We start from the raw sequence: 116,621 nt of genomic DNA, 5'->3' as shown, positions 1-116,621 counted from the left end.
TCTGCCAGGAAGTTTCATATCAGCGCACACTCCGCTGCAGAGTGAAAATCTCATTCTGGAAACATCGCCCAGGCTGTGGCTAAGCCATGTCTCCGCAGTATCCATTCTTCCAGGAGTGCTAGATCTGAAAGGTCCGCAGAAGAGATTCTGTGAAGTTTGGAAGGTAGGAGACGAGGTACTGACGGTTGGCACTTTTGTTTGCCGACTCCCAACCAAGGCTGCGACAAAACTGTCACTGTGCTGCTAGATTTAGACAGACATGCGCGTACTGGTAACAATACTGTCACTCTCCGTACATTTTCTGCCCCCCCCCGTTTGCTTTTCGACTCCCGACACAGTGACACGCAAGCATTGGAACAACGTCCTCGCATAACATGACTGTGCGGAAGGCAATATCGTTAATGATATTCGTACAGATGAAGTAGAAAAAAGATAACCACTTATCCACAAAAATCTGAAGGATGGGAAGAAATCTGTTGAATAATATTTTCAAGTGCTCGCAACAACTTCTGTAGAGCTGGAACAGGCACTGTCATGATCATATTTTTGTTTGTTAATGCGGGTAAAATTCGAAGAAATTCGTTAAAAATTTCAAAACTCGTTCGAAAATATTGAAAAAAATTTCTTTAGATGTTGTCGAACTGTAAAACTTTCAAGTGACTAATCTTCCGCGCCAAAGTGAGTGTATCCACTGTAGTTTTTTATGATTTTTTCTTTTAAGTTTCACGAGTTTGCAATTAATGAATGACTTTCTCTTCAAAATATGTATCGAAAAATGACACTTGGATATGAAAAAAAGTTTACAAACTTTGATCTACTGTTCGCGCACTCCATTTTGACGAAAACTTTTTTTTGTCACAGTGACAAAAATCACCCGTGCACAGTAGCCCTTACCATTTAACAAGTGACAACTGAAACGACACTAGCACTACAATTCTGAATGTCGGGTGATAGGAGGTCAACTAGCCGCTTTTCCTTAGGCTCTGACTACATTTACAATGAAATTTTGCGCATGCATACCCCAAACACATACATGCCTTCCAGCCTGCCTGACGAAAGACCCTACAGGCTCACTGTCACACAAGCTGTCATGACAAAATAGTTAACACCATTTAGCTACGTTTCTAGAGACATTGAATGTTTGCACATGCATCATCTAACCGTTGCCTTAGGAGATCAGTTAGCATTTCCACATGCACGGGTTGGGGGGGGGGGGGGGTTATGCTGCCCCCAGAGTTGCCACTTGTCCCTATTTTTCCGGGACAGTCCCGATTTTCACGGTTTTGTCCAGCATCCCGACGGCATATCTGTTTCGTCCCGATTTTTAGACTCGGCTAACTTGACATACGAAACTCGCACTTGGTTCAATTTTGCCATCCCGCGCTCGTCACACGCAACTCACTCGTGGCTAGTATCCCACTCACTGTCTCCCCCCCCCCCCCTCCCCCCTGCCCCATCCCCTTAGCCTTCCTGGCATAGGCAGTCGTGGCCAGTTTGGATTAGAGTAGATTAGATTAGATTATATTTACTTTCATTCCAATTGATCCGTAGTGAGGAGGTCCTCCAGGACATGGAACATGTCAGAAAAACAACAATACATGACAAATATTTACAACTAAAACAAATAAGCTAATGAACCATTCCACAGGTCCCAAGTGGAATGATCGTCATTTTTAATGAACACTAAGAGTCATTTTACAAATACTAATGCACTGAATTTAAAATAAAAAAGTTTTTTATTTATTTATAGGGTAATAAACATGTAATACATTTACTAAGAAATTCATCAATGGAGTAGAAGGAGTTGGCCACCAATAAATCCTTTAGGCTTCTCTTAAACTGAATTTCATTGGTTGTTAAGCTTTTTATGGCTGCTGGCAAGTTATTGAAAATGTGTGTTCCTGAATAATGCGCACCTTTTTGTACAAGACTAAGTGACTTTAAATCCTTGTGAAGATTATTCTTATTTCTAGTATTGATTCCATGAATTGAGCTGTTGGTTTGAAAAAGTGATATATTTTTAATGACAAATTTCATTAAGGAATAAATATATTGGGAAGCAGTAGTTAGTATCCCTAGTTCCCTAAACAGGCTTCTGCAGGATGTTCTTGAGTTCACACCACATATAACTCTTACTGCACGTTTTTGTGCCCGGAAAACTTTAGCTTGGCTTGATGAATTACCCCAAAAAATAATCCCATATGACTTTATGGAATGAAAGTAAGCATTGTAGGCCAGCTTTTTCATTTTTATATCCCCTATGTCTGACAAAATTCGCATTGCAAACAGAGATTTGTTAAGACGCTTCAGCAGTTCTGTGGTGTGCTCCTCCCAGTTGAATTTATTATCAAGCTGTAATCTCAAGAATTTAACATGTCCTCTTCTTCTATCTTCTTGTCATCATATGTTAGACATATACTCTTGGGACACCCCTTACAAGTTCTGAACTGCATGTAGTGTGTTTTTTCAAAGCTTAGTGACAAAGAATTGGCCAGGAACCAGTGATTTATGTCCACAAATATTTTATTTGCTGAGAGAACACATAGACATGCATGTGTTTGGAAAATTTACAGGTGTGTTATATTCACATTATATGATTTGATAATTTTTTGGCGCGACTGCTACGGTCGCAGGTTCGAATCCTGCCTCGGACATGGATGTGTGTGATGTCCTTAGGTTAGTTAGGTTTAATTAGTTCTAAGTTCTAGGGGACTGATGACCGCAGATGTTTAGTCCCAAAGTGCTCAGAGCCATTTGAACCATTTTGATAATTTTTTGTGGTGAGTACCGCAAAACTACACGTAATTTATACTTTCATAAATAATAGTAGTCATTTCATAATATTGTGTGTGTGTGTGATCAGTGTTGTCTGACAGCTCGCGTGCTTTCGGAGCTTTTTCAAGCAAATAGGTTAACGCTTTCAAAATGGTTCAAATGGCTCTGAGCACTATGGGACTTAACAGCTATGGTCATCAGTCCCCTAGAACTTAGAACTACTTAAACCTAACTAACCTAAGGACAGCACACAACACCCAGCCATCACGAGGCAGAGAAAATCCCTGACCCCGCCGGGAATCGAACCCGGGAACCCGGACGTGGGAAGCGAGAACGCTACCGCACGACCACGAGATGCGGACAATTAACGCTTTCCACACCCCCGTCGAGTGGGGCTCAACATTGCAAATTTTGTTTTCCGCTCCGATGTCGAGCCTCATTCAACACGATTATTTGTAGCTCTAACATGCTTCATGTCGATTCTGGCTGTACTCGGCATCAATGCAACATAGAGCTGCCATGTATATAAAGATAGGAAAGGAGGTACTTCTTTTTTGGGTAGTTCAGTTCAATGTGTTTAAGAATTATTTCAGTCCTATACAATGTGCTGTACAGAATTGGATGAACCATGCACTAACCTTATGCCACACATACAAACTAATAACTCGAGAATTAAAATAGATATCACTTTAGGGCAAACTCTAAATAGAACTTTGATATGTTAGCTACATTTCAAAGCCAATAATGTGTGATATAACGTAAACCAAAAGGAAACTAGTAGTAACATGAAAATTCCCCATAAGCACATGCAATGGCTTACTTTATTTCAAAGTTGAACCATAAACATAACGAATTACGAAAAGATTGTCAGTCCATTATCAAGCTAACATATTTGACTATGAATGTTTAAAGTTTCAATCTTTTTTTAGTGAATAATTTCCTTAAAATCGGTTGAGAAGTGTTTCTGAGAGGCCATCACTTTTGCGCTAGCGAAGTTCCTATTGTAAAAATATCACACCAAGAAAAGTTTTTACTGTCATGTTTCTGTAAATACATTTGAATGGAAGCGCATTTTTTGTTTTAATATACAGCCAAATTCTTGGTCAATGGCTTCGTTGTTTCCACAAGGAGATCCGCGCAATTCGCTGTGCCGCGCTGCCGCCCATGGAGCGGCTATTTAAATAAGAGCGCGCGATGCCGCCTTGTGCCTGCTTTACAAAGTGCAAAGGATTAATTTCTCAGTTTCATTCTGTATTGCGCACCTTGTATTATAAATAATACTATGTAATTCGCATTTACACGTAGGTAATAAAATAACAAATCTTTCACATCGAACGCAACACTGCAAATTGATGAGTAAATTGATTTAGCTTAGTTTTAATAATTTTGATTAAGTATGGTTTGAAGAAATGGGTTGCCAGGATTTCCGTAAATATTTATGTGCATATTCATTTAATTTTGTAATATTTTTTAATTTTATTCTATGGGTGTCTGGATGACACCACGGTGGCATGACTTGGCACAGAATAGCATGATATTTCTCTCTCTTTTCAGAAAACAGTTTGCCACAATGAGTGATCCTGGAAATGACAATAATTATGGTAACCAAGACGGAGATATCGCAAAAATACCTGGGAGTACTTCCCTTCCAAAACAGGCAAAGCGTTTCTGCAAATTTCGTGATGCATGGTTACAAATTCATGGTTAGTCAAAGGCAGTTCAATTTTTTACGCACGTTGCATAATTTGCGATAAGGATTTTTCCACATCTCACGGCGGATTGAGCGAAGTTAAACGCAAAAGGAAATGAACATTAAAAGGAATAGCTTTCGAGACACACATAGAACTTAATGACAACTTTTTTTCGAAATGTAATTCAGCGGAAACTAATACAATAACCCTGGCTGCATTAACGGGAACGTATCATTATTTAAACATAATATTTGATACTCATCCACAGGCAGTGCCATGAAATTGCCTCCTCGTATATTACCCAGTTCAGCTATTGCAAAATAAAGATAGAAATAAATAAAAAAAAGGTCCTGTGGCAGAACTAAGTCTGAAAGCTTAGTCAAAGATGTACTTGGCCCCAAAGCTGAAGAAATTTCAGTGACAGCTTGTCGTGATGGATATCCTAAAAAATTTACCTCAGTATCACTACAGATACATCTAACAAAGGAAATAGAAAAATGTATCCCATTTGTATTCAGTATTTCTCCCATGAAGATGCATGTCAGGCAAAAGTATTGGTTTTTTTTTAGTGTCCATTTGAAATGGCTGATTCTATAAGCAATACTATTGTAGCCATGCTTTCAAAGTTTGATTTGGATATCGGCATCAAGTGCAGATAATACGACCACCAATTTTGGAAAAAATAGATCTGCATTTACACTGGTGAAGGATAAAAATCCAAATATATTTAAAGCCAGGTGCTTTTGTTTTCCTTCAGTCAATGATCCATAAACATGCCGCCGAGCCTTCGAGCGATTGTCCAGATTTATGTAACCTTAAATATGGCAACTGTGGCTGCCCTGGTTTTGAGAAAGGCGTCCAATAGTCCAATTAAGTAATTCTTCCGACATTATTGCGCTTAAGGGGATTTTAGTTCAAGAGATTACAGAATCATTAACGTTGTCAGTGTCAAGAACACTAGGAGAATAGTTGAAATCAATTTTGAATGAGTAAAACTAATTTAGATATCCTCTATACAAAAGAGAGACACATCTGAGATGGCATTCCACTTCATATTAAGTTATAAGTAAGTCTGAGTAATCTGGCAACTAGAGAATTTCTTATTATTAATAGCAATCAAAAATGCGTGTATTATATAATACAGCTTTACTGAATTTATCTTGTAGTTTTAGGTATTTATATCATAAAATTCTTTAAATACTGCATAAAAATCAGAACTCGGGTTACATTCAAGATCAGTCTGTAACCACAACCAAAATTTTGAGGGGGATGCTATTGCAGTTGAGCCCTTCCAATTAATGGTTTTATTGTTATATTGTCGAAAGGTTGCCAGAACCTATTGATAAGACGACTAACTGCAGATGTCATGCCAAACGTGAACGGAAAGTTTGTGTTGATAAATTAACAGGAACACTTATTAAAGTGGATGAACACGATGGTTTTGTGACTGGTCGCCCAGCCGTAGTTTCGCTTTAATTGACATTACATGGATCATCAACTTCGGCAGTTAATCATTCTGATCGGTGGACGTATTGGGCGCCATCATCGTAAATGAGACTGAGAGTCGCAACTGTAGGCTTAAATGTTATGTGTGGTTCCCCTTCGATCTCCAAAATAAGCATGTGATTCCCTATTGTATTCGTCTTACTAACAGCAACCTTTTCATGAAATTATTGTTCTGGGTCGCTTACATGCAAGCAATTACAAAAAAAATGAGCTTATTCGAATTAAAAAATTTTCACTTACTGCTTACTTTTGTTTCGAACGGTTCTCTTGGATCAGTAGCCAGTATTTCCTTTTTTCTGTGATAAAAGTTAAATCGCGGCCAGTTTTCAGATAACACTTCTCCATGTGTATCAAATCGTTGGTACAGAGGTGAAGGTCGAATTTTGTCTGGCATTTTTTTTCTCTTTTGCTCCCAAGAAGTCTCCTCTAGTTCAGGCCACTTGAAATCATCTCGATATGTTGTTTCGCCTTTCGATGCTGCCTTCATTATAACAATATTATGCTAAGACAGCATCTAACTCTCCTGTCTGAACAAATAATTTGTAGAATTATATTAAAGATCTCTCCAAAGAATGTAGACTTAATTCAACGTCCTTATGAACAGAGTAAGAACTTGGAGTAGAAATATCTCTGGAATGAGTGTAGAGTAGAAATATCTCAAGAATCAGCGTTCAGATACCTTATAGTGTGCTTCCAAATGGTCAGCTGATCTGTTGTTTCCATTTTATGTACTACGTTTCGACGACTGACCCGGTCACTTTCTTCAGGTGTTGCGAGTTGTACTGTTTATGTACTCGCTTGGATTGTAAGTTTTGTGATTAGACTGAACTATGTTACAGTCTAATACGGTACAGTCACAGCGCTCACTGGCGCGAAAGTTGCCGTTTGACAGCTAAAGCGACGCTAGCGCTACAAGCGGCGAGAAAGCAGATAATCACATATGTCATAAGGAGAATGTTGGTTTTTAATTATTTTCTACTTCATTAACGAAATAGTTCTTGTATTTTCACGTTCCATGTGTTTGTAAATTTCCAAGAGACATGAATTATCATGAAACAGATGCAAAAAGATCTAAATCATACTGACTCAACGACAAAAGCTGCATCTTATTCAAGCAGAAATACTTTCGAATGTGTATATATCTGCAGCTTTCTCCAATGAATACAAGAGAATATAAATACTTATTTCAGACCTGAGAAGCAGATATGTCTGTTGTTTCCTGTTGTTATTATCACAGACATTTTCCTGTACACTTAAAATTTTTTTACGAAGTCTAATGATTCGCCCATTCTTACACTTCACTCGACTATATAATACATAAATATTTTTGGAAATATAATTACCTTTGCTTCAAAAGCGAATGTATTCAATATTTTTGCCGTTCATGGATCAGATTTAGTAACAATATTGTGGATTTGTCTTCTTCTGTTTTGAGAAACAGTTTGATTGCTTTTGACGATTTGCTGTCACAGTTATCCCTTAAAATACTGGTGCGGTGACTTACTTGGTACGTTAATTAATGTTTGTATTATATTCCATATAGGTTTCCTAAGCCCCACATTCCCTTGTTTGGCTGCAAGTGTAGCAAACGTATCTCCATTTTGTTCAGTGGATAAATGAGGACAGTCCACAAAACGACAGGTCTTCTGGTGTTTATAGCAATTTTTTGTTATTAAAAGAAAACTACATTATTTACTAATTAACTGTACATTGCAAGAAAATCATAAACTGTTATGTGATGAACCATTCCGTACCCCTCATAGTTCTTATGAAACTAAAAAATGACGAATGTGGTGTTATTTTTTAGTTATTGGCTATTTTTATGGCACCAAATACACTCCCTATTGTAAAAATGTTATTACAAATCGATATAATCCATGGTATTCGCACCCCAAGGATATTGTGTTCAGGAGTGTCCCTTGCAGGCTGTTTGGGGCACTGCCATTGTTGTGGGTAACAAAAACGAGACGAAATATCGCGACTGTTATGTTAGACTGTGCATTTGTTTGTCTCTGTCCAGACGCTTATAACACCTGTGCTCTGCCTTTCGATTCTCTTTTATTTTTCAGATTCTGCGTTTTAGAAGTTATGCCTAGCCCAGAGACTGATACCACAGCAACGCTGGAAAACTTGAACCTATCACGGTAGGCGCCCGTTCTCTGACCTGGGAGGAAAGTGGGAACAGGAGCTTGATTGACACTTGCTTTATCAGTTACGGTCAAGATAGTGATGTGAAAGATGGTCTGTATCAAAGTAATGACGGTACATAGAAAACCTTGACAGAGGGCAAGGTACAAGCTACTCGTAAAGCCAAAATTTTTACCTTGATTTACCCATTGTGCTTGACACAGGTGCTATAACTAATCTGATGTCACAGGGATTCTTTCAAGAACTGAAAAAACATGAACATATACCCACATTGCCAGTGCAAAATTACAAGGTACAAACTGCCACTGATCAAGAATCGAAAGGAGTCAAATATAAGCCTTAATTCCCATCCAATTAGGACACTATTCTGTATGATACAGTTTTTTGATAGTAGAGAAATTAATAGCTGATTGTTTAATTGGTATGGATACATTTAGGACATACCAAGTGCAAATTGATATAGGAAAGGGCCAATGATATTTCACTGCAAATAACCAATTATTTGCAATAGACCAAATCAGGGGAAGTATTGATAGATGTAAAACAGAAGTTATGACTTAGATGTTCAATTGGTAAATCCCATAGTTATATTTGTACACACATACAACAACAAACAATCGGCAGCTGAAGAGGTGAACGTCGACACAATAAACACAAAGGTAAGCGAATCAAAGTGCTTGTCTCAAGGAAAGCAAGCAGAACTTAGGGAACTGATACTTGCTTACATACATGTATTTGAAAAAAAAAAGATCATGTATCACTAAGGATTTTTGTGAACAAAATGTGTGTATATCCTCATGAAACTTTCCCTTCTACTTCGTACACTATCCCTTGGACAAAGAGGGAAATAGTAGAAAAAGAGATTAACAGGAGGCTTGAATGGGGCGTAATACAACCATCATATTCCCCTTACTGAAGTCCTATTTTGGCCGTGAGTTATCTAGATGGCAAGGTGTGCTTGGTCATCCGCGCACTTAGCATTAATAAGATTATTGTACCAGTTCGAACACGTCCAGACAATTTAGAGGAAAAGCTTATGAAATTCCATGATGCTAAATTTCTTACTATAATCTATCTCTCGTCCTCATATTTACAAATACAAAGTCAGAAATATTCCGCCTTCCTATGTGGGGGCAGAAGCTTCGAATTTCAGGGATTACCATTTGTATTGAACGTAAGTGCAAGTGTATTTATCTCAGCTCTGGACAAAGTGCTAGGGCCCTGATTTTTTAATAAGGCAACAGTATACGTGGACGGCTTTTTAGTCTCCTATTACTCAAAGCAAGAGACAATTAAGGGCATGCTTAGGCCTAGTCTCATTTTTCAGGAAATTCATCCCTAACCAACTTATGAACAGTGATACTTTACTCAATCTTCTCCAGGAAAAACAGACTTTCATTATGGGAAAACCAATGTCAAACTGATTTCGAGAATATGAAGCAAGTCTTACTAAATGCTAATATTTTATCTCAACCAGACACGAAGAAGGATTTTTGCTTAAGCACTGACATGTTTTCTCAAGGTCTGGGTGCAGGCCTTTTTCAAATGGTAGAAGAGGAGGGAAAACTCATCTTTAAACTAATTAGTTTCACCAGCCACACCATATTCAGTTATGGAGTGGAGGGTTTTGGGTAATTCGGTCCTTCAAAAAGTTTGAATATTTCCTTTAGGGTAAACACACAAAAGTGTACTGTGACCATTAGGCCCTGTCGTTTTTGTTAACTTGTAAGTTGCTACATCGACAGATCGCCAGATGGTGCATGTGTCTTCAAGAATTCGATTTTGAAATAGTGTACATAAAAGGCAACCAGAGCATAATAACTTATGCTCTTTCTCGATTAGCACAAGGCTTAGATGAATTTGACGATTTTTTACAGCAGGAAGGTGAAATAAGAGCTGTGTTGATGTAAGACAAAACGCTCTGACCATACAAAGGAAGAGTGTTAAAGGAATTTAACAGGTTTCTGAGACCTATATACCACCAAGTGGACTGAATATGTCACCCCTTTCTTACAAGTTCTTAACAACCTTCCCCATACATCAACTGGATTTACACCAAATGGGCTGATGTTCAATTGCAAACAAGTAGACGAGTGGGAGAAACCTTTAACCAAGACAGTGATACCAAAATTATCACTAGAGGATAAAATACGTCAAGCAGTAATCAACCTTGAAACCTGGGCTAAATATAGGGAAGTAACTTATGTCAGAAAGCTGAAACGTACAACATAGTTTTATACAGGAGAAAAGGAGTTACTTAGAACACATCCCAAATGCACAAAAATTGCAAAACTGAACCATAAGTGGCAACTTCTATAAAATTCCCAAATCTCCTCCCCAGGTGCATACAGATTGGTATACATGAACACAGGTAAAGACAAGTGCCTTTACCAACACAAAGACTTGGAAACGTTTATATCTTGAAGAACGGCTGTATACGCTCTCAGATGTATATATGTATAATAATATTAGATTTAGGGTGCTGGAAAGACACATTCCAGAGTTTATGTTGTTAGTTGTTAAGGGAAACTTTTGTTTGTGTTTTTTTCTTATATGTCAAATGTGTAAGCAGTAAGGTAAGTCGTTGTAACAAGGAAGTATTCTACTTTTATCTGCCTATAGACGACGACACTCTAAATCCTATGCTTCGCGTTGTGTGTAGCCCAGTTGTAAACAAATAAATGAACTTGTGAAATACACGGTAGCGTACAATGCAATACACAATTCGCCACGACGCCAGTGGTATCAGAGCGACGCAGCACATGCGCATTGGGGAGCAAGCTATTCAACAAACCGCAAGCGCGTGCACGCCAGACAGGCACAGCTGGAAGTGTTGGAGCGGCCAAAACAAACAAACCTGATGAGCTACAGCCTGCACTAGTATTTGTAAAGCCTATTGAATAATGAATGACACAGAAAATTAAGACAGAGTTTATACTACAACTACGACTGTCTACACAATACACACTCACACAGATAAGCTAAGGGATTATATTCACAGGAAAGGGACGCTATACTACGAGATACTTACTTAAGGTACGCAAGTATATACGTTATATCTATACATGAACAATATTTACAAATTGAAATATTGAAAGTGCACACACTAATTCTTGGTGGAGGAGGAAAATCTTGCTGCAGGTTGAAACGCGTACAGCGATGGCGAGCCATGACAATCTCTGACGAGAGAGTAGTAGCGCATGCGAGATGATTCAGTTGCGAGAGAGCAGTTGCATGTAGGGAGTCGGCAGGTGCAGTTGCGGTCGAGTTGCGAGAGAGTAGTTGTACGTACCGAGTCGCGAGAGCATGTAGTAGCGCGCGAGAGACAGTCGCAGTTGTGTGTGAGGAGTCGGCGGGCGTCGACATGGGGCTCTGGTCAAGATTCAGGACGAGATATATTTTTTAAATAAGGTAATGAAGCAGCATTGCGCTCATCTGATAATGTAATGTATCTTAAGTGTAATTAATTTGTTCAAGAATCGCCCCAATAATAATTTTGTTTTCAAACCAAGCATTTTAACAAAATAAACATTTTATTGAAAGAAAATTTCCCATGAATTTCCTTAAAGAAAAAATTTACTTAAGTTCAAAGAATTTTTGCGATGCATTTCCTCCAAGCTATGGCGAAAAATAAGAGCAGATGCAATTTTACTGAGGTAAGAACAGGGCCTAAGATCGACATTTCGGTCTATTTGCGTTTTCATTGTCACTGAGATTTCATTTTTTTATTGAATTGACTTTCATTTTTGTGGGGAGCTTACACATGGCTCAGATTGCTAGTTCTCATTAATTGTCATTGTCAATAAATTATTTTGTTTTTGTGGGGAGGTTACACTAGGTTCTATTCTCGTTAACATTTAAATATTGTCTTTCAAATTTCTCTGGGGAGGTTACAAGCTAAACAAGCAAGTACAGTATAAGTGGCAAACTGAATAAGTTGTCACACCACGCCTCTAATACAATTTATCTTTTAGGTTTAGAAAGTGAGTAGAAAGGCACACGTCAAGCTTTGTGATGGCAAGACTGCACACTGAAGTGAATGAGTACATGGTTGAATGTATGAAATAGGTATTAGTAGCCATCGAGCCACTATACACTTATCTATGAAGATTTAGTTTCAAATTAGTGTTAAGTTTTTTTCTTCCACGGAACGATGCATCGACACGCCCTAAAGCGAAGAAAGATAAATGCTTGTAAAATGTTTGGTGCCATATAAACTTAAGAAAGGACCGTGCTACAAGAAAATATACACTCCTGGAAATGGAAAAAAGAACACATTGACACCGGTGTGTCAGACCCACCATACTTGCTCCGGACACTGCGAGAGGGCTGTACAAGCAATGATGACACGCACGGCACAGCGGACACACCAGGAACCGCGGTGTTGGCCGTCGAATGGCGCTAGCTGCGCAGCATTTGTGCACCGCCGCCGTCAGTGTCAGCCACTTTGCCGTGGCATACGGAGCTCCATCGCTGTCTTTAACACTGGTAGCATGCCGCGACAGCGTGGACGTGAACCGTATGTGCAGTTGACGGACTTTGAGCGAGGGCGTATAGTGGGCATGCGGGAGGCCGGGTGGACGTACCGCCGAATTGCTCAACACGTGGGGCGTGAGGTCTCCACAGTACATCGATGTTGTCGCCAGTGGTCGGCGGAAGGTGCACGTGCCCGTCGACCTGGGACCAGACCGCAGCGACGCACGGATGCACGCCAAGACCGTAGGATCCTACGCAGTGCCGTAGGGGACCACACCGCCACTTCCCAGCAAATTAGGGACACTGTTGCTCCTGGGGTATCGGCGAGGACCACTCGCAACCGTCTCCATGAAGCTGGGCTACGGTCCCGCACACCGTTAGGGCGTCTTCCGCTCACGCCCCAACATCGTGCAGCCCGCCTCCAGTGGTGTCGCGACAGGCGTGAATGGAGGGACGAATGGAGACGTGTCGTCTTCAGCGATGAGAGTCGCTTCTGCCTTGGTGCCAATGATGGTCGTATGCGTGTTTGGCGCCGTGCAGGTGAGTGCCACAATCAGGACTGCATATGACCGAGGCACACAGGGCCAACACCCGGCATCATGGTGTGGGGAGCGATCTCCTACACTGGCCGTACACCACTGGTGATCGTCGAGGGGACACTGAATAGTGCACGGTACATCCAAACCGTCATCGAACCCATCGTTCTACCATTCCTAGACCGGCAAGGGAACTTGCTGTTCCAACAGGACAATGCACGTCCGCATGTATCCCGTGCCACCCAACGTGCTCTAGAAGGTGTAAGTCAACTACCCTGGCCAGCAAGATCTCCGGATCTGTCCCCTATTGAGCATGTTTGGGACTGGATGAAGCGCCGTCTCACGCGGTCTCCACGTCCAGCACGAACGCTGGTCCAACTGAGGCGCCAGGTGGAAATGGCATGGCAAGCCGTTCCACAGGACTACATCCAGCATCTCTACGATCGTCTCCATGGGAGAATAGCAGCCTGCATTGCTGCGAAAGGTGGATATACACTGTACTAGTGGCGACATTGTGCATGCTCTGTTGCCTGTGTCTATGTGCCTGTGGTTCTGTCAGTGTGATCATGTGATGTATCTGACCCCAGGAATGTGTCAATAAAGTTTCCCCTTCCTGGGACAATGAATTCACGGTGTTCTTATTTCAATTTCCAGGAGTGTAGTTGTAAGTTTAGGATAAGTATGAATGTGATAGTGTGAAACTATGTGAAGAAGAAAACAGTTGCAGTACGTCATAAATCACGATGCTGAACTGAGGCTGAGTACTACTAAATAATCAAGGAGTGGAAACCTAGATACTGTGAGTGTCGACTACCCGTGACAGCACCAGAAACCTTAATTACATTGAAATTTTTATGCATGTTTGTTACTTATGTTAACATCGTTTTACGCTCATTGTACATAACGTATTGATGACACAACTCCGTAAACCTCAGCATATCAAATGGTTATCCTTTATACAATGGACGTAGCAAGTAAATATTGAACTCCACTTTTAAACACTGAATAAGTATTTGCTACAATTGGTATCGTCAGATTTGAGTTGTGTTTACAAACAACAAACTATTTTGTTCTTAGGATCACAGTTAAGTCTATTAAGGAGATGTAACTGAGCACATAAATGCCTTTCGATGGAATTTCGTCAACCATGTAGTGTGTAGACCCTTACTGGAGAATGCCAGAGGGGAAAGGCAATGCGTAATTATCTGAGCAGCACATGGTATCTATTGTAGCTGCTATTGTTTCTTTGATTCTTTTGAATTTCTAAATATGCTCCAACAAAAAGTGGTTGTAAATGAAATGAAATGTATATCAATTTATGCTATAAATGAAAGCTATTGTTATATGAATGTTATATGAAGAATGTATAACCTAACGAGAGTAAAATGTTTACTCAGGGACTTCGGTAATTTTTGCCTCTTAGTGAACTCCCAGGACATCTGTGTCCAATAAAAGTTGTTAATTTGCATCACTGGAGTTTGAGGAATTTCGTTTTCACAATAGTATCCAGCATTTTACTATTGCCTGTTTCAACTGACTTCTAACTCGGAGTTGGAGTATTCCATGCATGTGTTTCAGAACCAAACGAGTCTGAGTCTGCTTTGTACCATGACAATCCATTGTCGAGTTTACTGGCTACATACTGGGTAACATTGGTGAAAAGTTGCAGTATGGCAGAACATTTGTACAGGTGTCAGCTGTGGGGTCTCCTGGCTTTGCTGTAGCCTCAGTCACATGCCACTGCATTTACGTAGACTGCTGCATTTATGTCATGGGTCTGCTGTCTGGGCCTAGTCACTTAGAGGGCAGCAGGGGTGGCTGCTGGGCGTCATGGTGGGCCACAATGGTCGGCAGTTTTTGATGGTGGATATTTGCAGGGAACGGCTGATCTGTCACGCAAGTCAGCTGCACCTGCATCTTGTTGAGACCTCACCACAGTGGCCTTCTAAGCAGCAAGATTGGTGACAACGTTGTTATGGATGAGGTCTCCTACTTGTAGTGGCATACTTCCCCCCATTCCTGCCCCCTCCTCACCATTTGCTCGCCTCCCGTTGCCTGTAGCCTCAGCTTCCAGTTAAATTCGCACCTTTGTCTGCCAATATGGAGTCAATGGATTTTGATCTGCCCTCTTCCTCCTTCATTTCCTCCTCCTCCTCACCAGTGGAGGTGAGCTTGTTTCCACTGCTGCCAGTGGACTCCCATTGCCACAGCCTCTGAGCCCTTCCACCGTTCCGGGGGAGCCTGTGGCACCAGTGTTACCTCCTTCATTGGTAAGTCCATTGCTGGTTTCTCCAGGGGCCTCTCTGGTTCTGCGCCAGTGGTCACAGCCCCAGTATGGTAATTTTCTGATCTATGTGGCCTTTTCAGGGAGGAGGGACTTAGTACCCCTGACAGCACACATCACACTGGAGGCAGATGCAATGGAATGGGTAGTGCAGCGGGATGGTGCAGAAACTTGCCATGGAGGGTGCAAATGACATTTAGTATGGGCTGACCAGTTGGCAGGGGCGTTTATGTGCAGGCAGCAGTGAACCAGGCAAGGCAGTGCTTACCAGGGGTTCAATCACTGCAGACCTCATCTTGTGCTTCAAATTGTGTGTTGTTGCTGAGTGCTTAGCCGTTAGCTGTCTGCACCAGCCATGTGCTGAGCCATTTCCATGGCTGTCTCTATGTGGGCTAGAACTATCTGTTTCCCATAGATTAGCTTGCACAGCTAGTTCCTTTTCCTCATGGGTTTCTGTTTCCCCATGAAGTATCCATGCTCTGTTGTGTAGTGGCATTTTCATGCCTGTGCAGATACTAAACAAGTGATAAATGTTTGTAGCTTAGCCTGGTTATGATGGGTATGTGTCATGCTGTATCACACTTTAGGATTTGGTTGAAGGAGAGTTGGTAGGTAACACCGAAAAAATCATTGATAGTTAGTTTTATGCGAAGACAAGTTCTACATTGTCTGACTAATATGAAGATTGGTGGAATACGTATCCCAATAAGGACTCAGGCTAAGGTTCTAGGCGTGGGAACTGACTCGAGAGTAACCTGGAGACTTCACATAAATCATGATTCTTCTAAGATAGAAAGAAAGATGAATGCACTGAGATGTGCGGTTAGCACATAGTGGGGAGCATACCCAAAATCTTTGCTCAACATATATAGGAGTCTTTTCAGATCAGTCTTGGATTATGAATGCATATTTTATCTTGATGAGGAAAGAAATTCGATATGGAAGCTGGACACACTTCAGTATCACTGTATCCGAATATGCATTGTGTCCATTCTGGCCACACCTAGGAATACTCTCCTTGTTGAGCATCAGAAGGTTGAAACTTGTGAATAAATTCAAATTGAAACAAATCACTAATCAGTGACCTGATGAAATATTGGCCAGATATCGGAAAATGTAACTGTTTCTCTGGAAACAGAAGGAAGCCACTGTTTATGAAATCTCTTGAATGATTCACTTTGTTTGAGAATAGAATAGACAAATATGATATCATACAAGTCTTCTCAGCCACATTTGGCTACCAGTCCTAAGAACAAAATACACTAATCTTTGATGAGATCATACAGTACAAACAGTTTCCAAAGTTGTAGACTGACCCTATTTTGCTCAATACTATTTTCCTCAATACTACGAAAATATGTACAGATGGATCAAAGAGCACTGACAGTGATAAAGTAGGATGCACAACATACAACCCTGTAGAAAATTATGAAGCCCTACATTCTTTACCTTAGATGGCAACATGAAAGGCAACACAGTTATGGAAACAATAAAATACAGCAGATCTTGCACAAAAAGTAGTATGGTGATATGAACCTTACAAAACCAAGCAGCAAAATGTATATCTGCCCTAGGAGATGCTGCAGTCATTTTGAAAGCACTCAAAAGCTGATATTAATTTTGATCAACATATTTATTAATTTTATTACAATTCTCAGAGTCTGTACAAGAGAAATACACAAAAAAGGTATCAGTGAAGAAACATTGGTAGAATTATAACGGAAGAAGCAGACTGTCAGAGAAAAACAAAGATAAAATTACATACGATGCACGTCATAAAAACTGGAGGGAGCTATAACTCAGTAAAATAGGTGTAAAACAAACGCATATAAAACCAACCGGATCTGTCAAACATGGATACAGAGTATCTGGTCTATCTTGCACGATGACATTTCAGTGGAAACTGATTGTTTGCTTCTTTATTTTTGTGGTGTACATAATTTAGGCATTACTAAAAAGTTGTTACAAATGAGCAGACAGGAATAGTAATACCTTTCTTGTGGATTGCAAAGCACAGTAGAATCTTCCATATCAAATAGCAGACAGCTTAGGGAAGTGAGTAATAAATCTAGGCGAAATCCTAAATGCCAGATTTTCTTGTAAAGAAACGCTGAGCTTAATCCAAGAAAAAGCGAGAAACGAATCGCAGACACAATGGGATTCGACAAAGATATCAAAAGGAGTACAACATGGCCAGTTGTTACATAAAGTACTTTACGATTAACGATGGTTATGTATGTACGCTTAAATCATAGACAATTCCCGACCCACCTTTGCTGAATAGGATTAATAGAATCTCTGTTATATGATTTATGCAACAAAGAAGATGATGGGAATCATGTACAATTCTCGTGTACTAGATACAAGACACAACAAAAGTCTTTTATCAGCCCATTGGTTAAAGGCGTATACACAATCGGCCCATGAAGACCAATGAACGACAGCCAACTGCTTCGGTGGCCAAGATTTGCTTAGTGTATAAGGACTGCAAATCGGAGCCAATGAAGTGGTTCACTTTCGTTACGTTTCTGTCTGCTGACGATAAGATCAAAGCATTGGTGGTTGATTGAAATTGGCACCCCTCTTCTGGTAAGGACACAGCATCGAACGTTGGTTCAATAGCGATTTGGTGTGTCTCTAGAACAGGTGTATATTTAAGTTTTTCAGGGCAGCCACAAGTCACACTTAGTATATTTTATTGACTGGCTTTGCTTTTTAACTTAACAAGAGCATCATCAGAACCTCTGGAATTTACAGTTTAAAGTACAGTGATTGGATTAAAGTGCGAAACTAGTCAATAAAATACACTGAGTGCGACTTGTGGACGTACTTCAAAAATTAGTTTCAACAGTCGCTGTTTCCCCTGCAGGCTATGCCTGCTCTCACTATGGGTGTGTATTTATTGTGTTTAAAAATACTGGAGTATACAGTGCAACATGGAGAGTGCATTAAAGCTGGTACAAATTACATCATGAATGGGAATGTTTATCGGGCCCTAAGAACTACGATTATAAAAACTATGTGAAAAGACTGGACACTTTGGGGGAAATATGTCAGTAAGTAGAAAGTGACAAGCAGGATGTGGAGAAGAAAATGGTGTCTTTATTGATATCTTTTCGCCGCGAATGACACAGAGAAACAAACAAAATTGGGAGTGACAATTAACTTTCTTCTGCATGCACAGCTCTTTTAAAAGAGATGTCGCATTTGAAAATTTTAGGACCTACACAACTGAGTAATAATTCGAAATCTGGAGCTTTCTTTGGGAAAGAAGTTACGAAATAGTTCATATTCCATTTCAGCTTTAAGGCAGACATTAATGTTGTCCCATCACACAGCTCCTTACTTTTTAAAAGAGATGTCGTCCACCAGCATTGTTTCTACCTGTAAATGCTACACACGCGACGGCTGCTAAAGCCTCTTCTACCCTTACAATGTCGACCGGTGAAATTGTAATTAAAGCACTAATTTACAAACATAACGAAACAGTAGCAACGTTGGAGAGTTAGCAGAGCCATCTGCGAGTCCACATGGCCGAATTCCTCCCCAAGCCCTTCATTTGGTGTGGATGAGAAGCCGAACACCAACGCATCAGAGACCAACGTTCGGCAGAATCCAGTCTCTGTCGTTCGTTGGCCTTGGTTGGACTCAAGGTTATTTAAAAGGGAGGTTGGGCCCGAAGCTAAATCGGCTGTAATTGGCTGGCGCAGTGACGTCACTGTAGGAGCAAAGCGAGTCAGCGTCTAGCGCGGGTCTGGTGCAGCGTGGGATACAACCCGTCGGCTTTGAACAATGACGTCATTCCTTAGTCATAGATCGTAATGTCTTCACTTCGAGGCATAGATAATAAAGCAGTTCTGTGTTCTAATAAGCACTATCATTAAAATACTTGAATGTTAATCTAAAAGCGATGGCTTGATATTCGGTACATCATTAAACGTGTGATTTAATTAACTTAATTGTTTGTTTTTTATTCGGCCGGTACTTAATAATAACCTGATCCTAAGATACAGATGCTTCAGTAGCTGATAAGTGTTTTTTGGCTTTTTTTTAAAAAAAATCTCATGAGATAGAATAAACTGATCCTACTTTATTAAGCAATCAATAAAAAAACTAAACTAAAACATAACAGTTTATTCTATCTCGTGAGATTTCTTTTTTAAAAAGCCAAAAAACACTTATCAGCTACTGAAGGGAGCTACAACACTAAGAAGAATCGCTTCTCGGCTTTTGACAAGATATTGCTTAATAAAGTAGGATCAGTTTATTATATCTCGTGAGATTTTTTTTTAAGCCAAAAAACACTTATTAGCTACTGATGGGAGCTACAACACTAAGAAGAATCGCTTCTCGGCTTTTGACAAGATCAATGTTTATCTCTCTCGCATTCCTTTGTTTCTCAACATTCTCCTCAGCTCTTTCATCTTTGTAATACATGGTCTCTGGCGACTTGTGACGTCATTGTTCAAAGCCGACGGGTTGTATCCCCTGCTGCACTAGACCCTCTAGCGCAGCAAGCGGCTCTTACTAAGGACAAGCAACTACTTATAACACCAATAAGTTCTCAGGAAATTAAAACAGTTGGTTTACCTGTTTAGATGTTTGCAGTAGAAGAAGAGTCGTGTTCTGACATACAGTTTTATAACGTGTGACGAAAATTCCGGATGTTTAGTTTGGGCAGCAGGGCATATTGTTTTCACTGTATTTTTTTCCTTGGAAATACTATCCAATCCATTAAAAATTAGTTCAAACTGAGACACCTCATATATCCACTCATCTGTTGGAACTGTAAGCCCACCGCGAGATAGAAATTCAATCCAACCATAATTTTCATTTGTTGGAGGACTTAAAATATCAGCAGACGGCGTTCTCAGTGTCTTGTCAAAGTTCTTTGCACGATATGCAATGTAGCCAGCCAGGTAACGGAATCCTTCTGCAGACCAGTCACATCCCTCTTTGACAGCAGATTCTTCTGGTGCAGGTTGAACAGGACAGTTAATATCTCGTAGCTCTTTTTCACCATCTATCATTTGCAGTGCTTCGCTCATGTCAGGCAAAATTCCTGTGAACAGATGTGACGTCAAAAATCCGTCACACTCATCTGCCTCTACTGATGTATCACTTGACAGAGAAATGTAATGAGCATTGTGTCCCAGCAGTAACAGCCGTAATCGATGGACTAATGAGTACCTTAAAGCAAAGATTCCTCTTTTAACATCGATAACAGTGTTGTTGTTAAGGCAAATGAGTGGCCTAGTATTAAAAGTGATGTTTAAACACTTAAATATCTGTGACTTAACTGTAGAGAGACACTATGTACGTACACGGTTTTTGTATGATTTCACGTTTTCTTTTCTTATTATTACGGTACAATCTCTCAATGAGTAGTTTATACTGGTGACGTGTATCAGTCATATATTCGTGCCTCAAGTTTTTTTTATTATTTGTAACTAAGGAAGTGCATAACAGAATAACCATTTAGAAAGATACTTTGTAAATGAGGTAGATGGTGTATGTCCAAATCGCGAAGAAGGAAAGAAAGGTCGATGTAAAGAACTCTGGATTGATGGTCATTCCTATCATTTCAAAATACTTCGCGCTGTTTGCTTCAAAAGGGATGTTAAATTCGACAAACCTTACTGGCACATCTGCGCACTCGGTTGACAAATCCGTGGATAGCAAACGGCGGATTGGAAAAACACAAATTTGATCGCGTGCCGGGTCAAGTAGACAGTAGACCAAATGCCAGACACCATGGAGGTATCCAGACACGCGTGTACAACTAAAGCCCGGTCCACACGCAACGATCTGTCTGCGCAGACATCGGCGCAGCTGTCTGTACATGCAAAAGATCGCTGCAAATGTGGTGTGTTCACACGACACAAACCCCAATCTACTACTCGCCCGCCATCTGTCGGTGTAAAAAAGAAATCAGTAGCAAGCGACTACGCTCCCCGTAAACGTCAAAAATTTAATTCAGTTATTTTGAAATATAGAAATGGAGGAAGTTCTGTTGTGGTCTGTGTTCGCAACTTGTGTTGCAAAAAACATTCAGACCAACCGTAGGAAACAGATAAAGCGGTCAAAATGATGTAGACAGTGGCTGCTAAAGCGGAAGCAGTTTTCTCACGTAAATTTACTGCGAGAGTTGCAGGGCGAACCTAACGACTGGCGAAATTATTTTCGGATGGATGTCGAAACTTATAATTATCTCTTAAAGCTTGTAACCTCTCATATTATGAGAAAAAGTACTTGTATAGAGAAGGGCAATGTCTCCTCATGAACGGCTGGCGGTAACATTAAGATTCCTAGCAACAGGAAGGAGCTACAAGGATTTGGAATTTTCAACTGCAATATCGAAACAAGAGTTGAGTGAAATAATGCCCGCAATTTTTCAATAAGAGCATTGTCTGCTCCTGTCTTTTTGTCTCAGTCACTACATTCTTTACTTTAATCTTCCACAAACATGGGTGGTTTCTATATATTTCAATGAATTCACTTAGAAACTCTCGAGAACACTGACGAGTATCAGCCATTTTAATGCTCTGTGCGCACAAATACAAACACTAGACTGAACAAACAGCTGTTTCGCGCCAGATTTGCGGCGATCTCCTGTCCACACGCTCCAACTTGTCTGCGCAGATGTGGTTTGAACCCACAGATTTGAGAGGTTTCGCTCAAACCTCCAACTCCAACTTTCAGGTTTGCACACACCTTAGATTGGTGCAAATTTTCTGTCCACACGCAACGATCTGTCTGCGCAGATGTGATGTGCGCAGACATTTGCGCAGACAGATCGTTGCGTGTGGACGGGCCTTAAGATCTTTGGATTGTTGACATTAGAGTTGTAGGAGGAGCCAGGAGGTGTGCATATGATAAGTGCCTATTTCAGACATTAGAAATATTTAACAAGGAGATGACGTTTCTGTGAAATTGAGAGCGGACTTGGTTTGTCCTCGCTATTGTACGCGATTTTTTTCTTTGATAGCAGAACAGTAGAAAGTGACTATGGCAGATGACACGGAATTCATGGATGAAGAAACTCTATTAACGAAACACCGAAAGGAGAAGAAGGAACTACAAAGTAATTACTGTATCAAAGAAACATATATTGAATTAAGAAGTTCCACAGACATGAGTTTTTAGTGTAATTTTTTGCATGTCCCTGGAAAGCTCACTCTTGGATAAAATTTGGGATAGATTCTTTAATTAACCAAGGTGCCCGCACATCATATTATCAGATTTTTATTAACTATGAACGAACAGCATATCCATGACTACAAGTTTTAAATTAGGACCTTGTGACTTGGATATGGCACACATTCCAGATCTTTGACATTAGTTGAATCAAACGCATATTGATAGCTAAGGATACTTAGGATAATTTGGTTTGTTTGTTTTATTTTGTGCTGTTGGGCATTTGTCATTGGCATAATATCAGAGCATGTCGTATAAGGTCAAAATGATGTCAACCTGAAGATTGATTTTGTTTATTTTACCTAGGTGTGGTGTTATTGCATTCCTCCAACGTTTGAAGTAACTTTCCAGACAGTTACAGGGGGACTTGCATTTTAACATAGATAGCGAACCACAGTGAGAGCTGGCATTTGGTACTCGACAGATTCAAATGTCATGGGGATACTGTAGGACATTTGACATTGTTGTAACTAGTAACACCTTGTGTGTTCTAACCCTTTGTGTGTGTCACACCATTTGGTACATTCATTCAACAGAAAAACGTCATGTAGTTTTGTTATCTAGGAAAGGAACGGGAATTAGGAGCCCTGTTGTAGGGTACCAATGCAAATTGGGTTGGAAGGAGATAAGTTCACGAGAATGGTAAAATGGAAATGAGCGTTTGGCATCATTGGCCAGGAGGCCCCTTACGGGGCAGATCCAGCCGCCTTGGTGCAGATCTTATTACATTTGACACCACATTGGGCGATCTGCGTACCGCATGGGGATGAAATGATGATGAAGACAACACAACAACCAGTCCCTGAGCGGAGAAAATCCCTGACCCACCTGGAAATCTAACCTGGGCCCGTAGGACGGCCATCCATCACGCTGACCAGTCAGCTATCTGGGCAAACGGCGACACCTAGCATGCCTACAAAGCAGATTGTGTGGTTTAATGTTCTGCCACCCTGGTCAATATTGTGAATGACGTGATCCATAACACAAGCAAATTATTGACTAATGATGTTGTGGCTCCTTTCATTCAGTCTGGTTAGATTAGCGTTTTCTGATACGCTGTCAATCAGTTCATGAATTTCTATTGTAGTGAATGGCCTTTATGGTATATGACACTCAGCATATCACATTATAATGGATCATTGTTCTCTTGTGGACAGTATTCCAGTTTTGAGGTTACAATGCCATTATTTTCTCTCAGTAGGAGCTAGGCAGCATACTTTTAAAGTTTTACAGTATTTTTTTCCCCCCAATTTATACTTTTTACTTTTTTATGTCATTGTTGTACACACATCTTTTTAATATAATTATATAGAAGCAATCACAATTCTGCGTAATATTGACAATGTTTCAGCCTTTTTTTTTTAACTAGATATTTTACTATGTAGGGCTATTGATATACCTTTTCTGCTGGTATAATTACAAAATCTGTTTTCTTTTTTCCAGGTAAAATTCAAGCACTTAAGAAGACAGCAACAAAAGGTGACAAGAAGAAGAAGAAAGAAGTTATGGAGGAAATTGCTGCACTAGAGATGGAGTTAGAGAAAAAACAGAATGAGGAATTGGATAAACTAAAAGGAATTACGGAGGTTAAGAATGTGCTAATGTTCAACTTTTCACTCAACACATGTTCAACTCACGTAACAGTGGCTTATTTATTTTCATAGGTTAATGGGGTGTCAACAGATATGGAAAAGTTGCATTTAGATGAAAAACAACCTGAAGAAAAAGTAATGGAAGAGGAGGAGGAGGAAGAAGAAAATTGTGGTGGACCACATCTACAGAAACGTATAACAAAAGCACAAAAAAGGAGAGAGAAAAAAGCAACAAAAGAGAAGGAAAGAGAGAGATTAATAGCAATACAGGAGACAGAAAATGTACATGGAGCTAGAAACATAGAAATGCAGAAGATAAAACAAATTCTGAAAGAGAAGAAATTGATGTTACATGAAATACCATCTGATGGCAACTGGTAAGTACTACTGTAACGTCTTCATGCAGAATGTTGAAGGCATACCCCTTCTGACATAATTTGATTAACATGGAGAGTGGTGAGACTGCTTTACTGATTATCTATTTGTAACTATCTTTGGAAGCATGGCACGAACACAGGGTACTTCTTTATAATATTTTTGACTGTATGCAAGCCTTTTTTTGGGGGGGGGGGGGGGGGAATCAGAATGCAAACTCCCATCTGACTTTTTTTAAAAAAAAATGGGGCCACTGCCAAGATAATTCCTTTTGAAATACATGGCCAACTTCAGCAACCTTTTTTTTCCCCCTCGCTAGCTATTATAAAAACCTGGTTTTGCTTCAACATTTTCAACTAGTGGTCCTACACCAATGGCTAGTATTGTGATCAATGAGAGTTTCTAAAAAGAGGAGAATTATGGTATAGTATAAAGTTTTTTTATTGTTTATAGTGGTAATGCTGTTTGTAAAAAGGAATTGGAAATTTACAGTTTATGAGGGCTAAGACTGACAGCACTATTAAGTTTCACCTACTTTGCTCTTGTAATTATTAGGAAATGGAGTAGCATTGCTGCAAGAACTGATGGACGTAGCTTCCGTGCACTGCTTAGCAACTCTCTTGAGAACATTCAGTAGTTCCTCAGAAATCAAGACTTCTCCACACAGTGGTGCAGATTTTCTGCTTTATTGTCCATGACAGTATACCTTATAATTATTGGCAGGAAAAATAGTTTTATTATATTACAGTTTTTGCATTTTATGTTTTGCCGTCTTAAGTGTTAATTTTTTGCAAATTTTGGTGTTATTTTTTGACAGCTTATGTTTCAAGTATGTTCTATATTCTTGTCTTATTTTATTATTCTTCAGTGTTATGTTGAAATTTATCAGTTACGTTACATTTATGACATCACAAATCACATTTATTTCCATTTTTGGGAAAAAGAAATGCACATTCAACCTACGAAGTCTAATCAGTGGAACAAATATAACTCCACATCCACTCACTGTTGAAAGCTTTTCAAAACAACGCATTGTTGTAATTTCTAATTCCTCTTTTGAGACCTGATGCTGCTGGTCCATCAACACTTTGCTTCACTGTAGTGTGAAAACAAATCCCTGGAGTCAATATTTTAACATGGAAGATCAACTGCCTTCATTAAGACAGGGGCCATTTGATAATGTGTGTTTTTTCCTGCTAGCATGGAAAGTTGCTTTTCTCAAAATTCTGGAGCGATTTATATCCCTACCCTGCCAGGTATACATAACAGCCTCTTTGTCATGTCAGCAGGATCAGCTGAAAATTGCAATGTGGCATGTTGGCTGTGGCTTGTGATGTAACTGTCTTGTGTTGTGTGATGTCATTGTGGAGTCTTTAAAATGAATTGTCAGCAGAGGGCATGTTAGAATATATGGAGATAGTGTGGGATGTTTGTATTTTTAATATGTGTGTTAGTGTGCCATTGTACTTAATGCTTTGTGTTACTTAGTGTTTTCAGAGTTTGCTTTTTCTGGCGTATCAGTGAATTATGTTAATATCATTAATTGGTTACTGATTTCTTTTCAGTTTTGGGAGTTATTAGTGCATCATTTGAAATTTGTTTATCCATGGTGTGAAATTTAATTGTGTTTGTTGTTTAGCGTTTGATATGGATCTTACGAATAAATTTACTAATCATTATGTGGAAAGTTTTGGAAAAGCAGCCCTCCAATCAGTGAAGAAAAACCCTCATGTTGTGTGATACTTTCATTACACGACCTCATAGGGAAAAAGAACCCTTTGAATTTCTAAATCTCGTAAATAATAATTCTAATATACAGGTCACTATGGAAAAAGAGGAGAGAGGTCAAATTTCATTTTTGGAGTAGAAAACCTAATGAAACTTAAGGACACAAACTATAGGAGGCCCACTCCTGTGGACAGATACCTTCACAGAAATTCCAATCATCATTCCAAGCAGAAAAGAGGAATGATCTAAACATTGATGAACCAGGCTAAAAGATTCTATGACCCACTGTGCTTCGAAGATGAGCTCGATCATTTAAGACTGGCCTTCAGAACAAGTGGCTTCTCTGACAGAGATAAATAGAGCACTACCTCTTAAAAGCTAATTGCTTCTAATATAAAAAGAACCAACTGAACGGAAATTCTCCTTCCGTTTGTGAAAACTGACACAAATCACATCAGGAAACTACTCAGAAAACACAGTATGTCAACAAGAGGTGTGTGTGAATATTTGAATGCTGCAAAGGACCCATGCCTGCCACTTGCCATAGTGATAGTATATAAAATACCTTGCACTTGTGGCCAAATGTACGTAGTAGTAGTAGCAGCAGCAGCAACAGCAGTAGTAGCAGTATGGTATTCTGCCTTATGGCAGGTCTTGTCATGGGTTAAGCCTCATTCACTTTTGTCTGTCCATAGCCAGTCTTTTCATTTCTGAATGCACTATATGGTGCGGAGACCTGGACATTGAGGAAGGAAGATGAAAGAAGATCGGAGGCACTAGAGATGTGGATTGGAGAAGAATGCAAAAAGTGAAATGGGAAAACCGAGTAAGGAATGAAGAAGTATTAAGAAGAGTTGGAGAAGAAAGAAACATGCTGAAAGTCATCAGAAAGAGAAAACGGAACTGGATTGGACATTGTTTGAGGAGGGACTGTTTAGTGAAGGAAGGAATGGTGGAGGGAAAAGGGGAAGAGGAAAAAGAAGATACCAAATGCTGGACAATATCAAAGGAGGCAAATGTACATAGGAACTAAAAATAAAAAAAATATGCATTGCACCCAACTTAACAAACACGAGCAGTTGTCTCCTGGGCAAGACTGATAAATAGCACTAGCAAAGTGCATACTAAGACTGGTATACCATAAATATATTTCTCTGACACTGCTTTTAGCAGGATTTAATAATTACTATGCAAGGATGTGCAGACACCATAAAAATTCAGAAGCACTGAAACGATTTCTACAAAAAAGAAGAGTAATTAAGTTGTGAGCCTTCGTGCTAATAATTGTACTGAATTAATCATCGTCGACCGATCTGTTGTCTGGCTCAAGGTGCTTCGAATTGAATATTCATAGGTTTGAACACTCTGTGCATTATGTTCCTTAAGCACTGGAATTCCTTGCTGGAAACTGTAGTAAATAGCTTAGTGATACACAAAATACTCAAAAGGCAAAACATATCCTTCAGTTAAAAACTATTTAATGCTAGTTTGGAAAAAAATACGCAACAGAACTCCATAAAATCTCAATGATGGCTTGGAGTTAATTTACCGTCAATCTCGGCACCTCAGGCAGCTGGCGCAGGAAGGCGTGTGACAGCTGCATCATAATGGTAATTAACACATACCGCGCGTACACAACACAACTGACACTGCATTGAGAGAAATGTGGTTCATTCACTACATCAGCCCCTAGGGGGAAGCGGAGTACCATCCTAATAGCATTATGGGGAGTGCACTCTCCATCCAGATCTTGGCACGTCAACAGCAGTTCTGCAACAGATGGTGGTGATCTTGGTGCTGGTATAGATGGGTTTGGTCACTGAGCGTGAAGTGGTCACTCATTCTGTGGAACATACACTGTTTTTACTCTCAATCGACCAGTATCTCTTTCGCTGTAACATCTTGTGGAGGCCAGTGTCTTGTGAAGACCTGATTCTGGTTATGTGGAGCATGATGTGAGTGCATGTCTGTAGTGCTTGATGCACGCAGGTGATACGGGTGCCATTCCTCGAGACTTGGTGTGGGCTGAGTCGGGTTACATGTTATCTCAGTTTTAGTATGAAGTTGCTGGTATTGGTACGTAATGATTGTGATGGGCTTGTGCTTCTACAAACTCTCCATGTAGGAGCAAGGCTTTGGCTTAAACTAGTTTTATACCTGAAGTGTCTAAATCGGGTTTATATGTCATTGGAGGCCCAGCAATATTTTTGGTGCTGACATCCAATCTGAACGCCTTGAGTGAACAACGCCAGTGTTCAATCTTACTGTTGCTGACTGAGTAGTAATTGATGGCCTTGTGATGCACTGTAGCTGAGAACATTGTTAGCTGGGAGAACATGTCCAATTCGGATGTGCAAATTGCGTATTTGACATTAGAAAGTTCCCAGCTGGTGAGCGTTTGTGGTGGTTGATCTTACTCCATTGACATTCATCATGGTGTGGGTCCATTTCCAATGTTCTTTTTCTATACTCAGCCACACAAATTGGCGAGAGAGTAGGCAAACTGTTGACCTGGCGTCCGGATGCCTTAAGTTGAGCAGGTTGTCAAAGGTGGGCATGCAAAGCACTACCACCGAGCGAGGTGGCGCAGTGGTTAGACACTGGACTCGCATTCGGGAGGACGACGGTTCAATCCCGCGTCCGGCCATCCTGATTTAGGTTTTCCGTGATTTCCCTAAATCACTCCAGGCAAATGCCGGGATGGTTCCTCTGAAAAGGCACGGCCGACGTCCTTCCCACCCTTCCCTAATCCGATGAGACCGATGACCACGCTGTCTGGTCTCCTTCCCCAAAACAACCAACCAAAGCACTACCAGTAAGAATGACCTTGATTTACCAGTTGAGAAGTCATAGTATATTTTGGTGCCTGTACATTCACTAATTTCAACTTCAACACTGTCGATTAGTCATTGAGACGTGTCAGAGCTCTTGGTCAGATTTCTGTGCCCCAGCTAGCGAGGTGAAATCCATGGTGTTGGAACTGTTTGAAATGCTATAGATGTGAGACAGATGTACACCATGTTGTAAATACCTGATACATGCATAATGTCTGCACTGATTTGTGCTATGTATAAAGAGTTGGAAGTGTTGGCAAGGTCAGCAGTTGTTATTTTGCCAAAATGTGTACATCACTGGCTTGTGGTCAATAAAAATTGTGAACACCGTTGATTCCAGTTGTGGGTGGAAGTATTTTATCATCTGACATATTGTAAGGTAAGCTCTCCAGTTCTGCTGAAATGTTGAGAGTGTATGGGAGTAGAAAGCCAAAGGTTCTGCACTTTGCTGCATCAAAAGCCAAGAATGACATCAATCCAGTGGATTGGTAAAGTCCCATTGATTTGCAGGCTGCCGAGTGCTATGATAGGTTCTTGTAATACTGCTTAGTGTGGCAAATATCGGCAGCAGAAATTTAAAATTCTGAGAAAAAGCCTTAACTCCCAAGCAATAAGTGGGCATGAAATCTACAGAATGGCGTGTACTTTCCCAGGCACAGGAAGTGAGCCTTCAGATGATATTCTGTGTCCTAAAAAGTCAGTTTGTGGCTGTCCAAAAATACACTTGGCTGTTTTTAGCACTATGCTGTATTTATTTAGCAGTTCCAAAACCTGTATCACATATTGCTCATCTTGTTCCATGGTTGACAAGAAGATGGGGTATCGTTTAAATATGAGAAACAGAAGGGTGGTCCTTGCAGTACCGCATCTATAAATTGCTGCCAAGTTTATGTGGCCTTTTGCATCTGGAGCATCATTTACAGACACTCAAACAAACAAAATAGAGTAATGATTGCCGTATTTGGGGAACATCTTCCTCTGCTGTGGGTCTCTGAGTAAGCAACTTAGCACAGTCCAGCACACCAAAAATTGTCAGGCCATGTAATCCAATTGGGGAACATCTTCCTCTGCTGTGGGTCTCTGAGTAAGCAACTTAGCACAGTCCAGCACACCAAAAATTGTCAGGCCATGTAATCCATAGTTGTAGGAACAGAATACTAATTTGAGCATTTAGGGCTTGGCAATCTCCACACTAATGTCTTGCATCATTTTTCTGATGTAAAGGGGAGGACCTCGGACTACCGGGTGGAAGCATAATTCCCTCTCTGCATGACGTCAAATTCTGCTTTGAGAATCGCTAATTGATCTGGAGCCAAATGTCGTGGTTGACAGGACACTGACAGGCCATTTGTGTCTTGATGAGACAAACACTGTCATGACATACCTCTTTTGGTGCTCCTGGAGGTTGTCAAACCTGGGAACTGTTATAGTAGTCACGCATACTCTGCTCTGCAGAGACAGAAGCCAGACATCGCCATGCTGTTTATACCTTCAGCCAATCACACATTTGTCACATCCAGTAGCGAGTGGTAATATGCTGACAGATGAGCATTGATGATGGGCTGAGTGATGTCCACAATCGTGAAATCCCATATGAAAGTATGGTGTAGCTCCTGGTCTAGTTACTTCCATTGGATGCTGCAGGGTGGTATTGAAGTTGTTCATGGCAAACAGGCAGAAGAGTGTTGCTGGCCTACAACAATGTAGCCGTCTCTGAGGAAGGATGCACAAGTTTGATTTGGTATCCAACGAGATATTTGTAGCCTGACTTCTGGTCACTGACACAAAGGCACTGTTAGATACACACAGGACGATGTGCGCTTGTGTGCCTGGTCCCCAAATCTCCTGTACTACCAGCAATCAGTGTGATAATCTTGTCCATATGTCGACAAAGTAGCAGAGGAACGATTTCCAGATCTCCTGCGTACTGGCATCTGTTGATGCTGCTGTCTTGCTGGGATGGTAACTCATTGATCCTCTTTGTAAGGGCCTCAATGTTAGCCACTAGATTGTTGTAATCTGCTCTTGTGATCAGTGTTGACACTAGGCTGTGACACATTGCAATTGATGCACTAGTTGAAGCAGATAATGTTATTGAAGGAACTGGATTACTCTGTGTCGTCAATGTGCTACGTAGTGACCAACGTACTAATCTGGGCATAGCGTCCACAATTCTGTCTGCAACCTGATCCTGAGCCATCTCCGTCTTTGACGCTATTATGGCTTTCAGTGGCGGCAGCAGACAACTATTCCACAACGTGTGCAGCAGGTCGTTTGCCATTGTCACAGAGTCCACCTCAGTATGCAAATGCCATAAAAATTGGAAGGTTTCTGGTCCCCTATATCTTCCTTTGTTAACGCTTTCTAGAGACTTTCCTCCTGTGGTGCAAAAACCTGTCAGATAAAGTCTGCTTTTAGTTTTTCATTATTGTTTTTGAAAAATGTGTTTACAGTGAATAGTGTTGGACGTGTAAGATATCAGCGGAAGGAAACAAGACTAAACACTAAAATGGCTTCACATATTATCATTGTGTGAAACAAAACCAGCAACCAGGATGCAGTAAGACATTTTATTATTGACCGGTTTTGACCAGTATGTCTGGCCTTCCTCAGAATAACAACCTGTGTTAAAATTTGTAGCTGGTAGTCCAAACCTGGGAGCTGCAATTTGCGAACAGCACGTGATGCCTAGTGCTTTATTCATTTGCTTCCAAGGTCTACTAAATGGTGGCACTAGCATGTAGTACCTTCTATTTTAAAATGTTTTGAGATGTAGCAGTGCTTTAACTTTTGTTTTTATTGTTTAAGCCACATCTGCACATGTTGTTTTAGGTTTGTAATAACATTTGTGCAAATTCGTATAAGATATATAATGTAAAATTTCTTAATAATGCCTTATGGGCAAAATGTTCGTAGTGGTACTAAGTGACAAGTTGTATAGCTACTAGTGTTGTAAAGGAATGCATGGTATGTTTCAGATTATACAGGGGAAATTGTCAAGTTTTTTCTGGATGTTCAGCATTTTTATTCTCTCACCCTCCATTTTATTTTTTCATTTTGTTGTGTTAAATATTCTTATTCCCATCTTTAAGCAGCACAAAGTGCGCACTTTGACAAGACATAGCCCTATGCAAATTCGCTTGCACATTGGCGTCTTTCTTTCATTGAAGCCCCTATGCTTCTTTTAGCCTTTTGTCTTTTAATTCAATGAGTGTGATGACACACAAAAAATTAATGACTACAATTTTTACACAGGTTGTTATTCTGAGGAAGGCCAGGCATACTGGTCAAAACCAATCAATCATAAAGTGACATAGTGCATCGTTGCTGGTTTTGTTTTAAATTTACCACACATAATCAAAAGGAAATGTTTGGACAATATGAATAAAGTTTATATGTTGTTCACATTTGGTTGTGTGAGCAAGGTGCCACAGACTTTCCATTCCATGCCAGGTTGGATGAATTTCCATGGTGCAGAGAGCATTGTTGTTGGATTTTATGAGAAAACATTCCACACTAGCAATTCACAAGACCTGATGATGGAGTGAAAGAAAAACAGTGACTTGTATAATTTCCTGGCCACTGAGAATGCATGTTTCCATGTGCGTATAATAACATTTATGAACTCGCTTTCTACTCTAACGTATGCCACTGACTCTTCAGTAAAACTTAATTACTAAAACCAAAACTAAAAATCACTTAATATTTCAAGAATAACAGATCATTTGCGCAATCAAAGCAGACCAAACCAAATGAATGGCCTTACCAACACCTCACCATCTCTCAGTACAATTGATGAGCTATGAGAAATCAGCAGGCAAATGAATCATTAAGGGGCCTCAGTAGCATGCAAAACAGCTACCGAACTGAAAATCATGTCACTGCCTAGGCTAACCTATGGAAGCGAACGGTATAGATGATACAGGATAGGGCTACAGATTTAGTTGAGATCACCATTGTTATCATACTGAGTTAGTCGTCATTGACCAATCTGGCTAGCCTGAGGTGCATGGAAATGAGTATTCATGAGTGTGAACTGTCTTTTCATTACATTCCTTATGGACTGGAATTCTTTGCCAGAGACTATAGTAAATAGTTTGGTGATATGCAATCTATTCAAAAGACAAAACTTGTCCATCTCTAAACTATGTAATGGCAGTTTGGAAAGGAAACACAACGGAACATACATCTCAATATAAAAACTCCATCACAGCTCGGAGCAATTTGTCATTGATTTCAATGCCCGTGGCGGCTGGCGAAGAAAGCCATGTGACAGCTTCATTGTGATGGTAATTAACATGTGCACACACAACACAGCTGACGCTCCTCTATACTGAAAATTCCACAGCATACATCTATGCGACTCTGTGATCTTGGGTAGCAATCTGGTGATGTACTGAACTGACCATTGTGTGGATGCATATAAACAGTTTGGCTTGCTGAGCCCGTTTGAGTCATTAACAACTTACTGATTTGTTAAAGCATTGGAAGACAGTGTGTTAGACAGAGAGCTGTGCCTTGAACCACAGCCTAATGCTCATTACACAAATATCAGTTGATGAAAGTTGCTGCCCTTCTAACCTGGGACGAGTACTTGTGGCAGTGCCATAGTAGCAATATTTGGAGGTCTGTCAGTTTGGATTCCTGGTTCGGGTTAGCCATGTGGGGTATTGTTATGTTAACTTATTTTTGGTGTATTGTTATTTTATTTGGTTTTGTTCCCATGAAACAAGTGTCAGTGATAGATGTTTGTTTGATTGATTTTCTTTTAGTTGTGAGGTGTGTTTGGAGTTCCTATACTGTAGAGTGGACTTTGAGGGGAGTAGGGGTAGAGAATGACGAGTCTGCATTGAGGAAGGCTTAAGTGTGGGAAGGGTGATTGTCCAGTGGGAACATGGGAGTGAGTGGTGGGGGGGAGGTGAGGTGGTGGTTGTTGTTCCCAGAGGTGAGAATTCTCATGTGTTCTTTAGGGTGGTGGGGAGGAGCACAAAACAATTTTTGCTTTAGTTAATTGAAGAGTATATTGTAGAGGGTTTGACTAGTGTTGTAGATTCTTGTTCTTCAAACTGGGAGATAAGACAGGGGATATTGACATTTATAGGTGAACCATAGTGTAGGGTTTTAAGATTATGCAATGATGGCTTGTACCAATACTATAGAGGGTTATTGTGGGGCTGTGAAGTCTGTTGTAGGGTAAGGGAAGTGGTGCCCTTCTGCTCTATAGTATCATATTAATGAGTGTTGTTGGAGGAAGAGTTTGCCAGAAAATTGTCCTTTTCAGTGTCTTTTGAAGCTTGTTGGGAAAATGCACAGGCTGAATGTTGTTGGTTAACTTCATGAGGGAGGGGGATTGTTTGATGTGGTTTAAGGTATTGTGGTAGGGAGAAATTAGATTTGTCTTAGGATGTTCTGTATTTATTTGTTTTAGATTTACAAAGGTATGAATTTGATTTTTATTGTAAGAAATGTAGCAGGTTTGTTGATGTATGTAATTTTGAGATATGGGTAGCTAATGAGAATACTTAGTTCTACTAGTTGTGGTTTGTTGGTATGAGGGCTATCCACAAAGTACATTACGTTTTGGAATTAAAAATAAATAAAGTATTGGAATTTTTTTTTATTATATACAGATGAAAGCCACACTTAAATACTACTTTTCTTCATAGTTGCCATTTAAATTAAGGCACTTATCGTAGCGATGGACGAGCTTGGAAATTCCTTCGTCATAAAATTCCGCCGCCTGCGTCTTCAACCACGTGGTTACCTCATCTTGAAGCTGTGCGTCGTCATCAAAATGCTGCATAGCCAACCACTTCTTCATTGCTGGGAATAAGTGGAAATCGCTCGGTGCCAGGTCGGGACTGTATGGTGGATGAGGAAACAACTCCCACTTAAAAGATTTGAGAACTTCACGAGTGGCATTTGCCATGTGGGCCCGGGCGTTGTCGTGAATCATTAAGATCTTTGAGCCCAACTTTCCCCTGCGCTTGTTTTGTATTGCTTTTCTGAGGTTGTGCAGAGTTTGGCAATACCTTTGAGAGTTTATTGTAGTGCCTCTTTCCAGGAAATCCACAAAAATCACACCTTTTCTGTCCCAAGAGACAGTCCCCATCACCTTCCTTGCTGACATTGTCTGCATGCATTTCTTGGGTTTTGGGGGGGAATTTGTGTGCCCCCACTGCATTGATTGCAATTTTGTCTCGCAGTTCACATGCTTAACCCATGTTTCGTCACCAGTAACGATGCGATCGAGTAATGAGTCGCCATCTTTCTCGTAAGCGTCCAAAAACGTTAACGTTGCAGCCATTCGCTGATTTTTGTGAATCTGTGTCAAGATTTTTGGTATCCATCTTGCACAAAACTTGTGGTAACCAAGCTTTTCGGTAATGATTTCGTGCAACAAACTTCGTGAAATTTGTGGAAAACTCATAGAGAGTTCCGTTATTGTGAAATTACCGTTTTCACGGACCGCGGCATTGACTTTTTCGACAAGTTTGGCAGTCACTATGCTGGGTCTTCCACTTCGCTCTTCGTCGTGAACGTTAGTTCAGCCATTTTTAAATTTTATGACCCATTGACGCACTCCACTTTCAGTGATTATGTTGTCCCCATACACTTCACAAAGCTGCCAATAGATTTCTATCGGTGTACAGTTTTTTGCAGTCAGAAACCTTATTACAGCACGCACTTCACACTTCGCGGCATTCTCAATTAACACTGACATTTCAAACTGTCACAGTAACTCAACGGAGTACAGCACGAGCCTCTCACTAGCACGGCCGGATGCCGACTGAGTGGCTGAATGCCATGACACTAAGATGGCCGCGCTAGCCCCGCCCCTAATGGACACAAACGAAAATGTAATGTACTTTGTGGATAGCCCTCGTATAACTGTTGGATACATCCTTGATTTACCATTAATACTTCTACGTGAGTAGTTCCAAATGCTCCAGGTAACCTCAAAAACACTTCACTTCATGTATCTGAGGAGTGCTTTTGTGCTGTGGATCCATCAATATAAGAGTAATTAGGTTAGTTACAATTTTGCAGGTCTTCTCAGCACTTTACTAAGATGAAATGAAAAGATTCTTCTCTACTCTAAATAAACATTTAAAATATTTGGATATGACTCCTGCCAATAGAAATTCCTTCTAATTTTAGAATAGGATCCTGAAGTAAGAAACGTCCCATCTTCAGCAGCAAGAAAATTATATGTCAGTTTATTACTGCTACAACAGTGAGAAAGCATCATTCTATTTTGCATTCATTATGATCTTAGAATATTTTGTGTGTGCGAGAACCTCTATTAAAAATTGCTTAACCTCAAAATTTGTTGATCGAGTAAAACAGTTGTTGGCAAGCAACTCTGAGGCACTTGTTGCACCTCAGCCATATTAGGCTTGCCCACATACACAGGGCCTGCAAATGTCAAAGGTTATTTCTCTACACCCTCATGAGAATTTCATTGAACTGGCTTGACCAATCCTTTTAAAATATCTGTTGGCTACGGTGGACTTGCAGCAGGTGTTAACATTCAGTTAATAATAGGATACAAAGAGGATAGTCCTCCCAATGAGCTTTCAAATAAAATAGAATTAAATTAAACAAAGAATAACACTTCAGTATGTAGTAGTTGGTTAGTGGGTATTAGGCAAGAATAAGTAACTTTGATAAAGGTTCCCCATTTGTTATGTACAAAATATTTAAAGGAATAATAGGCAAAATAAGGTATGAAAAGGCTATGTAATGTCAAGCTTCTGCTTGAGACTGCTGCTGCTCAATAGGCAAAGAAAAAAAGAAAGAAAAGAAAAAAAATAAGAGGAGAGAAACTGGGTGAAAGGAAACAGCATGACTGTCATATTTTTTACTTTATGAACAACAGCAATAGTAGCTCAGTTTTGATCATCACCATCCACAGAATAATTGTAGAGAGATAGCTGTGAGTGTAGCAATATTATAGTCAACCTCAACATTGTCTGTAGGAAGTCACCTATAAACATGATAAACAGAATAGTATGGCTGTATCTTGCTGTAGCAATATACATAACACTGAGATGGCACCTGCTGCTTGCCATTTATATAACAATCACGCCACCTAATAATATGCGAAAGTGCACCAGTAACGCTAGGAGGAGGCTCCTCTATTAAAATTCAGACACAACAACGGTTCACACAACAGCTGGACTACCTATTAAGCACTTAGAGAAAGGCCCACAGACGCAAGATAATGTGTAGAGGACCCATGGTGGCTGCAAAAAGATTATATTGTGTCTTGGCAAATATGATAACTCCATAACTTTTTATCTAAATATAAGGGACACTCGAATGAAAATGAAAGAGAAGGAAAAAAGTAAGTAAACTGTTTATTATTCTAAAAGTAATCACCATAGGTGTTAATACATGTATCGCACTGTGGAACAAGATGGTCAATGCCTTTGTGGAAGAATGTTTGTGGTTGCCTGCGGAACCATGACTGTTCCGAGGGGGTGCACCTCTTCATCCGAAGCCAATCAGTGGCCACAAATGTGTCTGTCTTCAGGGCTCCAAAAATGTCGAAATCACCTGGGGAATTATCGGTATTGTGTAGAGTATGTTTAAGGGCTGTCTAGTAAAACGTCTGCAGCATAGTCGGACAATTTTGGCAACATTTGGGCTGCCCACATTTTGGCTTTTTTTCCCACAGTGGTATAAATGCATTAAGAGTTATAATGATTACTTTTGAAATAATGAATAGTTTACTTACTTTTTTTCATATCTCTCATTTTCATTTGACTGTTCTATCTTCTGTATACATCATCAGGCCTTAATTTATGACTACACCTAGAGCAAATATGCAACAGTTTATCAGCAGCTAGCCGACCAGAGTGGCCGAGCGGTTCTAGGCACTTCAGTCTGGAACTGCGCAACCGCTACGGTCGCAGGTTCGAATCCTGCCTCGGGCATGGATGTGTGTGATGTCCTTAGGTTAGTTAGGTTAAGAAGTTCTAAGTTCTAGGGGACTGATGACCTCAGATGCTAAGTCCCATAGTGCTAAGAGCCATTTGAACCATTTTTTATCAGCAGCTGCACATGCAATAGCAGAGACAGAATATGACCATACTGTTATTTATGTGGGGTTAAAGGTCATGGAGATACCGCCAAAGTTTCATTAATGGCTGACTGTACAGTGTATATCTCTTCCTAGAAAAATAAAACCTATTGATATTGTCAAAAGTTGAGAAGCAATTTATTCCTTTGTAGACTCTCTGGGTCCTTTACTCAGTATCTTCATCTCTAGGGCACTTCTGGGCACTCAATAGATACACTGCTTTTATGTAAATTGTTGTAACATACTGACCTCGAGTCACTAGAAGTCCGTGAATTCTAATAAGCTGGTGTTACTGTAGGAGGCATGCTGAAAGCACACTCACGTGTTACTAGTTGATCTGAGCTCTATAAATGTGATGTGCAGCAGCCACTAACTTAGTGTTCTGTAAATTGCTACAGCAAGATGCTGCTTTGCTGTTTTGTTCAGTATGTTTATAGATGGTGTTCTCCCATTTAAAAATTACTCTATGATGTTGGTTTAAATTGTTCCATGGTCTCGTAGTTCTGCGCAGTATTAAATTTGTTTTTGGATTGACTAAATTGATGTTCATGCTGGCCAAAATTAGGTTACTTCACAATTTTGTCCACTTTTTAGATGTGGTGTGTTGAGAGATCTTAACTAATGCTGTGCTTCTGGGTGTACAACAGATTTCTTGTTTTGATCATATGCAAATACAATGCATACAGGATGCTTAGCTATTATAGGTATATACAAAAAGGAATAGTAGAGAACAATCCTAATAAACACAGATCCAGAAATCAAAGATATCTCAAATACATTGTACATACAAATACAGTCATGCCAGTGTTATGACATTGATAACATCCAAGGCTATGTTTGCTGCAGAACAATGCAAATGAGGTGTAAATTACAAAATGATAATCTGCCATCATTTGATTTTATCATTATTCTAGATTCCAAAGTACTGCAAAAAGTGTTTCGGTAACAAATGTTGGTTGTGGCTTGCCAGTATCATGGCCTCCCAGGTCCCCTGAATTCAACCCTATTAAAACAGCTGTGGTGTTCTCCAACCAAAATAAATAAACTGATGAAAATGAAAGGTTACTGTTCACCACACAGGGGAGGTATTGCCCTTAGACAATAGCCATGTGCGTGCGTTGAGTAACAACTTTTTTTGATCAAAAGCTAAAAGTTTAGTAGTCTTTTCTTTGTATATGTCTGCAACTCAACACCTTCTCTGTGGTGACAGTCTATCCTTTTCAGAGTATTTTTGTTCCATCCTTGTCTGTTCACTTGTTGTAATGTGTTTGTCCTCAAGTGCACAGCCTCAGGTTTGCTCCTTCAGGACTCTGTTGTAAGGTGTTCATGTACTCATTTATAATATTTCATCTCTGGGGGAAATGTTGGTTCCTGTACCTATATTTATGAGGATCATTTGCTTGTTTCTTTGCCCTCTACACACTCATTTCATTTGTATATATAATAGTTGAACACCCTGTGTAATGCTATCAATATGGAAGGGTGTTTGGTTACATTTAATTATCCAGATTTCAAGATTTAACACTAGATAAAACTATCTGTAGAGCTGCTAAAGCAACTTGTTTGTGCACTCTAGGAAACATGACACACCCAGGGTTTCAAACAGGGTGGTTTTTATTACTAGGTACCAGGTCACTCAGGAAAGGGGAACAGAATCTGAAGATGTCCTGGAGAACCCTCTATTTTCTGTCCTTGCGTCATTTTTTGTATTGTTTCCCTAACTCGGTGGTCAGCTATTGAAATGAAATTGACTCAGTATTTCTCCCAGTGCCACTTCCTAAGATTTATATTTTCTTTTTCTCAATTCCTCTTAAGTGGGAAATGCTTTCCTAAGGCTAGCTTTATTTCTTATCTCCCTGGTGGTCCTGGGGTACTCTTTTCCTTCTATATAGTGCTCGTTTTACTCCGCATACTTCTTCATCCAATAAAATTATTCTGATTTCTTTTCTGCTGTCATCTTAGGTACAGTTAAGTTTTCTGTATATTGTAAAATGTCTATCAGTATTTGCACTATTTCATTATAGTGCTGCCTCCACAATGAAATTGGCTCTATCATTCTAGCTAGTAGATAATTGTGAGCATTTTTCACATCAAAAGCATCTGTTGTTGATGTTTGTGTATTCCTGTCAATATGGTGATTCCACAAATCAAACGCTATTTCATTATGATCACTTATGGGAATCCTCAGCTTTCAGTCGACCACGCAGTCTCCACATAGTTGTTGTGTGTTGGTAATAGTAACTGCTTTATCCTGAGATGTGGATGGTTGACTGCCCTTTGCCACAAGGTGTTTAGTCTTACCACCATAAATTGGGGTAGAAGACCACATCTTGTCACATAACAATGCCTTAAAATGTAATTTGCATTAGCCTCTTTGACTATTGCGTTATGAGAACCTATTTCCCAAGGCAGAACTGTCCTATACTACATGTTAATACTATTAATAATTTTGGCAGTATTCTGTAATGATTATGTGTTTGTCACGTGTGCAACTTCCTTTGTTGTTCTTATAGTTTTAGTGTCAACCTCTTTACAGACTGTGAAACTTAAGAGGAGTGTGCAGTATGGGGCTCAACTATTTGGCTCAAACTGTATGAATAGAGACAGGTAGATGGGCCTTTCAAATTGCTAGAATATCTCTACTGAGTGGGCCATAGGCAAATGTAACACAGTCTCTATTTTTTGAGTAGTGTGTCAGGGATTTTTTTAGCAACAATGCTCAAGTCAGTGGGGTGGTGCAGTGGTCAAGCGCACCGACTAGCAGTTTTCTGGATTGGCTTTGATTTTTGTTTCTTTTCTTTTTTATTTATTTTTAATTGTATTTTATTCCTCACAGTGTTAACTATTAATTATAAAATTTAAATATATTTAAGCAGTTCAGTGTATACTGTGGGGGTAAAGGAGACCGCTCACTGAAAAACAGAAAATTTGAGTCATTGACAGGAACACACATAAAGGAAAGAAAACTTGTTAGCTTTTGAGAAAGTTTCCTTTTGTGTGTGTGTGTGTGTGTGTGTGTGTGTGTGTGTGTGTGTGTGTGTGTGTGTGTGTGTGTGTGTGTAAATGCGACACTTATGCTTGTTGGTGTGTGATCTTCTTTACTCTTACAATATTTATGTTCCCCCAGAATTTTCCAACAAAATTTTAACAGTTCAATTCATATGTGCAACATTAATATACAAGGTTATTAAAGAAGAAAGAACAGATTTCAGTTGTTTATTACAGACAATCTATTAAAGATAGAAACACATTGTGTATGTCACTGGATATATGAAGGTCCAAAGTTTTATGTTCACACACACATTATACCATACATTCAACTTAAGTACCATTCATTTCTCGAGAAATATCAAAACTGTAGTCCATTTAATTTCACAAATGGGTCAACAGGTCCCTGTTTATTGAATTGACACCTTCAGCAGTTTGATTTCTCACCTCTTGAAGGATAGCTGCCATAGGTGGGACAAAGACTCTGTTTTTTTATGTACCCCTCGCAGAAAAAAAAATCACAAGGTGTGAGGTCTGGCGATCTGGGAGGCCAAAAGCAATGAACAAGATCTTATTGTCCACCTCTTCCAATCCAGCTTTGTGAGATGGTGTTGTAAAGATAATGTTACACCTCAGAGTGAAAGTGAAGTGGGGCACCATCATGCATAAAAAGGAAATCATTGGAATTTTTGTGAAATTAAAGAAATTACCAATTTAATTTTGCCATATGTCCAGGTGTGAAATTCTTGTCACAGTTTCCTCCCAAAAAAGAAAGGTCCCAAAACTATGTGAACAGAAACGGGACACACAACATTCAATTTTGTTGAGTCTCTTTCATGTTCAGTCACCATGTGAGGCTGTCATGACACCCAAATTCTTACATTAGGATGGTTTACAGTTTGTGATGGGTGAAATGTTGATTTGTCCAAAAAGAAGAGTTGTATGGAAAAAGTATCCTCTGTCATATCCTGGAGGATTGAAATGCAAAATTTGTTCCTTCATTTATGGTCACCAGGACACAGTTGTTGCAGGAACTGCAACTAGTAAGGCTTCATATACAGGTTTCATTTCAGAACACACCACAACATTGAGGAAGTTGAAGCTCCTGGCCTGTCTTGTGGACTTTTGAGGGCTCCATGTAGTGGTGAAGTCATCATGCTATTCCAACAGTGCAACTGTCAAAACTTTGAACCTTCCTCTACCCAGTGACATGCGCAATATGTTTCTTTTACAGTTTGTCTGTAATAAACAATTGAAATCTGTTCTTTCTTTTTGAATCGTCCAATATTCAATTTAATTGTGCCTGGTTTTATTTAATTAGAGTATTGAAGTAGTTAATTTATGTAATTGGGTGCAGTTTCGATGAAGGAAAAAGTTCTGAAAATTGTAATATTAATTATCTCATTTTTATTTATTACTTTACATTTTTTAGGGTGATGATTGTCAGAGAAACATTTAAAACATAAATATTGTCCACACCATAGCCCCCTTTATGAATGTATATTTTGAACACAAGTATTTTCCGAAGTATACTCCAGTGGAAAGCATATTTGAGTAAAGTTTTTGAATGAAGGTCTTTCTTATGTCAATTTTTATGCATACCAGCACTCTAAATCATTGGGTGAAAAGAGGAGCACTAAATTGATGCTGCACAATTGAATGTGTTTTAATTGCATCTTCTTATGATGATAATTCTCACTGTTGTCGTAACCATTCAGTAGCTCTTTGTAGTCTTTTAATTAGGTTTTTGGCTTGGCGTTGAGTGAGGAGAGTACATTTGGATGGAATGATCTTCATGGTACAAATTAATTGCCTTCCTCACTGATGAATGTCACATCATACAATATCAAATCTGCTTGGCCATCCCTGCGAATCCTGCAATAGAAGGAATTGGTTATTAGCAATAAATGGTTGTAATGGTTCCAAGGATTTTGCATGAAGCTATTCTGGCAGTTTTTATGAGTTGGAGCAATAGGACAAATGTTCTTATGTCCATCTGATTTATTGGTGGTACCAGTAACTTGAGGGCCAAATTTATTGCCAGGTTTTTGCATGCATAAAAGTATGAGGGGTAACAGTTCCCCTGAAGTGGCTGAATTGTATGATGCTGTGTAAAAGTGGGTGAGTTTTTTCATTAAAATGTGTTTTTTACTCTTGTAATCCATGTCCTGTTACACAGTGATTCATACTGTCGTACAATGTGGTCAGTGTTAATTATATAATCAAGGTGTGACTTGTAAGTCTTATCTGTATACAAAATTTCTCTGCTGCTTCCACAGTTTATTCCAAAGTTGCAATATCACTTTTGCTGGCAAATTTGGCAATGTTTTGCTATTTTATTGAGTGTTTACATTTGATGCTTTGTATCCAGATGTCACTAGCAGTAAACCAAAATTTTTCTGACAAGTTATGGGAAAGCAACCACTGTTGCCCATTATTGTAATGTTCATAACAATCTCATGTATCATGAAGTCGTTCCTGTGTCTGGAGCTGATGAATGCAGTTTTGTCATTTCTGGTGACACCTTTTTGTATTTCTTTTCTTCAAATTTGAAGATTTTGTTTTTCCTTCCAAGTTCGGGAGTCATGAGTTTAATAATTGGAATTTCCGTTTTGGATGAGCATTGGCCAAATCAATGAGTTTCTTCTTATCTGCCAAGGACACCGAAGTATGAGAGGAATAGGATTGTAATCATTGTTGTTCCTGTCTGTACTTGAGAGAGAGAGAGAGAGAGAGAGAGAGAGAGAGAGAGAGAGAGAGAGAGAGAGAGAGAGAGCATAGTTAATAATTTCAGTTCCAACCTCTGAAATTACTTGACCCATAGCCATTGCTGTATGATATTGGGGGGGGGGGGGGGGGAGAGATACTGCTGTTTATTTTCCAATAAAATAATAAGTTTTTATGGAAAGTCACGCCAGACACATAGTGAGATTCTGTTCACAACTGTTGAGACCATTGCAAAATGTCAGAAAACAAATATAGCAAGGGCCAACTATAAATGATGTGAGCCAGGGGAGGGAGCGTTTGTAGCAGTAGTAATTGAACCTGAGCTAGTGAAGTGCCAGTCTGTGTGATTAACCGCTGTGTGATGCCACTGACATGACATAAGAAATATTTTGTGGTGATCGATTTGAACTGATGCCCTGCAGCATGTCAGTGAGTGATGCTAACTACTACTCCGTATTACATGCAGCACAGCTCTACTACTCCATATTGCTTGCAGCACAGCTCTACTACTCCATACTGCTTGCAGCACAGCTCTTGGCATTGTTTCCTCTCCTGGGGAAACAGTAACCTGCTGTTTCAAAAGTTCTGAGTGGAGTTGACTTCAAGATCATGGGGCATCATGCAGAAGACATGGATGATGTGTCTGTAGATTTGTCTTCGGGATGAAGAGTCATAACCATCAGCTTCTTATGTGACGACCAACAAGCAGTGAAGGATGTGTTATGGCCCAGAGTAACATTATTATAACTTCCCCAGTAGTCGTACTTCCCACGCTACCATAAAAATCCATATCAAGTCTTTCAGACAGTATCTCACTAGCTTGTGCTTGGCATTATAGAGCTCTTGGTTGTTCTCCTGGGCATCCATGGATGGTACACAAACCAGCTGTCCTGGTTCTGCAGTCCTGATGATTTGTTGTTTCATGCAGTTATCCTGAGTATCATCTGATGGAAACAGAAACAGAGTATACATTGTCATTTTCTCCTCACAACTGTGGAGCAGAAAGAACAGTGTGAGGCCTGTAGTGTCTTGCTTCACGAAAACAACAACATGTGCACTGTTCCTGTTTCATCTGGATGATATTCAGGGTAACTGCATGTCACAATCATCAGGATTGTAGAAGCAAGACAGTTGGCTTGCAGACAGTCCATGGATGCCTGAGAGAACAACAAAGACCAAGCACCAGCCAGTGTGAGAGAGAGACCAGTAGACTTTATGGATTTTTGTGGCTGCATGGAAAGTACAACTACTAGGGAAGTTACTATAATGCTACTTTGGGCACTATCACATCCTTCTTCACTTGTTGGATGTCACATAAAAAGTTGATGATGATGACTCTTCATCAGGAAGACCAAAGCACAAGCATGATGTCCATGTCCTCTGTATTATGCCCTATCACAGTCATGAGGCTTATATAGACAATGGGAGGGTCTCATTCAATGAAACTGGAGGGCTACTTGATGACTACAAAGCTTTCTCAAAAGAGGCCACCTCTGATAGTCAACACACTGAAGAGGATGTGACACCACAAGGTTCCACCAGTGTTGTTATATGTGAATGCGATGACCCAGTGTATTGTATCCTGATCTCCCTGTCAAATATCAATATTCATCAAGAGCATATCTATTGGTTGATTTAGAGTTTTGTGAGGGCATTTGTCCGTTGGTGGTAGGTAACTGTCATCCTGTGGGTAGTGTTGCAATGTGAATTACCTCTGATGCTAGTCTCAACTGGAAAACTTTTCCCCAATGAGAGATTATCACACTGTTTCCTTGAAGCTTCAAACAGATGTCTTTCACAATGAACCTTGCAATTTATGGAGCCTCGGCTGTCGGCAAAGCTTTGGTGAGGAGCGTAGCAAGTGAGAGAGTCAGAGCAGACTATTATCTATCAATTCCCATTTGTCAACTTTGGGAATCTCCCCAAACAGGATGACTCCATTGTGGTGGAATGGTGCTGTCAGAATTTGTATCTGATGCCCCAGAGGTAATTGTGGCATGTGCTTCTGTCATTGGCATGCCTTCAGTGGCTCACTTTAGAGACCTAGCCAGTGAAACTTGCATCTCATTCTGTTTAGAGTCTTCATGAATGCCAAGTGACCAGATGTTGGAGCTTCATGGAAATACTTCAGGATAGCTGACTGTAGATGGGTTGGGATGACAAGCAACCAATTCCATGGCATTGGATCATAATTCCTCATATACAGTGTTTTGTTTTGGGCTTGTTCTATTTCAGCAGTGCTGGCTCTTCAGTCTGCTGAGCAGCAATGTCATTTAATACAGTGACGACTGAGATTTCATCTATGCTGCTGTGTTCTGCCATTGGAGTCCAGGAAAGGCAGTGGACATTTTTGTGTTTGTGTCTGTTTTTGTATACTGCTGTGATGCGCTCGGAAGCTTCAGTGCCCATCTCGCCAGAAAACCCAGAGGATCGCTCAGACTAGTCGGGCAGCATAGACACTGGTGATCCATCACAACAGTGAATGATTTGCCAAATAAAACAGCCGGAACTTGGTGATGACCCCAACAACTCCATCTCGCTCTTTCTCAGTTGTAGAGTAGTTCACCTCAGACGGAAGCATAAGCTACCACCTTTTCAGCACTTTCCTAAGTTTGCACTAAAATCGCACCTATCCTACAACTGCTAGCATCAGTATTAAATTTTGGGCCTGCATTCTCGTCATAGAATATAAGGACTGCAGAATACGTTATTGCCTCCTTAAGGATAAGGAAACATTTTTCTTGCAGCAAGTTCCAGGAAAAATGCATCTTCCTGCAGTAGTTCTTGCAAGGGGCATGCATTTGATAGAAGTCCGATATAAATTGCAGGTAGTATGAGTACATTCAGAGAAAACTTCTCATTGCGTGTGTGCTGAGGAATCAGAAAATCTGTGACTGCACTTATTTTCTCTGGGTTGGGACAGCTGTCATTGCCATTAACTAGGGACCCCAAAATGTTATGTTTCTTGGGTGATGAAGAGGCACTTTTTCACATTGTTGGAGGCCTGTGGTGTGGAACACACTTTAAAATGATTTTCAGGTGGCCTGATGTTCTTAAAATGTCCTCAGAAAAGGATAATGCCATCTAGATAGCAAAGACATGTCTCCGTGTAAGGCGGGGAATCAGGTTGGCCACCATATATTCAAAGGTGGCTGGAGTGTTACATACTGGAAATGGCATAACTCTGCACTTTTAGAGGTCATCAGGAGTTATAAAATCAGTCTTTCTCCCAGTCAACCTTGACAGTCTTGATGGCTGGTAGTCTGTCTGCATGTCCATGGTTTTCTCCTTTCAGGTGGTCTAGGATGTCATCAATGATATTTCCTTTTTGTGACATTGTTCATTCGTTGGTAGTCTTCACAGGGAGGCCAAGTGCTGTCCTTCTTTTCAAGGACCGCAGGAAAGGACCAAGGACACTCTGAAGGTTCAGCGATGTCATCTTGCAGCTTCTCCACTTCTGAATCAAATGACTTATGCATCAGTCAGCTGGTGACACCATAAACGATTGCTGGGTAATTGGTGAACTATACCCAGTGTTGATACAGTGATTTGCCATGGGCCATTTGGTCTGTCTTTTGTCCATAATGTCTGTGATGATGTTGACAAGGTTTCCTGTCATTTTGGTAACTATTGTTCATGGTGGATTTTCATCTGTAGCAGCCTCACCTCCATCAATTGTTGCCTTGCTTAATTTCCCTGAAGTCAGTAGCTAGGCGAGTATTTCTGTATGGTGATGGAAAGTGGCTGTGGCGTATTGGCTTGAGGCCTTGTCCAGGTTACGAGAGTGAGCTGTTGCTGACTATAATCGTCTGCAGTTGACAGGCCTGGATAGGACTGTTATGATGGCTGATTTCTTGTGTCACAATAGTAAGTGAACACTTTTCTCTAACAATGGAAAATCCAGGATGGAATAATGACAATATTATGAAAAAGCTAGAATGCTATGCACCATATAGTAGAGATGTTGAGTCGCAGACAGGTACAACACACACACACACACACACACACACACACACACACACACACGACCACTGTCTCTGGTTGCTGGGGCCAGACTATGTGTGTGCATGTTGCTTATTTCAGAAGACCTTCTGCCCAAAAGCATAAGAACTCAGTAGTATTTTTGTTGTGCCTGTCTGAGACTCAGCATCTCCAGTATTTGGTGAGTAGCAATCTATCTTTTGCATAGCATTGTCTTTTTTCTCCACAGTATAATTTGTCTAGATCCTCCACAGTGGATACATACTGGTGTGTTATTGTTCAAATGTCCGTTCTTCTGTGGTATGATAAACTTGGCAGAGGAGTTGATTATACTTACGTTGGTTGGATGCTAGGTTGTTTTTTGAGGGCTGTTGCATACGTGTGCATGTCAGAGTCTTTGCTTCACAGCGCATTCGACTGGTGGCAGAGATTGGTATTAAATATCAATATACCTCCTACTCAACATTCTCTGTTCCTCCTGAATTATGGTGTTGACAGTCATGGCTGCTACGTGCAGTGCAGACATTCATGGCTGTTATTTCTTGTGTACTCAGTTCAACCTTTCAACTACAATAAATTGCCGTATCTCATCTCTTAATACCTGGCATATGAAAGAGGCAAGATCATAGTGATCTTCCACAGCTGCTGTAGGGATCACATTTGGGGGTCAGTCATACGTATTTTGTCCTCCTGTTGCACTCCCTTGATGCCCTGGCTCCCCTCAGTGTATTCCTTTATTGTTGTGGTGCCCTTTACCAGAAGAGCTTGGTACTTCTGTTCTGAGACTCCTTTCATCAAGGCTGAGAGTTTGTCCTCTTCTGTTGATTCACTATGTGGCAGAGGACCAAAACATTCTATATGTAAGACTGTCATTTTGCCATGACACTGGGCTGTGTGCTGCAATTGTCCTTCCATGAGGTGAACTTGCCACTGATTTTCACAAAATGTTTTCTTCTTTTTGACCTGGAATTTGTCCCAGGTATCAAGCTTTGTTTTGTTATTCTCAAACCATTGCTAGGCTGTGCCATCCAAGTAAAGGTATCCATTTGCCAAACGCATGTCATCCCTGATGTTGTATTTGGTGTCTGCCTACATCTACATGGCTACTCTAAAGTTCCCACTTAAGTGCGTGGCAGAGAGTTCATTGAACCTCCAGACTATTTCTCTACCATTTCATTCACAAACAGTGTGAGGGGAAAACAAAGGCTTCAGTCTATCTTTGTGTGTACTCTGATTCCTCTTATTTTATAACAATCACAGTTTTTCCCTATGTAAGTGGGCATCAACAAAATATTTTTGAATTCAGAGAAGGAAGTTGGTGATAGCAGTTTTGTGAAAAGATCTTGCCTCAGTAACACCACGTTCATTTTAATGCTTGGCACTCCAACTCATGTGCTATATCAGTGACACTCCCCTATTTTGCAATAATTCCCCAGACTTCTTGAACTTTTCCGATGTCATTCTTATCTGATAAGGATCATATAGTGCGCAGTTTACTCCAAAAGAGGACAGGCTTGTGTAGTGTAGGCAATCTCTCTAGTAGACCTGTTGCAGCTTTTAAGTGTTCTGCCAATGAAACATAGTCTTTGGTTCATCTTCCTTACAACATTAAATATGTAATCATTCCAATTTAACTTGGTCATAATTGTTACCCTTGTAATTAGTTGAATTGACAACCTTTGGATTTGTGTGATTTATCATATAATCAAAATTTAACAGATTCCTTTTAGAGCTCATGTTGTTGACCCCACACTCTTCATTATTTAGAGTCAACTGCCACTTTTTGCACCATACTGATGTCTCGTCTAAATTATTTTGCAATTTGTTTAGATCTGATGACTTTACTCGACAGTATCTTCTGATGACTTTACTGGACAGTTAACGACAACATTATCTGCAAACAATCTAAGAGGCCTGCTCAGATTTCGCCTGAATCATTTTATAGATTAGGAACAGCAGACGGCCTATAACACTTCCTTGGGAAAAGCCTGATATCACTTCTGTTTTACTCAGTGACTTCCTTTCATTTATTACAAACTTTGACCTTTTTGAAAGGAAGTCATAAATTCAATTGTAAAACTGAGACAATACTCCATAAGCACACAGTTTGATTAGAAACGCTTGTGAGGAAATCTAGAACTATGGAATCAGTTTGAGATCCCCTGTTGATAGCACTCATTATATTGAATGCTTTTACCCTTTCATCAGGTACTGATCAGTGTGTCTGGAAAACACTGGTTGAGGCATGATGTGTGTAGCAGACATGAACTATTTTTTAATCCAATGGTCTTCTGAATGTATCGAACCTGGAAGTGATGTATTGCTTTTATGCCATGTCCTCTCCATGTAGGTGACAGCATTTATCTCACCTAATTGGAGCCATGGTGCAGTAGATGTTTTGAGATACCTGGAATCTCCACCAAAAAATATCACCACAACTATGTATGTTCTGTCTAGAATGTAACTCACTCCGAGACAGAGAGAGCTGCTGTTTATGCAGACATAAAATATTTGAGAATATGCAAACAATACAGACAAGAACATTTGAGAACCTTCTAGAAACGATAAATAACAGCCTCCAGCACACCAGCCAGCAATGCTAACTGTTACTCCCTATTGCATGCAGCACAGTTCGTGGTAGTATTTTACCATTCATGCTGTCTTCCCAAATCTCTCATTGTCAGGGTGGTGAGTAACATGACAGTGTGTATATTTGAACATCTGAAACCCATGCACAATTCATTCTATACCATTAGGTGTAACCTAAAGTTGGACTGTGATTAGCAGTAATGATTCAAGCTCCAAAATTACAAACTTAGAGATGGATCCATTTGTAAATCTTCTCATTTTAAAATTTGTGTGTTAGCTATTGTTTCCAAAACTGGTGGAAATATGAAGCATATATATAAATAATGTTTTCCGCAGTATTACTTTATTTCATACTAAAGCAAATAGAACATGATGAAAGATAATATGAAACATGTATTCAATCCAATATTCTGCTTTGCTCATTATGCAACCTTTTAGCAATCATTATGTGTCGTCTTCATAATCTGCTACACTATTCAATCCTTTGTCATTGAAGACTTGAGCATCTCCAATAAGAGCATTATAAAAGTGCTTGACATCACTGGGTATAAACTGCACATAGATGTCAAATCTTCAAGTTTAGGTCTAGATATAGCTTTCTGTTGAGACCTCAGTGGTTTAGTGTGTCCATAAAAATTTGGTAGGTCTTTCCCACTGTTGCTTCTGTAGGTCCACAGTGACATAAGCATCATCATTATGATCTGCTTTTATGTACGGCTTGAATGGACCTTCCTTTTTCAGCATTATTTCACCTATTTGCATCCAGTTAATTTTGTTTCCTGTGGTGTCAACCTTACAGTTCACGAAATGGTTCTCCATTATAGAACAGCCAATAAAAGTGCTGGTCTCCATTAATGTTACAACAGTAGGATTTCTTTTCCTACAAGTTTTCATAACATTTAGTCACTTGGTAGCTACATGCATTGCTGAATTTTCAAAACTCATTCAGTATCCTTTTGCTATTTGCCAAATTCTTAGATTGTGTGCTCATATGAGGTATGACCAGAAAATAAATTCTGTTTGGTACTAAAAACAAAATGAGTGCAGGTACAGAAAAACTATTTATTGGGAAAAATTACAAACCTTAAACTATATTTCTAAATAGCTCCCACCATTTATAGGTACTTGACTTAACGTGCCTTGAGATGTTACATGCCGTTTAGGCAAACGGCAGTTCACATTTCTTGTGTAGTACAAGGAAAGATTATGATGACTGAATGATATTAAGTAGGGAGTAAGTTGTGGAACATAAACTGTGCATGGTTGTTTGTTTTTGTATGTGCAGGGATTAAATGGGAGATGTGGAATATGAGAAATTATAAAGATGTGACGACAAATTAACGGCTTCATATGCTGTGGGTAAGGCCTTTTACATTTTGTTGTCACAGCTTGGTGATGGCTTGACTGTCAGAGCACAACCAACTCTTCAAGAAAGAAAGAAAAAGACAAGATAGTTTTGTGACAAATGAAATATATTGAAATCTTGAATGTCACGTTGGGCCTTCGAGGTTTATGGAGTATGAAAAGTTGTTTTCTACTGTAATTCACGAGTTACTCTAATGATCTTTACACCCATTCAAGGAAATATACGTTTGTAAAAGGAAAGTAGTGGGCGTGCTTTTTTGTGATATGAGTAGAAGTTATCTTCCTTTGCTCCAATAACAGCGCTAGAATGTGAAGCAATCAAGCCTTTCCTCGGCTAAACATGGGATTTTAGAGGCACTGATTAGTAGGACCTTCATTTCAAGAGAATTAGCTAAGGTGACCAGATAAAAAAGAAAGAGGTAAATGTGTCTGATATTACGTCAGTTGACGAATCTCATGAAATGTTCTAACTCAGCGTCAACTACAAGGAGCAAGCCAGCAGCTACCTAAAAACCTTAAATCAACAAGAAAAACACTTCATTTGGCTCCCAGTGCACAAGACACAGAACACTGGAGCAAAAGGAAGAAAATAAATAAGTACAAATTTGCAAAATCTTGTAATTCAGTGAGTGGTAAATTACAGTGTTGCTAAGAGCAATGAAAGGAGGAGCCATAAGTGAACTGACATAGAACTAGATGATGATCCATTAAGAAGAAAGCAAAAGGAAATATTGGAACAGTTCATGAAATCTGAAGACAAACCATATGTAACAATTATGGTAGAAGTATTACGGTTACTCCAATCAAATTTGTGTGTCAAGTAAACAACGTCAACACGTGAATAAAAGAATGTTTTAAATACAGTGGAGTAATTTCTTGGTGGATTTGGAGGAGGAGGAGGTTTTGGTGGGTTTGGAGATGATTTCGAGTCCTGACATCGGTGGAGACGCAGTAGCAGCTGAGAAATGCTGCAGGGTTGCCACTATACAACTCAGTGCAGTCCATATATTGCTGTTCAAGACATCGGATGGGCCAGGCGGTGCGAATCATCGCAGTACATTGCCACATACATGCAGTCGAATGGGCTACATGACGAGAGAATGCAGTTCAGTGGAAAGGGTGAGCTGTTCAGAAAATACAGAAATCCACTTCGAAAACTTTTTTCTTCTAGGCAGTGACACAGTGTTTCAGTGTCATCACGTTTAAGAAAACTGTGCAGTAATCATTTATTAGAGTAATAGAGAGTACCTAATAGAGAATATTTGGGTTGTGTGCCAGTCATTACAAGAAAACTGGTTGCAGATACACCAGAATGGTTTAAAGGTTGAATACAAAAAATGTCTGACGAAATGAATTCTGATTTTAAGAAATTATCTTTCAAAGTAGATTCTAATATTAATGAACTATCAGACAAAGTAGGGTCTAAAAGTAATCAACTGTTTGTCAGAGTAGAAAATATGAAAGAAGAACAAAAATTAGAGATAACTGAACATGTTGAACAGGAAATACAAGCTAAATTAACTAACATTGCAAATACTTTGACCCAGTTGCCTCAGGAGTTGAAGGATGAGATCAATAACCAATGTGATTTAGTTTGTGGGGAAGTAAAAGAGCAAATCTCAGAGGTGAAAAAGCGTGTAACTGTTTTAGAACAATGCAAAGAATGTAGAGAAATAATTAACACACCTGAAACGCTATCTAATTTGGAGGAACGATTACAAAAATTTTTAATTCTACCATACACGAAAGAATAGAATCACTTAATAGTAACACTATTCTAAGGTAGGTGCTGAAGAATGTTGGTCAGAATTCATTATTTTCAAGATGTGGGTGAACCACGACATCTGTTAACTGATAATGGCCTACAATTTATTAGCCATAATTTTAAGGAATTCTTGGCTTTGGAAGGGGTAATACACATGACTATATCAAAGTATAGTTCCCAAACTAATTCTTGTGAACGTATTATCAAGTAATTAGGACGATTGTGTAAAACATGCTGTTCTACGAGGCACACTACCTGGGCACAACTAGTGCCAGAATTTTGAGTAATCCTTAGGATTAGCTCCTAACCTTTATAGGAGAGCTCTTGTTGAAATTGTTAACATGGCCAAATTCACCGTAAATTGACTTTGAAAAGTTACAAGAGAAGGTATAAGAGAATGTGATTACACAGGGTATTCCACCAAAGTCCCAAACAAATGATTTGGTATTAGTATGTGATTTTCATCATAGCTTGAATTTAAAGAAGAAAATGAGCAAAATGTTTTCAGCGTTATGGTTGACCTTTTAAAGTTCAGAATATACCACATCCAAAAGCAGTATATGTAATAAATCCTGTTACAGGGCAAGATAAATGCTTATGCACTATAGACATGATTAAAAGGTTTAAGACCCTGGAGAGTTCGCGCCCTTTGTGAATTTGGTGGTTTGATGATGACTAGCCATCTGAGTTAAGTTTTTTCCGTATTTTGATCTTAGTTGGAAGTAGGTCTACTACTACTTCTTCCAGAAATAGACTTAAAAAAATACAACACCTGTATGAATTGTGTCTAGTGTTTAATCAATAATAATTGCATTGGTATATTTATGAAGATACCCATGAGCTTAGTTAATAAACATAACTATAAATTAACATTTCATGGAAAAACTTGAAGTATGATGTGCATGTAGTTCATCAAAAGTTAAGAATTAGAATGACTTTAGCTCTGTTATCATACAGTAGTTATAGCAGTGTGACGCTTGCAGAGAAGTGCATTAAATCACAATGTCTTTGCTTAAGCTATGGATATAAGAAACTAAATATTTTGGAATTTGGAATAAGAAATTATTGGTTTTGTACATTTTGAAACATAAAGGAAGATGAATAATAGAATGATTGGGTTTGTATTTGAATTTTTTTAGGGAAGATTAATTGGGGGTACTTCTATCAAGTATTGACCGATGAATAGACTGACCACAGAAATTATACTGACTGTTGATAATGACATGTGAATACACTTGCCTATTTAATTGCATTTCATACAGGTTTGTTAGGATCAATTTTTGACGTTTCTGTGATAGTGACGCTGTGGCAAGTCCATTCTGTAGGGAATGCCAAACAACTTCTACCTCCGCTGCCATCGTGAAGTACCTTAGCAAATGGAGTCCCTAGGGTGGGGGGTGGTAAGGAAATCCATCTACTTCTCCATTGGGAGTACCCAATCTATCTTGTCTCTGTCAACATATAAAGTTCCTACTGTGGGATCTCTTCTTTTTGCAATCTGTACAGTAGAGTTTACGATCTACAACAGTAGAATTGCATTGGCAGGTATTTAATGTATGACAACAGCAATAGGCTAACAAGATTTAAAAAAAAAGTAATACATGAAAAAGTCACAGCACATGTTGTAGGGGAGAAGAGCTCAGGTACGAGACGGAAGGCAAGACAAACTGATGGTGTGCTAACTTGCCTAGACAAATAAGAAGCTAGATCTTAAGAGTCAACAAGAGAATGGGAAGGTTTGATAACTAGTATTCAACAAGGAATAGATCTGTGAGGAATAAATTTTAATAACAGGAGACAGAGTGCTAACCACAAGAAATACCTACTTCTAGTCTAAATCTAGTAATTATAAGAAAGTAGAGGATAAGCTACATGTATCAGTAAGTAGAAGCAAGATAAATAAGCACGAAAAGTATGTGTACATAATGATGTTATGAATTTTAAACAAAAGAGAAAAAAGTTAGAAGAGAGGTGTTACGATATTTAGGTAGAAAGCAATTAGGTAATGACAGCAGAAAGCAATTATGGGAGACACTTATCTTTCAGAGTGAGGAGAGACTCTAAAAGGGCGCTAGTAACTGTGTTTACTGATGAAGTTAAGCTGGGGAATACCCAAATGTGGACGAGGTACAGGAGAGATAAGGTTAGATGGACCCATAGAAGGGATGGTCTATACTGTGGTCAGCTGAATCCATTGAGCGAATGGCCTGTATAACTTTTATATATATAAAGAAAGGGAGATAAGGGTACACCCACATCTATAATGGTGTGGAGGTTTCACGCAGTTACTGCCCTTAGAAGTGCAAGTGAAGTGAATACAAAGGTCTGAAGCTGTATAATGACTGGTGGTATCATATGAAAGCTCTACAAGTGATTAGGCTTACCGGATAATAGAGATGAAACTGGTTGGAGCAAGAATGTTCCACTCTCACTGACTAGAGTCCTGTACTGAGATTTGATTCTAGAGACCAAATAGTAGGCATATATGTGACAAGCACCTCCTCGGGTTATAACAACGTGAGAAAGTGTAAAAGGTAACTAACTATGTACATTTACAAGATGTAAACAAGAAACTATCAAGTACACTGGCTTGAAGGCAATGCATTTTTAAATAAATAAATATAAAAACAATAAATAAGTTGAAGTTTATTTAAGTTGTATCATGATACACAAACATGTTAAAGTAATATCTTGCTACACTACGTAATCAAAAGTACCCGGACACCCCCAAAACGTAAGTTTTTCATATTAGGTGCATTGTGCTGTCACCTACTGCCAGGTACTCCATAGCAACGACCTCAGTAGTCATTAGACATTGTGAGAGAGCAGAATGGGGCACTCCGCAGAACTCGCAGACTTCAAATGTGGTCAGGTGATTGGGTGTCACTTATGTCATACGTCTGTACGCAGGATTTCCACACTCCGAAACATCCCTAGGTCCACTGTTTCTGATGTGATAGTGAAGAGGAAACGTGAAGGGACATGTACATCACAAAAGTGTACAGGCTGATCTCATCTGTTGACTGACAGATCGCTGACAGTTGAAGAGGGCCATAATGTGTAATAGGCAGACATCTATCCAGACCATCACACAGGAATTTCAAACTGCATCAGGATCCACTGCAAGTACTATGACAGTTAGGCGGGAGGTGAGAAAACTTGGATTTCATGGTTTAGCGGCTGCTCATAATCCACACATCCTGCCGGTAAAGGCCAAACAACGCCTCGCTTGGTGTAAGGAGCGAAAACATTGGACGATTGAACAGTGGAAAAACGTTGTGTGGAGTGACGAATCACAGTACACAGTGTGGCATTCCGATGGCAGGGTGTGAGTATGGCGAATGCCCGGTGAATGTCATTTGCCAGCGTGTGTAGTGCCAACAGTAAAACTCGGAGGTGGTGGTGTTATTGTGTGGTTGTGTTTTTCATGGAGGGGCTTGCACCCCTTGTTTTTTTGCATGGCACTGTCACAGCACAGGCTACATTGATATTTTAAGCACATTCTTGCTTCGCACCTGTGATGCAATTCTCTCGATAAACAGAACAGAACGGCTGTGTTAGCCAAAGAGTACACAGCCAGTCGCAGTACATATGCTCGATGCGAGGCGCCGCTAGGCCACTTCATGTGCAGCAGGAGTGTAGTGCAGTTGTGCCAGTCTACAGTTCGTAGTCGCGCTCAGTGGTCAGCCAGCGCCAATGTTAGTCATTGTCTGCAGCTCAGTCATTGCTGCCATCAAGTCTTTGTAGCCCCGTTTCAAGTTAGTCTTCAAATTCACCAGATTTGACATTCAAGATTACGAGATACCCGGAAATTATTAGAAGAAGATTACGAGAGATTAATTCGTCACTGCAAGCTTTGTGACTTGTAAATTATGTCTTCTACAGACGCTTAGTCTAGTCGCGTCTTCTGTAATTGTCAACCAACTGATCATGGACTGCAGCAAAGTTAACTAATAAATACTTTCTTATTTTGTACTCCTGCTAATTAATTGTGTTTACATGTTGTAGCTACCAAGCAGTCTTGGCATATTAGAACCCACGTTTCCACCTCCTTGGCTACCTCATATTTGCCACCTCATGTTGATGGACTAGATTATGGTGGAAGATCAACAGCCATCACCACCGTTGAAGAGCAATTCGGGGATGGCAATTGCATCTTTAATATGATTGAGCACCTGTTCATAATGCACGGCCTGTGGCGGAGTGGTTACACAGCAATAATATCCCTGTAATGGACTGGCCTGCACAGAGTTCTGACCTGAATCCTATAGAACACCTTTGGGATACTTTGGAATGCCGACTTCATGCCAGGGCTCACTGACCGACATCGATACCTCGCCTCAGTGCAGCACTCCATGAAGAGTGGGCTGCCATTCCCTAAGAAACCTCCCAGCACCTGATTGAATGTATGCCTGTGAGAGTGGAAGCTGTCATCAAGGCTAAGGGTGGGCCAACACCATATTGAATTCCAGCATTACTGATTGAGGGTGCCATTTTCAGCCAGGTGTCCAGATACTTTTGCTCACATAGTGTACATAGAAAGACGGGTCAGTACAGGACAATTTCTGACATTACACAGCATGTGAAGCAAAAAAGATGGAGATACACAAAGTAGACTAATACTGTGTAGCACAATTTACCTGAAATGAAACTAGAAAATTGAGAAGACTTGTTATTAAAAATGAAGTTTTATTCCTTTTTTAAGAAGGAAATCATATGCAGTGTTTTTAAACAATTATGTTGTTTATAGTTATATATCAATGAGAAATCAACATTATTGTTGTTGTTGTTGTTGTTGTTGTTGTTATTATTGTTGTTTCTATTTTTATTATTAGATTGTGAGAGGACCTGACATCATTCCTTTAAGTGGGGATATGAAGTGCTACGTGCTGTTTAGGCAAACGGCATTTCACACTCTTTGTGTAGTACAAGGAAAGATGATTGTGACAGAATAATATTAAGTAGGGAGTAAGTTGCAGAACACATATGGTGTGGAATATGTGAAAATAGCAAGGTGTGACAACAAATAAATGGCTTTGCTTGTTGTGGGTGGGGTCTTTTTATGTTTTTGTGTCATGGCTTGGCTTGACCGTCAGAGAGCAATCACTCTCTCCAAGAATGAAAACAAAAGACAAGATGCTTTTGTGACAAATGAAATATATTGAAATCTTGAATGTCATGTTGGGCCTTTGAAGTGTATACAGTATGAAAAGCTGTGTTCTGCTCTAATTCATGAGTCACAATAATGATCTGTACACCAATTCAAGGAAATCTATGTTTGCAAAAGGAAAGTAGTTTTTTTTATTCGTGTCAAAGGCATCAATTACAAGGGAATTAACAGAAATTAACAGTTATAAAACATGTAAGTAGACAATGGACATTAATATGTAAACATGAAAAAGGACAAAGAAATCTATAATTAACTTGCTGTTGCCAAAAAATTAGCTACATTCAAAGCATTGCTGTTAGCATACAGTTAGAAGTAATTGTACATAAATGAACATTCATAAATACACTTAAGTATAGACCAACAGATCCTGAATTAAATTGTCTTCGCCCAGAAACGGGCAACGTCGAAGGTGTTAGAACTGGCCAGCATGATGATGGGCACAGATGGCAGTGGTGCAGGTGAGACATCGTCTGCTCCTCTCCACACTCACAAGTTGAGGGTCCTCTAGCGTATCCCCATTTTTCAAGAGTTTCTTTACACCACCCAACACCAGTTCGTAATTTGTTGAGGGACTTCCAGGTACATCAGCTCTCATTATCACCGGGAGGTAGTTCTTTAGGTTGTCTCCAGCCTAGAGGAGCAGTCTCTACTCTCTTTCTCCACATGTCTAGCCTTTGGTTCGTGCTGTTGTTGTTTACATAGACCCTTGCAAGACTTTTTCTGAACCGCAAGCGAGACGGTGCTGGTGAGTGGCCAAATAATGGGTGAGTGTCAGATGTCAAGGCTCTATGTCATGCTTGAGCAGCCACTTTACACCTGATGTCAGGCAGCTAGATTATACAGCTGCTGCACTTCAGTGGGTATCAGCCACCCAGTGATTATGCGGCATGTCTCATTCAGAGTGGTGTCCACGTGCCTAGCATGGCAGGAGTTATGCTAGACAGGTGCTGCATATTCGTCCGCAGAGTAGCACAACGCCAAAGCCGAAATCAAATAGACTGGCTGTGTACCCCAGTTAGGTCCCCTTGGTTTCTGTATGATATTATTCCTTGCGGACACTTTCATTGTAGTGTTTTGACAATGCATTTTGAATGTTAAAGTCCGATGTAAGGTCACTCCAAAATACTTTGGGAAAAATGAATGTTCAAGTTGAGTGCATTCCATGAAATATTTAGTTGTTGGTTGGCCTGTATCTTTTTTAGGTGGAAAGCAGAGACTTACATTTTCGTAGGGTAGGGCCTGAAGTTATTATTTTTGTAGAACCGCCCTAGTTATCTAGTTCTTCCAGTGCTTCAGACAGCTTATTTTCGACATCGTGGAAATCCTTTCCCTGGGTGGCCAATGTGAGACCATCCGCATACGGAAAACTCCTGGTGTACAGTGGGAGTGGTTGATCATTTGTATACATATTAAAGAGTATAGGGGCCAGAACACTGCCCTGGGGTAGCCAATTCCTCTGTAGTCTCCATCTACTGCGCCGTCCTTGAAATTCCATGAAAAATCTCCTGTTGCTAAGGAGGTTGACTATTAAGGTGGTTAAAGTAGAGTCATTAGTGATGTCATAAAATTTTTTCAGGAGTAATTTATGGTTTACAGTGTCGTACACAGCAGACTGTTTAACAAAGGTCACACCGGCATGCTTTTTCATAATCTGAGTAGAAGTTGTCTTCTTTTGCTCCAATAACAGCTGCAGAATGTGAAGAAGTCAAACCTTTCTTCGGCTACGCATGGGATTTTACAGGGACTGATTAGCAAGATCTCTGCTTAAAGAAAATAATCTATGGTGACCAGTTCTCATGAAGTATTTTGACTCAGCTTCAGCTAGAAGGAGTGAGCCAGCAGCTACATAAAATCTTAAACCAACAAGAAATACACTTCACCCTTCCTCATAGAATGTTGCTGTCTGTGTTGTCAACCACATGGTAACATGTTCTTTGAACTTGACATCATCGTTGAATTTTTGATCACCAAAGAATGTCTTTAGGTATGAAAGAGATGGTAGTTGCTAGGGGTGGCGACAGGTCTCTGTGAGATGTAGTCAAACTGGCCCCTCCAGCCAGAGTCCTTTAGAATCGTCATGTCTTGGTTGCAATGTGTGTTTGGGCATTGTAATGAATCGAACCATTTGTGAGCTTTCTGCATTGCTTTTTCTATATTTCTTTCATAAGCATCTCACAATAAACATTGACAATAACTGTTTCATCTCACAAAAAAAAAAAAAAAAGCATGGTCAGTAGAATGCCCTGCCCATCTCAAAAGACTGCGCCCTTACCTTTTTGAGATTTCAAGATTTGCTTGGCTTTAGTCTTCACTAATGCTGCATTATGCTACCATTCCATTGATTGTCATTTTGATTGAGAGAGTTCATGAGTGACACAAGTCACTATCTTGCTTAGAAAACCAAAAACCATCATTTTTGTTATGAAGTCAAAAAGTCAAGTGCACTGCCTAAACATAACTTTTTGAGTTGCTCTGTAAGAATATTTGGCACCCAGGAAGTGCTCAGTTTGCAGAAATTCAGTTTCATGAAGAAGTGTTCTTGAACAGAAAGTTCTTGAAAATATTGGATACTGTTGGCTTATGGCTTTCCCTCATGAGTTCAACTACACAAACCAATTTTTTATTAACAAAAAATGGAAGCACAATTTTTTCATCATTGTGAACTTGTCCACGTCCTTCATTAAACTGTCAGACCCTTCTCCTTACCACTGAATCACTAATCATATCTTCTATGTAACAGTGACTGTCAACTGGATTAGAGTTCTCAGCATTCAGAAAATAAATTAAAGATCTAATGTTACAAACAGTGGGATTTTCAGTCAACTTTGTCATTCTAAACAAGCACTGCACAGCATAAACAACACACAGAGTAGTGTTATCTTCTCCTTGACTGAAAGCAACTACCATGCACCCATTGAACTATGAGGGCTGTTCAATAAAGAATGATCATAATTTTTTTATTGTCATAATTTCTCACACTAAAATTTAATCTTATGATATTCTATTAGTTTAATGTGCAACAAACACATCATAGTAGTTTCATTGTTGGGACTCCTGGTTCCCGACTGTGAGAGGCAGGCAAGGTCAGACATGTTCAGTATCACCTACTGCTATGATGGAGGTAACATGGGAGGAACAATATGCGGCTTTGAAATTCTGCTTTCGTCTCAACAAATCTTCAGCTGAGGCCTATACAATGAAGGCCTATGGAGAGTCTATTGTTCACTACAGCACAGCTGGAAGATGGTTTAAAATGTTTAAAGAGGGGAGACAATCAATTTCAAAAGGTGGACCCGGTGCTCCAGTTACTGCTCTTACAGAAGAAAACTTCAACACTGCAGCTGTCATTGTGAGAGAAGATCGATGAATTACCTTAAGATCACTTTCTGAAATACTGAACATTTCATTGGGTGCCACCCACATGTTGGTGATAGAAAAATTACACGACATGTGTCTGTGCGTGATGGGTTGCAAGACTGTTGATTCCCGAACAAAAGGACATTCATGTGCGGGTCTGCATGCAGTTAAAATTGATGTTAGAGGAAGATCTGGAGTTTCTTTCAAATGTAATTATGCTGATGAAATGTGGCTACATCATTTTGATCCTGAGAGCAAACAGCAAAGCTCAGTGTGGAAATCTCCATCACCAACCCCCAAAAAAAGCAAAAGTGATTGCTTCTGCTGGGAAAGTTATGGTCATGTCATTCTTTGATATTCATGGAATCGTTTATCAGCATGTTGTACCTGCACACACATCAGTAACTGGAAAATACTGCAGGGATGTCCTGAAAACATTGCAAGTCCGTATCAGGTGCAAAAGACCACATTTCCATGAAGCAGGCTCGATGCTGCACCACGATAATGCGCGGCCACATGTTGCCAATGTTGTTGTGAATATCTTGCAAAAATCAATGTGAAGTGCATCCCTCACCATTCCTATAGTCCAGATTTAGCCCCCATGTGACTTTTTTTCTATTCCCTAACATGAAGAAATGTCTTCGTGGGAGGCATTACCAATCATCAGAAGCAGTGGTGGAGGCTGCGGAGGCGGGCAGACATGCTGGGACAAGTGATTTGCATTCATGGGAGACTACTTTGAAAAAGACTATCAAAATTATGAGGATGAGTAAAGGTATATCTTAAAAAAAAATCATTCTTTAATGAACAGCCGCCGTATTACGGTAGTGCTGCTGTGGAGAGAAATACAGACAGAACTTAATTTTTGGATATACCTCGTATTCTATAGGAGAACTAAAATGATACGTTATAGGCACCCCCTTGCATGGAGAATCTTGTCTTAACAAATAAGAGCCACACTAACAAATGAATTAATTTGGAATGGGGAAATATTAAATATGTTATCCTGCAAGGTTCGCTGGTTGTTGCACTACGGTTGTTGACCTATATAAATAATTTTCCTAGGGTATCGGAGAATGCTTCTGAAACTGAGGTTTGCTGAGAAGTATAGTGATAAATAGCCCAAATACATCCACACTAGACACAGTCTGAAAAATAATGGAATAGGGTTACAAGTGATTCACAGCAAACAGCTCAACATGTAATTTTACTGAAATTCATTTCATGCACTTCCAAAAATGTAAAAATGACTTATTTGTACTGTATGTGGAGATCAATAGACGTGCATTGTACTAGACAGAACTCTACATGTGAAGTCTCAAGGTATCCATATGGATAATAAACTGAGGTGGTAGTTAAATGAACCAAAAGCTCAGAATTTTCCTGATTTGCATCTAGAAATCTGTCTCACTGATAAGATCAAAAAGTATTTGTTGTTGTTGTTGTTGTTGTTGTTGTTGTTGTTATGGTCTTCAGTCCAGAGACTGGTTTGATACAGCTCTCCATGCTACTGTATCCTGTGCAAGCTTCGTCATCTCCCAGTACCTACTGCAACCTATGTCCTTCTGAATCTGCTTAGTGTATTCATCTCTTGGTCTCCCTCTACGATTTTTACCCTCCACGCTGCCCTCCAGTACTAAATTGGTGATCCCTTGATGCCTCAGAACATGTCCTACCAACCCGTTCCTTCTTCTAGTCAAGTTGTGCTACAAATTTCTCTTCTCCCCAATTCTATTCAATACCTCCTCATTAGTTATGTGATCTACCCATCTAATCTTCAGCATTCTTCTGTAGCACCACATTTTGAAAGCATCTATTCTCTTCTCGTCCAAACTAGTTATCGTCCATGTTTCACTTCCATACATGGCTACACTCCATACAAATACTTTCAGAAATGACTTCCTGGCACTTAAATCTGTACTTGATATTAACAAATTTCTCTTCTTCAGAAACGCTTTCCTTGCCATTGCCAGTCTACATTTTATATCTCCTCTACTCCAACCATCATCAGTTATTTTGTTCCCCAAATAGCAAAACTCATGTACTACTTTACTAATCTAATACCCTCAGCATCACCCGATTTAATTCGACTACATTCCATTATCCTCATTTTGCTTTTGTTTATTTTCATCTTACATCCTCTTTTGAAGACACTGTCCATTCAATTCAGTTGCTCTTCCAGGTCCTGTGCTGTCTCTGACAGAATTACAATGTCATCAACGAACCTCAAAGTTTTAATTTCTTTTCCATGGATTTTAATTCCTACGCTGAATTTGTCTTTTTTTTTCCTTTAATTCTTGCTCAATATACCGATTGAATGACATTGGCGATAGGCTACAACTCTGTCTCACTCCCTTCCCAACCACTGTTTCCCTTTCATGTCCCTCGACTCTTATAACTGCCATCTGCTTTCTGTACAAATTGTAAATAGCCTTTCGCTCCATGTATTTTACTCCTGCCACCTTCAGAATTTGAAAGAGATTATTCCAATCAACATTGTCAAAAGCTTTCTCTAAGTCTACAAATGCTAGAAACGTAAGTTTGCCTTTCCTTAATCTATTTTCTAAGATAAGTCGTAGGGTCAGTATTGCCTCAAGTGTTCCAATATTTCTACGGAATCCAAACTGATCTTCCCCAAGGTTGGCTTCTACTAGTTTTTCCATTCGTCTGTAAAGAATTTGCATTAGTATTTTGCAGCAGTGGCTTATTAATCTAATAGTTCGGTAATTTTCACATCTGTCAACACCTTCTTTCTTTGGGATTGGAATTCTTATATTCTTCTTGAAGTCTGAGGGTATTTCGCCTGTCTCATACATCTTGCTCACCAGATGGTAGAGTTTCGTCAGGGCTGGCTCTCCCAAGGTTGTCAGTAGTTCTAATGCAATGTTGTCTACTCCCTTGTTTCGACTCAGGTCTTTCAGTGCTCTGTCAAACTCTTCACGCTGTATCGTATCTCCCATTTCATCTTCATCTACATCCTCTTCCATTTTCATAATATTGTCCTCAAGCACATCGCCCTTATATAGACCCGCTATATACTCCTTCCACCTTTCTGCTTTCCCTTCTTTGCTTAGAACTGGGTTTCCATCTGAGCTCATGGTATTCATACAAGTGGTTCTCTTTTCTCCAAAGGTCTCTTTAATTTTCCTGTAGGCAGTATCTATCTTACCCCTAGTGATATAAGCCTCTACATCCTTACATTTGTCCTCTAGCCATCCCTGCTTAGCCATTTTGCACTTCCTGTCGATCTCATTTTTGAGATGTTTGTATTCCTTTTTGCCTGCTTCATTTACTGCATTTTTATATTTCCTCCTTTCGTGAATTAAATTCAGTATCTCTTCTGTTACCCAAGGATTTCTATTAGCCCTCGTCTTTTTACCTACTTGATTCTCTGCTGCCTTCACTATTTTGTCTCTCAAAGCTACCCATTCTTCTTCTACTGTATTTCTTTCTCCCATTCTTGTCAATCATTCCCTAATGCTCTCCATGAAACTCTCTACAACCTTTGGTTCTGTCAGTTTATCCAGATCCCATCTCCTTAAATTCCCACCTTTTTGAAGTTTCTTTAGTTTTAATCTACAGTTCATAACCAATAGATTGTGGTCAGAGTCCACATCTGCTCCTAGAAATGTTTTACAATTTAAAACCTGGTTCCTAAATCTCTGTCTTACCATTATATAATCTATCTGAAACCTGTCAGTATCTCCAGGCTTCTTCCATGTATATAGTCTTCTTTTATGATTTTTGAACCAAGTGTTAGCTGTGATTAAGTTATGCTCTGTGCAAAATTCTACCAGGCGACTTCCTCTTTCATTCCTTACCCTCATTCCACATTCACCTACTACGTTTCCTTCTCTTCCTTTTCCTACTATTGAATTCCAGTCACCTATGACTATTAAATTTTCGTCTCCCTTCACTATGTGAATAATTTCTTTTATCTCATTATACATGTCATCAATCTCTTCGTCATCTGCGGAGCTAGTCGGCATATAAACTTGTACTACTGTGGTAGGCATAGGCTTCGTATGTATCTTGGCCACAATAATGTGTTCATTACGCTGTTTGTAGTAGCTTACCCGCATTCCTACTTTTTTATTCATTATTAAACCTACTCCTGCTTTACCAGCAAGGCTGTTGGTTAGTGTCACGAGGCCAGATCAGTCAATCATCCGGAATGTTGCCCCTGCAACTACTGAAATGGCTGCTGCCCCTCTCAGGAACTACACATTTGTCCTCTCGACAGATACCCCTCCGTTGTGGTTGCACCTACGGTACGGCTATCTGTATCATTGAGGCACGCAAGCCTCCCCGTCAATGGCGCAAGGTCCATGGTTCATGGGGGGAGGCAAAAAGTATTTATTCTGTGGTCATGGTTTTAGAGCCACAAAGTCCAATACTGATATATAAAAACTCTGCCTTGCAGGACACTAATGATAATTTTTACAGGAATAAACTATGTGCAGTACTGCAATTGAGACAATTATTCATAATATGGACATTGAAGGACTGATGATGTTAGCATTACTGAGCAGATTACATTCTGGAATAAATAACAATTTAGAAATAAAGATTTCTGTGTGTAGTTGGAAAATACTGTAGATGCCCTGAGGTCAGTATAAAAGCATCATGAAGATACTGACAAAATAGCGAGCTACAATACACACACACACACACACACACACACACCTGTGCAAACACAAAAGTGAGCCAAATAAGATGTGTAATTATTGGTGCAAATAGAAAAATTAATATGTACAAAGCTAAGAACATCTGGTATAAATAGGCCAGTTGTGGAGTTTGGAATGTGATATAGAAACAAGAGAGTAATGAGACTCTCCACTTTCCAAAGTAAATTCAATATGAACTGCTGTTTCTGACAATAACACTTCTTGCATTTAGTGTCTTAATTCCTCAATGAATCTCGTACTGTTTGAAGATCTGTGACTTATTGTGATGATATTCTTAGCTGGATGATGTAGCTTCTGGGGGATTCACAATAGTTTCTGTTAAAAAGGTCACTGAACATCAGAGACAATATCTTCTCCTTATCCAATCATGAATTTAAACAAGTTTGTTCCTTCCCTTTTTTTATTGCTACTGAGTAGACAAGTCTTAACTCCGCCACTATTAATTTCGACAGTCCTGTTCCTTGTATTTTGTACTGATATCAAGCAGACATGTCATAACTCCATGAATACCAATTAGGGCAGTTTTCATATCTGATAGGACTGATGCTCTGGGCACTCTCAAAATGTTGAAATTGGAGAAGAAACTTGTGCTGTTGCATAGGCAGACATTGTTTCACAATGCTGGTTTCAAGAAACAAGTTTTGCAACCTAATGTCCCACATGAACCAGTATTAAAAATATTAAGTAAAGTTGATATGTAAAACAAAAGTAAAGTACTACCATATTAGCCACTTCTCCAACAATTTATCAGACTGTTTTCACCCTGGGATGCAAAGTAAGGTTAACACTAATGTTTATATTAAATAGGCTTTTAATTTTTCAGTAGAAAGGTAGCTGAAATCAATAATCTCTGAAATCAGTAAAGATGCATAAATCTTTGTATGAAGCGGAAGATGAAGGAAAAAAGAGACAGCTCAGTTCAGTAAGGAGAGCAGTATAGGCCTTTTTTCCCCTCTAAAGTAATGGCTTTTCTCCTGGTATATGTATGTAAAGTAATTGTTGAAGTAATTCATTCTATTATGAGTGTGAGAGGATTATCATAAATCGTAATTTCTTGGTGTTGTATGCATTGGCTGCTTCTGTCACCTGTTGTTTAACGTGGCTCTCTACACAATTCTTTAAGGCTCTCCTTCATGATGGAATTTACAGAACATAATTTGTGTTTGAATGGGAGATGTGTCTGGGCAAACAACTTGAAGTGAAGTGCCTATTAGAAGTGCAAAACAGAGTGCCAATGCATTGGGCAGTGACTGTAAATAAATGTTTCATTCTTCAAACTTGCAGTTACTTTGCTCAAATGATTAATTATATGAAATGTGGAATGTCTGGAGTAGATCATAATGTTTATCATGTAATTCCCTTTTCATATACATTTTTTGTAGGAAACAGAAAAATCTTTGTAAAGTAATAAAATCAGTTATCTTGAGAAATGACTGTGGAATTGGAATGTTTAAAATTTGTAGAAGTGGCTGAATACCAGAGGTTAAAAAACTTATTTTAAAAATTATTCTTTCACATAGCTTATATTGTGCAATAGATTTTGCACAGGCAGCAGTTGGGGGAGAAGAAATGGGATATCAGACTTTAAGGATGCTGACCAGTCAGTTCTTAAGGAAAAACTGCTCTGATTTTCTTCCATTTCTCAGTGATCCTGTGACAGGGGATACATTTTCAAAAGAGCAGTATGAAGAATACTGTGATCAGATTGCCAACACATCCAGCTGGGGTGGACAAGTGGAGGTATGTTGTAACTGGTTGATGACACAAAAGCTTTCTTTTTAAATTGGCATAATATTTTCTTTTATTAAGCTGACTGATTTTTTATCGTTTGTTTTTACAGTCCTCGAGTAACTAAATATTCATATTTTCAATTTAGTTGAGATCACTTAGAATTTCTTTTATATTTAGTTCCAACCAGCATGACTCATAATATTTATCCATACTTCAAGCTGCTATTGGGAACACAGTATTAGATTACATATTTCATAATTACATGGTATTTATATGTAGAAATAAATGTAGACACTGTTTCTCATTTGTTTCAGCTGCGTGCTCTATCACATGTACTTAAATGTCCTATAGAAGTTATTCAAGCTGTTGGACCTACTATTGTGATTGGTGAAGAATATAATGACCAAAAGAGTATAATTTTGACATATCATAGACACATGTATAGATTAGGAGAGCATTACAACACTGTAAAACCTTATGTAGATGAACAGGATGAAGGCAAGTGATAACAGCTAAATGAGTTGCGTACTGCAAAAGTGAGAAGCAAGTTATCACTATCAGTCTAATAAACAAGCACTGATGTTTGTGCTGTTGGTGTGTTCTTAAGAGTTGGTTACAAATAGCTGTGTGCTGTCACTTCCATGCTTGAGTGCTATATGAGTTGATGCTGACAGTGGTTTTGGAAGCCTGAATACAAAGAGGAGAAAGTAACATAAACTGAACTGCACCCAAAGTGCAGCCAAGTACAATTTTTTTTTTGTTAATCATCTAGTTGGATTCCACTGTTTACTCTGTTACTCATTAAAAAGAAAACTAGCAATTTATATCTTGACTCTATTACTCCTGTGCAACAGAACGGAGAATACAACCTTAATTATATATCTGTGACCATGTTATGAGACATGCAGAAGCCTGTACAAATTTCAGGTGTCATGAAACTATTGTCCTAGAATTTGGTAATTTGCTGAGTTTTCAGATTTATTATCTGCTGCAAGAGGTATGCCACTTACTGTTGGGGTGAAGGGAAAAAATACTTTTTCTGAATTGCTTTGTGTCAAGTTGCATCTTTTACTGATGCATGTTGCTGTATCTATTCAGTGGCAGTGACTTTTTTTAAACTGCCACATCTTTTTTATAGAAATGGTATGAAATGTAATTTAAGGTGACCAGATGTGATTGGACACACTATGTACCTCTTTTAAATGTCATACAGAATTGTTGCTGCCATGTGATGGTTAAAGGTTTGTAAACTCAGGTTACGCAACTAGAACAAAATGTGGTATGTGCTTTGAAGCATATTTATACAGTGGATTGTCTTAATTAAATTCTTTTAAAAGGGATTTGTTAAGACTTGCTAATTTTAAAAAAAATCCAAATCCAAATCATGCTTATGCAGTAGCATTTGATCATGTACTAAAAAAAAAATCTTTATATGACAAATATACAGGTTGTGCCAGAGTAAAGAAAGATTTTGAAAAGAGCAGGTATTGTGCTAAGGTGATGGAAAGTGGCAGGGATGCAGCTGACCACATTCCTGTCATTTTAACATTAAATAGCAATGATGCAGTGAACACCAGAGCATTGTGCATACATTGTAAAAGAATTTTTACCAAAATGATAGTATTTATGTGCAAGTCATGTTTTTTACACCCATTTTCAAATTAACTGTGGCTGACGAGTGCCACTTCCCTGTACAATGAAAAGCAATTGAAGAGGTTTCGTCAAAAGCAATGAAGAAGCTTGTTAATCCAAAGACATTGCATACTCATGAAAACATTGAGCATGTAAGAGTTGCAATTGAAAGCAGCTCATGTTGCGCAGCTTGCTGGCATTACACTACACTTAAATCCCAGTGTAAATATCAACAAAATGGATAAGGTGTGTGGGCATTGCAGTTCACCCAAGTTCAACAATGAAACACCAGGAATGTGCTGCACGAATGGGAACGTTAAATTGCTGACATTGTGTCCACCACCTGATCCACTGTTGTCATTGCTTTTGGGTGACTCATCTGGCTCCAGACGCTGTTTGCAGAACATTCACAAATATAATTCAGCATTTCAAATGACATCTTTCAGAGCTGGTAGTGTTTTCCTTAATCGGTAGATGCTTACTTTCAAAATTCAAGAATAAATATCTCACCATCTTGGTTCATTTCTACTGATTTCGGACACTGAACATAAATTTCTACAAATCTACTGTATGGGTGACGATGCACGAACGGATCAACACTGCAATGCAATTCTAGGCACCAAACACCACATTATATCCTATTTGCTAACATGTTCCCACCAAGACAATGCATTGATAAAGTTTGCAAAACTTTAACAACTTACTGGTGGATAATTACGAATTTAAAATAAGAGTCGACAAAACACTACTTGGACAGCATGCTGGATGCTACAATGGACCTACCATCAATGAAGCTGTGATTGTCATAGTTGGTGAGTAACACAAAACGTGTGATAAAATTCTTCAATGACGGAATAATACAGCTCAACGTGTTGCTGAAACACGTTGATCATATGATGTGCTGCAATAGCCTATAATTTTTTGGGAAGAGCTGAATGGATAACACTTGAGTATTATGCAAATCAATTCAGTTACAGGTAAATACAGATATCTTTATTTCATTTTATCAAATGAAAATATTATTTTCCTTTTCACTTTCAAACATTTGTAAGTGAAATTTACATTTTTCTTCTCTCTCTCTCTCTCTCTCTCTCTCTCTCTCTCTCTCTCTCTCTCTCTCTCTCTCTCTCTCCCTATCCCAATGAATTATTATTCATACTGCATAATGATACCTCAGAATGGAAGCAAACATATTCTGCAATGCCATCAACTATTTCATCGATACATATTAGGCATGTATGCCAAAATTGAATCCAAACATTTGTTATTCACTTGCTTACATCAAACATTGTTGTGTATGTGTTCAGAAGAACACATTCATTTATGAGATGTAGTTCCAAATGATGAAAATGTTTCTGATGCTGGTAAAATGGTCATACTTCCAGCAATGTTCTGTGGGTGCCCACGACATCTGCATGAATATTCCATGACATGTCCATTCATTTGGCTGCCCCTACTTTTTCATCACATATACATGCAATCCAGCATGGGATGAGATAAAAGAGCTTCTATTGCCCGTAGGACTTCCCATTTTAGATTTTGCAAGTACGTTTTGACCTCTTTTGCAATGTGGGGTCAAGTGTTGTCGCACTGCAAAATCACTTTATCATGCCTCTTGCTGTATTGTGGCCATTGTGTCTTTTAATGCTCTGCTTAAATGCATTAATTACATTCAATAACAAGACCTGTGATTGTTTCACTTCGTTGTAACACCTCATACTACACGACGCCGAGCTGGTCCCGCCAAATGCAGAGTATGATCTTGGAGCCATGAATATTCAGTTTGGCCGCCGACATGGGAGCATGGCCGGGGTATCTCCATGATTTTTTGCATTTAGAGTTATGGTAATGAACCCATTTTTCATCCCCGGTCACAATGCAATGCATAAATCCCTTCCGTTTTTGCTTCTGAAGCAACTGTTCACAAACACAAACGCTGTTTCATAGCGAATTGTATCCAGATGAGCTACATATCAGAAAAGGCTTTGAGCCCATAGCCTTGAGACATCTTGATACGGCTTGCTGTGTCACTCCTACTAATCATGCCAATTATTCTGGAGTTTGACGTGAGTCTTCACTCAGCAATGTCTCCAATTCTGTATCTTCGAAAACATTCTCTCTTCCACCACTATTCCAGTCTAAATCATTAAAATCACAGTTCTTGAAGCGTTGAAACCAGTCACGACATGTTCTTTCACTAATAGCGTCCTTGCCATACGTACTTGAGAGCATTCAATAAGACTCAGCTGCTGTTTTCTTCATATGGAAACAAAACAGTAACATCTCCCGCAAATGACAAGAATTACTGACGTTTCCAATAAAGCACAACTTAATGATGCAACACAAAGTGACTAATGTTTGAATGAGATTATGTTGACCTGAGGTCCAAGCTCACTGCCTGATGTCTGTGATCTGTTTCTTTCGACCGCTACTTACCGTTGTTGCCACCTATTGGCAAATGGCGGAAGCAAAGTTGTACACCTTGTACATTAAAGACCAATGTGCATGTATATTTGCAGTGCAATATGTCTGCAGCCACATTTTCACAACAGCTATTGAACATTGGTGAAGTAAAAGTATCAGTCGATGCTACCACAAAATGTATTTAATTTTCATTCAACTTTTGTATCGTTGTGCCATCCATCAAACAAGTCTTTCAGAAAGTTTCCACAAATTGTCACCCTATTATAAAAATAAAAAATTGCTTTGTGAATGTGCTATTTTGGCAGCAAAAAACATAGATGACAGTGCATTCAACCACGCAATTCAAGAACAAATTGCAGGCAATTCTATTATGTGTAAAGTGATTGACATGAATATGGACGAAGTTGTTCAGTATACAAGTGATTTTTTAAATTCGTTAGATCTTCCAGGTGTGATACTGCACAAATTGCTGCTCAAAGCCAGTGTATCAATTATTCTCTTGTGGAACGTTATGTAGAACATTAATCCACGACCAACTGTGTAATGGAATAAGACTTGCCGTGAAGACACTGATGCTGAATGTCATCAAGGTAACTATTCTTAACGGAAAGTCGAACGGAGAAGATGAGCTCATTCCACTCATTCCCATGATTTCTGCCAATGTGCCATTTGATTTCAGATGACTGCAGTTACCCATTCGACTTGCATTCTCAATGACTATCAACAAGGCACAAGATCAATCATTTGAAGTGTGCTGCTTGAGTCTAGAAAAAAATCCCCCCCCCCCCCCCCCTCCATATGGACAGTTGTGTGTTGCATGCTCACAACTTGGGCAGCTAAGAAATTTGTTTCTGCTGAAGACAGAAAAAAAATACTGTCTGCCCATAATTAAAGTCAACAAAATAAAATGAATATCATTTATACATCATTTAATTTCAATGAATGTATTCATTGACAGTAAAATAAATATCATTCTTTCTGTCATTCCTAATTAAACAAAATAAATCTTCGAAATTTCAAATGATATTTCCACAATTATTTCTTCTGCGGCAGTCACGTGATTGTTACCAGCTACTTTTCAATTACAATATGAACTAGGATAGATTGGTACTCACCATATAAATGTGCTGTTGAACATTAGCCAGGCACATATAAAAATAGACTGTTGGCCTCTCTCTCTCTCTCTCTCTCTCTCTCTCTCTCTCTCTCTCTCTCTCTCTCTCTCACACACACACACTCTCACACACGCACCGGGGGGGGGGATCATTGTTGTCTCCATACACTGTAGCCATACAGACAAAAGAAAGTTTATTACACAGTATTTATTAAATTGGCTTATCTTAATAATTTCACAGATCTGCTCCATTACATTGAGGGAAGCTTATATAGTGACTTATGATGATGATCTGCACTAGGTTGTGAGCTAAACACTTTGTTCCGTCACAAAAACTGTTCAACACTGTTTTCGTTGTCTTATAAATCCTGGTGGAAGAAGAGTGATTTTGAGGTCTCCTGAGAGCTTAAGAACAGTTTGTGACATCCAAATTTTCATCACCTGCTTATGGAAAGGCAGTTTTTATGATTGTCATGGAAACTAAGCAACAGTTGTTGCAATGAAGCAGCACATCTTTACATTGTATCTTGTAAAACTCTGCAATTCAACCTAATGGATTTATTAAAGATGAAACTTGCCATGTTCACACAGAAACTGTCATACATATCACACAAGTCATAATCTTATTAACTGGTATGTTTTAAAAACTGGCATTGTAGAATAGTTGTCTACTGTAATTCAACACCACATTCTAAATGTCTTTCACCGAGGATAATGCATTTCTTATATTAGCTAATATTATGGACTGTTTATTGGCACTCTTCATTGTCCAAATTGGGCTCCACTCTGACAAGTCCAGCCTTTTTTTTTCATTTTGTTAGGCTGCAGCCTTTTTTTTCATTTTGTTAGGCTGCGTGGTATGGTGGTAACCACATTGCATTGTGCAGTCCTTTATGCATTCCATTGGAGTCAGTCAGCATTATATATAATGGCAAAAATTACGTTTTAGTAAAGAAGAATTAAAAAATTTTCTCTTTTAAATGTGCCCTGGTCATAGAAATCTCAGTTGTGATTTATTAATTTTGTGCCCATTGAGATCATGCTACATTACAATCCAGCTGGAAGAAAAACAGTGTTGAAATCTTTATTTGATACTGACAGGATTGTTTAGAGGGAGTGAGTATCGTTTTCCTCTCACCCCGCAAGGGGAATCTGTGTTTTACCACAATGCTCGAGGGAATAAGGAAATGTCCTGTAGACTGGAAGCAAACGACTGGGTATAACACTGTATTCATCAGCTGTAGCTCACAGCTACTCTCCCTGATGAAATTGAAGTTGAGGGTAAGCTATGAAGAGGTTCAGGTGGTGTTAGGCAACAGTAGCTATGCTGGGTGCTGAAACAGATAAAAATCTAACAGTTGTCATAAAGAACCTAGGCATTGAAGATGGACTGCTTATTTTTTCACACTTTTGTATCTTGTAGCAATGAATGTATACAGTATGTCTGCCCATTTGTAAGAAAGTTACGTTACAATGAACAGTACGTTAAGTATACAAACTACGTGGGACCAAGTGGCAGTATGGAGGTCGCAGCAGTTATGGCTATTTTTCATCAATCACAATCAGAGTGAGGTGTTCGATACATGAAATTTCTGGGTGATGGAGACTGTAAATCCGTCAACACTGTTTTAAAAAGCAAATCCTATGATGAACCTATTACAAAACTTGAATGTGTAGGCCATGTAAAGAAAAAGATGGGAGCCCGCCTTCAGCAGCTGAAAAAGAAACATGGCGACACCAAATTGTGAGGTGGTAAAAGTATAAAATATGCTGGAAGGCGGCTTAATGATAAAGTTATTGATGAATTTCAGGAATACTACGGCAAAGTCATAAGAGAAAACACACATGATTTGGGAAGCATGAAAAGAGCAGTGTGGGGAACATACTTTCACAGGTTATCCACAGACACAAACCCTCTACATAGCTTGTGCCCACCTGCGCCAGATACATGGTGCAAGTATAGAAAAGTAGGGGCAGCAGGAAAATTAGATACATTTAAACATAAACATTCAGCACCTGAAGCAGTAATGGAGGACATTAGGCGAATATTCAGAAACTTGGTACATCCAGACTTGGTAAAGAAATGCCTCCATGGCAAAACACAGAATGTTAATGATGCAATTAACAATATTGTGTGGACACTGATTCCAAAAAGTGTGTTAAGGCATAAAAACTTCTAAGATTAGTTGTGTGTGATGCAGTTATCTCTTTCAATGATGGGAATTATGGGAGATTAAAAGTCCTGGATCAGCTGGGAAGAAATATAGGGCAGAATACAGTAACTGCATTGGAAGCCATGGACCGATTAAGAGTGCATAAAGCTGAAATTTCTGCTCAGCAAATGACCAAGGAGGCAAGAAAGAAGAGAAGAATTAAGGTGAAGAAGGACCAGATTATGGAGCAGGCTGCTTTCAGCCAGTTTAAAAAAAAAAATGAAGAAGAAAGGTGTGTTTGTATAGACTTCCTACTTGAACTTGAATTTTCTCAAAGCTAAATTTCCATGCAAAAGACTCATTTTCTCATGAACCAATAAACATAAAATTTATGGAGATTGTTCATAAAGAGGTGGTGATTATATGGATCTACAATCAGTGTTTTGAGAGTTATATAATTGATGCTATGTTGTAAAAAAACAATAATTTGTTCAAATAAACAGGCATATTTATTAAAAATTGTATCTCAATTTTCACCATGTGTACTTTTTCCATTCTAGATCAGTGAACTAAATACATTCAGATAATCAGTTGGTAAAAATTTGGTGGTGATATCTTCAATAGTTTTAGAAATAACGGGTTAAAAGTGGAAAGAATTTAGCATTGACGGCATAGGGGGTCTGATCTCACCATAAAGACGTACTTCAGGCCCGACCTCTAGTGGTATTCAATGCAGCTACAGCTCAAAACAGCCACCAGCTAATTTTCTACATCAAAACTGTTCCCGTTATGGTATCTTTTTGAGCTTTAGCTAAAAGACACACATGCAAGTGTTTCCTTCTTATAAAACGCTATGTCTCATGGCTGAGTACTACGTTGCATTATGTGATGTGTACGTTATACAGGCCATTCAACAGTCCACGTTGGCATGGTAACATTCGTACACTCGTATTTTTCAAATTGGGCTTTACCAGATGATGTACAATGCCAATAACTGCTTACGGTTTTGATATTGTATGCAGATAATAAAGCTTTTTCTGATATGTAGCTCTGCATTTTGGCATTTTGAGGCACAATTCACATCGATAGCAAAATGCGAATTTTTCTGATCCTTACTGATTTAGGTCTTCCACTACATCTCATGAAAGAATTTCTTTGTATGTATACGATGATAATGCCACACAAGAGCCTCTCTAGTGAGTTGTCTAATGAATTAAAAATTGTCTCTTTGGTGACGAATAATGAAACTGACGTCGGCATGAAGTAGTGATAAGAACATATTAATAACAAATTAATTTTGTCACAGATAAGCAAAAAGTTCTTAATTATTAAAAACTGATTTTTGGTATGAAAAAGCAGCAATAAGAATGCACAGGTTTTCCTGAGATTTCTTTACTGAATTTTGTTATGTTTTACACCCCATTTAAAGAGACTGACCTTGAGTATGTGTATCTATTACTGTACCCTTCACACTTGCAGAGTGTCTTCTAACACTAGTGCAGAGGCACATGGTTATCATGCTACAACACACTATAAATATCACACTAAAATAATGCCCTTTTTCTACAAATGCTAGCTGGAAATCACACTAAAATTACACCATTTTCTTAGAATGTGTGCTGGTATGCAAATGAAATGGACAAAAACAAGTTTTGTAGCACACTTTCCAGGATAATGAGAAACCAGTGTCAACTGCTGACATAATGGTCAGCCATGCTATAATCAACTCAGAGAAGTGTGTTGTCTGTCCTCAGCTGTGCCTTTCCTGCTTTGATGTCATCCTTTCCAGCACGAGTGCTACATTGCTCACAGCACCAGATCAGTATTTTTCTTTGAAACTGCATGCAGCATGTTGTGCAAGCGTAAAGTATGAGGGATTAATGAAGAAGAATGGCCGTAATGGTGCTGTGGTTGAGTTGTCTTGTGTGCAGACCATCAGTTCGTCAAACTAGGTTAGTTACAACATTTTATCTTATTCTTTGCAATGTTAAACTGTTGATTATAAAATTTGAAGATATTTAAACAGTTAAATGTATGCACATAAAATTAAGATATTCAGTTTAGTTATGATTACTAGCCCTGCAAGTCAAAAATCTGTGGGCAACACATTGGTAGAATTTTGCATAATCCACTACTCCACTTGTGTTAAATCTTCAACATGTTTGGCATGGAGAGTCTGGATAATGCTGTCAACGATAGCTCGCCTAACTCTACTTCCTGCACTGGTGCAAGGGATTTAACACAGAAGTTAGTGGTGTGCAATTTCAAAATGTATTACAAAATATCTTGACCTACTGGGTATACTTTCTAGAATGCTTTTCTCTGGCCTTTATTATTTTCTAGCTCATGTTGCCTTAAAAAAAAATCTTATATGGAAGTCAGAGTATCATATCATCTTACTGCTACAGAGATTTTTATTTCTTAATTTTTATTACAGTGAAGTGCTGTGTCTGACACATGGTCAAGGAGTATGTCTTACATAGTCAGATCAAGTTCAATTCTTTGAGTCCCAAAAATAATGCATAAAACAAATTATAGTCCTAAGAACAGGCAAAGATGTACATTTGTATCAAAAATACATATGGCCCAATGGTTTTATTTCAAAATCCTTCAAAAGAGTCGAAGAAACTCAAATTTACATTACAGAATTAGATATACTTACTTTCACTGGTCTCAAAAAAAAACATTTGTAGGAGTTCCTCATTGTGCCACTAAATGTCTCTCTTGCAATAGAGTGAATACAAAAGGCACTGGTACTATAAAACAAAATAAATAAAATGGTGGTTCCAGGCAAAAACCATTGGTACTCAGAGGGTTAAAGAAAAAGGAGGGATAAAAAAATAATCTGTGGCAACAGGAATTAGCCAGTGTGCCTACTGCAAAATGAAGTTAAAAAGCTTTACTGCCTACATACTGAGCTGCTTTTTCAGGATGTAGGCAAAGCAATAATTAACAGACGGAATTTGTGTGTCTCCAAATTGGGCTTTCATTTAATATGAATGAAACAACTTACAGAACATTTAACATGTCACTCTTTTATATTTGTAGTTTTTTTAAAAACCGGAAAAGACACGTCAAGGATAAAATGTGCACAAAATACATGACATGTCAGAGAAGACCCATATTTACATCAAACATTGTAAAAACTTTTAGTATGTAAAGTTTTTTTAATTATTATTTTGCTACACGTTTCGAGGGAATACCTCATCTTCTGGCTAAATGGCTTTACAAAAACAATCTCATGATAAGATTATACTGATGTTACATAGTCTTTTCATAAATGCTGTGGTTATCCTGTGGAAGCAGAGGAAACTTTGCAAGAGGCGATGTTACTTTGGAAGCTAGACTGATGTTTGCCTGAAAATGTTTTGTAACAGTCATTCACTTTGTTCTTCTGGCGTGGCAGTCTTGTTGTGATGAGCTGAGGTGTTTTCATTTCCGTTGCTCTCGTAAAAATGACTTCAAAAACTTTTAACAATTGAAAATGGGAAGACATGCTACAAAACTCTCAAAATTGTTAACAGAATACTAGTAAATAAGTTTAAAAGCAATTTGATGCTGGATTTATCTCAAGAAATTAAAATCCTGTTGCCGTAAATGTGGAAATAAGAACATTGCTTACATTATTACCAAGTAAATCCAAACAGGACCAATGTGATATTACTCTTCTTGGCTGCTGAATGGCAAACACTGGTAGACCATCAGAGAATGAAGAATGTATAGGGGGCAGCACGTCTGTCAAAAACCACCATTCTACAACTGGGGATACTGCTGCTTCATGGTAATGGACGTCCCAGAATTGTTGCAAATGTCACACGGCAGAAGCTGTGTGCCCCCCCCCCCCCCCCCCAATTGTCCTGATGCGATTATCACATCTTCAGTTCCTTAAAATAGACCCTGATGGCCCATGTTGGGCAAGGATGTGCGGCAGGCAATTATGGACTTCTTCAAGCAGCAGGACATGGTGTTTTACCAATATGTATCTTCAACCTGGTGAATCAGTGGGATGATTGCCTCAATGCTCACAGCGATTTTCCTTGATTGGCATACCTTAGGATAGACCTTTTTGATTGCCCCTTACACATGATTTACATTATACATTATTCCCTAAAGTTCATAACTATTTTTCGGAGAATTTCAAATATCTTGCACCATTTTGAATTGTTGAATGTGGCTTCTAAATTGAAAAACCCTATGAATGTGTCTTGATTTTTCTTGAGCCTTTCTTCAGTTGTCAAGAAAAGACATTGCCTTTTATATATTCTGATTAAAATTATTTTGATTGACATTTCAGTGAGTTGAGTGGTGCAGGCAAGTAGTCACTCACTCTTAGTTTTTTCTCAAGCACCAAATGCTCATTGCATTGTCTGCTTTTTTTTTTAGGTACACACAGCACCTTGTGAAGCATGGCTGGCAAGAACGACCCCCTTCCACTGCAATCGCAGTGTAATTTTAAGGAGTACAAGAGGTGTGGCTATAAAATAACGGGGTGTAAAACACTTTATTTCAAAAATGTTCATATTTAGTTATTGTCACCTTCAATATACTTCCCTCCATCCCTACAAAGCTCCATGTGAATTTTCCATTGATGGAAACAGTGCTTGAAGTCTTCTGCTGTGAGCTACTTGGGTAAGTGTGATGCTTTTTCTTTCACTGATTCAATGGACTGAAATCTGGTTCCTTTTAAAGCAGATCTGACCCTGGAAATGCATAAGTCACATGGTACTAGGCCAGGTAATAAGGTGAGTGGTCCAACATTGGGATGCTGTACTTTGTTAGAAACCTCTGCACAGATTATGTGGTATAAGCCTATGCACTGTCTTTATGCAAAAACCATGGCATGTTCTTTCAGTGCATGACATGAGTCATCTTGACTGACTTCTCAGCGATCTTGGAACTGCTTGAACCACTCAAAAACTCATGTACGTGGTAAACAGTCTTCGCCGTAGACTTTGGTCTTTTAGCAAAACACAGGTTTCAGTACAAGCTTTTCCAATTCCATTACACTTATATTTTTCCAGTTTATTCCTTAGAGATTTATGACTTATGTTTTTCATATGAATGGAAAACCATCCCATCTATGACAAAGACATTCAGAAAAAGCTTTATTTATTGGAATTGGAAGAACTTTGGGAATAAAAACAAGAAAACAAACACACATGAAATTTTATGATGTTATGGGTGTACCTACTCTTGTATATGGTTATGAATCCTGGACAGTAAAAAAATCACGTACACAAGCAGCAGAGATGCAAAGAGATATACAAAAAAACAAAAAAATAATAATAAAATTGGTAAAATAAGGAATGAAACATTAAGATCAAATCGAAAAATCTTTTCAGTTTATGACAAGACAGAAGAGAATAGAATGAAATGGAAGGATGATGTGGACAGACACAAAACAGATTGCCAAAAAATAAAATAAGTTATTGGCCAGCTGGATATAGAGAACTGGGTAGACCTCGAAGAAATGGATGAGTGATAGACAAGAACAGATGATTACAACACCTAATCCTTGGATGGAGACGATTACAGTGATGATGATGATGTTTCCGGCAAACCAAAACGACAGTTCTTACACAAACAAAGGCCACAGCTACACTGATTTGTCTGCAGACATCGGAGATGCCATATCTGACTAAGAAGACTTCACAGCTATTTTTAAATGAACTCACCGCCATATGACTGTATTGTTGTTTATTTTATTAAGATGCAGGTTTTGGCCAAACCCTGGTTTGTAATTAAATAAACAACTCAAATGGCAGTGTGTTCATTTAAAAATTATTGTATGACTGTTGCTCAGCCACATCAAAAATCTTTGGCAAATGCACACTTACTCTGTGATAGCATCAGGCCCATTGTTTTATAACCACACCTTGTAAAGCCAAATTGATTGTCTTCTGTTTTCCATTCTTATATATATTATTATCAGGAACTTGGATGTATGAGTTGTTAAGCTGATTGTAGGATAGTTCTTGCATTTACCTGCCTCTGATATATTTGTGACTGTGTGGATGATCTTCTTCCCAAAATCTGATGGTATATTTCAATTCTCAAAATCTGCACACCAACTTGAATAACTGTCTTTGATTTCAGAAATTCTGAAGGAATGTTATCTATGACATTTGCTTTGCTTGGTCCTAAGTTGTTCAAAGTTATGTCAAACTCTGGCTCTAATACTTGATCCCATCTTCCAGTTTGACACTCTTTTCTTCTTCTTCTTCTTCTTCTTCTTCTCTACCAAATCAGCAGGCAGGTTTTTCCCCCTCACAGATGCTCTAAATGTACTCTCTCCATCTATCCAGTCTCTCAAGTGTGTTTAACTGTAGATTTCCTTTTAGACTCTAAATGTTGACAGCCTTTCGTTTTCTGACAACCATTTCCATTTCAGTTTTTACTGCAGCCATATTGCTCTACCTTCCCTGTACTTCTTATTGATTTGATTCTTAAGTGACTTACAAGGTGACAATTATTGAACTATATGGAAAAAAACTGTAAATTATTTACAAACTACGGCATGCACACACTTTGTTCAACATGCAAATGTCACTCCAGATATTTGGATTTAGGTTATGACATGTTCGATACGCCTGCCACTATTGATGATGATATGGCGCAGATGAATAGTGAAATTCATCATGACCCACTGAAGTGTTGGAACATCAGTACTCTCTATGACCACCTGAAAGGCTGTTTTCAGTTCAGCAATAGTTTTAGGTCTTTAATATAACCCCACAAAAAGGAGTCACATGTGTTCAGATCTGGAGTATGTGGCAGCCAATTGAGGTGCATGCCTGTGGCCTCTGGGCACCCCAGAGCCAGTGCTTCTCCAGGACATTAAACACACTCCTATTTCAATGGGGTCGAGATCCGTCTTGCGTGAACCACATCTTGTCGAAATCAGGGTCACTCTGGATAATGGGAATAAAATCATTTTCCAAAGTCTTCGCATACCATTCAGCAGTCACCGTGCCATTGAGGAATACTGCACTGACTGTTCCACGACTGGAGATTGCACACCACACAGTCACCCGTTCAGGGGGAACAGACTTCTCGATCATGAAATGCAAATTCTGTCCCCCAAATGCGCCAGTTTTTCTTATTGACGAATCCATCCAAATGAAAGTGGGCTTCGTTGCTAAACTAAACCCTGCATGCCCATACCAGTTCCCATCACGTCCCTTGGCCAACCGTGCAGTTTGAACGTGCTAATACAAACTGTCTAGAAGTTATGACAATTTTTCTTGTATAGTTCAATAATTGTCACCCTGTATATTGCTGTATTTATTTATTTTTCTTTATATTTTCTTCTTTCGCAGATGAAGTATTTCTTCTGTTAGGTGATTCTTTAACTGTGCTTCTTTTATATTTTTAATACAAAGTCCACCATCCCTTGTTGTTCAACACTTCACTGAGACTTTGAGGGAGGGAAGAGATGAGTGAGCCACAAATACACTGAAGCCACTTAATGCTCTCCCACACAGGAAGAAAAAAGATTCCGTAAGTCTGTTGAAGTTTTTGACACAGCTCTCAGTCTTTGACTATCAGTGCTCAAACATGTTCAACTGGATTTAAGTCTAGTGACTTTCCAAGCATTTCAGTGCCAGGGCTTCTGTGGAGTCTTTTCACCAGTTCTTATTCAATCACCTCAGTGAAACTGGAATGTCATTCTGGATTGATTTTCCTACAGAATACTTTGGCAGATTAGATTGTATCCAACATGGTGTGTTACTCAACAATTGTTCCTTGGTAGTTAATGACAGTGGAAAGTAAATTGATACCAAGTAATCCAGCATTTGTTGCTTGACCATTTTAGAAAAAATTGATGTGTAAATGGACTCGGAAATATTATTTAAAATAAGCATTTTTTCACATTTGAAAGCAACTGTGTTTTTTCCTTAATTGTTCAGTAATGGGTGGCTCTAGGCCTTTCAGACAAAAAGCATTTACTTCAGCACTCTGGCCTAGAAACTAAAACTGGTATCACCAAGCTGAATTTATTCCTTAACATATTTTTAATAGCGCAAAGTTATTGGTCACAAATTAAATAAACTCAATTTTTGAACAGTTGTTTTCCCAAGGAGGAGTAATTTATCGGCCTTAATACTTTTCGTGCTATTACACTATATACTACAGTTACTTTCTATAGAGCATCAATGGTGAGAAGCTTACACTTGAAAAAATTCAAAACTGATTTTTTTCATTTTTTTGGTCTACAGTATCTTTGTTAGTGGACCAGAATAATTTCAACTTTGAGATTCAATTGGAATTAAATTATGAATGTGGGTCAAAAATAATTTTTTTAACATCTGTGACATCTGAGCTAATGGAAAAAAAGTATATCAATTATATAACTTAAGCATATCTGATTACTTGTTATTTTTTATTGGAAATGAGCCAATTAACTGTGCTGTCTTTTTCTCATTTTATTAGTTTTTGCTATGTTGTTCCTCTCAGTTTGGATGTTAGATTGTAAATTCCTGGGGAGATACCTTCTTCAGCACCTTTCAACCAGCATTCAAACTGGATCCTTCCTAACTTTTTTAAATGAGTTCCTTGTTCCTGGTAAAGTGTAACATGTTCATCTTGTTTTTGACAATCAAAATTATCAACTTCGACAACCCACCATTGTTCAACATAAACACAAACCACTATGTCCTTATTTTGAAGTGTCAATGGTACAAGTTTTCGACACTGACGAAGTTTATTATCAGGGGATGTTGATGGGAACTTAACACTTGAGCAAGTTTTGAGACTGGGATATAAAGCAATGAAAAGATTGAGCCCTTTAATATTCTGACAAGCACGGAATCTTTCCTCCAGGAAATTAGCATAGAGTTCTTGTACTACCGAAAATTCCACAAAAACTTAGGTAATACCATTTACCCGTTCTTAGCAGAATTTAAATGTTTATCGAGGTGTCAAAATCTGTTTCTTATAGGTCCACTAGAGATTATCTTTTGTGACAGCTCACTTTGCTGTAACCCCAATACCATGACATGCATACTTCCCATGGCATGATGCAAAAAAGTGCCATTCTACATCACGTCAAAAATCTTCTTTGTGAGAGGAAATGTGAATAACTTTTTTGTTTGTTTTCATATTGGCTTGCAGCACCATGAGAGAAGTATATCAGTTTGTTTATGGAAGGGTAGTGCTGTTTTATGTAGTTTGTAAATTGCAGTTCAAAAGTGCTGCAGTGTCGTATTCAAGGTGGTCACTTATGACACAGACAATGTGACTCTGGTTTACCTTAATGTTTATAACAGAACACAAATGGATGAACTACGGCTCATTTGTTTACTCTGTGGTGACCGTGTAGTTCATCTTGAACAATGAAGGAATAGTTTCAGAAAAGTTGGCAATAACTAATCATCCATCAACAGCCAAGGTTTGCTTTTTGTTCTTTATAAATTTATCTTAAGCTTTGGGAACAAACTGATGCATTTTCAGATTTTCGTGGTTAGCTACTAGCACTTCAAAAGTATCTTCGTGTAGTTTTATGATTGTCACAGTTTCCTTTTCGTCTTGTGTCACACATTCTTTGTGTTCTGTATTTTAACTATCAAATTGTCTTCATTAGATTCGTCAGGCATGTTAAACAAAGCTTATTTGCTTGGACAATCCTGGCATTTTTCCCATGATCATACAATTTTAGCTGTCAACATATTGCATACCAGAACTTCTAAAAGGTCTATACAGTCAACTCAAAGATTGGCCACATATATCAACTTTACATTCTGGTGATGCAAATAAACTTTACGTTCTGGCGATGCAAATAAACACGAACATTATGGGTGCTAGATGCCCCTGCAATGATACACTATTTCAGTCTCAACTCGCAAAATTTCAACCTTCCAATTTTAATGTCCGGATTTTCCTTTCTTAATTCAGTGAATAATTCATTTAAATAACATGATATTAACCTTTCTTGTGTTTGAACCTTTCACAGAAACAATCTTTTTTTGTCAGGCGTCGCAGCTGTTATCATAATTTTTATAAAAGCTAATAACATCTTCGATCATGTTTTCATATAGGAAATTAGATGCATTTTTCATTTGTTATGTATGTAAAATTCTCTTTTCTTTTACTGTTGTGTACAACTTCATACACAATGCTAAGGAGAGGTGGGCTACTGAGTCGTGAAGTAACTGTCATCGTAGGAAAGCTGGACAGGAGCAGAAATGATTAGCGAAGTAGATAACACAACAAACAAAAGATTTACTTAACTCATATTTCTTCAAGTGAATGAAAACTTATTACAAATAATAAAGCAAGAACTTAAGTCCAGCTCTCAATGTCAACAGGGATGATGCTTGCTGTACCAAGCACAAACAATGGAGTCAGAGCTATGACTAGGCGGTGCCTGCATAGCTCGATGTAGCGACCAGACTCCAAGAAGTGGGGTGTGTGACGGCCATTAGCTGTCCTACACTGCAAAGGCAGAAGGCACTCATAGTCCAGAGCTGCTGGAGGTATCGCTCAGCTGATGTGCGCCATTGTGCCTGCCAGAAACCGCATGACTGCTATTGGCATCCATGAGAAACGTGCAGTTCCATCGCCAACGTTGTAATATCGATATGGGTACCACATTTAGTAAATACCTTGTTAATTTAACCGAACATTCTGAAAAATTAAATGCACCACTAACTTTTGCTCATCCCAACAATTGAGTTGTGATAAATACTTTTATCATCTTTGTTTGAAAAATTGCATTTAGTTTTTAAGCTTTTCTTTCAAATCCTCATATGGTTTAGAACTTGCATGTTCTTTTTGACTGTACTTGCCACTTCCTCAAAATTTCAAGGCGAAAGATCTTTTTTCTTCACTTAGTTTTCTAATTTTACAGCAGTTGATAGACCTATTATTTAGCAAACTCAGTCTACTCTTCTTTAACAGTTTCTGATGATTCAAAAAATTCTTTATCTGAACTATCACTATCCCTTTCCTTGTTAATTACAAATATCTTAGATAGTTATGGTTGACATAATAATTTTCTGGTATTATATTAATAAAAACAAACAAAGAAACAAAAACAGTCCAAATAGGCCTTGAAGGCCCAATGGTACCAAGTGGCCGCCGTGCCACCCACAGCCCTTGGGTGTCACCGGATGTGGATGGATATGTGGTCAGCAAACTGCTCCCCTCGCTGTTGTCAGTTTTTGTGACCAGTGTCGCCACCACTCAATCAAGTAGTTGATTAGCCTCACAAGGGCTGAGGTGCGCTTGCCAACAGCGGCAGAGCTAGACTGTGAACCATCCAAGTGCTAGCCTAGCCCAGCACTTAACTGTGGTGATCTAATGGGAACCAGTGTTACCACTGAGGCAAGAGCGTTGCTTTATTGATAAAAGGGTTTTACTTTTAGAAAAATGATCAAATATTATTTCTATCAGACTTTCTGTTATAGGCTTCTTAAGTTTCTTTACAGGATCCGAGCAAAACCGGTCAAAAAAGTGATGATTTTTTTTAAGTATTTCATTTCACAGTACTTGCAAGTTGATTTAACCTCCGAGTCAACTCATAAGTAAAACAACATTTTTTGTTCTTCACTGTATAGTCTGTCTGTAAACTGAAGAGCGAGCAGCGCCTTTGGTGGGGGAAGTGGCCTTTCCCGGAAGAACGCTGCCACTGGCCTACAGGGCCACCCAAAATCAGTTGCCCTGTTACCCGTCTAGCGGTGTAGTTCAGCGTGCAGTGATATACTGATATACGTTGTTTCTGTTTGTGGAATCTTTGTTGCCAGCGTCAGTCAGTTGACTTTGTGTACTCACTGATATACTTCAGTATCCCGAAGTGATGGATAATCGCCCTGCATTGCAAGAAAATGTGCGGAATACGAAGAAGAGGAGGTATTTGCGGAGTAACGAGTGTTCGATCGTCTCTAACGTTATTACAGCGTGTGTTAAGGAGGCAACACAAAAAGAACTGTTGGTTAACATTAACAGCCCCAATCAAAGGGCTGCAGTTTATGCAAACGTCAGCCTCGCCACTATAGGACGCATAAGGAAGGAACGTGAAAACAAGCCGCATGGTTTACTGGAATCGCCGCGAAGGAAAACTGATAATTTAGGGAGGAAACCCATCATCATAGACAGTTTCACAAAATCAGTCATTTGACAAACGATGGAGGACTTTTACATAAACCAAAAAATAGTGCCGACATTACGGAAATTGCTTAATGCCGTGAAACAAAAAATACATTTTCCTTGGCAGAAAGATGTTTTACACAAGACATTGTGTGAAATGGGATTTACCTGGAAAAGATCTGTAAGTAAACGAAAGATTCTCGTAGAAAGAACGGATATAATTGACTGGCGATGTAAGTATCTGATCCAAGTGAGGAAATTAAGGGAGCTAGGCAGAAAATTCTTTTATATTGATGAAACTTGGGTGGACAATAACATTACTTACAGAAAATGTTGGCAGGGCCCTGGCGTTGAGGGCATTATGGACAATGTTAGCGGAAGCAATAGGATTATAGTGGTGAATATTGGATCAAAAGATGGGTTCTTACCCAACGCACAGTTGGTTTATAAAGCGGGTTGTGCAACAGGAGACTACCATGGGCAAATGAACTACGAAAATTTTTCTAATTGGATATCGAATAAAGTGATTCCGAATCTGCCACCGAACTGTGTTATTGTTATGGACAACGCTTCATATCACAACAAGGAACACAACAAAGCTCCAACTAGGTCCTCGAATAAAAGCGAAATGATTGAATGGTTATTAAAAAATAAGGTGGAAGCTGAGTTGACAATGAGAAAAACAAAATTATTTGATTTAATTAAACAACATAAGCCGGAAGACAAAGTATTTGAAATTAATAAAATACTTGAAGCCCATGGACACACTGTGCTGCGACTTCCACCATACAACTGTGACTTAAATCCAATTGAAATGGCGTGGGCAAAGCTCAAGAATTTCGTCAGAGGAAGAAATATTCTTGGAGATATTTGCATGACGAAGTTGCTGCAGTTGGTGAAAGAAGGTATGTAGACATTTTCTGAGCTTCCATGTTTTATTCCGAACTAAATTTTGCCGTAACCGAAAGAGAGCGTATACAAAAACTTGTCCCAATTGTTACAGGTTTTGAAACGATAAGTCAAGATGACTGGAGTGCATACTGCCTCCATGTGGAGAAACTTGAAAGAGAATATTGGGTTAAGGATGGGGTTATGGAAGACATAATAGACGCTATAGTTATTAATTTAGAAAGTGATGACGACGAGGACGACGACGACGACGACGACAGTAATGATAGTGACAATGTTGATGATGACCTCTAAAATACGATGTATGTAAACAGGCAATGAATATTTTTTTGAAAAATATGTTGTGTGTTCTTTCAAGCCTGACTCTGCTCATACACTATGAAATTTCTTTTGGTAGAAATGTAGTACATGGTAGTAAAAGATTTTCCAAGATAAATACAGTCAAATGTTGTCCAAAGCAATAAATACCATTATCACTTGTTGTACAAAACCAGGAATAACTTGGGAGCTTCATGGTAAAATCAATTAACGTTTCGCTAGCAGAACGTGATTCAATCACGTAATACATTTAATGCCTAGAGAACAGCAGCATTTGAATATACTCTGTCACTAAAACTCTATCTCGGTTACTATTCACATGATTCTAAGGAATATTGCTTAAAACATGTGTGCAATAGCTAATCTAAACACTACTGAAATTTCTTTCGAGACACGTATACCGATTCTGGACTTCTATGTAAAAAGCTTGACATACAAGGTGCGTTCACATATTAATTTTTATTTTTTGGTAAGAACTTTACTTGTTAATCTACAACAATGTTATCCTATTCAAAATATTCCCCAGTACATGCTATACACTTATGCCAGTGCTTTTTCCAATTCCCAAAACACTTTAGGAATTATTTCCTCGGGATAGTTCATAGGCCTTTTGACTGCATTTTTAATCTCACCCATTCTTGTAAAACTGCTGTCCTTTAAGGCCTGCTTTGAAATGTTTATACCACTTGTGTGTTCTGGGTTTACTCATAAGAGACTCACCAAAAGCAATATTTAACATTCCTAAAAATTTGATACACTTTATTCCATTCTTATAACAAAATTTAGTACAGATTCTCTAATCTATTTTTATACAAAACAAATAATAGTTGATGCTACCAAAACACATATAACTTTTTTGACAACTGAGAGCCGGCCGCGGTGGTCTAGCGGTTCTGGCGCTGCAGTTCGGAACCGCGGGACTGCTACGGTCGCAGGTTCGAATCCTGCCTCGGGCATGGGTGTGTGTGATGTCCTTAGGTTAGTTAGGTTTAAGTGGTTCTAAGTTCTAGGGGACTTATGACCTAAGATGTTGAGTCCCATAGTGCTCAGAGCCATTTGAACCATTTGACAACTGAGAACTGGGTAAATACCCAATATGCAAAACATTGCACAGATACTTTTCAGACATGTTTACGAAGAGAGTGGCAAAAAAAGCAGTGCAAACCGAACTAATACAAAACACGGAATTATAAATTTCTGCTTACTTTTTAAACACTCTTCGTGTTGCAAGAATTGTTAAGTTCCAATGCAGACCCTTTAAAGAAAACTTCTACATTTTAGTAAGAACAAGCCTTAAATTCTACAGGTTGATTGCACTATATCTGGTTCGTCTTACGAATAGAGGAACATACATTCACATGAAGAGGCATTCGGTTCTATGTTTGTAGTAGAATACTGACTTCCGTTCTTATGTTAATATTATTTACTCTATAATGTTTTGTTTCGAAGAAGCTATCGTCTTTTGTTTTCCTTATACTCTTAATGCATTTGTCTAAAAATAAACACAGCCGGGACGTATCTGTACGCGGCGTCGCCACAGATATGAAGCGCGCACCGCCGCAGGGCCGGTACTACGTTGTGAAACAGCCTGTAGAAGCGCCCTGTGACGTAGCAGGGTAGGCAGAGTGGGGACTCGCTTGCTCGCTCTTCAGTTTACAGACAGACTATACTCTTCAATTAAAGTAACAGGGTGTATACGCAGACAAAGAAAAAAAAAAATCCTGGAATCTGTTTAAAAAATGCACTTCTTCCTAGGCGAAAATACATTTTTTCCGTGCTAAGTGACAGTAGGTTTTCCGTAGATTTTCCCCTCGGAAATGTAAAACTTATCAATCTTTAGAATAGTTAACGTTTTATATACTCGCATAGAACTTCGCGGAAAAAAAAAAGAAAAAAAAGGCGGGGGAGAGAAGTTTTGGAAAGACTTTTGATGGAAAAAAAAGAGGAGAGAAATTTTGGAAAGACTTTTGATGTGCAGCAACATATACGCTGCATACTTTCGTATGCACATATACAAGGATAATGGAATGTAGTCAAAGTAAATCGGGTGATGCTGAGGGGATTAGATTAGGAAATGAGACACTTAAAGTAGTAAAGGAGTTTTGCTATTTAGGGAGTAAAATAACTGATGATGGTCGAAGTAGAGAGGATATAAAATGTAGACTGGCAATGGCAAGGAAATCGTTTCAGAAGAAGAGAAATTTGTTAACATCGAGTATAGATGTAAGTGGCAGGAAGTCGTTTCTGAAAGTATTTGTGTGGAGTGTAGCTATGTATGGAAGTGAAACATGGACGATAACCAATTTGGACAAGAAGAGAATAGAAGCTTTCGAAATGTGGTGCTACAGAAGAATGCTGAAGATAAGGTGGGTAGATCACGTAACTAATGAGGAGGTATTGAATAGGATTGGGGAGAAGAGAAGCTTGTGGCACAACTTGACTAGAAGAAGGGATCGGTTGGTAGGACATGTTTTGAGGCATCGAGGGATCACAAATTTAGCATTGGAGGGTAAAAATCGTAGAGGGAGACCAAGAGATGAATACACTAAGCAGATTCAGAAGGATGTAGGTTGCAGTAGGTACTGGGAGATGAAGAAGCTTGCACAGGATAGAGTAGCATGGAGAGCTGCATCAAACCAGTCTCAGGACTGAAGACCACAACAACAACTACTTCCGTAATACGAAAGTATAAATTTGAATTGTACCAAAGGCAGCACGTTAGTTTCCGGAGCGTTGAAATCGAGATTGCGCTGTCCTTTTGTAAGCCAGTCGTGTCTCATGCTACGTGATTTACCAGCCGATACTCAGAACATAGGACACTTATTATAGTCAGATCACTGTTACATAGCGCGAACACACAAAGACGAAAAGTTAATGGTTTACATTAATATACATAGTTTATAGCTGCAAGAAAAGCAAAGCTTTCACATAATATTAGTCCCGAAGATTAATAAGGTACAAGAGAAGCTAAGCTTTCACATGTAATATTGATCTTTTTGCGTGTTTTGTACTTTAAGAAACATCACACAAATGTGCCAGTAAATTTAAAACAATGACATGTCTGGTCTTCTGGGCTTGAAATTCTTGTAAGTGGCTGGTCCTCAAAGTGTTCAAGTTTAAACGTTCTGTGATTTAAGTAATTCGCCCCACTTGCTCACACGTAACATACTTCATCTTGCGTAAAAAGAAATTTACTTTGAAAGTAACGCTTTTCGAACCACCGTTCGCAATACTATCCCGAGACTATTAGAAATAGGTTCGATTTAGCAGTTGGGAGAAAACGGACATTATTGCGCGTGTGCAGCTGCAGTGGTGTAGGAAGCCCGCATGTTCGTAGTACGAGGTTTGGAACTTTAATAGTGGAAAATATTTATTTACAACTAACACAAAGCAGACACATGTTTCAAAGTTTTCTTGTCCTTGACAGTAGTCACCAGCATTGTGTACCCATCGATCGACCAAATCAGTCGCAAGTTGATGACACACGAGTCCTACAAAATGATTGGCGGATCCTACAGAAAGTGTCGCTTCTTCTTTCTCTAAGCTGTTAATTTTTGGAACACAGCCTGCAATCCACCACAGTCCCAGGACTTAAGCCCTTGGGACTTCAAGTTGATTCTTAAGATGAAGGAAGCACTTATTGGCATTCGTTTAAGAGGTTCGGGAAATAGAGCGCTCCTCTCGAACTATCAACACAATAGGCGCTGCTAAAGCTATCCTACGAGTTCCACACCACTGACAACTGACTACACACAATTCTGGTGAGTACTCAGGACAGTAAAACTTCGAAATATTTATCTATTTTGTATAAGTTGTAAATAAACATTTGCCACTATTAAAGTTCCAACCCTCGCATAAAGGGCTAAGAGAACTTACATTACGCCATAAAAGAATCAGGACATCAGAGGATACTCCAAGAGCATCGGAATTTCGTAAACCATACTAAAATGCAAAATTCGGCTTGAAATGCACATTGGTTTTTCCCAGATTCACAATGAAGTAGGTCCCATCTGATATTAAAGTTTTCAGTGTGGTTTTCGGGATGTAAATTTTCTTGGCGTACCGGTACTGTACTAACTCATATTTGGTTTTTTATTATGGCATAATGCCATACATGGCAGACGATGAAACCATGCACTTGAAATTCAGCGAACAGTTGGAACTAGCCAATACTGTGGAATGAAACACTTCTTTTCAAATAAAGTGATTGCCTCAGCGAAAAGATTAATGCCAAATTTCTGTAGCAAACTGACAAAAATAACTTCATTGTTCTGCAAGGCGATTAATGCTCGACTGCTATTAACTTGGAAATTAAATAAAATCAGAAAACTGAAACCAATAATTTACTTTTACCCTCCGTAATTATGTGAACGTATTTTAATTTACTTGATAGCCCCGGCCACAGAAATCCGTTTTGTTTTCAATTGACGTGGGAGCTGTATACGTAGAGGAATCAGCGAAATCACTTAATGCAAACACGGGTCACGTGGAGACTAATCCCCTTCCCACTACAACCCGACAACTCTGCGCATGTATGAATCTGGCAGCTAGGGCGTTTGAGAAATTTTTTTCTCGTTAGCATCTAGTTGCTTGCTGCTACTGCCGATACAGGTAACAGTCACATCAAGGAGCGGGAGAGGGTACGGCTCATACGGGAGTCAACTGCGGATGCGCATGAGCCCGCTGGCAACTGGTCAAACGAACCTAATATAAACAGTTGTGACGTCACGCTCATAGATGGCAGTTTATTGTTACGAAGTATTTCATATCTTCGCCTTAAGAACTTTGACATATTTCTGCTGTTTACAGACGCTTGTACGTGCACGTTGTTTTGTTGTTGTAAATTGCGCATTTCCTTTGGCAATAAAGTTTTATTTACCCCCCTCTCGTTTATATTTTATTGCTGCATTGTCATTCTTCAGTAGCAGGATATAGTAACGTTCTTTGCTAGAGAATCAATTCTTACCAGTCAGAATTATAAAAATTCAGCTGAAAGCTAAAACGATGAAAAATTCCCCGTTTTCTCTTGGATGAAAAAATTCCCGGGTCGTATACACACTGAATAAGCTCAGAGTTAAATGAGTGAGTGGACAGATGGCGGAAGGGAAAGACAACGGAGGATGCTAAGTTCGCCGGACTTGGATGCGATGAGACGTCATTATGACGTATACACGCTACATCGAAAACGATACAAACCGTATATCGACTATTCGACTTTTGTGAACTTTCGAGAGGTTGTGACAGGGTAGCACTGTGCTCTGCGCCATTCGTTTAAATGTGTTTTGCGTTCCTTGCGTTTAAATCGTGTATTGTACTGTGTTTGTGTCCTGTGTGTTGCTTTTCGTTTGCTCGTCTCTAATTATGTGTTCAGCATTCGAGAGACTAATAAGAGAAAAGCTGAAAGAGTTCAGCATCGATGACGACGGGCAATTGTGTGGTTATTGTGAATCTCAAGCAAAAATTGATGTACTTCTGACCCAGCTGAAGTGCGTCGGTTATTCGTACTCTGTGAGAAGAAGCACTCAGCAGCCAAAATCTTTAGATGCGTCAAGACACTAACCTTTGGTTAAGATTACACTGAGAAATCCACTTCCCCTCGTATTTCATCTCCGGTCGACGATTTTTCTTCAACAATGCCTCATATTTTTCTTTTTAAGTTCGAAATTCAATTATTCTACACACCAGTCATTACTGGACACTAAGGCACCTGTCTCTGCGGTCCCAGTGTAAAATTACTTGGAATTATGTTTGATAAAAGACTATCTTGGAATGGACATATAAATTACTTAGCTAACAAACTTGCACGCGTTCTCTTTCAGCTATATAAATTAAGAAAAAAAAGTCAGCAAGAGTATGCTGCTACACTCTAATATGTACTGACAAGACCAATTGTATGAAACAATACTAAAATATTGATAATAAATAAATATTATTTTCGGCGTAAGCGTTCAATGCAACAATCACACAATCTAATCTGGTCGGGACATAAGAAGACTTCACTTTTTTACGAAACGTGTTGTCTGTGGGGTTTTCAAGGCCACGGTCAGGAATATCTCTATTAATGTCCAGCTCTTTTATTTTGGCGAAATACATATACGCTGCCACACTGAGCTGTTATCAGAATCGTACGTGTCAAAACAAACCACTAGCTGACGACAGTTTAGAATCTCGAACGTTCGTAAAAGTCGATAGGTGTGTTAATCGACTAAAGCGTTTATACGTCATAATGACGTCACATCATATCCAGGTTGGGTGAACTTGGCACCTACGTCTCGCGACCCGCTGGTCGCGATGCTGATTGGCTGACAGTTAAATTCATGACGTCATATACAGTAGCCAATCAGAAGCATAGGTGACATCTGAGCGAATGCAACATCTTTCTACACACATTCTCGTATTCACAGTTGACGAGCGAATATCCTTACACCTTGTGAGAGTGAGTTATTTCGTTGGAATGGCTGGAACTGTTGCTTGTTATGTATGTGATAGAGAATATTCAGCAAGGAAGCATTTGAATGTTCATTTGAGAAATGTGCATAAAATTCAGCCAGGTGAAGAAGGTACGATAAAGGGAAATACAGAAGCGTCCGATCTTACCCGTCGGCTTTGACCCATGACGTCACAAATACCGCGGAAACGACTATAAACAATTCAAATATGGCGGATATAAAAACATCGCATACGTATTGTAAACACTGAAATACACAAGTTTCACAAAAAGCCTAATGACTGTAACGGGACAAGCGTGGGAAATTAGGGGTTTTTGGGTGCGGAGAAACTAAATATACAGAAATGTAGCCACCGACCGCCATTCAAAACCACGCAAAACAACGAAATAAATCAACATCACAAAACTGACCAAATACCAAAAAACACATTCCTATCCATAATCGGACACTTCCCTTAACCTATATAGCTCAACAGAACCTACCGATCACATCCCCCAATAGAAAACTAAGAAACGAAAGCTTCCCTTACACCTACATACATCGGCACTTATGCAGTTTAGCAGGTACGGAAAAATTTTTTCATTTTTTTTCAAAATTTGATCATCATGTGTCGTTATGCGGTGGGGGGAGTCTGCAGTGACCCCCCATCCCCCCCACAGGATTCATTAGTGTCAAATCAATATTTTCGAATCATAGGCGGCCGCTGCCGCGGCCGCATTCCAAAAAAAAACTCCCAACCTAACCTCAAGTGGGCTACGCTACAGATCAATATGTTCATCAAATTGCTTCATATTACGTATACATGTTCATTAGTGTCAAATCAATATTTTCGAATCATAGGCGGCCGCTGCCGCGGCCGCATTCCAAAAAAAAAACTCCCAACCTAACCTCAAGTGGGCTACGCTACAGATCAATATGTTCATCAAATTGCTTCATATTACGTATACATGTTCATTAGTGTCAAATCAATATTTTCGAATCATAGGCGGCCGCTGCCGCGGCCGCATTCCAAAAAAAAACTCCCAACCTAACCTCGTATTCAGGGCTACACTACAGATCAATGTGTAGGTCCCTTACGTCACGGGTCAAAGCCGACGCGTGAGATCGGATGTTTCCAACCTATACCCAATACACAAAACATACATAAATAACCAAAAAAAAAAAAACGGAACTTACCTCAAAAAAGTTCCAGCTCCACAAACTAGATTGGCCACCACAATCACACACAAATGCACACACGCACGCACGCACACACACACACACACACACACACACACACACACACACACACACACACACACACACACACACACACACACACACACATACAAAAACACACACACACACCAACGAAAAAATACTGAACTAAAATAAAAACCCAACCCACCCAAACGTCAACCCCCTCCCCCACAACTCCAAAATACAACACACAAACACTATACAACAAAATAAACCACCCACCCACCTACCCAGCCCACCCTAACTAACCACTTTCGGTCTATACATTTTACCCACAGCCCTTAAAAAAACCCGAAGAATGCAATAGCCCTCTGGGACACTCTTCCGCCAACAGTACTCATCTAAATGAGACTGAAGGTTGGAAGAGCGCCTCTTCCCCCTCCCAAGAACTGACTTAACCGCTCCCCACATCCCCTCAATTGTGTTAGTGCAAGCCCCAGTATCATAATTCTTAAACTCTAGACTGTGGTTCACTACTAAATGATTAAATCCCCTCTCACCCAACCCCCTATATGAAGAAAACGCATCTGAAACTACTGTGGACCCCGGCTCTACATACTCCTCAATTAACCCCACTAATTCAGGCTTCGACCTCCCCTCCACAACCCTAAAAACACATTCAGTACCCCCACCCCCCTGAACAACAGCCCCCCACACCCAAAGACCAGCCACAGACTTCCCCCTCCCATACTTCCTTTTACCAAACTGCGACTCATCCACCTCCACAAGCACCCCATGCCCACCCAACTTACCCCTGTACTTAATAAATTCGGAACACACCTCACGACAAAAGGAATACCAGTCTAAAACAGTCCTCTCACTCACACCAGTCTCAAACGCGCAAAAACTCTGCCCGCAACTATAACAAAAATAATACGTAATAAGCACAATCTCACGCATGGCCAATCTAGACTTCTCGAACCAGGTACCACGCCTTACAGAACGCCATACGCCATCTTTCCGGCAACACCACATGTATCCGTCCCTGGTCCGAGAGTCCGGAACTTTAACCAATTTCATAGGTTCACGGCACACACCGCACTTCACGACCTCGGCAATTAAGCCAAATAGCTGAAGAAATTTAATCAGCTCTAAAGCTGTCTCCCCCATCATCGCCCTCAACCGAACACTGTTAAGGCGGTCTTTCATATCCATTCCTGAACAAAAAACCACAACCAAATACACTCAATAACAAACTCACCCGACGTACAGCAATGAGCATTAAATTAACCATTAACTCACTAATAGAAATTCCGCTTCAAATCCAACACCTGAGCAACAGAAAACTGACCCCACCACACGAAACAAACGAAACAAACGAAAACCATGAACACACCACCAGAGAGCACGACAAACAAAAACAAGACATCTACAAACACGCCACAATCGCAAATCAAACTCCGCGCCGTAATGACGTCACACACCACAACACGCTTACGTCACGGGTCAAAGCCGACGGGTAAGATCGGACGCTTCTGTTGACCCCGATAAAGTGCTCAAAAAGTGACTGTAGCTTTAAATGCAATTTCTTGGCTAAGTTGCGCCTACATGTGGAGCAGGAGCACATGGTTGAGATGGTAAAAGAAATTAGTGAATTTCAAACGAAGGACGGTAAGTAAAGTGTACACTGCCTACTTAAATTAATATCGCCCATTATTATTACATACTTGCCTGACCCGTGGCCATTAGATCTTGTTTTTGTTGGTCAATAGAACATGTGCTTATTTGAAAGCGTGAAAAGACGCATTTCACATTAACTGTAAACTTACTGTCTGCTACATTAAGTATAAGTTAAATTGTTGCAAATTTAAATGATTAAAATCACACCAGTAATTCGTGAGGGTATCTTAACAGTGCACGTTTTTTTTTTTACTCCTGCTGTGTACTTTGCACTTATTGAATCTGAATGCAATTGTCTTTCATTGATGCTTTTGTTTTAGACTTTATGAAGTGGAGAAAAACAAAAAGTAGTTTTGTCTCTAGTTATGGCACTAAGCGTTTAAAGGATGGCACTGCAAAAACCACCTTTGTATGCCACAGAAATGGCACATTTTCTTCGAAGTCAGGTGGCAAAAGGTTGTGTAAGTCCCAGGGCACTTGCAAGATGGGAAACCATTGCGTTGCTGCCATAGAGCTTCACGAAGAAGAAAGTGGAATCTGTAGTGTCATTTACTACAGAACACATTTCGGCCACGACCAGAACATTGCTTTTCTGCATCTCAGTGGTTCTGATAGAGAAGCCATCGCTGGTGAGTATTACCTTGATTGTAGAATTTTGCTGGCCTTTCAGTGATCACCAAGTAAATATGGTGTGAAATTTCAGAATCCATTGCCAGGCTTGCTGTTAGTTATATGTAGTTGACTTTTATTATTTTTGCAGTGAAGGAGCATTGTTTTTTTTTTCTGCTGCGAAATTAATATTGTTATGGATATGTGATCTGGAGTAAAAGGTGTGAATATATCGATTGGCAGTTCATATGAATACAATTTGTGATGTTAGCTTGAAAGCAGTTGTAAAAGGCCAGATGTGATCCATATTGACCACAATATTGGTGACTGTAATGCCATGTACTTAGGTGTGTGTGAGAGCAGGTGTAATGCATTACAGTAATACAAGTGTGGAAATAAGTTCTGAAATACTTGTGTTGCCCTGTGTTATTGCTTGCATCATAGTAGTCTATTTAAGAATAGATCATTAATGTATCTAATAGACTAAAGGCAGTACATTTATTGTTTCTTGTCCAGCATGTTAAACATGGTGGATCAGGGCATTTGCAACTACAATAATGGATTTGAGACTAGACAAAAACACCATTACAATTCTGACATGTACTTGTAGACCTCGTAACCATTTGGAAATAGCCTTGGTAGCTGAAACTGGGAAATATCACATTGCAACAGGTGCTTTAATCAGGCCTGTTTATTCTCCCATCCCCAGTGTGTTAATAGCATCTTCAGTACTGTTGGAAGGGTACACTGAATATACTGTTAAGCCATTTGTTAAACTATCTAGTTTATAAGTACTTAGCAACTGTTATATTGCATGAATTTATTTTATTGGGGGTGGTTAACTACAGTGTCCTTTCTGAATAGTGTTTTCATGTACATACTCAGAATTGGCCTCTTTGTAGTTGGAGTAAATTTAAAATGTTGCAGGCAAAATTGCTGAGGGGGGGTCACTTTCCAGAGAATTCTGGATGATGTGCGGGACTCAGTTCATTCCAGCGGAGTGGAGAGGCTGCATCTCCTGACTCGACATGACCTTCATAACATTAAGAGACTTCGCCATTGGTGATGATCAACAGCATAACATTGATGAAGTCAGTGTTGGTATGTGGTTGGAGAAAATGAAAGACTGTGTTCTCCTCTATAAGAAAGAAGGCGAGGCCAGGGAAGATTTTGATAGGACTGACTCGGTGATAGTGTTAATGACTGACTACCAGAAGCAGTTATTACAGAGATTTGGACAAAATATTGTATGTGTAGACTCCACACATTGTACAAATGTTCACAAACTGTTGGTGACCACATTGTTAGTGGTAGACGATTTTGGTTCAGGTATGCCTGTAGCATTCTGTGTTTCAAATCGGGAGACTACTTCCATAATGACTCATTTCTTTAGTGCTGTGAAAGAGAGAGCTGGCATCATAAAAACGTCTGTATTCATGTCCGACGACACTAATACTTTCCGTAGTGCATGGTCACGAGTCATGAGACCTGCAGAAAATAATCTACTGTGTGCTTGGCACATAGACCGCAGCTGGCGGAATAATTTGAAGAAAGTACATGGCAATGAAGAAAAGAAAGCACTTGTGTACAAAGCTCTTCGTACATTGCTTGAAGAAGCGGACATAGACAATTTTAATGAGCTGCTGGAATCGTTCGTCGGGCAGCTTCAAGCAGATGAAGGTACAAGAGACTTTGGTGTATATTTCTCGTCAAATTACTTATTCCGGCCTCAGCAGTGGGCATACTGTCACCGTCGCAATCTGGGTATAAATACAAACATGTACCTTGAAGCAATGCATAGAGTTTTAAAATATTGTTATTTAGAGGGAAAAACAAACAATAGACTTGACAGACTACTTGTTGTGTTGATGAAATTGGTGCATGACAAACTGTGTGCTCGAATGGTTAAATTGTATAAGGGTGGCCATTCATATAGAATAAATCTTATTGAGGCTCGTCATAAAGCTTCATGTAGTATTAAGGAGAATGACATTACAGTCAATACTGATGGTACAAAGTTTCATGTGAAATCCCAAACACATTGTGGTGTAACACATACTGTGATTTTAAATAACATTGAATGTAAATTGGAGTGCAAGTTGAAGTGCTCCAAATGTAATATATGTTTACATGCTTTCAGTTGTTCTTGTGCGGACAGTTTAATTCATTCGAACATATGCAAGCACATTCATGCAGTGTCAATGACGTATGCATTACATTCAAGTGCCACATTTACACCAAGTGAAGCAACGGTGACAGAAGAGGCTTCTGCCATTTTGTGTTCACTGCAAACAAATACTGATGATCACGAGAACACATCTCTGGCCCAAGAACTAGTGTCCACATATCAAATTTTGATTAACCGTGTCGGTTCAGGTAAAGTGTCCACAGAAATCCTGAAGTCACTACAGAAGGATGCAGCTCATTCGCTGTCACTTTTTCAATCAGACTGCAGGGAAGCTTCACGACCCCCCAGCAACGAGAAGGTAAAAGTCCAACGAAGACATGGTAAATGTAACAAACAGCCAAAGGGCAGTTTGAAGAAACCAACTCTTGCTGAAAAAGAAAATATTGTTTCAGCACTGAGGCAGCCTGAAAGTGAAATATTAAATGTTCACGTAGATTCTGACCATAATTACTGTCGGTACTAAGTTTTAGATGTGTATGTGTTTCTGTACATTCCATGGTTTGTAGGCCTACTGGGGAAACTCGCCATGTAAAACAAAGAGTAACGCATTGTGCTTGGTACCCCTGTTGGTGATGTGGAAACCCAAGTGATATTAATAAAGAAAATAAAAACGTTTGCAGTGTTCTTTTTCAATTGATACCTTTATCCTTTTATTTGCACGTGCAATTAAAACATTTATTTGAAATACTACTTGATTACATTAAAATGAATTGCTGTGTAACTAGAGTAGAAAATTGACGTCTGCAGAGCTTGTGTGGCATGAATTTGAAGCCCCTTATCACATGATGTACTGAAGTCTGTTGTAACAATACATTGCATAAAAATTAAAAAGATATTTTTCACTTCTGAATCACATTTCAATTTGGTTCATTATGAAGAGTTCAACAGAATAAAATTCAGTGCACTTAAGCTAAGTATCTGATGCTCCCTTATATTTATTTAAAGGCTCTGAATGTAGCAACTTCCTGAAAATTTTTGTCTGTGCATTCCTACAGTAATTGACCAAGGAAATTGGTGGTAAATAATTTCAGTGTTCAGTCTGAGGAAACAAGGTGCAATTACTGAGCAGGGTGGTGCGGTTAGTATGATTTACAGAATACTGAGAATTGTAAAGTCAAGTGGGACACTTTTCTTTACTACAATTAATCATTTCCTTTTCAGTATCATTCCAAGCTGCTTTAGAATTATTTTTAGAGTTTGTAGTCTCATGTGCTTTACATGTAGCAATTATATTTTTAGATTTATATACCTTTGTCTTCAGTACCTTTTGAGATTCATCTTTCAGAATAGGAGTTTTTATGTAGATTGATAATGTGCAATGCTTGGTTGGCAGAATTTACCAATCAGTAGATAGCAAAGAGGAAAACTTTAAACTATTTTGGTGTCATTCGCCCAATTTTTATTGGTACAGAAGATGCTGTAACTGATTCTTTCTAGTCAGTACAGCAGTTGTTATAAGTTGGCCTTTAAGAGACTTTACATTAATGTAGAGAAAAATTTCATCATTACTGCATGAAGGTAATCCTATTTTCATGGATATTAATTGTGCGCTTTCTTTCACTGAATATTCTTTACAAGTTGTCAGTGGTTTTTTTTTTAATAGACAATAAATGTGTCTGAGCTGCAGTAACTGTACTTACAGTAAAGATGTTTCACCTGTTTTTTGTTCACACTTCACTGATGAGAACACCTCATTCCTGTTATTGCAGTTTTAGAACATTTTTCAGAGTGAAAGTGGAATTTGCTATGCTGGTCGCTTTCTTCCTTTTTTTAGCTACACATATTTCTCAACATATGTTTCAAATGTAAGAATTTTACTTCAAAATGGACACTACGTTGCTAGGATATTGAGAGCAATAGAAGTAATAATTGATTCTGAGACACCAGAGATTGTGTGAAAGTGGACTGGAAGAAAATGTAATCAAGATGTACAACGTTCGTCTATTTGTAAGGTATGTGACCATTCAGACTTTCCATGGAAATGCTTTAATTGCTAAAAACTTTATGGGTTTTGAGTCATCAGATAATTGTGGCAAATTTACAATAAAGACAAATTATGAAAGCTAATACATAATAATTATGAGGCAAAAGTAACATCAGGAATGAAAATACATACTGGGTACAAGTACCTACAACACGCTTAGGCAGGTTCATATGAGTTAGCAATACAAGAAAAACACACCGTCTCGTACGCAATTGCCGGTAGACAACATTTGGAACAGAAGGTATTATCTGGGAGCTTCATGTCGGACTGAAGACAGCAGACTTGAGGATTGTATTGTTTTTAACTTGCACCAGATGGCATTGATGTCAAAGATTGAGACAAACCAAGACATAGCTTTTATAATACACAAAACAATGTAAATATTCCAGCCACATTTTTGGATACAAGAGACTTGCAATGTTTCAGTGGACAGGGACATAAGGGAGGCAGAGTTGCTATATATTTAAACAGAAAGGTAAAGGATACCACTTTGTGGACAGACAGTAACATACAGAAATTGTCTTGAAGCAGTGGCTAATCAGAGAAAGGAAGAAGAGCTTAATACTAGGGCAGTACTGATCTCCAAGTTGTCAGGTAAGACATTTTCTCAAGTAACTGCATGTACTACTAGAAAAGGATACCAGAGAATTCCCTTAAATAATAGTAGTAGGTGATAGTATAAAAACACTGGAAGACAGTTCTCATTCAAGAGACTTATATGATCTAATCAGCCCAAATAGTCAAAGTTCTGCACATGTTCAAAATTGAAATCATCTGCTAGTAATCTATCCAAGTTATTATTTTCCTTCCTGCTGAAATTCATGTACTTACTCTTTGTTTCATTTACAGAAAGGCCTCTAGGTCCTGTCGCTTCTTTCATCTCACATATTGTCCTCTCTAGTGGTACCCTTCTTCTACTAATAATTGTTAGATCATTGGCATAAGCACATATCTGAGTCGACTTTGTGCCTATGTAACCAGATATCTGAAGCTTCCGCGTGGCTGCTTCAAGTCAGATTGAAAAGCATTGTAGAGAGTGCGTCCCCTTGTCTGACACCTTTACTAATGCTAAACCAATTGGTCAGTTCTCCATCCACTCGCACTGCAGCCTTGGAACCAGCCAATATTGCTTGAATGAGTGAGACATACTTCGATGGTATACTAAGTAGCAGCAAATCATTTAACATTTGTGCTCCATTTAGACTATCAAAGGCCTGCTTGAAGTCTACACAGAGGTTATGAAGCTCAATGTTATACTCATACGTATTTACCTAAACACAAATATCTGGTCTGTTGTTGATCTATTAGCCTGAAATCTGTACTGATACTCCCCCAAAATATCTTTTGAATATGGTACTAACCTGTTATAGATAATACTAGAGAAGATCTGATAGGTTACATTCAGCAAGGTAATTCCACGGTAATTTGAACAGCAGGTCTTGTCTCCCTTCTTATGTATTGGTTGGATTACACCTAAGGTCCATTCTTCGGGCATTCTTTTCTGATTCCATTTCAACTTAATAAGTTTGTGGATTCGCTTATGAAGACCAGTTCCCCCGTTTTTAACAGTTCTGCAATTATTTCATTGGTTCCTGGTGCTTTATAATTTTTTAAACAATGCACTACCTTCCGTACTTCCTCTAATGTTGGTTCCTCTATTTCTGGATCTACGGTATAATAGAGTGGCTGCCCATTCCTGGTAGGATTGACCTCCAAAATTCCCTTTTATTATTCTCTCCATCTATCCAAAACATCTTGTTTATCTGTCAGCTAATTTCCCTCTTTGTCCTTACAAGCTGTTATTTTTGGTCTATGTTCTCGAGTTCCTTTTTTGTAGTATTTTATGCTTTCATTCCCTTTGTACTGCTCTTCCATCTCTTCTCTCTTCATGGCTTCCCTTTTTCTCCTCCTGCATACCCTTGCTGCCTCTATTCTCTTTTCATTATATAATGCCTGATTTGATCTAGTATTCTGCTGAAAGCATTTCAGCCTTACTTCCTTTTTCTGTTCCACTGCCTGTCTACTGACATTGTTTGTCGTGGAAGCTATGGTTCGCATAGTTAAAAATGGACCGTTGGTTAAAAAGTGGTTCATTAAAACGAGAAAAGTCTACAGATGAAGAGGAAGATAATGCATCTGATGTTCAAGCAAGTAATTGAGTGACTCGAACCGAAGTTGTCAGTGTCCATTGAACCTAAATTGTCGGCGTCCCTTGAACCTAACCCTTCCAAGATCAGTGTTAAGCTTACTGGAAAAATTACAAAATATAACTCTGATTACTGGAAAATCGGTTTTACTTTCACTTGACCTCAGCCTAAACCTCAATGTGTAATTTGCTATGAAAGCCTTTCGAATGAATGTATGAAACCAGCAAATCTCTGGTGCCATCTTGAAACAAAGCATGCAGAGTACAAAAGTAAGTCATTAGATTTTTTCAAAAATAAATTAAGAGAGTTGAAAATATCTCGTAAAACAATTACCAAACACTGTGGTGCAAATATAAATGAAAATGCAACCCTTGCGTCTTACGAGGTGGCTCAGCTTGTTGCTAAATGTGGGAAAAACCACACAATTGCTGAGGAACTTATACTGCCATCAGCAATAATACTTTGCAAGAGAATGTTAGGTGATGCAGCTGTTAAGATAACAGGAACTGTCCCACTCTCAAATAATACTGTTCAAAGACAAATTACTGATATGGCAGTTAATGTGGAAGAAACATTGCTGGCTAGACTTTGTATGAGTGACATGTATGCTCTACATTTGTATGAAAGCACAGACATATTAAAAAAAAACATAATGTTGGTTTTCGCATGATTCTTATGGGAGGGCCAAGTTTTTGAAGATTTTCTTTTTTCATGCGAACTACTGCATACAACAGCAGGCAATATTTTTACTGCATTAAATAATTATCTCAATGAACATGATGACACCTGGAAAAAATGTGTAGGCTTGCCGACGGATGGGGCAAAGTCAATGGCTGGCAAAAAAACAGGACTTCTAGCTCATATCAAAGCAGTAGCCCCCGAGGTGAAATGGACTTACTGTTGTATCCATCGTGAAGGCTTAGTAGCCAAAAGATTGTCTGAACCTTTGCAAAAGATACTTAACGAAGTAGTTCAAATCATCAACTACATTAAAACTCGACATCTGCAATCCAAGGAAAAATGTAGACATGTTCAAAGTTGAGGATAAGATTAGTGCTATGGTCAAAAAGCGTCAGATCTGGACATCAAGGATAGAAAACGAGTCACTAACTAACTTTTCTACTTTAAAACAATTCTTGGAGTCATCAGAGGAGAGTTTGCCTGACCAGATCAAGATCAATGTAGCCGAGCATCTACGCAGCCTAGCCACCATTTTTAGAGAGTATTTCCCTGAACCTGACCCTGACGACAGATGGATTCAAAATCCCTTCACCTGTGAAGAAATAGACAAAATCCAAGGCCTCACTGAAGAAGAGCAAGATCAACTTGTGGATCTGTCAAGCTGTGTTATGATGATAAACATTTTCATTGGTGATAAAATTACAGACTTCTGGGCAACAGCACGCAAGGACTACAAGAAACTTGGAGATAAGGCAATGAAAAAGATCCTTCCATTTGCCACCACATATTGGTGTGAGCAAGCATTTTCTTCCATGTGGTTCATGAAAAACAAAATATAGGAATCGGCTCGATGTGCGGTCAGATTTCAGAGTGAAAGTTTCAAGTTTGGAACCTAATATTTCAGAAATAATGGACTCAGAGGTCAGATTGAACTCACCTCATTAAGAACTGAAAATTAAAACTAATTGTATACTGATGGAGTACTCTGTTGTAACTGTATTTTTTCAAATAAATAATACCTTGTATGAAATTAGTGTTTTCTTATTTTTCACACATGTCTACTCAATGCAATCTCAAGTGTAGTACACTTGAAAGACCAATACACTCAGTTTAAATATTTTCCTGTCATTTTCAGTTCATACTCAATTTTTTTAAGGACTTTGTTATGCTAAACACCCAGATTTGAAGGCAAAGATTTTGAGCAATAATCAAAAATTTAACAATAACGATGATGGCTAAATTGAAAAAGTTTTAAGCTCAATTTTTTTTTTCAATAATGAATATGTCAATGTTTTTTCTAAGTACCAAAAATAGAAAACTTATAAAAAGACTCTTAATTTGGCTTTCTAGGTACTCGATACTGTGATATGACAAGGTACCAATCATGTTCGATGAGGGGGTCCTTGAGAAAATTTTGTTGGGAAGCCCTGCTCTACACAATCAAAAGCTCTGCTCAGGTCACAAAACATAGCCGGAGCATAGTCCCAAGCCTCGAACACAACTAGGACAAATTTTACTTGTGAATTCATTGAGTCAGTTGTACATTTACCTTCCCTGAACCCAAACTGTTTATCATTGATTTTTCCAAATAAACACTAACTTTTTTATACATTATTGTTTAAAAATTTTAGAAAAAAAGGAGTTATGGATATGAGCCTATAGCTAGTGGGACAGTTCTTTTCAACTTTTTTATATACGGGCACAACTCTAGAAATTTTTAGTTTCTCATTGAACTTATTTTCATCTAGAGATTTATTTACACAATAAGTTAAAGGATAAATTACACAGTCAATAGTATCTTTAAACAAATTACATGACAAATCATAGTAATCAACACTAGCTGAAGGTTTGAAAGTTTTACATATTTTCAGGATCGTACTTGGACACAATCCTGTGAAAGTGCTTTGGAAGGGCTTTTCAAAGCAGTTGTCGCTGATACTAACTGCACTTTCGGGAGGTCGTTTATTAACTACTAATTTCTTCAAGATAACTAGCGTTCTATGGGTTGGAGCTTGGAATGTCAAATTGGCAGGTAGGTTAGAAAATTTAAAAAGGGAAATGGTCAGGTTAAAGCTAGATATAGTGGAATTAGTGAGGTTCCGTAGCAGCGGGAACAAGACTTCTGGTCAGGTGAACACAGCATTATAAATAGAAAATCAAACAGGGGTAATGCAGGAGTAGGTTTAATAATGAATAAAAAACAGGAGCACGGATAAGCTACTACGAATAGCACAGTGAACGCATTATTGTAGCCAAGGTAGACATGAAGCCCAGGCCTACCACAGTATTACAAGTTTATATGCCAACTAGCTCCACAGATGACGAAGATATTGAAGAAATGTATGTTGTTAAAAAAATTATTCACATAGTGAAGGGAGCTGAAAATTTTATAGTCATGGGGGACTGGAATTTGATAGTAGGAAAATAAAGAGAAAGAAAAGTAGTAGGTAAATATGGAATGGGGGTAAGGAATGACAGAGGAAGCTGCCCGGTAGAATTATGCATGGAGCATAGCTTAATCATAGCTAACAATTGGTTTAAGAATCATGAAAGAAGGTTGTATATGTGGGAGAGGCGTCAAGACACTGGAAGATTTCAGATATGTTATACAGTGGTAAGACAGAGATTTAGGAATCAGGTTTTACATTGTAAGACATTTACAGGGACAAATGTGGACTCTGACCACAACTTCTTGGTCATGAACTGTAGATTAAAACTGAAGAAACTGCAAAAAGATGGGAATTTAAGGAGGTGGGACCTGGATAAACTGAAACAACCTGAGATGGTAGAGTTTCCGAGAAAGCATTAGGGAACAATTGACAAGAATGGGTGAAAGAAATATGGTAGAAGAAGAATGGGTGGGTTTGAGAGACGAAATAGTGAAGGCAGCAGAGGATCAAGTAGGTAAAAAAACAAGGGCTAGTAGAAATCCTTGGGTAACAGAAAAGATACTGAATTTAATTGATGAAAGGAGAAAATATAAAAATGCGGTAAATGAAGCAGGAATACAAACGTCTCAAAAATGAGATTGATAGGAAGTGTAAAATGGCTACACATAGATGGCTACAGGACAAATGTAAGGATGTAGAGGCTTATATCACCAGGGATAAGACATACTGCCTACAGGAAAATTAGAGAGACCTTTGGATAAAAGAGAACGACCTGTATGATTATCAAGTGCTCAGATAGAAAACCAGAGCTAAGCAAAGAAGGGAAAGCAGGAAGGTGGAAGGGGCATATAGAGGGTCTATACTAGGGTGATGTACTTGTGGGCAATATTATGGAAATGGAAGAGGATATAGATGAAAATGAAAGTGAGATATGATACTGCGTGAAGAATTTGACACAGCAGTGAAAGGCCCCAGAAGTAGACAACATTCCATTAGGACTACTGGTAGCCTAGGAAGAGCCAGCCAGGACAAAACTCTACCATCTGGTGAGCAAGATGTATGAGACAGACGAAATACCCTCAGATTTCAGGAAGAATATAGTAATTCCAATCCCAAAGAAAGCAGGTGTTGACACGTGTGACAATTACTGAACTAACAGTTTAATAAGTCATGGCTGTAAAATACTCACACGAAATATTTACAGATGAATGGAAAAACTGGAAGAACCCAACCTTGGGGGAGATCAGTTTGGATTCCGTAGAAATGAAGGAACACATGAGGCAATACTGAGCCTACGACTTATCTTAGAAGTTAGTTCTAGCATTGGTAGACTTAGAGAAAGCATTTGACAATGTTGACTGGAATACTCTCTTTCAAATTCTGAAGGTGGCAGGGGTAAAATACAGGGAGCAAAAGGCTATTTACAATTTGTACAGAAACCAGATGGTAGTTATAAGAGTCGAGGGACATGAAAGGGAAGCAGTGGTTGGGAATGGAGTGAGACAGGGTTGTAGCCTCTCCCCAATATTACTAAATCTGTATATTGAGCAAGCAGTGAAGGAAACAAAAGGAAAATTCGGAGTAGGTATTAAAATCAATGGAGAAGAAATAAAAACTTTGACATATGCCGATGACATTATAATTCTATCAGAGACAGCAAAGGACTTGGAAGAGCAGTTGAACGGAATGGACAGTGTCTTGAAAGGAGGATATAAGATGAACATCAACATAAGCAAAATGAGGATCATGGAATGTAGTCGAATTAAGTTGGGTGATGCTGAGGGAATTAGATTAGGAAATGAGACACTTAAAGTAGTAAAGGAGTTTTGCTATTTGGGGAGCAAAATAACTGATGATAGTCGAAGTAGAGAGGATATAAAATGTAGACTGACAATGGCAAGGAAATCGTTTCTGAAGAAGAGGAATTTGTTAACATCAAGTATAGAGTTAAGTGTCAGGAAGTCTTTCCTGAAAGTATTTGTATGGAGTGCAGTCATGTATGGATGTGAAACATGGACGATAAATAGTTTAGACAAGATGAGAATACAAAGTTTCAAAAAGTGGTGCTACAGAAGAATGCTGAAGATTAGTTGCATAGATCATGTAACTAATCAGGAGGTACTGAATAGAATTGGGGGAAAGAGGAATTTGTAGCACAACTTGACTGGAAGAATGGATTGGTTTGTAGAACATGTTCTGAGGCATCAAGGGATCACCAATTTCGTGTTGGAGGACAGCGTGGAGGGTAAAAATCATAGAGAGAGACCAAGGCATGAATACACTGAGCAGATTCAGAAGGATGTAGGTTGCTGTAGTTACTTGGAGATGAAGAAGCTTGCACAGGATAGAGTATCAGGAAGAGCTGCATCAAACCAGTCTCTGGACTGAAGACCACAACAACAATTTCTTCAATGGATTGGATACAAAATTTCTTACATTTGTCTGGGGTTATGGCAATATCATCTTTTTGGTTAGGGTAGACAATAGAGTTAATTTCATTTCCGACTCCTTTGCATTTTTTTCTGTTATTATTTTATTTATTTATTTATTTATTTTTTTTACTTTTCAATGTTTAGTATATCATATAGTTTCTTTGCTTCATTGATTGCCTGCTTATACTTACACTTAGCTCTACCATACAATTCTTTATACACTTCTGATTTACCAGTTTAGTACAGTCCAGAATATGGCATAACAGTAACATGGTTATAGAAAATCCATGGATAAACATTGAGAAACTTTCTATTCATCTCTAAGCTATTGCAAAAATATTGCATGCTGTAAGAAAAGCAAAAATATAATGAGAAAGAAATGGATCACACCAGTCATTCCATGGGGAGGAGGGGACCTGAAACATCCATTGAGAGGCACAAAAAATATTAAAAATCAAACCAGTAATGAAGACTGCACGAACAGAGAGAGAGAGAGAGAGAGAGAGAGAGAGAGAGAGATTACCACTAAAAGAAATAAAGACAATGTTCTTCAAGAAATCAATTACCCACTTAATATGGCAAAGACTGTCTGGGCTTTGATTAGCACAGACAGAAAAGAAATACGTGCCAACAATAATGAAAACATAATACCTAAAAAAAAAAGAAGGAAATGAATTTTTGGACCCACATTTCATCGATTCCATTTTCTATGAACACAATTGTAACTGTGGTAGACAATCTCATATGACAAAATCCCACAAAACAAAAAGAATAATATATTTCTTTAAGCATTGTAAATGTAACAGAGTGTTTATTTCTGTTTCTCACAAGTGATCTGTAAATATAAAAAATAATCTGCAAAATGAAAATAAAGAAAAAAATGCTATAGGGCCCGATGGCATATGTACAAGAGCAGTTAATTATTGTTCAGAGTTTCCAGTGGAGCCACTGACGTTTCTCATAAACAAGTGTAGGGAAGAATCCCAGAGCCTCAAAGCCAACACAGTATTGGGTCAACTGCTTTTCATTCTCTATATAAACGATATGAGTACACTAAAGGGTCCAAATGTCATTATATATGCTGATGACATGGGTCAATGGAGGTGGCCAGTCCCACCCGTCAGCTTTGGCCCATGACGTAAAGGTGTTGTGGTGTGTGATGTATTATGGTGCAGAGTTTAGTTTATGAGTGTGTTTTGTTTGTAGATGCTGTCTTGTTGCGGTTGGTGGTGTGTGTATGGTCCACATGTCATGTGGTGTACACTGGGTTCATTTGGGACTCGGTGCTAGAAGTGTGCTTTTATCAGTCGTGACTTCTATAGAAGAACGAAAATTGATTTCAGTGAGTTAAGAATTAAGTTTCTGTTGTGTTTATGATTATTTGTGGCTTCTATTGTTAGGTATGGATATGACTTCTAGGTTTAATAGTGTGCGTCTGCGGCCTAAAATGGGGGACGACATATTGTCCTTTATTAAGATTCTGCAACTTTTTGGGCTTGTGGTGGAGATAGTGAAATGTGGCGTATGCGAGCTGAATATGTGATTATCCAGAGTTCTGGCTTCTCGGACCAGGGACTGTTGTTGGGTTTTTGTTTTTGGGGGGAGGGTGAAGGTTGGGTGAGGGGCGTTGGTAGGTTGGGAGTTGATTTTGCTTGTGGCTGTGGTTTTTTTGTCATTGTTTTGGGTCTATTGTTCACGTGTTATGATGTTTGGTGGAGTTTTTATATGTTCTTTGGTTGGTGTTATTTACTGCATGTGTTGGTAGTTGATGTTTTGGTATTGGCACTTGTGGTTGATTTATGTATCTTAGGGGAAGAACTCAATTCCAATTTTTTTGGTATCGTCAGTTGTATTTGAGCCATATAGGTCATGGGAAGTGTCTGATTCCAATTTGTCATCGTAGCTATGTGGGTTTTGGTACCGTGAGCTGCTGTTGACTTATATAGGTCAAGGGAAGTGTCCGATTCCAATGTGTCGTCATAGCTGTTTTGGTATCGTAAGCTGCTGTTGACCTATATAGGTCAAGGAAAGTGTGTGATTCCCGTTGTTTCATGTGTTGGTTTTGTGGTATTAATAGTTGCGGTGTGATTATAATTTTTGGAGTAGTTGGTTTTTATTTTGTGGTATCGACAATTGCAAAAACAGACATAATGTCTCATGGGATAACAGCAATCAGTGATAAAAAAAGTCATTAATAAAAAAAAAAAAAAAAAAAATAATTGCAATCAAGATGGATTTTAAGTAACATCGACAATTGCAGTTGAGCTATGTAGGTGAAGGGAAGCAACCGAAGCCTGTCGATATTGTGAGTGTACCGGAATTTGTGATTTTGTGGTGTTTTTATGTAGTCGTTTTGTGTGGTTTGGGATCGTGGTGTGTGCCTGTATGTGTTTATATTTAGTTTGTCCCCACCCATAAACCCCCAATTTCCCGCACTGGTCTCGTTAGTTTCATTATATTTTTGGAGATAGAGGTGTTTGTTGGTTTTATATCTATTTTTGTGTTTATGTAATGACGTTATAGGCGCTATATTGGAGATATTGAGAATGGCTGTTTCCACCATATTAGTGAGAGTCAAAGCAGACGAGTGGAATCGGACGCTTCTGTAATCCAGATAATACATATTTTGTAGCTAGTGATAGCACTTACAATGACATGGAGAAAAAACTTACTCTGAACATAGAAAATGCAAACCAGTATTTCAGTAGTAAGTTTGTTCATAATTGGTACACACACAATGTACATGCAGTCCCAATTCAGCAGAAATATCCACACTGAAAATATCAGCCTGAAATATGGAAACACAGACATACAACAGACAAGTATTTATATTTAAGTATTTGGGTGTGGTGATAAAACTGGGAAAATTATGTTGATAATGTGTATCCAAAAATATGTACGATTCTTATCAGTCCTGTAACGTAAAACTCTGTTTTTCTTGCTTGTTTCAAGCTGTCATACCTGGCATCATGCAAGATGATCTAAGGAGATGTAAACGTAAACGTTATTCTTGTTGGTTTATCAAATATCGTATTTGTTTGTGTTACATGTGCCTGGGGTTCATCTATTAATAACGCAGTAATCTCGCATATACAATCTGTGTTCGGAAATTATATGACAAACTGTCACGTAAAACAATAATACCGTTCTCTATCAATACAACCAACGTAATACGGCCTGGTATATCAAAATGTGAAGTTGTGTGAGAACTTTAATGTTAATGTTACTCAATTACAGATATTGGAGTTATGTTTAGTACAAATACACTATAAGACATTGTAATATATTCGATCTCTTTTTATTAAGGGATACAGTCAGACTGGAATTATACTGTTACTAGAAACCTCGTTACTTCGTTTCGGAAAACCACTTGGCAAGTGTTTTGTTTTTAAGATCACTGAAGGGGCCAGTACGAGAATATGAATATAACGCCAGCACTGCATTAATTTAATCATTTGTAGAATGTGCAACTACAATTTATCTATCAGTAATCACTCAATAATACTAGCTTCCTCATGCACAAATGAAAGACCGAATTAAAAATGGCACTGTTTGGAGAGATCTTTAATACGGTGGATCATTACTTTCGTAATACGCAAAATCGCAGGCTTCAATACGAGAAACACAGAATACGTCAACAACTTCGGAAACCTTGAAATTAAGATAGCGGCTGTTATTTACTTGCGTCTCGACTAGAGTAGAGGTGGCAAAAAATAACGTAACTGATAGAAATAACCGGTTACTGAGAAGTAACGGTTACTGCGATAACCGTTCCTCTGATTCTGGCAGTTATTTCAATAACTGTTTCGTGTCAACAGTGCCTCGCGCCATCTGTTGACCGAAGATTGTACTGCGCATTTGGAAGGCGTTCTATAGACCATGGGAATAACTGTGAGACTGCGCGCCATCTGTTGATAAGAACTGTGTACTATTTCGTGGGCCTTCGTTACTTTTAGCATAAACAATTAAATAAAGTTAATGTCCAAGCCGTGGCTGATAGGAGCTGCAGTACAGGCATTAACAAGTACGGTCGTTCCCTTAAGCCACCGCCTTACGTGTTAATTTAGCTTGGACGGGTAGTACAAGGAAAGTTACTTAGGAATTCGAGCGACTCTGGAAATAACTGTCAGAGACCAGTATTCTCCTCTGGCAGTTATCGTTATTGGCTCGTAGTTCTAGTTCTCTGGTAGTTATCGGGCTACCCACGGGAGTGCAAATGCGGCCTCCCACTCTTTTCTCCGTCATGGTGAATCTCGAGCTGTGACGTCACCTGGCAGCTACTGCGGTTTGTTTACAACGGTGTCGTGCATGTGAGTTCGTGTTACACGTAAGTTTGTGTGTAATTCTTGTCCTGCCGAGTGTTCAGTTGGGAAGGAACTGTTCCGTGAATCTTGTAGCTTCGTTCTTGGAATTATGTCTACAAATATGTCGTATTGTGCAGTTGCTGAATATAGTTATAGTGGACGTAAGACTGAAGGCGTAATTCATCATTGTTTTCCAAAAAACGTTGAACTACAGCGTAAATGGATTGCTCGTTGTAAACGAGAGGACAAAATTAATGTTAATAATGCAAGAGTTTTTTCTGAACATTTTTGTGAAAGCGATTACAAACGAGACTTGCAGAATGAATTGTTAGGTCTACCTACACGGAAACTGCTACAGGATAATGCTTTTCCGTCTCTAAAAATACCAAACTGGCACGGAAATATATTCGAAGTTCCAGATCCCAGCACCGCGAATGTTACCGGTAGCGCTCTAACAGAGAGAGAACGTCGCTGTGACACTAGAACAGTAAAAAAAAAAAAAAAAAAAAAAAAAAAAAAAAAAAAAAAAAAAAAAAAAAAAAAAAAAAAAAAAAAGAGCTCTCTACGTTGAAAACTTTATCTCCGAAGAAAAGTAAGCGGGACAAATCCAGCAACACAGACGTTTTCACTGATCCGCTAATTTCACTTAAAGATCAGGAAATTCAAGCACTGAAGAATGAATTGGTTAGTTTGAAGATTAAAAATGTTCGACTGGAACAAAGAAAGAAATTATAAAGCAAGCTACATCTATAAAACGTAATGTATCTCACACCAAGAAGCACAAATGTGTATGCTCGAATGTGAGAAGTGCGCTTTCTCAGTGTTTCACACCAGGACAAATTCGTCGTCCGTTAAAGAAGAGGAAGCAAGTAAAGTGGTGCTCAGAGGACACTACAAATGCTCTCACATTGAGAGCTTTGCCTCCTAAAGCAGATGCCTATCTGAGGAGGAAGAATTATCCTTTTCCCTGCAGGTCAACACTCCAGACATGGATGAAACAGTTCAAGTGCCGACCAGGTATTTTGAAACCAGTTTTGGAGTTAATTAAAGGTAGGTCAGAAATGTTCACATCATTAGAGACGATTGGTGTCCTAAGCTTCGACGAGATGAGCATTGACGGTCGTGTGACTTACGATTCGTCCGACGATGTAGTACTCGGACCACACAACAATGTCCAAGTCATCATGGTTCGCAGCTTGTTTTCAAAGTGGAAGCAGCCAGTGTATTATGACTTTGATGTTGCTATGTCTAGTGATTTGTTGCAGAATGTCATAAAAGAAGTTGAAACAGCAGGAATCCATATCGTAGCTGTTACGTGTGACATGGGATCAAAAAATATGAATGTGTGGA

The 116,621-nt window shown here is 38.9% G+C and overlaps 2 protein-coding genes across 4 annotated transcripts; both read left to right on the top strand.

Annotated features, from left to right (window-relative positions):
* Positions 1-22,239: 22,239 nt before the first annotated feature.
* On the top strand, positions 22,240-69,415 carry LOC124776609 (deubiquitinase OTUD6B). Of its 3 annotated transcripts, none has more exons than XM_047251681.1 (5): positions 22,240-22,500; positions 24,057-24,199; positions 24,278-24,582; positions 68,507-68,600; positions 68,906-69,415. In XM_047251681.1, exons 1-5 carry the CDS (start codon positions 22,425-22,427, stop codon positions 69,095-69,097), a joined length of 810 nt encoding a protein of 269 aa, XP_047107637.1. In that variant the 5' UTR covers positions 22,240-22,424; the 3' UTR covers positions 69,098-69,415. The 3 variants fall into 3 exon arrangements, with proteins under 3 accessions (XP_047107637.1, XP_047107636.1, XP_047107638.1); XM_047251680.1 differs by having other exon boundaries at positions 68,381-68,600; XM_047251682.1 differs by having other exon boundaries at positions 22,500-22,634; positions 68,381-68,600.
* Positions 69,416-100,173: 30,758 nt separating this feature from the next.
* LOC124775758 lies at positions 100,174-101,796 on the top strand. The gene has a single exon (XM_047250587.1). The coding sequence runs from the start codon at positions 100,174-100,176 to the stop codon at positions 101,794-101,796; it is 1,623 nt and encodes a 540-aa protein (XP_047106543.1).
* Positions 101,797-116,621: the final 14,825 nt, after the last annotated feature.

Source organism: Schistocerca piceifrons, chromosome 2 (assembly GCF_021461385.2).
Source record: "Schistocerca piceifrons isolate TAMUIC-IGC-003096 chromosome 2, iqSchPice1.1, whole genome shotgun sequence".
NCBI classification, from domain to species: Eukaryota; Metazoa; Arthropoda; class Insecta; order Orthoptera; family Acrididae; genus Schistocerca; species Schistocerca piceifrons.
The sequence above is the reverse complement of the archived record's forward strand: the minus strand, read 5'-3'. Positions and strand labels throughout refer to the sequence as shown.

Coding starts and splice junctions, on each gene's coding strand:
- LOC124776609 (XM_047251680.1), top strand. CDS start 22,425: ATGGCAGATGACACGGAATTCATGGATGAAGAAACTCTATTAACGAAA. Junction 22,501..24,056: donor GGAGAAGAAGGAACTACAAA/GTAATTACTGTA, acceptor TCTTTTTTCCAG/GTAAAATTCAAGCACTTAAG. Junction 24,200..24,277: donor AACTAAAAGGAATTACGGAG/GTTAAGAATGTG, acceptor TTATTTTCATAG/GTTAATGGGGTGTCAACAGA.
- LOC124775758 (XM_047250587.1), top strand. CDS start 100,174: ATGACCTTCATAACATTAAGAGACTTCGCCATTGGTGATGATCAACAG.